The sequence below is a fragment of the Lactuca virosa genome, chromosome 2 (assembly GCF_052849685.1).
Source record: "Lactuca virosa cultivar CGN04683 chromosome 2, Lactuca_virosa_CGN04683_v6, whole genome shotgun sequence".
Taxonomy (NCBI): domain Eukaryota; kingdom Viridiplantae; phylum Streptophyta; class Magnoliopsida; order Asterales; family Asteraceae; genus Lactuca; species Lactuca virosa.
The window spans coordinates 273343978-273488156 of NC_136427.1; the positions used below are offsets into that span (position 1 = coordinate 273343978).

The window sequence follows — 144179 nt, forward strand, 5'->3', positions numbered from 1 at the left end:
AACCCTAACAACACACACTAAAGTACGCATACATCTTATTCTCACTCCCTAGAGAAAGGCTAGACATTCCTCAATTGGCCGGTTGCTCCCATATAACCCATCCATGAAACTTCCACCAACCCTGCAACATGCGTGTATGCTAATCATACATAACACTGGATCCTATAGACAGTTGAATACTTGATTCTACCTTAAGCCCTTCATCAAAGAAGAACAAGAAATAAGGCCAAACCAAACATTCTCTGTCTATAGAATCTTAGTTATGTACAACTATGATGCATACACTAAGCAACTACAGTAACGATGTCAATTCCATACAAGAAATAATCCTAGGCTATCAAGAATCACATATCAGGCAATTCTATCATGCAATTGCTGAAGATCCCCAGCCTACCACTAGCATGTTGTTCTAACATAAACATAATATCAATAACAGTGTGGGTAACTTGGGGTATACTTTCTTGCTCCGGATGATCGTACACATCGCATCCTTCCTTGGTTACTTTTGAAAACAATTTTGAAAACCAGTTTAAAACTTTTGCAGTTCCCTAGTTTGAGTCTGGATTCACATGAATGTTCATCCATTTCTCTCAAACCAAGGCTCTGATACCAACTTGTAACACTCCAAAAATAAAAGAAATTTAAAATTTTAAAATCAACCATTAACCAACATTGTTTACAAAAAGAGTCATTGTTTTAAAAGAATTATTCAAAATCAGAGTTTTCCCAAGACCCATTAACATAAAACAGGAAGATGTGCAAGATCACGCCTTCTCTTTCCCACAATCCTTAGAAGTACCTGAAACAATAAACTAAAACTGTAAGCCAAAGCTTAGTGAGTTCCCCAAAGTACCAACACACTACATAACAAACAAAGCATGCAAATATGAGCCTTCAGCCTGACTGGAGCGCCTCGCAGGGCCTACAACCTATCTGGACCACTCTACAAGCCTTCGACATGACTAGACCGCCTCACATGGCTTATAGCCTATCCGGACCGCTCTACGGGCTACCGACCTGACTGGACTGCCTCGTAGGGTCTACAGCCTATCCGTACGTCCCCGAGTGTCTTGTCCTTCAACAGAAAGTAGGACCGCCTCAACCTAAACACAATATGTCGACATATGTAACAGATAAACATAAACACAGAGCCAGCAATTACAGATAATCATACATATCTACTAACCAACCATATCCTAGAATAGCACTATCCTAACCAGGATAAATAATTTACTGGGTCGACATTGGTGCCTTCGACCCACGAGTATAGTGAGGAAAACTCACCTCTCAGTCTAAAAAAGGTATCTGAAAGAACACAGTTTTGAATGATAACTCAACTGATCACCGAAACACCAAATAATGAACAATCTCAAATACCACTCAAATTACCTAAAATACCCTTAGGTCAAAGGTCAAAGTCAACAAACCAGCTAAGTCAACCCAGCCGAGTACATGGGGCGTACTCATCTGTACGTGAGGCGTACTCCGATTGACCCAGAAGTCGGGCCGTTGACCGCGTACGCGCAAACGTACCACTTGGTACGCCCAGCGTACGCACCTAGTCAACCCTTCTTCTCATTAAGAGCTTAATACATGAAGTCCTTTCTTCCAAAGATAGATCCAAGTCCTAAATGGCGTCCTTGACCATAAAGTTTCCAACTTTATGGTCTTGCATGGCCAAAAAGTGCTTAACACTAAAAACCTTAACTACTTAACCCATTAAGACCTTGTAGCACATGCATGGAAGGGAAAAAATGATCAAGACCACATTTTTATGCTTCTAAGAACCTCAAAACGTCTTTAAGGACAACATAAATGGATTGGAGTAGCTCATAATCAAGATACCCAACTAATGGGACCAAAAGGACACAAACTTCATGGCTAACTTAGATCTATGCATAGCTTTATCAAGTTCAAAGCTTTTTACCTCTGAATGATGCCAAATGGTGATGGGATTCTGGATCCAAAGACTCCTACTCCTCCAAGATTACCTTCTCTTCTTCTTCTCTCCTTCAAGGTAACCAAAACACACACACAAAACTCAAGAGTGCTCAAAATGGATTAGGGTTTGTATAAGGACGAAGGTAAGTTGGAGGCTGATGAAAGAAGGTAGGTTGGGAACTTAAGGATGTTTAAATAAGGTCCAAACCCTAAAAATTAGGGTTTGGTAATCACGCACGTACGCCTCGTGTACGTAAACTCGCCCCAAAAATTACAAAAATGCCATTGTGGGCCACTTTGCAAGCTTTCTCATGCACAAGAGTCAAAATGCAATAATTCTTAATACTTAGGGTCAAAATTGAAAATACCTCATCATCGGAATTTTACACACGGGGTGCGTCTCGACTCAAACTGAGGAATAATAAAAATCTTTTCGTAAGAAAACGTTTTCTAAAAAGGATTTTCAAAAGAAAAATATGGTGTGATGCATGAAATCAGTCGAGCTCAAGTAAGTAAGTCACAAAATACACATACATGAATGTTATGTATATCATGATATGATATGAGTTTCATGTTAGTGTTAGACTAAGGATCTTCTTAGGGTTGCATGCTAGAATGCCTATTAGGAGAGATACCTTTTATGCTTGTTATATGTTGATAGAGGAATGCTTTAGGATTTGTGATATATTCGTATTTTGTTCATATATATTTTGCTTTATCCCAATATTTTTAGCTACAATTGTGCTTATTTTGGGACAAAAAGGTGCTTAATATGTTTAAAATCTATTTTGTAGCAGCAAAGACATGATCGGGATTAAAAAAAAGCAAAATGTGGATCTGGAAGCAGGAAATTTGTTTCAAGTCAATCAAAGTCAAAAGAACTCAAGAATTCTAAAGCCCACGATGCGGAGATCTATAGCCACGCCATGGTGAAGAGAAGATTTGCGATTAGAGAAGCCGACTTGGGGAATATACATGATTAAAATCTTCTCATAGAAGCCGACTTGGGGAATATACATGATTAAAGATCGTCACGTCGTGGAGCCTGTTTGCCACGACGTGGGAGCCAGTTTTTGGAAACTATATATATTACGGTTCTGCCTTCAACCCTACCCTATGCTTCTAGTTATTCTCTAGAGTTTTAGAGACCAGAGACGTGCTAGAAGGCTGAGAGAGATCTGATTTTGTTTGAATCTTAGTTTTGAAGAGATTTGAAGGCAATATAACTTTTAAAACTTTGTTTAGTTTGTTTTTCATCATGCTTTTCAAAGTGAACTTCGTTTTTGATTGTTTGTTTCCAGTAGTTGTGGGCTAAAAACCCTAACTTACGTTTAGAGTAGAGGATGTTTATGACTATGTGTTGATTGATTGGATATTGGATTGTTGTTAGTTGCTTATTTGTTATGATAGCTTGTTAAAGACCCTTTTGTGTTAATGATAACTACTTTTTCTGTTTATTGCTGAGTTTTATTGAAATTAGATGATCATTCTATTTCGGTAGGCTTGTATCTTATGAATTTGTGATCATCAAAGTTATAAAACTAGTGTTTTGATCATAAACCTAAGGCTAAATAGAAAAGTGGGTAAATTAATGTGAAAGCTAATATATGATGATCATTCATGTATTGAATTGATGTTATTATCCATTAATATGAATCATTAGTTCAAGTCTAGCATAATTCGAACTTAATACTAGTATACTTGTTTGTTTGTCCACCTGATCAATGAATGAATGAACTTGTTTTACTAACGGATTAGTCTTCTGATCATAAATTCTAATCATCTTAGGAATCGGTAAGCAACAAAAACTTAATCCATTGCAGTTTCCAAGAAATCAACCATAGGAGTAAAGTGAATCGTATCTAAATAAGTGTCTGGTTAAAATCTTGCTTTAAAACTTAATTTAGATTGCTTTTTGTTAGTTAACTTGTTTTTGGTGATAATTGCTTTTAATAAATCTGGACTTGCAAAACCAGAGAAAAACCCCTTATTACTTGCTTTTAAATTAGTAAACTTTTAGTAGAGAATTTAGCTATTAATCATTCCCGTTCCCCTTGTGTTCGACACCCTACTTTCTTAATATACTACAATTCGATTAGGTACACTGCCTATCGCATTTAGCTAGCTTAGATTGTTTGGTTTATAAACTAAAAACTAGTATATAAATTGTGTATCAATTTGTGTTGATGCTGGTAAATTATTTGATGAATGAATTAGGGTGGTACATGTAACGCCCGTAGATTCGAGCTAGTCAGTTTATAGATAATAAGCGTTAAAAAATGAATTTCTAATAGAAGATTATTTAGGAAAAATAAATCTAAACAAAATTTATAGTTATGTGACAAGGATTCCATACATATAAAAAACACTAAAATCCGACTTCGTATGAAGAAGTTATGCTTCTTCGAAGTTTCGCGATTAAACCAGCACGGCTCTGCGTATCGTAAAAAGTGAATTTTTGATAAATTGCTTTTTAGCCTTAGTGATCTAAACAAAAGTTGTAACACCCAAAAATCACCAAAAATTTAAAATTTTCAAAACCAACCATGAATAAATATTGTTTACAAAAAGAGTCATTCTTTCAAAATGCATTATTTCAAATCAGAGTTTTCCCAAGACCCGAAAACATAAAAAGAGGAAGTTGTGTACGATCACGCCTTCGCCTTCACAAGATCCTCGAAAGTACCTGAAACCATAAACTAAAACTGTAAGCCAAAGCTTTGTGAGTTCCCCCAAAGTACCACCACACAACATATAATCAAACAGATAACGGGTCCACAACCTTTCGGTTGGATTACCCCCGGCCTACAACCTTTCAGTTAGCTTGCCCCATACATAACGGGTCCACAACCTCCTAGTTGGATTACCCCGGCCCACAATCTTTTGGTTAGCTTGCCCCATACATAACGTGACCCACAACCTTTCGTTTGTAATGCCCTGGCCCACAACCTTTCGGTTGGAATGCCCCGGTCTGTTGACTGATAGCACAAAGCAGTACAGTCTCAACCCCACCATACCATATCGACATATACATAACAAATAACATATATCCAACAACAGATAATCATATAACCAGTTAACAGACTAGTAGACAGGTCTATAAATCACTACCGTATAGCAACATCCTATATACCAGGAAAATCACCTCTCAGTCGGAATTCAAATTAAATAAAAATCTGCTCTGAAAATCATCTCAATGATCATCTACCCAAAACCAAGAACCTAATCTTTAATTAACAGCTCAAAAACCCAAAATAACCCTAGGTCAACTTGGTCAAAACTCTGGTCAAAGGTCAAAGTCAACGGGTCAACTCAGTCCATTCTGCTGAGCACGCGGGGGATACTCAGCTCCTATGTTGGGCGTACTCTGGATTTGACCGGAGTCGGGTGTTTGACTTCATACGCGCGGCGTACGCTAGGTTACACACGGCGTACACACAGTATCCCATTTATTCAATAAGAGCTTAATGCATTAAGCTCTAACGTCCCAATTTTAGATCCAAGGTCAAAATATCACTAATATTTATAAAGTTTCCAACTTTATTACTTTACATGCCCAATAAGTGCTTGATACACAAAATCCTAACTTCTTAACACCTTAAGACCTTCTAGAGCATGCATGGGGAACAACTAAGCATCAAGACCACATTTTTATGACTCAAGACACCTCATTAGGTCTGAAAGGGTGACTTATTCGATTAAGAGCATGCCATGCTCAAGAATCATAAGAGTTGGGACCAAAAATGCCCTAAACGAAGAAATGGCTAGATCTACAAATAAGATGATCAAGCAAGTAGCTTTTTACCTCCTGGAGGTTGCTAGCAAGGAGAGAATCTCATATCTAAGTTGCTTCCAAGCTTCAAGATCTTCCCACCACCTTCTTCTTCTTCAAGAATATCACTAAAACACAAAGATGAGCTCAATATGCACTCTTCTCACTTAGGGTTAGCTAGAGGGACGTTTTCTCAGGTGGGGGCTGATGAGGGAATGGGAAATGAGGTGATAATGATGTTTATATATGGACCAAACCCTATAAATTAGGGTTTGAGGATTTATCATGTACGCCCTGCGTATGCGATGTACGCCCAACGTACTAACTCTTTGGCCAAAATAACCAAAATGCCACTATGGGTCATCCTTGCAATCTTTCTCAAGCACAAGGGTCAAAATGCAATATTCCTTCATATATAGGGTTAAAATTGAAAGTACCTCATCATCGAGATGTTACAAAAGTCGTAGTATTTGTTAAACCGAGAGAGTGCATATAGAGAACGTCCAAATCTGACTTCAGTAGAGGCAGTTATGATTTTTCGAAGTTTCAGCGCAGTAGTGCGGGCACAGAAATTGACTTTTCGATCAGCTGATTTTTAGCCGAAATGATCTAAATGAGAATTGAATATCTCACTAATAGGAGTTCAACGATAAAAAAACAGTCGAAAACAGAGTCCGTATGTAGAAGTTATGAATTTTACACGGTCATTAACAGTGTAATATTTGCAGACTGTTAAATTTAAGATCGGTCAAGAATTAGCAAGGGGGTCAAAATAAAAGTTGTGGCACTTGGAAATATCTACGCGTTGATATAAAAAACGTCAAAAATGGAGCTCGTATGTGAAAGTTATGAATTTTTGAAGATCTGCAGTTTTACCTGCGTCTGGTGCAACGTGTGAGCACCAGAGGCGAAGCCTTGGTGCCTACGCATGCTCACGACGTGAGAGGCATGTTTCACAGCGTGAGAGGCCCCTTGGAAGCCTATAAGTAGAGCTGAATTTCACTCATTTCTTCACATCTTTCCATTCTATTCTCTCCAAAACTCCCAAGGTCCCAAGGCCTTTCTCTAGCACTTCCTAAGTATTAGTAGCGAAGCTCCGGAGCGCCAGAAATCCCTGAGAAATAGATCTTTTGGTTTAGAAGTTTTGCCCGTGCAGAGTCCGGTTTCACGCTAAACAACATGTAAATTGAGTTATGCTTACCGTGCTTTAAGTATAACTTATGTTTAAGTTCATTATCGTTATTATGAACCTATAAACAAGATTTATCAGTGATTCCAAGTCGTTATACTGATTGATCTACTTACGGGGATGATGTCTAGGCTGGATTTAGTGAGGTGTTTAAATTGGGATTTCCAAACAGTATATTTTGTATACCAAACACACCCTACCTCCGATATGATCCTACATGGTTGTCCCTTATCAGCTATAGATCAATACACTTTGAATTAATGATGAATCTAGACTAATAATTAGTCACAATAAATATTAGACTAAATATAGTGATAATGATACTAGGATACTTCAAAGGAAAAGATAGTTGATATAAGCAAAGCGTTGTCCGAATTTTGAGTCGTCACTTTATCAAGTGAGTGCATAGTTACTTTCATCTTACACATAGATACGAAGTATTTAAGATAATTACATGATATATGTGCCTATTATTTGTGTTCCTAATATCTATGCTAGATGAACAATTTATATATGTTTTACTTGGTTTAAACTGTATATGTATTTTTTTATACCTATAAATATATTGAGTAAAGATGGGTAGATGAAAGATGATATAGAGGAAAGATGATATAGATGAAAGATGAAATAGATGATGAGAGGCCTTGACTTTAAAGATGATCCAGTCGTCTAGCAGAGTATAAATGACGACCACAGACTATTCCAGACAGTCCGGTGGAACGCTGGCAGGCTCACAACCTGTAGGTGTTTTTGAACTAAGTGTTCACCAGGTGTACTCCATCCCCCTCATTATTGCCTTAATGACATATATTGCTGAGGAATCCCCTAATAATTATTGTCTATCCCGAAGATAATCCTTAGGATAGGTCCCTTAAATTATATGCTTTAGGGACAGAAAGTGAGGATAACGGGAATGCATAATCGGGTTGAATGATTTGATGAAAATAAAGAATTTAATTATTGTTGGTTGAAAACTCTATGTGCTCACCAGGATCACAAGTCTGACCCACTCAGTTTCTTGTATTACAGGTAGTGGCACAAGAGCACATGTGTGATGATCAGATGAGAGATTTATGGAATATAGGCCAGTAGAATAATAGATGTTTGTACGGCCTATGTTATTTTCATTTATGCTTATGTACTGTATATTGACGATGACATCCCAACATTTTTAATATAATTAAAATACATTTCTTAGGAAATGTTTTTATAATATATTTATCATATTTTTGGGAAAAAATTTTGCACTGCTATTCTTCAATATGATACTCTGGTTTTTTAATAAAGCATAAACAAATCGGTCTTTTCTGTCCGTGAAATTGGGGATGTCACAGTTGGTATCAGAGTATTAGTTTAAGCGGACTAGGAATTTGTAGGATTTCTAGACTTAAACTTAGAATGTTAAGCGATGATTGTGAGATGAGTGTCTTCTATATTTAGGAAATATACCTAAATAGACATGAGCACTAGCTTATTTTAGGAAAGATGCATAAATTACTTTTATGTGCTAAATGATTAATGTTATAGCTATAAGATACCTTATATGCCTTATGATGCTATTATTTGATCGGATCTATGGTCTATTGTCGACTGGATCTGGAAACCTTATGTGTTCAGATTTCTAAACGTTTAATAACGGTATTAGAACTGGCATATAAATTTTCGGAGTGACAATGAGGATTTATACGTCTATCGTAAATAAAGCTTTCCATATCTTAATTCTCGTCATTGTACACTGAACGTCTGATTTGGTGTATAGATCGACATGGTGAGAACTCACAGCGGATTAGGAAAGGCTAATGGAAACCACCATCCTGAGTCATGAGTAATTGAGCATGTACAAGAGGTAGCATCTGCACCCGAACCTATCACGTTGGCAATGATACAGGAGATGTTGGATCATCATATTGAAGAGAAAAGGCGTCTACTTCAACAAAATAGGGATGAACCTACTGTGCATGTTGTGTAGCTCGAACTGAATGAAGAACTGTCGGAGGAGGGAAATTACAGTCGTACTGTGAGTCAATTAAGGATGGGCGTATGTATAAGAATGTCACATCCCCCAAACCACGATGGCGAAAACATCTGGGGGTGGGTGACTTCATGTACAGTATCATAACAACGAGTATAATAGTGACCAAAGTAAACACAACCATCATAAATATAATTGAAAAGGTTACATTGTTTCTCGAGTTACATGTTTCAAAATCAATTACAATATGATGATAAAAATGATTATTCTAACGCCTTAGCGTCCCATCCTCAAAAGCTGGTAGTTACATGTTTTAGTGATTTCCTGAGAATACAAGTAGTTTTGAAAAAGTGTCAACAATTAAGTTGGTGAGTTCATAAGCATTTGTATGAAGAGTTGAAATCCTTTCTTTAGAAAAGCAGTGTTTGTTCCAGAAAAATCCAATATTTTCCTTATATAATGAGTTGTAGTCTTAAGTCCCAAAGACCGAAATGTTCAAGTAATTTCCATACTTATACTAGTATATGCAGTTTTAAATTATATAAAACCGGTTGAGTGAAAATATCCCCGTAAACTTTATGTATCGTTGCTTTCCCATCTGAATTATTATAACCGTGCTAAACGACATAGATGGCCTGTAACGACGTTCTTCAAATGTCGGAATGTTATGACATTTGTCACCCCAGACCTGCCGGTCTAGCTGTTGCAAGCAGCTTAGGTACGGGATTGTCAGTCCCAATATATATTTATACACAAGTATCACGCTCTCTTACCTGAGACTCCGGTTAAAATACAGGACTTTTGCAGGTACACTGAAGTTGTACGTGAAGACTTTAGCTCACAAACTTGCTTCAACGAGTTTACGTGTTGCATAAATGAAAACATTTTTGTAAGTGGAATAATAACTTTCCATCGTGAATTTCATAGTGAAAACGACCCATAAACTATACCTATTATAGTTTATCATAAATGTTTTGTAGTGAGAGAAACCTTTATAAGTATGATTATCACCTTTCCATTAAATAAAATAGCATGAAAAATAATCAATATACATATCCTTAATGTTGTACACTTTGCTCAACGTGTTACAAAGTGTTGAAGAATCATAAACCATTCTTAAAGAGTTTATTGTAGTAATTTGTTCAAGATGTTCCTTTTTCTATTCTTTAACTTTTCTAGTTCATGTTGTTAGAAAATTTATAGAAAAATATTCGTAAGTTGAAATTTGGATCCATAAACTCTGATAGTTTAGAAAATGAGTCTACTTTGTCCATAATTTTTATTATGACCTTTAGTGGTTTCTAACCAGTCTGAAAATGTTAATTTTCACTGACTGGTCCGAAAACTATTCTGAAATGATAGGCAGTTTTGAAAAAATCGCCATAAATTGTAGAAAAATTGTATGAACGTGTGCGAGTAGTCCTTAGAAAGGCATAAACCTAAACTACTTCCATATTGTAAAGTTTTAAAAAATGTTAAGTTTAAGATGAGTAAACAGTCCGTGAACAGATCACAAATTTTCTGTGAAAAGCTGATCTTTAAGTTTAGATAAAATTTTAGTGATGTAACTTGTATTCCCCCCCCCCCTCCCCTAAAATTTGAAGAAAACTCGAAAATGTAGGGGTATGAACTCACATATGTATTTTCTTGATGAGTGGAAGGTTGAGGATGAAGAGTTTCAAGTCAAGAACACTTGAAGATGCTTGGAGATTTTAATGATCCTATGAACGTTAATGTGTGTAAATGATCCAAGATTGTTATGGAGTTATGTAGGAATAATAGAAGTTGGAAGAAATACTTACCAAAAACGAGGAAATAACCCAAAGAACACCTCCAAAAACATGGCTAGAGTGGAGAGGAAATCAGAGTTCTTTTGTGTAGAAAAAGTGGGTTTTTGGAGTGAAGTGTGGAAAGATGAAGAAATAATATCCTGGAAGTGATTTTATATGCTAGAATAAGGCAAGTGGATGGGGTTGGAATGTGTAATGGATAAGCTAGGTATTTTAGGAATTTAGAGCTAGAGTTGCCTGATTCATGATGCATTAGCCTAGGGGGATGCTATTGATTGATATTATATGCTATTTGTTCTGTGTGTGCTGAGTAGGGGTACATAGCAGGAATCTTTTAGAGAGAGTTTTGAGTAATCTAGGAGAGATACCTAGATGAGCATTGAGGAATCTATCGAGAGAGTAGTTTGATATCCGTGAGGGATAGAGCACTTGTGAATTGGGATCCTAGGAGGAGGACTTGGGGCGACTATAGGTTGGTGTGGAAAGTAGTATTGGGCCCGTACTACTGAAAGTACCTGATCTGTATGCGACCCAAGTAAGAACCTTAGGATACTAAGGAGCATGTAGGGTGGGTAATTGAGTATGCACTCAAGCCAGTCTCTGATGATTTTTGTGTTTGTGTTTCAGAGAGACTATGGCGATTACCCGCAACAACCCCGGGAGCAGTGGTACTAGTGACGAGGAGATCTGTCGGATCATTGCTGAGGAGGTGGCCGCAGCTATCAGGGAGGCCATACCAGAGATGTTCGGGTCTATTAAGACCACACTGATTGAGACTTTTGATGAGCGATATGCTACTGTCACAGAGGCTGCTGCTGCTGCAGCCATCGCAGCCGTAGCTGCTGCGAGGTCACAGGGGGGTGACTCGTTGTTTGTTCCGAGAGTTCAGCAACATGAAGCCACCAGAGTTTAATAGAACCCAGGACCCGATTGCTTCCGTGATATGGATCTCCGACATTGAGGGGTGTTTCTATACGTGTTCATGTCCGGAGCACTTGAGAGTTCGGTTTGCACTGAACCAGCTTCGCTTGGGAGCGAAGGACTGGTGGAAGTTCGTGACGACTGAGTTTACTCCTGCAGATCATGCTGTAGTGACTTAGGAGAGGTTTACCAAGTTGTTCAGAGATGAGTATGTTCCCCAGGTGGAAAGGGAACGTTTGGTTTAGGAGTTTCTGTCTCTCAAGCAAAAGATAGAAACAGTGACAGAGATTACAAGGATGTTTCATGAAAGGGCGTTGTTCTGCCCTGAGCATGTGTCTACTGAGCAGGAACGTGTGAGCCGGCATTTGAGCATATTGAGGAGAGATATTTGGGAGTTCGTGGTGAACTCGTCATATCGGACATTGGGTTACTTGCAGACCAATGCCAGGAGGAGAGAGATTGAGCTGGAGATTCAGACCAGATAGGAGGGAGAGCCTCAGGGGAGAGACAGGAGGCCGATGCAGTCACAACCGGTGACGAAGCGGGCTAATCCCGCTAATACGAGAGCAGGAGGCCAGAAGGGCCGTACTTGTGGCAAGTTCGGCAATAGCCATGAGGGATCTTGCCGAGCAGGGATTTGCTACAAATGTGGCAAAGAGGCGCACATGGCGAAGGACTGCCCCAAGGGATTTTCGGTTTGCTTCCATTTCAACCAGACTGGCCACCAGAAGGCCGAGTGTCCTCAGCTCACTTAGGGACCAGCCCAGGCTTCTACTCCTGCTGCTTTGCACGTTACTGATGGCCGGTCGGGGAAGGCCAAGACTACGAGGGCTCGTGGGAGAGCATTTCAGCTGACTGCGGAAGAGGTCCGCGCAGCGCTTGATGTTGTTGCTGGTACGTATCTCCTTATTAATGTTATTTTGAGATTTATTTATGCTTATACTGTGTTGCATCTAGGTACTTTTCTTGTGAGTTATGTGCCTGCCATGGTGTTATTTGACCCGGGTGCGAGTCGATCTTTCGTATCTTTATCCTTTAGTCGTCACATTAGTGTTAGACGCGAGGCGATGAGTCGACCACTGAGGGTTTCTATAGCCGATGAGCATGCGGTTTTTGCCACTGATGTATTCCGGGGATGCGTATTAGAGATTTTCGGTGTTGAGTTTCCGATAGATCTGGTGCGGATAGCGATGGGTGATGTCTATGTCATAGTGGGCATGGATTGGTTGAGCCGGTTTGGAGCCGTGATTGACTGTGAGCGACAGATGGTCACCATATAAGACCCTAGTGGAGGAGTACTTATAGTTTATGGCGAGGGAACTAGAGTGGGATCAGCTTTCTGCTCTGCCGCCAGGGCGAGGCAGAGTCTACAGCAGAGATGTATGGGCTTTTTAGCGTACGTGCTGGATACACGAGTTGCCACTGAGAGGCCAAGTTTTGTTTCCGATGTTCCAGTAGTATGTGAGTTGCCAGATGTTTTCCCTAAGGAATTGTCGGGTGTGCCTCCTGAGAGACAGGTGGAGTTCCGGATCGATCTGATTCCGGGGGCGGCGCCTATTGCCAAGGCACCCTATCGCCTTGCACCGCCCAAGATGCAAGAGTTATCCTCGCAGCTGCAGGAGTTGCTGGGGAAGGGATTCATTAGACCGAGTAGCTCGCCTTGGGGAGTGCCAATCCTTTTTGTCAAAAAAAAGGATGGTTCACACCGGATGTGCATCCACTACCTGGAGTTGAACAAGCTGACGGTCAAGAACCGTTATCCACTACCGAGAATCGATGATTTGTGTGATCAATTGCAGGGGGCGTCTTGGTTTTCCAAGATTAATTTGAGATCTGGGTATCATTAGATGAGAGTCTGCGAGGAGGATGTCCAGAAGACGGCCTTTCAGACTCGTTATGGGCATTACGAGTTTGTGGTGATGCCTTTCAGACTCACCAATGCACCGACAGCATTCATGGACCTCATGAACCGGGTGTGCAGGCCCATGTTGGATCGTTCGGTGATCGTGTTCATCGACGGCATTTTGGTGTACTCGAGGTCTAGGGAACAACACGAGGAGCATCTTCAGGAGATTCTTGGAGTATTGAGGATGGAGAGGCTTTATGCCAAATTCTCCAAGTGCGATTTCTGGTTATGATAGGTCTAGTTTTGGGGACACCTCATTAACCAGACTGGGACTTTGGTCGACCCGGCCAAGATTGAGGCAGTTATGCAATGGGAGGTGCCGAGATCCCCATCCGAGATCAGGAGTTTTCTGGGTCTGGCAAGTTACTACCGAGGGTTTATCAGATATTTCTCCAAGATTGTTGTTCCTCTCACCAGATTGACTACGAAGGGTGTTACTTTTGCTTGGGGACTGAGCAGCAGGCATCATTCAAGACTCTTTGCCAGAGATTGTGTGAATCTCCAGTGTTATCCCTTCCGTAGGGAGTGGAGGACGTCATAGTCTACTGTGACGCATCTATATCGGGAATGGGTGTCGTGTTGATGCAGAGGGGGCACGTGATAGCATATGCGTCGAGGCAGCTGAAGCCTCACGATACGAGGTATCCCACACACGATTTGGAGTTGGGGCGGTGGTGTTCGCCCTCAAGATTTGGCACCACTATCTTTATGGTGTTTGATGTACCATATACACGGACCATAAGAGCCTGAAGAACCTTATGGATCAGCCCAACCTGAATATGAGATAGAGGAGGTGGTTGGATGTAGTGACAGATTATGACTGTGAGATTTTGTATCACCCTGGCAAGGCTAATGTGGTAGCCGATGCCCTGAGCCATAGAGCAGCGAGTGCTCCGATCCGAGACGTGTGCATGAGGATGACGGTGATGACTCCAGTCTTAGATACCATCCAAGAGGCCCAAGCGGTGGCCATGAAACCAGAGAACCGTAAGAGAGAGCGGGTGATCGGGCAGATTTCTGAGTTTAAGACTGATAGTCGGGGCTTATGACCTTCCGTAGGCGAATATGGGTGCCATATACGGGTGGAGCTCGACGTATTTTGATGGAGGAGGCCCATAGATCGAGATTCTTGATCCATCCTGGGGCCACCAAGATGTATTTGGACTTGAGAAAGGATTATTGGTGGCCCTGTATGAAGAGAGATGTGGCATGGGTAGTCGAGAGATGCTTGACCTTTCGTCAGGTCAAGGCAGAGCACCAGCGTCCCCATGGCCAGTTGCAGTCCTTGGAGATTCCCCTGTGGAAGTGGGAATAGATCTCCGTGGATTTTATTACCAAGTTACCGAAGACTGCGCGAGGTGTCGATGCGATATGGGTGATTGTAGATCGGTTGACTAAGAGTACTCACTTCCTGACTATAAGTAAGAGCTCTTATGCAGAGAAATTGGCTAAGGTCTACGTTCGAGAGGTGGTGGCACGGCATGGGGTGCCAACATCGATAGTGTCAGATCGTGATGTGCGTTTTACTTTCAGGTTCTGGAAGAAATTTCATGAGGAGTTGTGTACCCGGTTGCATTTCAGCACCGCTTACCACCCACAGACAGACGGGCAGAGCGAGCGGATGATTCATACGCTCGAGGACATGCTACGCGCATGTGTTATGGACTTCGTTGGAAGTTAGGACACTTACTTGCCCTTGGCTGAGTTTTCATACAACAACATCCATCACTCCAGTATCGATATGCCTCCTTTTGAGCTTTTGTACGGGAGGAGGTGTCGGACTCCCATCTGTTGGGGAAAGGTCGGGCAGAGAGTGATGGGGAGCATTGAGATAGTGCTCAAGACGACAGAGAAAATCCAGTAGGTTAGACAGATGTTACTGACGGCCCAGAGTCGTCAGAAGAGTTATGCAGACCGGCGATGCTCAGAGCTAGAGTTCCAGGTCGGCGATTTTATCCTCCTAAAGGTATCCCCGTGGAAAGGGGTGATCCGATTCAGGAAGCGGGGCAAGCTGGGCCCTAGATTCATAACACCTTCCCTATACCCCAGCTAAGGAAGTGTGTAGACGACAAGACGGCAGTGGTCCCTTTAGAGAACATTCAGGTTGATGATCGCCTGAACTATATTGAGAAGCCGGTGGCGATTTTGGATAAGAATGTGAAGGTCTTGAGGAATAAAGAGGTGCCTTGGCTCAGGTTCAATGGCAAAATCGGAAGGGATCCGAGTGGACTTGGGAGCCGGAGTCCGAGATGCGTGAGCAGTACCCAGAGCTGTTTCTGGAGAATGACTTCGAGGGCGAAGTCTGATTCTAGAGGGGGGGAATTCTAACTTCCCGACTCCCAGGTACAAATTTAAATTGTTTTATATTCATTTTGGCAGGGAAACTCGACGCGTTGGAGGCCCCAACTCGTCGAGTAGAGATTGAGATAGCCGCGTGATTTTTAGAGTCAACTCGACGAGTAGGAGCTGAGCGTGAAAACCCTAATTTTTAGGGTTTGCACCCTATTTAAAGGACCTTAAGTCCTTTACCCCGCCTCCCTCATCACCTTAACACCCTGAGAGAAACCCTAATTGAGCTATTATCATTTGTGTCAGAGAGAGAGAGAGAGAGGCTAAGAGAGTGTGTTTTAGTGCATTCTTTGAAGGAGCTTGAGGAGCAAAAGGCCTGGAACGAGAAAGAGTCCTTGGATCCAACATTCTTTCAGTTCTAGCAATTATTTGGAGGTAAAAAGCTATTACCTTGACCACTTGTTTGTTGGATCTCTCCATTAGGGAGTTTATGGCCATTTCTACCTTCCTTTTTGAGTCATTTAGTTGTTTGAGCATGCCTTGAAGATGAGGCTTCAGATCTGGACAATATTAGGTCCCTTAGGCCTAAAGATTCAAGCTTTAGCCAACTTCCATGCCTTAAACCCTTTGTTGAGCTTTGGTTTGGCAAACTTAGCCCTAGATGCCATGCATGGACGTAAAGCTTGCAGCTTTACGTGGTATTTCAGCCTTAGGAGGCTAGATCTAGAGTTTGGAGCCTGAGTCTTGCTTAAAGATGTCTGAATGAGAGAATGACTTGAAGGGACTCGACGAGTTGGTGTGCCAACTCGACGAGTTGGTTAGGGTTTTCCCTGATAGTCTCGACGCGTTACGAACTTGGCGAGTTGTAGAGACAACTCAGCCAGTTGAGTTGAATTTTCCCGATTTTTCAGAGAAACGAAAGAACTCGACGATTCGGATAGATGCACTCGACAAGTTGGGTCAACATGGACTGTTGACTCGAGTGTTGACTTTCATTGACTTTTAGGGTATGGTCAAGTATGGAATTAAGATACCATGGAGGGGTAAAATGGTCTTTCACCCTTTCCGAAGAAAAGGAGTTAGCTTAACATCTTGGAGTTGTTATTATAAATTGTTAATTAGCGATGATTATGATATATGTAGGCGGAGTCTAGACTTACCATTGAGTACGATACATTCTTGTTCTACCTACGAGGTGAGTCTTCTCAGTATACTTACTTGAGTAGTAATACTGTGTGATCGGAGGGTCTAATTTGAGTTATTGACCAGAGGGTCTTATGTGCTTATACTGAGTTATGTGATATCATGAATTTTGTCTTTGTGATTTATATTGTTTATTATTTTTGTGCCTTATTGAGTTAGGACCGGAGGGTCCAAACCGAGTTGTGAGACCGGAGGGTCTTCACTGAGATATCGGACTGGAGGGTCCGACCCGAGTTGTGAGACTGGAGGGTCTTCACTGAGACACATGATCGGAGGGTCCTTACCGAGATATAGCCATGAGAGGCTAATTATTTGTGCATGGTATTTTGGGGAACACACTGAGCTTTGTGCTTACAGTGTTGTGTGAAATTTATTTCAGGTACCTCTCAGGATCGCGGGAAGGCGCCGACATGATTGTACACACCAGCTAGAGATTATGTTTTGAGGATTCTGGGATATTGACAAACACTTTGTTGTCTTGTGTTTTGAACAACTTATAAATGTTAATTTAAGAAATGTGAATCTGTGTTTTGGGAGGTTTTAAAAATGAAAATTTTTATTTGAAAATTTAGAGTGTTACATGTCTGGAGTCTACTCTGAACCTGCTGAATCAAATCAGTAGTCTTGAGTACCACCTTGGTACTCCCCATGACTCACAGACCAACCTCACTCCTACAAATCGAGGTCCTGCATTTCCTCCCATAGAGCATCTCAAAAGGAGGTCGATCAATGCTGGCGTGATAACTGTTGTTATACGAAAACTCCGCCAAAGGGAGATACGTATCCCAACTCCCACCGAAATCCAAAACACAAGCCCGAAGCATATTCTCTAAGGTCTGAATGGTCAGCTCGCTCGGACCGTCAGTCTGCGGGTGGAAGGCCGTACAGAAATACTGACGAGTACCCAACTCATCATGGAACCTCTTTCAAAATCTGGAGGTAACCGGACGTCCCTATCTGAAACCATAGAAATTGGCACCCCATGTCGTGCCACGACCTTCCTGATGTATACCTCATCCAACTTCTCCATATAGATACTCTCCTGAATTGGAATAAAATGTGCGCTCTTGTTCAATCGATCAACGATGACCCATAATGAATCCACTCTGCGCGTAGTCCGAGGCAACTTTGTAATGAAATCCATGGTAATCTCCTCCCATTTCCATATGGGAATATCTAACGGATTCATATTGTCATGAGGTCTCTGATGCTCGACCTTGACTTTCCTTCAATTCAAGCACTTCTCCACATACCAAGCTACATCCCGTTTCATGCGGGGCCACCAATAATCAGGATGAAGATCTTTATACATCTTCGTCGCCCCGGGATGAATGTAGAATCTCGATTTGTGCGCCTCCTCCATCAGAACCTGACGCACACCACCCTAATACGGAACCCACACTCTATGATTGAGAGTCAATAACCCTCCGCTATCATAATCAAAGGAAGCCACCTGACCCACTATGTAATCCCTCTTCCGGTGCTCTTCCTTCATAGCCTCAACTTGTGCCTCTCGAATCTGATCCAAAAGTGGAGTAATCACAGTCATCCTCAAACAAATATCCCTGATCGGAGCCACGACCTCCTTGCGGCTAAGAGCATCGGTCACAATCATAGCCCTTTACCACATCCAACCATCAGTGTTGCCTCATGTTCAGATTCAGCTGATCCATCAGATACCTCAGGCTCTTGTGATCCATGTAAATAGTACAACGGACTCCATAGGGATAATGTCGCCAAATCTTGAGGACGAAAACCACAGCCCCCAGCTCTAAATCATGTGTCGGATAATTCGCCTTATGAGGCTTCATCTGCCTCGAAGCGTAAGCGATCACGCGATCCCTCTGCATCAGAACCGAATCCAAACCCGTGTTCGACGCATCGAAATAAACCACGAAGTCCTCAACACCCTCCGGAAGGATCAAAATCGGCGCCTCACACAGTCTCTATCTCAGGATCTCAAAAGTTGTCTGCTGCTCAGGCCTCCAGCAAAAAGTGATGGTCTTCTTCGTCAACCGAGTCAGAGGAACCGCTATCTTGTAGAAATCCCGGATGAACCTCCGATAATATCCTACCAACCCAAGGAAACTCTGAATCTTAGATGGAGACCTCGGAACCTCCCATCTCATCATGGCCTCGACCTTGGCCGGATCGACCATAATATTGTTCTAGTTGACAAGATGCCCCAGATTCTGCACCTCGTGCAACCAAAACTCATACTTTGAGAACTTAGCAAAAGGTCTATCCCTCCTCAGAGTCTCCAATAACTCCCTCAAGTGCTCCTCATGCAGCTCCTGGGTCTTGGAATAGACCAGGATAGCATCAATAAATACAATCACAAACCAATCCAACATCGTCCTGCATACGCGGTTCATGAGGTCCATGAACGTGGCTGGAGCATTGGTGAGCCCGAAGGACAACGCCACAAACTTTTAATGACCATAACAAGTCCGGAAGGCCGTCTTCTGCACATCCTACTCTCTGACCCTCATCTGATGATAACTCGAATGCAAATCTATCTTGAAAAACCAATATGCACCCCTGAAGTTGGTCAAACAAATCATCATACCTCGGGAGTGGATAACAGTTCTTCACCATTAGCTTATTCAGCTCCCTGTAGTCAATACACATCCGACGAGACCCATCATTCTTCTTCAAAAACAGGATCGGTTCTCCCCATGGCGAACTGCTCGGTCGAATTAACCCCTTGTCTAACAGCTCTTTCAGCTATGTAGACAACTCATGCATCTCCGAAGGAGCTAACTGATACGGTTCTTTGGCTATCGGAACCACAGCAGGAACCAATTCAATCCTGAACTCCAACTGTCTCTCCGGAGGCACACCAGGAAAATCCTACGGAAACACATCTGAGTACTCTCGTACAATCGGCACATCATCCACATTCGCCTTACCCTTATCCCGAGTATCCATAACATAGGCGACATAACTGTAACAACCCTGATAAAGATAAAGTTTGACCCTAGCCGCTGAACATAGAATCAGACCACGTTGAGCGCTCTCTCCCTGAACCACCAACTCTCCCCCACTTGGGGTCCGAACATGTACTAACTGATGCTCACAATCGATTACTGCCCCATTAGGGCTCAACCAGTCCAACCCTACCATAACCTTGTTCCAACACAAAGGAATGGGAACCAAATCAATCAGATACTGCTTGCTGAACATCTCAAGAGCTCAGCCCCGATAAACCCTCGATACTCAGACAAAATTGATCATCTGCAATCTCAACATCTAGAGGACAATCCAGCTCCCCTGGAGCTCCAGCAGACCCATGCTAAGCGCAAGCGATACAAAAGATCGGGTAGCCCCCGAATCAAACAATATCAATGCAGAGATATTGTTCACGAGGAACAATCCCGTCATCACATCAGGTGTTGCACGAGCCTCCTCAGTCGTCAGCTAAAAATCCCTACTCTTCACCACAGGTGCATACGCCTTGCCCTGGCGGCCATCAGTGATCCGTAGAGTTGTCGGAGCTGGTACTACCACTGGTCCCGCTGCTACCAAACTCGGGCAATGGGCCTTCTTCTGGCCCCTCTTATTGCAATGGAATCAAATCAGATCAGATATTGGGGTGGTGGTGGTAGTAGTAGTAGTGTAATCCCTGATTATATGACCCGTCCATCTGCACTTAAAGTAGCCAGAACCACCCTCCCTGTAGGTCCCATCGTACGTCTTGCCGCACCTACCACAGCGGCTCCGACCCTGCTGGCCTCTCGGTCTCGAATCCATAACCTTGGGCCTCTTGCCTGAACCCCCTGAACCCTGAGCCTGATCCGTTTCCTCTTCCTCTCCATCTCAAGATCAATCTCCCTCTCTCCGTCTATCGCAATCATATCCTCCAGAATGCCCTCCTTGACCGTACCAAAGATCACATGATTCTGCTTAAGTATGTTGCGGGTAATCTTAGACGAAATGAACTCCCGCGTCTGATCATCCAACTGCCCAGCTCCAGAACCCAAGCCCGAACCCTCACCAACACCAGAACCACTAATCGGTCTGCCTCGAAGAGTCACCATACTCAAAATAGACCATTTAAACCATCAGGATACACATAAATATATCGAGGAGTCTCATACTCTGCAAGCTTCCTGGTTTCATCGCAGCTCTCCTTGACTCGAGTACGAATCCTCTGCTTCTAGTAGTACGGGCCCATACTACCTTCCACATCTATCCATACTTTCCTTAAGGATCGCTTTCAATCCTCTAAGTCACTCTTTATCCACACATACAATCCTCAAAAAGATAGGCTCCCAGCACTAAATTTCTTCCTAGGTTTTCCTAGGGCAATCACCACACCACTCTCTGCCATCAGCTGCAGAAGGCACTCCTACTAGCACCCTCTAACTAGCTCATGAATATAATTACATATCACTGACACCAGATAATTCTTCGAATGAAAGGTCTCACACTACAACGGTTGGACTCAAACAAGAGTTGCGCAATAGAGTTAAAACCTAACCTTCGAAAATTATTTAGTTTCTGTAATATGTAACTTAGCATATTCACTTACTAGTTAGCTGAAGTTAGTGAACTCCTAAAAAGCACAAAGCAAGCAGCATTCAAGCATTGAGTAATCAGAATCAAGCATAACATAAACAATCCATCCTATGACTGACTGGTCAGTACTAGCATGCAAGTCTACGGCTCATACAGTAGGCATATAAACGAATCTCTCCTAGCATTCTATCATGCGAATCCTGAGCAGGTCCTTAGTCCTAACTAGCATGCAATTCACAGATTCATAAATCAAAGCATATCATAAAACATGTATGGGTATTTTGGGAAAACTTACTTGAACTCTGTCGATTGCATGCACCACACCCTTTTCTTTTTTTAGAAAAACCTTTTTATAAAACATTTCTTTTTGAAAAATTCTACCAAACCCTCAGTTTGAGTTCAGACACCCAAGAGTACGTCCAAATCCCTCAAACTAAGGCTCTGATACCAACTTGTAACGTCCCAAAAATTAAGACTAAAAATTTTTGTTTTTAAATTAATAAAACTATTATCCAAAACATCATCATAGAAATCAAGGTGAATCAAAGTGTATCAATAACATCCCAATACATTAGAGTAATATAAAATGCGAAACAAGGTGGTGTGTGCACTACAATCATCCCGTGCTCTTCCCCTTCGAACCAAAAGTATCTGAAAACATAAACTGAAAACCATAAGCACAAAGCTTAGTGAGTTCCCCAAGATACCACATACCATACATAGTAAACATATAATGGGCCCCACCCGTCATCGGGCCCCACCCGGCATCGAGCCCCGCTCAGTATACAGATCTGTCAGTCATTGGGCCCCGCCCGGTAAACATATAAACATATAAACATATAAACACATAACATATGCAATAATATCAAAGATAAATAGCATACAGAAGGGTCATCGGGCCCCTCCCGGTAAACATATAAACACATAACTTATGCAAGAGTCACGCAGACATCTAGCATCCTAAACATAACAAACCATGGGCCGACATTGGTGCCTTCGACCTACTAAACACAGTGAGGAAACTCACCTAGATGCTAAAACACTCAAATGAATCTCAGTCTGTTGGTCCGGAAAATCCCTGCACTAACATCATCAAATAATATCCAATTAATAATTGGATCTCGACCCATAATTAAAAATCTAAGGTACTTGACCCATATCTAGGGTAAAAGATCATTTTACCCTTGTTCTTACTTGGCCCAAAACCAAGGCCCAACCCAAATACTCAAAACGCCCAATTTCCTAAATGGCAACCTGAAGCCCAACATGGCCCAATCTTCCAAATTGAGCCCAAAACCCATCATGGGCCTAAATCCAAGAGAGCCCAAAATTAGAAGTATAATGGCCCAACAAGGCCCAACCTTAAAAGTCCAAAGCATGGCCCAATTCTGTGAACGTCAAGCCCAAGAGTCCATATGTTGAGTACGCGGGGCGTACTCAGCTCGTACGCTTAGCGTACTCCTTCGGGGGCCAGTACGCTAAGCGTACCAACTGGGTACACCCAATGTACTCCCCAGACTACCAATCCACTCCATTAAGTACTTAACAGGTTAAGACAACATGCTAAACTCTTAGGTCTGATTCTAGAAGGTAACTTATCACATAAAGTTGGCAACTTTACACCCATGCATGGCTTAATGGGACTCAAAGCTCAAAAAGGAGCTTAAAAAAGATCTTAATACTTGCATGGACCAATATTCTCCATAAAGTTTGCATTTTTATGAACAAGGGACCTCAAGGGAGATAAGATCTAACATTCATGGCTTCTCGAGTAGATCAAAAGCTCAACTTTAACTCAAAAGACTCAAAAATGCATAAATAACACCATAAAATGGATCTAGCACAAAGGACCATCAAGGTGAGAGCTTTTACCTCAAAAGGCTTGCTAAGGTGAAGATAACTCTGGATCTACAAGCTCAAGTTATTCCCAAACACCCTCCAAGTGTTCCTCTTCTTCTTCTTCACCACAAAACACTAACAAACTCACTTTAAAGCTCAAATCTGACCAACTACACTTAGGGTTTTGATATTTGGGCATAATGTGATGGAGGTTGATCAATAGAGTGTCCAAGAGTGAGATAAGTTGTTTAAATAGGGTGCAAAACCTAAAAATTAGGGTTTGGCCATCACCACATACGTCATGCATACTCCACATATGCCCCGCGTACGTGGGTGAAACCAGTGATCAGCTAATGGGCTAGTACGCTATGCGTAATCATAGAGTACGCCCCGCGTACTATCTAGAGACCAAAATATAAACAATTTTACATTAAGGACTAAGAAGGAAACATACCAAAACTTAAATGTTACATATAACGAGTTTATGTAAACATAAATACGAGTATTGCATGTATCCTCCCTTGAAAATATAAAAAGGTTAAAAGGGGTCGTAGAACTCACCCTTAAAGCGTGAAAAGTGTTCGTTTCAAGAATCAGGACTCGTTTCACATTTTCTTGACTTTTGAAATGAATACTTTTTGGATGAACCGACACTGAAGGCTTACATATCTGCTTGTCATGAACACTGAAAAGTAATTTTTACGCCAAACGGGACTACCGAAGTTTGGCCGGAAAACCAGAGCTCCGCCGCTTCATGACGGTGCGTGACGCTGGAGATGGCTTTTCTCAGCTTTTTTTTCGTCGGCGGCCTTCGTCGGAGCTGGTGGTCGGCAGTAGGTGGCTTTGTTGCATAAGGAGGAGGAACGGTGGAAGAGGTCTGGTCACGATTTTCTTGCGGCTAGAAAACCCCTCGCCGGTGGCACAAAACCCGAGAGAGAGTGAGATGGTCCAAATTTTTATGCTGATTTTTCTTCCTTAAATAACCAAATATGATGTAATGGGGATGATGTCAGCACCTCTCTCTAGTTGACAAGTGTCGTTTCGTAATGCGCGCCCTGTAATCTGATTTCGTAATTTTTTTCCGAATATGCTTGTCGATTGTCCCGAGCGTGCTGAGTCTAAAAATGTAAACGAAATTCTCAAATGAGAGACAATATTATGTTTAAAATGTGTTCAAAGTTTTAGTTTGGTTAATTTTATAGTTTCCTTGTTTCGACAGTTTTAGCGAAAGTGTTACAATGTCGAGCTAAAAATATTCCAAATATGGAATCAAATATTAGCATATAGCCTGACTTCAAAAATGTGCTCGAAAACAATTTACGAAATGTGTAGCTTTCCCAACGAAGCAATAAGGTTTTCATTTCCAGGAAAATTAGTTATATGACTGATTTTCATCCGTAAAAAGAACATAACATTTGCATACAATCTCCGTTTTCGACGTTCCTTATATCCACGAAGACGTATGAATATCTTCTATCCAATTTAGGTGTCAATTACTCACAAGTATACTTAACTCTTAAGTTTTATTTTTAGCCCATTAAATAGTACTTATTTTTGGGAATTGTGTTTCGCTCTTTAGCGTTCAACATAAAGTGGAGACAACTAGAGTATTCTGCATGCAATTATGAGTATAATGACTTCAATTGAATTCAAAATAAGGAATGCTATAAAATAGGTCCTATTACAACAGGGTTCGCAGTGGTTTCACCGGCGAACGTTCACCTATTTTTACCATTTGTTACATGATATGGTATAATCGTCACTGTTCTATATGTGGACTATTGACATTTGAAAATCACATTCTATACACCAATTGCAAAGGAGTTCACTGTCACAACACGCAGCGTACCCGACTTCTACTAGTTTGCATATAAATTGTAAGTATACCTCTAGTACTAAAAACATAACATTACTAGTCCAAGGTGACATGGTAGTTATTATTTTCAAACACGAGCATGTTTAAATTCTCGGATATGAAATGGGCAAGCCAAAAACTTGATTTTCTGTTTTAACGTGTGATTAAAACCTGAGAACGTATTTCATTTTCCCAAACAGGAAAAAAAATAAAGATAGAATATTATTTAGTTTTATAAAGATCACATTTATAACTCATATGGTTTAATCCAATAAAACAAAAAGATACTTCAAATAATCAAGATTACAAGATACAAAAATAGTTGCACCATACATGGGCACTATTATTGTAGGGTTAGCCACCTATTCCCTATATGCCTCTCTACTTGTCTTTCAGAGTTCTTCTTTAGTTCCAGCATTGCATCCTTCAATGTCTCTAGCTCTTCTACTCTTAGGTTCTCCAAATGAGCATCCCACCAATAATCCTCATGCCTCATATTCCTTGTCTTCTTATGTTCTTTACTAGTCTTTTTCTCAACTTCTAGTTGACCAAGCAAGTTCGTGAGTTGCATGTTGAGTTCTCGGATGTTGGAATTGCGATAATGTTGCATAATTTGATATGCCCTCGATCTTGATCTTGAAGGATGGCTTTGTTCCAAAAAGCGATCTAGAACACTATAAACAGATGGATGGCCAAATGAGAACACCTTTTTAGTTGGGGAAAAGATAATGATTACCATCTCCACCCCACAAAGGGTGCAAAGCTCACTAGCCTTTTTGAAAAGACCTGCATACCTCTTTGAGAAAGCCACCAACAAGTTGCTCTCATTGGTTATTCTTTTCATCTCGATCTTCTGTCGTCCTTTATTCTTTCGAGGCATTTTCAAGAGGGTAAAAAATTTTAGCTTCTTGGATGTATGTTTACTGGTTTTTTCTTGGAGAAACCGGTGGATTTTAAAGAACTCATGTATCATTGCAAATGTTGGGCGCATTAATGATATCATGAAATTTTGATCATTTTTAATCTTTAAATGCGGAAAAACACATTTTTACAACCTTAGCAAATATTGGATACAATAAATGGTTTTCTACTGTAATGGAAATAAAAAAAATTACAATCATAGCAATATATATTTTCCCCTAATGCTCTTCTAGAAAAAAAATCTACGACATGCCTTGCTTGGAGATTTATTCAATAATTTCAAAGCAATAAATATTTTGGTCATAAATCTTATTTAATAAATTTCCAAGTAATGACAAGTCATAGATTTTTCGAAAATATAATTTGAGGAATAATATATATGGCTAAGGCTGTAAACATTTGTTATTTCCATTACATTCTAAAACTATTGTACCCAACAGGCTGTAAAAATATGTTTTTCTTCATTTAAAGATAAAAATTCATTTAGTACGCATATCAAATTTTCGGATCATTAGTACACCCAACACTATAAGGCTAGATGAGCCCTTTAAATAGCCATTAATTTCTCCAAGAGAAACGAGAAAACACGCATCCAAGAAGCTAACATTAATTAGTTACCCTCTAAATAACTTCATCTAATTCTTCACCGGAGCCTCAAAAAAACAGGGGATGATAGAAGATGAAGATGAAAAGACTAACCGATGAGAGCAGTTTGTTGGTAGCTTTCTCGAAGAGGCATTCATGTATTTTCGAAAACAATGCATCTTTGTGAAAGCAATCAACAAGCTACTCTCATTGGTTATTTTTTTCATCTCAATGAGCATAATCGATGAGAGCAACTTGTTGGTTGCTTTCTTCTTCAAGAGGCATTGAAAGCTTTTCTAGGTGATGCCATTGAATATCTAAATATGAAGAAACTTTTAAAGAACTTGTTATTGTATTTTAAGATCTATGGAGAAGTATGTAGTGTAGCTATTGTTTACTTTTAATATATAGTAAAATATAAATTCTAATACAATCTACAATCTTACAGATTCAACCCAAATATCTTCTTAATTGGTCCTAAAATTGGCATGGACAATGAATTTAACAAACGTGTCAACATAAAAATCGGACATTTCATCATATAGCTTAAAATTTCATTACATGTCAATCCACCCCTTTCCCATTTTTCATAATTTGAAAGTCTATGCTTTAATGCTCCTTAGTCACCATTGATTCAAGGGAAAATGACTTATTATAGTAATTATTTTTTTGTATTGTTTATAATTAGGCAACTTCTTTTTTATACACATTTAACCATCAAACTTGTTAAATGTGCTTACATGTCACCATTGTCACCTGTGATAGTCGGTGACAATGGTAACATATGAATGCATTTAAAAAGTTTGATGGTTAATCATATACAAAAAATGTATAAATGTGAACAAAACGAAGAAATAATTACCCTCCAAAATCATTTATGTAACGTCCAAAAATCACAACAAATTTAAACTTTTCAAAAACAGCCCATTTACTCAATAAGTATTTACATGACCATTGTTCTCAAAAACATTATTTAAAATCAGAGTCTCCCAAGATCCAACATCATGAACCAAGGATGTGTACGGTCACACCTTCGTCTTGACACGGTCCTCAGAAGTACCTGAAACATAACTAAAATTGTAAGCCAACACTTAGTGAGTTTCCCAAACGTACAACCACATAAACATAACAAACAACAACATGCATACAGAGCCTTCAGCATGACTAGACCGACTCACATGGCCTTCATCCTATCTTGACCGCTCTCTGGGCCTTCAGCCTGACTAGACCGCCTTGCAGGCCTTCAGTCTATCCGGACTGCCCTGGGTATCTTGGCCTTCAGTCTCAGCTGGTTCGCCTCAACCCAATAACCCATACCATATAAATATATATCATTATCAGTCAACAACATCAAACAAAGGTAGTCCTACAGATCTACTAGTCTAATCACATAACCAGTACCACATAACTCCGCATAACAGCATACAACAAAACAGGATATCTAATCCAATGGGCAGGCCTTGGTGCCTTTGACCCATAAGTATAGTGAGGAAAACTCACCTCTCAATACGAATACAGTCTGAATGAATCTCTGCTCCGACAACCGGCTCTACTCGACTCTAATAATCAAAACATTTCCCATTCTAGATTAATAACAGTTTCCTAAAATACCCTTGGTCAAACTTGCTCAAAGGTCAAAGGTCAAGTCAACACCCAGCCGAGTCAACTCAACCGAGTCAACCCAGCCGAGTACGTTAGGTGTACTCCTCTATATGCGGGGCATACTCGCTTGTTGTCCAGATGACGGGGCTCTGGCCGCATACGCACAACGTACCACTTGGTACGCCCAGGTTACGCACATGGTCAGCCTCTATTCTCATTAAGAGCTTAATACATCAAGTCCTTACGTCCAAAGTCAGATCCAAGCCCCAAATAATGTCCTTAACCATAAAGTTTCCAACTTTATGGTCTTGCATGGCCAAAAAGTACTTAATACTAAAAACCTTATCTACTTAACCCATTAAGACCTTGTAGCAGATGCATGGAAGGGAATAAATGACCAAGTCCACATTTTTATGCCTCTAAGCACCTCAAAACATCTGAAAGGACGGATTGAATGGATTGAAGTATCACATACTCAAAATACCCAACTAATGGGACCAAAAGGACACAAATTCAAGGCTAACTTAGATCTATGCATATATTTCATCAAGTTCAAAGCTTTTTACCTCAAGGTGATGACAAATGATGATGAGATTCTAGATCCAAAGAGTCATACTCCTCCAAGATGATCTTCTCTTATTCATCTCTCCTTCAAGTGACCAAACACACTCAAAGCTCAATATGGCTCAAAAATGGATTAGGGTTTGTTTAGGGACGAAGGTAAGTTGGAGGCTGATGAAAGAAGGTAAGTTGGGGGACTTAAGGATGTTTAAATATGGTCCAAACCCTAAAAATTAGGATTTTTGGCTCACCCATGTACGCCCCGCATACTCTAGGAGAATGCTCAGCATACGTGAGTCCGCCCCAATTATTACAAAAATGCCACTATGGGCCATTGTGCAAACTTTCTCATCCACAAGGGCCAAAATGAAATATTTCTTGATACTAGGGTTAAAGTTGAAAATACCTCATCATCAGGATGTTACAATCCTCCCCTACTTGAACTAAACTTCGTCCTCGAAGTCTGCTGTTGCGAACAACTCCGGGTAATGCTCCTGCATCTCAGACTCAGGTTCCCAAGTCCATTCGGAATCCCTCCGATGTTTCCATTAGACCTTGACTAGAGATACCACCTTGTTGCGCAAGGCCTTCGTCTTCCGATCTAAAATCGTCATTGTTCTCTCAATGTAATTCATGCGATCATCAACCTAAACATCATCCAAAGGAATAAACCGCTGAATCATCAGTCACACACTTTTGTAGCTGGGAAATATAGAAGGCGTTGTGAATCTAACTAAGCTCCTCAAGAAAATCCAACTTATAAGCTACCTTGCCAACCCTGGCAATCACCCTAAATGGCCCAATATATCGGTGCCCTAGTTTACCCCTCTTCCTGAAGCGTATTACACCCTTCTAGGGTGATACCTTCAGCAAAACCATGTCACCGACCTGAAACTCCAACTCAGATCAACGCTTGTCTGCATAACTCTTCTACCGACTCTGAGTTGTCTGCAATCTCTGCCTAATTTGTTGGATGAGCTCTGACGTCTGAAGGACTACCTCAGTCCTTCACAATACTCTGTGACCAATCTCTCCCCAACATAATGGGGTAATACACTTCCTCCCATAAAGAAACTCGAAAGGCGGTGCACCGATACTGGAGTAATAGTTGTTGTTGTAAGAAAACTCAGCTAAGGGAAGGTAGGAGTCCCAACTCCCACTGAAGTCAATGACACATGCTCTCAACATGTCCTCAAGTGTTTGAATGGTCCACTCACTCTGACCATCAGTCTGCGGATGATAAGCAGTGCTAAAGTGCAACCTCGTACCCAGTTCCTTGTGGAACTTCTACCAAAAACGAGATGTGAACCGAACATCTCGATCCAATACAATGGAGACTAGGATACCGTGCCGAGCAACAATCTCGCGTACATAAAAATCGGCCAATTTCTTAGCTGAAGAACTCTCTCGAATGGCTAGAAAGTGGGCGCTCTTGGTCAAAAGGTCCACAATAACCCATATCGCATCGAATCCATTAGCCGTCTGAGGCAACTTGGTGATGAAATACATTATGATATGTCCCCATTTCCATATGGGAACCTCTAATGGTTGCAGCTTGCCATGCGTCCTCTGATGCTCGGCCTTGACCATCTGGCAGGCCAAGCACATCTCAACATACCAGGCTATCTCTCTCTTCATGCACGGCCACCAATAACTAAGCCTCAAATCCCGATAATCTTGGTGACTCTGAGGTGTATCGAAAACCTGGACTTTTGCACCTCCTCTAGCACAATCTGCCTGACCCCACCAAAGTCTGGCACCCAGACCCGTACATACTGTCACACCCCGAACCAGACGGCGGAAACGTCCGAGGGTGGAGGACTTCATTTGTAGTATCACAACACATGCTTCATAGTAATCAAAGTACAAAAACCATTGCATTTAAAAGTAAAAGTATTTACATGTGTTCAATCACTGTATATTGACAACAAAATAGTTATAGCAAAATACATAAGATATGACTCAAAATAGCTCCATCTTCTCAAAAAGCTCGGGGAGTACCTGTTTATTGTTTCCCTGAGAATACAAGTAATTTGAAAAGAGAGTATCAACATAAAGTTGAGTGAGTGCATAAGTATTTATGTTTAAAAGTATGTTTTCTGTTTTATGAATCTGTAAGTTGTTCCAGAAAATCCTATATTTTCTGCTGTATATGAAAAGTAGTTTTAATCTCATAAAATCGTTCTGTTTCTAACCATTGTTCTGTGTTTGTATCCTTTTAGTAAAACTTGTAAAAGTGAGTGTGTCTGGTTCCACCAGCTGTTATTGTAAACTGTATCGTAATACTGTAAACTGTATCTATGTAAACTAGTACTTTGAAAATGTACTCATGTTTTAGTTAATTATACACTAACATATTGTTAATATCTTTTTAATGGGTTATTATAACCATATTGAGACTAGATGGCCTGAAACAATGCTTTGAAGGTGTTAAAAGTTGTTGATAACAACTGTCACTCGTAGGCGTGTATACCTGACTGTAGCTAGCAGCCTGAGTGCGGGGTTGTCAATCCCAATATAGATCTATACACACATTGTTTCGATCCCCGACTGGAGATTCTGGTTATAATGTCAGGACTTTAACTATATTGTTTAAATGAATTAAACAACTTGAATCAAATGGCTCATAAAAAGCATATAAACGTTACATGTATAATAGTTATGAAAACCCAATCATCCTGAAATAATTATTGATTGTATATTCCAGAATTAGTATTCTTAACATGTATTTGAAAGTTGTATACCCTTGATTTGTTTTGAATCAAACATTTGTTTCTTGTAAAACGGTGTATTCTAGTATACTTGAATCGTGAATTAATGTTCTATGTATCATAAATTATACCTATTATAATTTATATGTTCTTTCTGAATTGGTACTAACTGTTTTTGAATGTAACCCTTTTCTCAACATGTTACAAAGGGTATTTAAACTGAATGAAATAACTTTTATATTTATATACATATACAATTATATATAAGTAAAATTTAAACGACATTCGGACAAATAACCGATACTATACGCCCACATCCAAACAAGGAAAATGAGCCAGAATGAGTTATTAGCCCTAAGCCTTTTAAATCTTATTTATATATATATATATATATATATATATATATATATATATATATATATATATATATATATATGATTTTTGGGGAAAAATATAAGTTTATAAAAGAGTTTAATATTTTGAAATATTTTTGATGACTTAATGTCATTTTATCACAATTTGAAATCATTTGTTTGTAACACAAAATTATTGTGTTAGACTTGTATTCTCCCCCTTAAAACAGTAAAAACTATGAAAATACAGGGGTATAAACTCACTTGATATGTGGTTATTTGGATAGCGTTTCGTTTTCTGGAAAGGAGTTTATTTGATGAAAACTCGGCTTTACTCGGACAGAGTTTCGACTGGAGAAGGTTGTTTTTCTCGAGAATCTCGGGGCTTCGGGGATTGCTTCAGGTTTTAGATATGATATCGGGGCTTCGGGGGGTTGTGAGTAAGTTTGTGGGAGTGAAAGAGGTGAAAAGTATGAGGAAATGGTGTAAAAATGGTGTTAGAACCTGAGGATCTCGCATGCATATATAGGGCCGAAGCCTCGGATCCGAAGGAAGGGGGAGAGGACACGTCTTCGGACAGGTGGCGAAGGGGAGGCTCGCATCGGACAGGTGGCGAGGAGGGGCAGCTCCAGGTGCGAGGCGCGTCGGCTTCTCACTGGGCCACGACTTCGGTCGAATCAGAAGCGGGCACGTGGCGGACACGAGGCAACCTCGCATGTGAGGCGACGTGGCCGAACCGCAGCCATGCGGATTTTCCCGGTTACCAATATTTTTTGGTTTTTGTGCCCAAAACTTGCGAAATTCATAACTTTCGCATACGAGCTCCGTTTTTTACATTCTTTATATGCACGCGTAGGTGAAATTATACTCTACGACTTTCGTTTAGACTTCGTCGGCTAATTTTGAATTTATTTTTAATATTAATTTTAACAGATCGGGACAGGAAAAGCCGTTAAAAATTCATAACTTTTTTATCTGAAGTCCGTTTTCGTCTGTCTTTTTACCATTGTACTACTATTGACGAGACCTTCAATTCTCGTTTAGGTTGTATCAGCTAAAAAACCATTTGATCTTTATTTCGAGTTTTTAGCTGTATACTCCTATACTGAACTTTAGAAAAATCATAACTTCCTCATACGAAGTCAGATTTTGACGTTCTTTTTATAAAAGTTCTCGGTTTAACATATTCTAAAACTTTCATTTAGATTGTTAAGTCCAAAAAGTATTTTATTGAAAACTCACTTTTTACGCTGAACAGTGTTTTGCCAGTTTTGTCGCGGATCTTCGATTGGTCATAACTTCTTCGTTATAACTCGGATTTTAGTGTTCTTTATATTTTTGGAAACCTTGTTACAATCTCTACCACTTTATTCATCTCAATCGAGATTATTTAATACTTCATTTTTGAGGGTCGATTATGTAAATGTACATAGTATGCTAAAATTTCTTTTATTATTTTAAAAAGAACTACCAATTGATTTATACTATTACATAGATTTGAAATAACGGTTTGTTACACATACCGGGTCAATAATCCCTGACTTTCAGTGGCGAACCTGTCAACCTCACCCTTGAGCCTCTCCTGCTTCCAGTTCTCCTTCTTAACTCCCTCAGCCAGAGCCTCCCTAATCAGATCAAGAAGCAGAGAATCAACCGATATTCTCATACACAAACTCTTAATAGAGGAGCTAGTCGTATTGCGGCTCAAAGCGTCATCAACCACATTCACTTTTCTGGGGTGATATACAATATCGCAGTCATAATCCTTGACCACGTCAAGCCACCTACGCTGTCTCATATTCAGATTCGGCTGATCCATGAGATATCCCAAACTCTTGTGATCCGTGTAAATAGTACATCGGACCCCATACAAATAATACCGCAAAATCTTGAGAGTAAACACCACTGCTCCCAACTCTAGATCATGAGTCGGATAACGAGCCTCATGCGGCTTCAGCTGCCGAGAAGCATAAACAATAACCCTCCCACGCTGCATAAGCACCGCTCCCATATCGGTGATGGATGCATCACAAAAAACCATAAAGTCCTCAACACCCTCAGGGAGGGTCAACATTGGTGCCTCACACAACTTCTGCCTCAGTGTCTCAAATGCAACCTGCTGCTCAGGCCCCCAACGAAAATCCACGCCCTTCCTCGTCAGACGAGTGAGGGGCACTGCAATCTTGGAGAAGTCCTAAATAAATCTTCGGTAATACCCTACTAATTCCAAGAAACTCCTGATCTCCGAAGGAGACTTCGGGACCTCCCACTGCATAACCGCCTCGATTTTGGTCAGATCGACCAAAATCCCATCCTGATTAACGAGGTACCCCAAGAACTAGACCTCTCTTAACCAAAACTCACACTTCGAGAACTTGGCATATAGTTGTTCTCGCCTCAAGACCCCAAGAATCTCTCGAAGGTGCTCCTTGTGCTGCTCCCTAGTCTTGAAATACACCAAGATATCATCAATGAACACAATAACTGATCGATCGAGCATCGGCCTGCACACCCGATTCATCAAATCCATAAACACCGCAGGCGCATTGGTGAGCCCAAATGGCATCACCACAAACTCGTAATGACCATAAAAAGTCTGAAACGCGGTCTTCTCCATGTCCTCCTCTCAAACCCTCACCTGATGATACCCTGGCCTCAAATCGATCTTGGAGAGCCAAGATGCACCCTGTAATTGATCAAAGAGGTCATAAATCTGCGGAAGGCGATAATGGTTCTTCACCGTCAACTTGTTCAACTCCCGGTAATCAATGCACATCCGGTGTGAACCATCCTTCTTCTTGACGAACAATAGCAGTGTTCCCCATGACGAACTACTCGGTCTGACGAACTGCTTGCCTAACAGCTCCTGAAGCTGAGAGGACAACTCCATAATCTGAGGTGGTGCCAATTGGTACGGTGCTTTTCCAATCGGATCTGCACCTGGAACTAAATCAATCCTGAACTCGACCTGCCTCTCGAGAGGCACACCGGGTAAACCCTCTGGAAACACATTAGCGAACTCCCTGACGACCGACACATCTGAAATTAAAGTCTGCTCCCCGACCCGAGTATCAATAACATACGCAAGATAACCCATATAACCATGTTGAATATTTTGTCGAGCCCTCGCAGCAGAGCAAAAAGCTGACCCGGTCCTGGTACATTCCCCGTAGATAACTAGTTCTCCCCCACTTGGGGTTCGAACCACCACCCACTAACCCTCGTAGTCTATTATAGCACCAAACTTGCTCAGCCAATCCATCCCCACTATCACACACACACATCCCCCATGGGAATAGAAATCAAATTGATCGGATAAGGTACCCAAAAAATCTCCAAAACACAACCCTGATATACCCTAAATGCAGAAACCCCGTGTTCGTTGGTGATAGAAACCCGCAACAGACACTCTAACTCCCTAATAGGCATGTCAAACCCCCTACTGAACGTCTGTAATACAAAAGATCGACTCGGCCCCGAGTTAAAAAGAACAAGAGTAGGCAAAGAGTTCACTAAGAAGGTACCTAACATAATCATAAACATAAGCATATCATAAAATAACTCGACATGATATAAATAGGAACATACAAGTAACGACATTTGGCGCCGCCCTGGCCTCATCGGAGGTAAGTCGGAAAGCACAACCTCGAGCCTTCGGGGGCTCCTCCCTACCCTAGCATCCATCGGTGATCCTTAAGGTGGCTGGTGTTGGGGCCTGCGTCGGCTTGGCGGCGAGCAACGGACAGTTGACCTTCACATGGCCAACCTGATCACAATGGTAACAAATCCTGATCACAATCCCTCGCATATTGCCGCTCCTTGCCACATTTGTGGCATTCAGCAGACGATCGGCAAGAACCCTCATGAACCTTGTTGCACTTCCCACAAGTGTGACCCCTCTACCATCCAGAACTCATATTAGTGGGCTTTAACCGCTTTGCCGCAGGCTGCGACTGCATAGGGGTCATCCTCAACTCCCTCGACTGGAGCTCCATCTCAATCTCCCTCCTCCTCACAGCCTCCTGTAACTCAATGAGTGAACTATATCGCTGAGTGGACACAAATTGGCGAATATCCGTCTTGAGCATGCTCAAGTACTGGGTCATCTGATCCTGCTCAGAAGCAGCAAACTCATGGAAGAAAAGAGCCCTCTCCATAAACATCTTGGTGATCTCAGTCACCGTCTCCATCCCCTGCTTCAGATCCAAGTAGGGATGTTATTCGGGTCGGAACCGAACCGAACCGACCCGAACCCGAATAAACCGAAAACCGAATAAGGGTAATTGTATGAACCGAAAACCGAACCAAATAATCAATACGGGTTCGGTTCGGTTCGGGTATTATTCGGTTCGGTTCGGTTCCGACCCGAATAACCTAAATAACATGTACAAGATGATTAAGAAGCTGAATAACCCAATAACCCAAATAACATTTAGAATGTGATTATAAATATTGTATTTTGTATGACTTTTGTAGCTTATGATTTCATAACAAATCTTTTAAAGAAACAAATTAAAAGATTGAGTAGTAGATTAACACATTCAAATTTTAATGAGTAACATACATAATAACACATTGAAAGATTGAGTAGTAGATTAAGATACAAATACTTACTTGAGTTTGTTGATTTGGAACCTAATTTTCCATGACTTGAATGGAGTTTGATCACACTAGAAACTAGAAAACAAGGATGAGGAGACGATTATTTTTTCCAGACGCAAGGGCCGACATTTTTTTCTTATCGTGAATGGACTTTGAAGTATGAACTTTGAACTAGTGATGATCGATCAATGAGTCCAGGTTATCACAAGTCGCAAGCGCAGCAGCCGCAACTGTCGATCAAAGAGTAATGTCGCAAGGATGAGAAAAACCTCAATCGATCAAAGAGTAATGTCGTCGAATCGTCGATTTGGTGTAATACGCTACTGTCGATTTGGTGTAATACAGATGATCGAATTCGATTTCGTTGATTTTTTGGTGTATTACGTGGGTTTTGTTGGGTAACGATCGATAGAAAAGAAGATCGAATAAGCAATCGTGTTAGGAAAAAAATGTGACTTTTCATATTCGGTTCGGTCCTTTGGACCGAAAAAGCCCTTATTCGGGTAACCCGGACCGAATAACCCGAAAACTGAATAAGCATTATATAGATACCTGAAAACCGAATCGAATTGCTTATTCGGGTCTAATTCGGTTCAGTTCGGTTCGGTTTTCGGTTTGGTTCGGGTTTTCGGGCCAAATTCTCATCCCTAGATCCAAGTACTCATGGGCCAGTCTCTCCCTCTCCACCATAGGGACATACCACGAGCGAAGCATCTCATCAAACTGCACCCAGGTAACAACAGCCCTCTGCTCAGGAGTGTATGAGCTAGTAACCAATCTCCACCAATCCTTCATACCTGAACGAAGAAGGTTCAGGGCGCACTTGACCTTCTAGTCAGCAGGGCAAGAGCATGTGAAGAAACAACCCTCCACGTCAGATAACCATCTCATCGCAACAATCGGATCCTGGACTCCATCAAACATTGGGGACTTCGTATTGTCGAAGTCCCCATACTATAAGGATCTCCCCCCACCAATCCTCGTAGAAACGACAATTACGGTAGCTGCAACAGTGGCAACCTCAAAATGAGCAGCATACCGATCATCAAAAAGCTCGATCATAGCAGCCTTCATAGACCCAAACGTCTCTGGCATAGATCGTCGGACAGCAGCAGCCACCTTAGTGGCGATGACCTCTTGAATCTGGTCATCAATCATCCTTAGCCCATCATGGCCACTCGCTCCAGATCCAAAACCTGATCCCCGTGTGAACACCATACCGAAAATAAACTAGAGCATATCAGAATTCCACAATTCATATAATCACAACCACTCCAGACATATGAACTCTCGGGGTTTGTGACGCGTACGGGTCCTGCGCCTCCAGTAGTACGAGCCCATACTACCTTCCACACTTACTCGTATTTGTATCAACGATCATCACAACCGCCCAAACAGATATAACAACTAGGATACGCATACATCCTATCCTCACCCTCTTAGGGGTGGCTAAACATTTCTCCTCTAACTGGTTGCTCACGCAAATACTCATCCATACATAAAACTTCCACCAACCCTGAAGTACCCGTGTATGCTAATCATACATAACATTGGATCCTATAGACATTCGAATACTTGATTCTACCCTAAGCCCTTCATCAAACAAGAATGGGAAATAAGGCTAAACCAAACATTATCAGGCTATAGAATCTTAGTTATGTACAACTATGATGCATACACTAAGCCACTACAGTAATGATCTCAATTCCATACAAGAAATAACCCTAGGGTATCATGCATCATGTATCAGGAATTCTATCATGTGACTCCTGAAGATCCCTAGCCTATCACTAACATGTTTTTCTACCATAAATATCATATCAAATAACAGTGTGGTAACTTGGGGTATACTTTCTGGCTCCGGCTGATCGTACACATCATGTAACATCCTATTTCGGATCGTTCTGTGATTTAAGGCTTGTGGGTCGTAGTTCGGGTACGGAAGGTTTTGAGGCTTTAAAGAAGAAAGGTTTAGACCCTTTTGGATGTGGGTAAGGTAGGTTGTGTGATAAAAGAGCTCGGTTTGTGCTTTAGAGCCCAAGGGTATCGATAAAGGCGTTGGTTCGGGCCTTTCATGAATTTTGGATCCGAGTTCTAGTTAGTTTCAGGAAAAATAAAGTTAATAGAAGTGTAGGGCTTCTCGTTACCTTTACGTGTATATAAAGAAAGTCAAAAACGGAGTTATAACGAAGAATTTATGACCATTTGAAGTTAGGAGGGTTTTGGGCCGAACGGGGTACGCAGGGCGTACCAGATGGGAACGCATGGCGTTAAGGTAAAAGTGACGCGGGCCAAGATGGGAACATTGGGCGTTCCCCAAGGGAACGTTGGGCGTTCGCTGAGCTGCATCAAAGACTCGTTTTTAGGGTTTGGCCCCTTTATAAGCATCATTATGGACCCAAACCTCTTCCATTCTTCAGCCTCCATCCTCTCTAACCCTAAGAACAAAACCCTAGCCTCCATTTGAGTGATTCTTGAGCTTTTTGGTGATTTAGAGGGTTTTTGGTGCTTATTGTGGAAGAAGGAGTTTCTTGAGGAAGCATTGCTTGGCTTGGAGCTTGTGGATCCAAGCCCTAATCATATTGATCTAGCTCCAGAAAGTATAAAGTTTGAATCTTGGTGGCTTTCTCATGTGGATCTAGTTGGGTTATGACTTGTTATGTTTTGGCCCTTGAAGAAGAAGGAACTTGTTGATCAAGATATTGTTGGCGTAAAGCTTCTAGATCCAGAACCTTCATCAACTTTTCAAGCTACTAGAGGTATAAAGTTTCTATCTTGATGAATCACGTGTTTGATCTAGCTAGTTTTGGGTTTTATGTGCCTTTTGTCCCAAAGATTTGGTCTTTATGAGTATGGACTACTCTAGACCATTTTAGTTGTCCTTTCTGATGTTTTTGAGTGTTCTAAGTCATAAAAATGTGATCGTGGTCCATTCCTCCCATCCATGCAAAGGATTATGAAGTTTGGGTTTTTGTGTTAAAAGTTAGGGTTAGGGGTTGAGCACATTTAGCCATGACAAGGCATAAAGTTGGGAACTTTATGTTGAAAAATGCCTTCTTGGACTAGATCTGAGTGTTGGGTGAAAGGACTTAAGGAGTTAAGGACTAAATGTGAGTTATTGGCCTCTTTATGGAGTTAGAGTGCCTGAAATCATGTTTGGGCCCCTTTAAGCCATGCTAAGGCTTAAAGCCTTCGACTTTATTGATTAATTCATTATTATGAGATTATTATGAGGTGTTGGACGTTGGACTTAATGGAATAAGTCATTAGAACAATAATTGGAATTTCGTCGGGAACGTTGTGTGTAATCCCTGGGAACGCAGCGCGTTCCGGCCTGAGTCCCTGTCAAGCGATCCGACGACGAACAACGTGCATTCCGCCCATGAATGTCGCGCGTTCGTCTGATCAGTGGAGTTGTGGGCTTTGGACTTGGAATTGTTCTTAAGGTTGGGCTTTGCTGTTTTGGGCCTTGTTGGGTTGCCCTGTTAGGCCTAGGGAGTTATTGAGTTAGGCCTTAGTGGGCCTATTTGGGTTTGGGTCTTAGAGGGCCTGTTTAAATTGGGCCTTTTGCTTTGGGTATAACCCTAAATGTTATTTGAGAATGATCTTGTTTGGCTCAATATGTGGAGTCATTGTGCAGCGGACACGAGTGTAGCATTTGCTATCCATCGACTAAGGTGAGTCTTATCACTATACTTACCTATGTGGTGATGCATGTATTGACCGGAGGGTCTTATTTGTATTATTGACCGGAGGGTCTTATTTGCTTATACTAAGATATGTGTTATTAGGCATTCTGTCTTTGTGACTTATGTTGTTATATTATTATGTGTATATGTTGAGTTATGACTGGAGGGTCCATACCGAGACGTGAGACCGGAGGGTCTTCACTGAGACACATGACCGGAGGTCCTTATCGAGATTTAGCCATGAGAGGATAATTATTTGTGTATGTGGTATTTAGGGGAACTCACTAAGCTTCGTGCTTACAGTGTTGATTTAAATGTATTTCAGGTACTTTTTTAGATTCCGGGAAGGCGGAGGCATGATTGTACACATTCGCCGACTTATGATGTCTTGTGGATTTTGGGATACTCTGATATTGTTTTGATAATGACTTATAATTTTGTGATGACTTGGATTTATGAATAATGTTTGGTGAAATAAAAGTGAAAAAAATAGTTTTGAAATTTGAGGTGTTACACATCACATCCTTCCTGGTCACTTTTGAAAACAAGTTTGAAAACCATTTTTAAAACTTTTGCATTTCCTTAGTTTGACTATGGATTCGCACGAGTGTTCCTCCAATTCGCTCAAACCAAGGCTCTGATACCAACTTATTGATGGGTTATGAGCATTCCATCAATCCTATGATGTACATGCAACCCTAATTGCTTTGATCTAGGTTTTTCTAAGTAAACATACAACATTGAATACCAAAGCAATGATCCTAAGAATTATCATACAATAATCAAATTGACATATAAACTAGGGTTTAGATCTTACCTTTCTTGTTATGTAGTAATAACAAGTTCTCCTTGAATATCCTTGACCTTTGAAAGCTTAGTGCCTCAAATGTTGCACCTCTAATGGAGTCACAAAACTCAAGCAACAGGATAACTTTAGGAGAGGGAAGATTTTCGGCCCTTATGGTCTCTTAGAAGCATTGGACGAAAATCCCTTAGTCATGGGGTCTATTTATACTTGTGGCTGCTAGGGTTTTAGGTGAAAACCCTAATATGACTGCTTAAGCCTTAAGCAGCCCATTGACTCCTTCCTTAGAGCCCTTTGGATGAAAGCTTATTGGGCTTCCCCATAGATTTCGTCCACTCCACTCTATGGAGTCCATCAACCCATTTATGCAACTATCAATGATTTGCATAACAGTCCCCAATTATTTAATCAGTCTCTTTTGATCACCAAATTAATTTATGATCAATACTAATTAAATAATATGATTTCCAAATAATATATTAATCTTGTAATATGTTAATAAAATCATTTTGAGTACGAATTTATTATCCATATAATAAATTCTACTCTCTCTCCTCTTGTCATCCTATCAAGTTGCATGAGTGAAGGAAACCCAAAAGGACCATGCTCATAATCAGGTCAAGTACATACCAAAAATAGTTATGGGCTTAGACACCTAATCCAACAGTCTCCCACTTGGATAAGTCTAATAACTATTTGCAAGTACGACTTCAGAATCTGATCAGCAATCGTAGCTTTTAAAAGCCGTTGTCGAACTCTGACACGTCCTTTAGATAAGGGATCATATATTCCTCCATTCTAGATATCGTATGAACTGAGACATGGATTTTAATCATACTCTATGTTCATGTGTTGTTTCCCGATTTCCGATTTATGACGACTGACAACAGACTACAATTGAACACATCAACTTAGTCCCGGCTTGTCCAAGCGCTTAGGGTGTCATCACTAAATCATCGAGGGGCCCACAGATATCACTTTTATCCCACCTTGGGTAAAAGGAACGGATAAACTTCGACTCAAATGCTCGCTTGTATCTACTCATCAAATCACACACAACAATATGTTTTATAACACCAAGTTATTGGTGCGTTTACATATTATCAATGTGCAACCGAATTGTAAATTGCAACTCACATGTCTCGGTTTCAAGAATATAAGATATTATCGTCTCACTAATCACTCGTGATAAAATCCATGAAGTGATTCAAGTGACCGTGGGTTTAATCAAATACTCAAATCTTATTTCAGGAGTACTCATGAACACTGCAACAGACTTTTGCTATGTCTAAACACTTTAGACAATCTACAGTCGGATTCATGACAGTCTAGCTTCAATACCTACTTCCAAAGTATTTATCGACTGTGGATGGTTTGAATAATCTTATTATTCGGGAAATCAAAACATGCGAAGTGAAACACAAGAATAATCGAATCCAATATGGTCTCAAACTTTTGAGTATAAATAAAACCCCTTTTATTTAATCACCATATCGATTACACATTATTCATTGTATAATGTTTCGGATAATCAACTTATTATTTGAATTATAACAACAGTTGTCCCATGCTCCAAGCATGCACACTATGTTTACCTATGGTCCATAGTTTGTGAAATAGATCAATTGAATAAATTTCCAACGATACTCATTTCACAACTCCTAATCCTTATCATAAGTGTAAGAATACCAAATTCTTGCCACTATTAGAATATGTTAGATTCTAACATTTTATGCAACGATCCTTTCGTAATGTCACAGCACCAAAGACACCAAGACTTTGCCAATGATATTACAAAGTGCTCTATTGGAGATTGTTACAAGACAATTCCATAGATATGAAGTCTCACATTCAAAGTACATTCCTTTGAACATCCTTCTTGCATAAAAGTTTCTAATCTAGACATAGATTCTTGATATCCAACTCCCATTTATGGAAACATTCCATATTTTCCATATGACAACACATTCTAAATAGAATCATATCTATTCATAACAATGTCGATATGTTCCATCCAATACTATACTTTCAACTGCCCATAAGTGACCAATCCTTGGCGAACCTTAGATTGTACTTGATAATTGTTTAATTACTTTAGTCATATCCAGTTCTGGTCTTTTTCCCTCTTAATGCCCTAGGCATTTGGAAAACACAGAACGGTCGAATATTCCCTTATGTTGAATCTTTTCAACATAACATTCATATATATCCTATGACTAAATTTGATTAAAATTTCTCGATCTAAACTTTTTAATTTGAAATGAAGTATAAATTTATCTCCCTTAATTACAGCAAAACAACTTTTCAACCCGTGCAACTTTGCGAAATGAAACTTTTGTTTACTATAATAAATATTGCTAACTTGCAACATTTAACATAATAATCATGCTCCCACTAACATGATAATTATATTATTACCAGCATAACACTTATGCTCCCACTAGCTTTGACATGTATCTAGAAATCAGTTGAATTTCTAGAAAACAATACTTATTGAATTTCTTAACGAAAGTTCATATTTCTGATACGAGATGCTTTGATAAACCTTTATCTAAGCTTCTCAAACTCATACACCTTTCCTTAGATAACTCATATGTGTGTCTAAACAATTCTAGAACTTACAACAATAAGTCCCAAATGTTCATACCCTTTTGCCATTTCTCACAGTTCGAACTATGAAGAGGGATGCCGTAATCATAATCGAATTTGAGAATGCAATTTACACAATCGTTGTATCCTTAAAATCTTCCTAGTGAAAGCATTTCCTCACAATCATTTTCATGAAGTGGAGAGAAACCTTATCACTTAGATTGTATGGTGTATGTGTTCCTATCCATGTGAATCTGTCATAACCATAATCACAAGACAAGGTTAGTGACAAATCCAAACTCATATGGACTGAACTTGTTCAATCTTGATTTCTTGCCACCTGGCAGCACAAGGGCCTACCATTGCTTCCAAATTGTTATGCAAACAACTGAGAACTCATAGAACTCACGTGCATAGTCAACTTTATTGGAATGGGCACAGAAACAAGAATATTTCAACACGATAGGTTGCAAACCTCAAGTCGTGTGCTAGTGTTTGATCAATTCTTGAAGCTTTTCAAGATCATTAAGACTCCCACTGACCTCTTGACATATAAGATTCCCTTGTCAAGAAACATTCCTTGACAAACAAATATTCAAGAGTTATTGTGGGTCCTTATCAAGACAAACACTACACACAATTGGTCTTCGTTGGTCTTTGTCTTATCCAAGACATCACAACTTACCAATTTCAAACATGCAAGAGTAAGAAAAACATTTACCTACTCCACATTTTATGAGTGTGTTAAAACTACTTAAGATGTGTCACTCAAGTCACAATCTTAGAGTATGACTCTAAGACTCGATTTTGGAACGAAGTATGATTCACCTTTTGATTTAACCATTTCAACAATTTGCGATTCCTCTTCTTAGCCATACTAGTGTACTAAGGTGTCCTTAGAGGATCAATTGTGACACGGTTTCATAATCACTAAGTTAATCACTAAACACGATACTTAAGTACTCTCCCATCTTTTCAGATTGGAGAAACTTTTATCTTTCTGCCTAATTGATTCTTCTTATTCGTTCTGCTATTCATTGAAACTTTTCCAATGATTCAGAATCATACTTAATCTTTTAATTATAACCACATTTACTAATCTTTTAGCAAATCATGATGAATATTTTATCGTTCTTTGTGGTGGACTCGACTTAGTGCATAACAATACATACTCTATCCTTTAGTCCTTTACTCGACTCACATACTTATGTGAACAAGGAATTAGTCTTAATTTCCCAATACGAAGGTTCTCATTCATCATACAATATCAGTTGCATGATTCAAAGTTTCTGTCCAATTGAAACTTGGGCGATGAGAATCTTTCCTTATTTGGTAACATTGCAAGGATAAATAAATAAGATAAAACACAAAATTTCATTTATTTATAAAACGCATAAAAACTTGTCCTTACAACGCAATTTAAATGAAAACTATGTTTATTACATATTCCGAAGCAATCTATCCTAACTCTTAAACAGCAGCTCAAAAATCTGATCTTCGAATTATGCGATCGAAATCCATTTCTTCGTGAACAGACTCAGCTCACTCTTCCTTTAAGCTTCCTTTCTTTTCTTCGATCCTACAAAACATCAAAATGTAATCATATCACATCATGTATTAAGAATCTACAAATAGGAACTTAATAGAGTTAGATAGTGGATTTTACCTGAATCAGAGTCATACATTTTGACTCTCCCATCTCTTATATCTCTTGGGTAGTTAGGGCAGCTTCGTGACCAATGCCCCTTCTCTTGGAAGTGGAAACACACAGACTCTTTGGGAATGGCACAAAGGACTATCTCAGACTTAGCCTTTCTCTTGCATAGAGAAAACTTTTCTGGACTTCCAATGTTGCCATTGTCCATAGAAGGTTGGGACATTGATTTACCAAACAAATTTGCTTGACCAGTCCGCCAAATCATTTCTGATTCAGCAGCAATAAGCAAATAAGTCAAATCAATGAGGGTCACGTCGTGGTCCATCATATAGTAATCTCTAATGAACTCACTATATGATTCGGGAAGTGATTGAAGAACCAAGTCAACAGCCAGCTTCTTGAAACAACGACACCCAACATTCCCAATCTATCAATATGCAACTTCATATCCAAGACATGAGCACATACAGACTTTCCATCTTCGTGTTTGTTTGCCAATAGGGCTTGAATGACTTTGAACTTTTCAAATCTTCGAACACGTGGGTCAGGGAGAATTATTAGAGGAGGTGGAGGAAGTGAAGCATGATATCCATTTCCATGATCCAATCGTGGAACATCATATTCAAGTGGAAAACTTTTTCCAACGGATTCAGGAAGACCATAGTTGTTAGATTTTGACATCTACAAAACGGGAGAAATTCAAGTTAGTTCATTCAATCCTTGATATAACACCCAAATGAAATATCAAGGCTAGGACCCAACACAATATTTTGAAATTCGGATGAGGGATGCCGTAATCCAATTGCAAAATATTTGAAGGTAGGTAAATGACGATTTACCAATTTCCACCATGAAAAACGAAAATTGAAAATTAGGTTTTAAATGAATTGAAACTCCTAGATCTTTTGAGATTCATTGAACGTTTCAATGGCATGTTTAATCTCGATTATGCCCTTCATGTTTGTGACTGGGATGCCGAGGATCACAAACAAGGTGTGGATAACCATGCAAATTAGCTTGGTACTCTCGAAGATGTTCATCACCTAATCAATGTGCCGGTTAACCACACACGCTCCATTGATCTATGATAATCTACGAGCTACGCATTGCCATCCTTTATTGGTCCCATATTAGTATGTCAGTTAACCACACACGCTCCACAAACGACCAACAAGGTGCAATGTGCAATTTTATGGATTAGCACCAACTCCACATTTTTTCTAAAGTAACTAAGATTTGGGAATTTATAAAAGTGTTTAGTTACTTCGTATTTCATTATACTTATAATGGAAGGTTGTGTCTTATCCTACCCGTTCGACTAACGACCCTCCACTAGTCAAGGGTGCGGTGGGTAAGAGTGGATACCCAATGGCGGTCATTTTATAGGTCGCTTCGTTAAACACCCCTTATAGACCAGCTTCGTGAATGAGGCATACTAACGGTAAGACTGACATTTACTTATACATATATAATATTAAACTTTTAATTTTATATAGTATAAGGGTGTATTTTATATATTTTTTTTAAATACTAGGTGGTTTAATCTATTAATAAATTAAACTTTTAATTTGATTAATCTTAAACCATATTATTATGGATTTATTAATTTTCTCCTATTAATTAAACACTTAATTAATTTAATAAAACCATAAGGGTCCAATTTGAACTTTTCAAAAATACTAGGGTTTTAGAATTTTAATATTTCAAAATTAATACTTTTTAATTAAATTTTAAATTCCAAAACTTGAGGACAAATTTTGAAACTTTTCAAAATATTAGGGTTTAACTATTTAAATTTCAAAAACTAAAACTTTTAAGTTCAAATTTAAACTATAAAACCTAAAGGGTGTAAATTGAAACTTTTCAAATTTACTAGGTCAAATATTTGAATTATAATAATCCTATATTATCCATATTTAACCAAATCCATTAATTTTGATAAGGATAATCATTCCAAACATAAAAAATCGATTTTAGGCAATAAAAACGAGTTTTGGTAATTATCCTTAACAAAATCTGCTCAAAAAATCGAAAATCCCATCAACAGCACCCTGGACTCGCCGAGTCGGCTTAACAGACAGAAAAAATTCGATTTTTTGATCCTTTGGCAGTACACTTTTGCATCTATTCAACTAGAAAAACGACCTAGTCTCTGATACCACTGATGGGTTATGAGCATTATATCAATCCTATGGTGTACATGCAACCCTAATTGCTTTGATCTAGGTTTTTCTAAGTAAACATACAACATTGAATACCAAAGCAATGATCATAAGAACTAGCATACAACAATCTAATTAACATATAAACTAGGGTTTAGATCTTACATTTCTTGTTATGTAGTAATAACAAGTTCTCCTTGAATATCCTTGACCTTTGAAAGCTTAGTGCCTCAAATGTTGCACCTCTAATGGAGTCACAAACACTCAAGCAACAGGATTGTGACATCTCCTAATTTCTCGGCCAGTAAAGACCGATTTAATTTATGCTTTTTAAAATAAAATCAGAGAAATCTTTTTAAAAGATGTTGCGGAATTGGTCCCCAAAACAACATATGATAAAAGTTTGTCAAAACCTTTCTTTAAGAAATATATAATTTCATTTCATATCAAAACCTCGGGATGTCATGTTCCGATACAGATCACAAGCATAAACAAGACATTTTAAGTCTTTCAACAGTTATTTACAACTACTGGCCTATAATCCAAAAATCTCTCATCGTCCACCGACTATGCTCGGGGTCCACTACCTATAACATAAAAAGCTGAGTGGGTCAGGCTTGGGAGCCTGGTAAGCATATAGGGTTTTCAACCCACAGTAATAATAAACTTATTAAGTTCACCAATCAACAATAACCCTGATTACCCGTTCCCGTTATCCTCACTTTACGTCCCTAAACACTTTTCACAAGGGACCTAGCCTAAAGAATATCATCGGGATGGACACTACTGCTAAGGGGTTTCCTCAGCCATACATGTCCTAAAGGCAACCATGAGGGGGATGGAGTACAGCGAATGAACACTCTAGTTCATTAACACCTACAGGTTGCGGGCCTGCTAATGTTTCCCACTGGACTGTCTAGAAAGTCCGTGGTCGTCATCCAAACTCCGCTAGATGACTGAATCACAAATCACATCGAGGCCTCTCATCACTTTTATTTTATCACACATCACTATCTACCCATGTTCTACCCAACATATTTGTAGATAAAAATACTTATACAGTTTAAAACTCGTATAAAACATCAACTCAACAGTCACCTCAAATAAACAATTAATATATTTACACATAGCACGTATTATAAAGTAAATACTTCATATATATGTGTAAAATGAAAGTGACTATACAATCACATGTTTTGATGAAAATCGGGCAGCAATTCGTTTCCTAAAACGTTCGATTCTAATAAAACCGGGAGTTTTATTCAGAAACCGGGCTCTGCGAGGGTCGGGCTTCGAAACCGAAAAGATAAATTTTTTCGGGCTTCTCGGGCTCTTCATGGCGTATTCCGGGGGTTATAATCAATACCGGGGCTTTGGGGAATGTTAAGATGAAGAAAATATGAAGAAAGGGGCTAAATATGGCAAAATTCCAAATCTACCCGAGAAGGCTCGCATGACCCTTCTATTTATAGGGGTCCGAAGTCGGTCTTAGAAGGGGGGAGTCAGCATGCGAGGGCAGGTGGCATCAGGAGCGAAGGCCACGTGGAAGCAGCTGGGCGAGGGTGCGCATGTGCTCGCACATGGTCTGCGCGTGCGAAGCCTCAGTGTCGCCTCCTGATTGGACCGCGGCCTAGGGTTCGTGGCACTCTCGCGAAGGCTCGGACACGTGAAAGAGGACACGCGTCGGACAGGCATTAGACCACTTCGGATGACTCAGTAGCTCGGATGACTCAGCCATTTTTCGGACACGTGGCATGCTCTAAGCGAAGGTGACGTGGCGAAAACGTGACTATGCGAATTTTCTCGATTTTTGTGCAAAAACTTCTAAAATCCATAACTTTCGCATACGAGCTCCGTTTTTGACGTTCTTTATATGCACGCGTAGGTAAAATTACGGTCTACAACTTTTGTTTAGACTTCGTCGGCTAATTTTGACTTTAATTTTTGTATTATTATTTTTAACAGACCGGGACAGGAAATCCGTTAAAAATTCATAACTTCTTCATCCGACGTCCGTTTTCGTCAGACTTTTTACCATTGAGCTACTAATGACGAGACCTTCGATTCTCATTTAGGTTGTGTCGGCTAAAAATCACTCGATCTAAAATTCGAGTTTTTAGCTGTCTACTGCTAAGCTGAAACTTCGAAAAATCATAACTTCCTCATACAAAGTCAGATTTGGGCGTTCTTTTTATACTTACTCTCGGTTTAACGAACTCTACGAGTTTCGTTTAGATCACTAAGGCCAAAAATTAGTTTATCGAAAACTCACTTTTTACGACATTCGGCCCCGTGCCGGTTTTGCCGCGAAACTTCGACAGGTCATAACTTCTTCGTTATAACTCGGATTTCGGCATTCTTTATATATCCGTAATCCTTGTCACGCCCACTACAAGTTTCTTAATAGATATCGGCTTTATCTAAAATTTAATTTTGACGCTCATTTTTATTCTTAATTAATTAAACCCTAATAATTAAGCATAAAACACATAATTCACATAATATTCAGATAATTCCTTTTCATTTCTCCAAAATGAGTAACAAATGTTAACCTAGACTATAATGTCGATATTAATGCCTAGCCTAGAAACACGAGCATTACAAGGATGACTTTAGGAGAAGGAAGATTTTCGGCCCTTATGGTCTCTTAGAAGCATTGGACGAAAATCCCTTAGTCATGGGGTCTATTTATACTTGTGGCTGCTAGGGTTTTAGGTGGAAACCCTAATATGATTGCTTAAGCCTTAAGCAACCCATTGACTCCTTCCTTAGAGCCCTTTGGACGAAACTTATTGGGCTTCCCCGTAGATTTCGTCCACTCCACTCTATGGAGTCCATCAACCCATTTATACAACTATCAATGATTTGCATAACAGTCCCCAATTATTTAATCAGTCTCTTTTGATCACCAAATTAATTCCATATTAATTTCTGATCAATACTAATTAAATAATATAATTTCCAAATAATATATTAATCTTGTAATATATTAATAAAATCATTTTGAGTACAAATTTATTATCCATATAATAAATTCTACTCTCTCTCCTCTTGTCATCCTATCAAGTTGCATGAGTGAAGGAAACCCAAAAGGACCATGCTCATAATCGGGTCAAGTACATACCAAAAATAGTTATGGGCTTAGACACCTAATCCAACACTTATTACGTCCAAAAATCACAACAAATTTAAACTTTTCACAAACAACCCATTTACTCAAAAAGTGTTTACATGACCATTGTTCTCAAAAAACCTTATTTAAAATCAGAGCCTCCCAAGATCCAATATCATAAACCAAGGATGTGTACGGTCACACCTTCGCCTTCCCACGGTCCTCAGAAGTACCTGAAACATAACTAAAACTGTAAGCCAACACTTAGTGAGTTTCCCAAACGTACCACCACATAAACATAACAAACAACAACATGCATACAGAGCCTTCAGCATGACTGGACCGACTCACATGGCCTTCAGCCTATCTTGACCGCTCTCTAGGCCTTCGGCCTGACTGGACCGCCTTCAGGCCTTCAGTCTATCCGGACCACCCTGGGTATCTTGGCCTTCAGTCTCAGCTAGTCCGCCTCAACCCAATAAACCATAACATATCAATACATATCATTATCAGTCAATAAGAGCAAACAAAGGTAGTCCTACAGATCTACTAGTCTAATCACATAACCAGTACCACATAACTCCGCATAATAACATACAACAAAACATGATATCTAATCCAATGGGCAAGCCTTGGTGCCTTCGACCCATAAGTACAGTGAGGAAAACTCACCTCTCAATCTGAATACAGTCTGAATGAATCTCTTCTCCGACAACCGGGTCTACTCGACTGTAATAATAAAAACATTTCCCATTCTAGATTAATAACAATTTCCTAAAATACCCTTGGTCAAACTTGCTCACAGGTCAAAGGTCAAGTCAACACCCAGCCGAGTCAACTCAGCCAAGTCAACCCACCCGAGTCGACCCAGCTGAGTACGTTGGGCGTACTCCTCTTTACGCGGGGCGTACTCACTTATTGACCATACGACGGGGCTCTGACCGCATACGTGCAACGTACCACTTGGTACGCCCAGCGTACGCACCTGGTCAACCTCTTTTCTCATTAAGAGCTTAATACATCAAGTCCTTACGTCCAAAGTCAGATCCAAGCCCCAAATAACGTCCTTGACCATAAAGTTTCCAACTTTATGGTCTTGCATGGCCAAAAAGTACTTAATATTAAAAACCTTATCTACTTAACCCATTAAGACCTTGTAGCACATTCATGGAAGTGAATAAATGATCAAGTCCACATTTTTATGCCTCTAATCACCTCAAAACGTCTGAAAGTACGGATTGAATGGATTGAAGTATCACATACTCAAAATACCCAACTAATGGGACCAAAAGGACACAAATTCAAGGCTAACTTAGATATATGCATATATTTCATCAAGTTCAAAGCTTTTTACCTCAAGATGATGACAAATGATGATGAGATTCTAGATCCAAAGAGTCATACTCCTCCAAGATGATCTTCTCTTCTTCCTCTCTCCTTCAAGTGACCAAAACACACACTCAAAGCTGAATATTGCTCAAAATTGGATTAGGGTTTGTTTAGGGACGAAGGTAAGTTGGAGGCTGATGCGAGGAAGGTGAGTTGGGGGACTTAAGGATGTTTAAATAGCGTCCAAACCCTAAAAGTTAGGGTTTGTGGCTCACCTACGTACGCCCAGCATACGTGAGTCCGCCCTAATTATTACAAAAATGCCACTATGGGCCATTTTGAAAACTTTCTCATGCACAAGGGCCAAAATGCAATATTTCTTCATACTAGGGTTAAAGTTGAAAATACTTCATCATCAGGATGTTACAATTTATTTATTTTTTCCTATTTATCTCACTTTTAATAGAGATTGTATTTTCATATTTGTTTGTATAAATTTCTGAACATTATTTTTAAAGCATCCATAATTATTGATCATTCATCTTATTTATAAATTTTTCATTTGCAAATCAATTTTCTACTAATTTGTGTTTAGCAAAAACTTACTATCATAAATATTAATTAATCATTGATTAATTCTAGAAGTTTCTTTTTAATTAATAAATATATTTTTTATTTTTGTGAAATATTTTATATGGCTTCTTATATTTTTTTTTCTTTTGTTTTTAAGCATATAAACTATTTTTAAATAACTAGTATCTAACCATAAAATTAAATATGTAATAATAAGTATGCGGGTCTTTTAAAAAATTAAAAGAAAATATTACGTAGAAAATATAAAATAATAAAAGTTTCTTAGGTATGTGTAACTACAAATTTTTTAGACTTTTCTACATTTTGTTACGGTATTTTTGAGATTTTTCTCTTAGTTTAATTTACAAAATTGTTTTTCTATAAATTTTTTTAATACAATTGCTTTAAAATAAAAGTATTTTGTAAATTTTTTAAAACTCTGATGACTTTTTTATACTTTTTAATTAGAAGTTTATAAACTCTTTAATTTTTTTTTCTTTTTTATACAACGTTTTATACGTGTCTTTAACGAACGTGCTTTAAAAATTTATAAAAATATAAAATAAAGTTATAAATTTTTTTTTAATGTTTTAAAAATGTTGTAAAGAAAGATTAGTAATGGTTGTATGAAAGTTATAAAAAAATTGTAATATATATATATATATATATATATATATATATATATATATATATATATATATATATATATATATACCGTTTTAAACGTGTCTTTAACAAAAGTAAAAAAAAAAAGTTATACAAAATTTATGAAATGTTTGTAAAATATTGAAAAAAAATATTAGAAATGGTTGTATGAAAGTTAAAAAAACGATATAAGAAAATGTAAAAAATAAAAATAAAAATAAAAAACTTGTAAGAAAAGTTTAAAACATTTAGAAAATACTTTGTTTAAAAACAGTTATATGAAAAATAAAAATATTTATACACGATGTTTAAAACGTCATATTAGAAAAACATATAAACAAATAAGAAAAAATATATATTAAAAATATTGTAATAAATTATAAAAAAAAGTCTTAAGAAATTTGTTGAAAAATATATTTGTTCATATTTAGACTATTTTTTTTTTAATATTATTTAACCATAAAATTTGGTAAATATGTTCACATATTATCATTGTCACCTAGATATTATGTAAGAATGATAACATGTAAACACATTTAACAAGTTTGATGGTCAAATATGTACAATTTTATTTTACCTAAATTTGAATTAAACGAAAACATAATTATTTTGATAAATCAATTTTCCTTTATTCAATGCCAAATATATATATATATATATATATATATATATATATATATATATATATATATATATATATATATATATATATATAACTATGATCAAGCGGGGACCTAGGAAAATAACGAATTTCAATAATAAACTTCCTAGAAACAAAGCAATAACTGAGCAAAATAAAGGCCTCTATAAGATGCAGTTAGGATTTGGGGGAACCAAAGGGCTTCTAGCCCAACAGTATGAGGTGTTGCCCTCCCTCCTTGAGGTCAAGGGTTCAAATCCCGTGAAGGACATAGGTGGATTTAGGAGTAGTGTAGGAGTAGAATAGATTTGCCGTTCCAAAAAAAAAGGATTTGGAGGGAAGAGAGTCGTTACCAAAATTGATCCTTACATGCAAAAATAATTAATCCAAATCCTCCATAAGATGAACTCTATATGATATATCCTTATCAACATATATATGCATGCAAACAAATCAAAATCACAGCAACATATAAATAGAAATTTAAAATTAATCAAAGTTCAAATGAATAGACTAAAATAAGATGCGTAATAGTAAAGCTTCAGTTCAGTTGATCGAGATCAACAGATATAACTTATACCTTAAATTTCTAGAGGAAAAAACATTCGGAAAATTTATATCACAATTTCACAAACTTACTCATCGTCGATTATGATCCTTACAGTCGGGAGTCTGAATGAATTAAGGGCATCACAATAAAAAAAGTTATAAAAAAAAGGGTGAGATTCATATAAATTTTGGTGAATTAACAAATCATGCTTTCGTTTCAACAAGGAGGCTTTATAGATGGAGGTTATCACATGGTGTGATTCCAATTTGTCGTCGCTTCGCGTTTTCTCGATTAAGTTAGGTTTTATGTGGGTACATATGGAACAAGGGAAAATGATTTATTAAGGTAACTAACTATTTTGGTTGTCCATATATAGGTAATGTTCTTTTTTTGTACACATTAATGAAACTAACTTGTTTTGTTTGTTCACATTTAGGTAATATGACCGACTATCACCTGTTTTTGCTCATGTGGCATCCACCTGCCATATGACTTGAATACGTTGCACCTACGTGGCATGGTGCATATATTGTCGTCATTCGATTACACTATAAGAACTGTGTCATACGATTACACCCCTAATTCTAAACCCTAGATCGATCGACGATGGCTTCTTCTTCCTCATCTTATTCTTCAAAACGACAAGATGAATTTCAAGCCGATCATCCATGTGATTGTGGCTTACCATCTCATGTGAAGATTTCAAGAACTCCTGACAACCCTGGAAGAAAATTTAGAGTTTGTCAAAACTCGATGGTAAATCAATATTGTTGAATATGTTGCAACTTTCTTCTTCTTCATCCTTCAATTTAACATTTTTTTTATTTTTGTTCAAGAATGGAAAAAGTCCAAGCTGTAAATTCTGGCAATGGCTGGATGAGGATAAAGGGAGGACAGATGGAAGAAGTTCTTACAGGAGGAAACCAGAAGAAAGCTGCAATCTAACCTTAAAAATTTGCACTTTGGAGAATGAAATCAGCATATGTAGGATGAAGATCGAACAAGAAAACAACACCAATTTGGTTAATAGACAAGAATTGGACAAAGTGAAGTGGAAGTTGTTTACTCACAAAGTGGCACTGATTTTGTTATTTGTATTGTATGTGAAAATGTTGATTTGATGTATTAGGGTTGAATGATGTTGTTCATGATGTATAATGGTTGGATGATGTAGTTCATGAATGAAACTTGATTGGTATTAGAATGATGTAGTCCACTTGTTCTTGTGTATGCTTATGTATGTAATTAAAGCAACAAACTTGTGTTACATGTTTTTGCTTCTGATGTAATGAATGGAACTTTTGTATTAGAATGAAATATAATTAAACACTGGAATGGTATATAATTAAACACTGGAATGGTATATAATTAAACACTGGAATGGTATATAATGAAACATGGGAATGTAATATAATCAAACATGGGAATGTAATATAATCAAACATTGGAATGTAATTAAAGCAAACATTGGATTCCCACGAAACATTGTTTACAAAAGATGTGCCATAAGTTAGTTCTAACATAGTTACACATGCAATACTGCCAAAAGGTACACACAAGATTCCAAAACACATATGACTAGACAAAAGTCCAAAAGCTACACATATATCTAGACAAAAGATTCCCAGTCAATGATGCCAAATTCTATTCCAATTCCTTTGGATTTTCACAACTACTCCCCTGTTTCCCTTCCCACTTCTTTCTTATCTGAATTTTCTTGATTCTTTCTGAAGGTTTCCTTCTTCTCTTTCCCTGTAGAATTTGAAATGCTGGTACTTCTTGCATATGCTCCTCTTCCACTGGATCTTGAACTGCATCTTGTCCTTGGTCATCCTGTCCAACTGGATCTTGAAGTGCAGCAAGTTTTTCACCTTTTTGACCTTCACCCTGTCCTTGAACTTCAACTATAGCCTGGTCTTCACCATCTTGAACTTCAACTTCAACCAGTGCTTCAACTTCAACCTATTCTTCAATCCCTCCAACGACACCTTCACCCTGTCCTTGAGCTTCAGCTTCAACCTCGGGTTGGTCTACATCTTTATATCTATGACTATCCTCTTCAAAATCAACTTCATAAGACGCCACCTCACTATCAGGCTCCATTTGAGAAGTAAGTGGTTCCATCAGGCATCACATCCACATCCATCTTCACTGTTGATCCAGGTTTAGTCCTTCTTAGCTCCTCTCCATAGCTCCAAGTTTTAGCATAGTGTTCCTTTAAGGTACCCTCTATCTCCTTAAATGCATACCTCCTAGCATTTCTGCACTGTCCCACACTTGCAATCAAATTAAACTTGTTGCTAACTTTAGCCTTTAATTTCCTCACACTCATCTTTGGTTTCTGGAGTATCTCATTCATGAAATGATTCCCTATCCATTTATAGCTAACAATGGACCCAAATTTGAAGACTCTTGAGCAATTATGGTTATCAATTAAAGATTTAATCTGGAATGACCTTTCATTGGTCATCCAGGTTGCCCACAACCTAAAAGGACAACCTTTATTCTTCTTATTCTTCTTACCTTTGCAACATTTCACCAGTAACCTGTTATGATCACTTTTTTCATACCATAAATCATACCCACTGCATAATTGGTTACACATAGCTTCAATTGCATTGGGTTAGCAAACTTCATACCTATAACTGGCACCATCTTATCCCATTCTTGTTTCTCATCATGGACAGGGAATATAACCTTATCATCTATCCCATCATTAGGTTCATCATCATCACTAAGGTTACCAATACCTGAAAGTTTGTTTAAAAAATCGTTACCAACAGTTTTGTTAAAGGTATGGACTTCTTCATCAACTTCATGTTCATATGCCATAATATCATCCAAGTTATCATATTCCTCATTTTCATCCTCTTCTTCCTTATCGCCCTCTTCTTCCTTGTCATCCAAATCATACCCGTTACCATCTGATAACACCTCATTGTCAGCCCAATCAAGGATTGGTTCTTTTTGGTGGTCAATGTAGACATCCAACTCAGCTTCAGGAGTATAAGTAGCTTCAACAAACTCCCAATAATCAACATCACTGTCGATTCTTATAATACCCTCAGCTAAGGTTTCCTTTCTACTACAGTAATACACATCATTACAACTTCCTTTGGTTAAATCCCTAAGCCACAAAAGAAACTCTTTATACGTAAATCCTCCAAAATCAACATCACGCACTATTATTGTTTTGGGGTCTAAGTATTTCAATGGATTTCGGGAAAATAGTCCTCTGTAATGAACATCTACGGTTAGATACTTACCTGTAGATGATGGGGACGCCATCTTACAGTCGACTTCAACACATAGCTTCAACTCCAAACTCTAATCTTCAATTTGATGAATCGATACTAATCAGGAGGTGATTTCGGACAAATTAAACTTGTTGAACCCTAATTAAATGAGAAACGGGTGTAATGTCCACGTATTTCACTTTAACTGAGGTTAATCGATGCTACCGGGTAAAGCAGGTGAAAACAGGTGATAGCCGGTCATATTACCTAAATGTGAACAAATAAAACAAGTTAGTTTCATTAATGTGTACAAAAAAAGAACATTGCCTATATATGGACAACCGAAATAGTTAGCTACCTTAATAAGTCATTTTCCCTATGTAACAATCATATTTCTATTTATTGTTTTACTATATTTTAACAAGTTTTCTTATGAAGTTTTTTGAGTCACTAACAAGTTTTCTATTTATTGTTTTACTATAAATATAAATATATCTTTGCAAAATTAGTATTATCGGGTGACTTGTAGTTGTAACCCTTAATGTGTGACCCATTGAAATGTTGATCCAATTTTTCATAAAAATGTTAATTTGAAAGAAGTTTTTATATTTTAACGATATATACAAGAAAAAGGAAAAACTACAATAAAGTCCTAACATATTGGCATCATAATCGATTTAGTCATTATATCTTTTTTTATTCAATTAAGTCCCAAAAACCGGTAATCGTATTTAATTTAACCCTTTTATCCGATCAACAGGCATCCAACTTTCAAAAATTATATTTTTGGCCCAGATTTAATTTTTTTTTACAAATTTGGTCAAATTTTCTACTTTGGTCCAGATTTTAAATTTTATTACAAATTTGGTCCAAAATTTACCCGTTTGGCCGAAATTATAGGATTTTGTTATGAATTCATCCTAACTTTAGTGTTTTTTTACATCTTTTTTCTCAAAATTTTGTTTAGAATATGTTTTTTCTTTATAAAATCACATTTATACAAAAAAACATAATTCACATAAAAAAATCTTATATTTTCTATATAAATACTTTTTTGTATACGAAATACCTATTTATAAAATTAGGTATTTATTAAGTACATAAATATATACAAATCTTGTAAAGGAAAAACATATTTATAAAAACAAATTTGTATATATTTATGTATTTAATAAATACCTATTTTTATTAATCGATATTTCATATACAAAAAGTTTTTAAAAAAAAAATTATATAGAAAATATAAGATTTTTTATGTTAAAATATGTTTTTTTTGTATAATAAAGAAAATACATATTTGAAACAAATTTTTTAGGAAAAAAGTTGTAAAAAAATAATAAAAAATAAAAATAAAAATAAAAAAACTAAAGTTAGGAAGAATTTTTAACAAAAGTCTAAAATTTAGGTCAAAATGGTAAATTTTGGACCAAATTTGTAATAAAATTTAAAATCTGGGCCAAAGTGTAAAGTTTGGACCAAATTTGTAATAAATTTTGAAATTTGGGCTAAAAATATAATTTTTGAAAGTTGGATGACCTGCCGACCGGGTAAAATGGTTAAATTGAATATGATTATCGGTTTTTAAAACTTAATTGAATAAAAAAATGATATAATGACTAAATCGATTATAAGATCAAACTTTATTGTCTAAAAAAATGTATTTACCTCTCATGCAAAACTTTTTTTTTTCGGCATTAGCGGGTATCCAAAATGAATAGTTTGGTCATAACATTGGGTCTTCACAAACAGTTGGCAGCAAAGACAATTCGGAGCCTAGTTTATAATGGACCAAATGTCCACAAGTCCACAAGAGATAAACAATTGGATGATCGGATACCAATATTACACATACAACTAAATCATAGGGCTTATCTACAGTATCCGGTTTGTAGCTGCTTACTTGGTGGTTTTGTCACTGCTAATCCACTTCCATTTTTCCGCGGTTTTGTATATGGCTTCGTACTAAGCTGATGCACTGTTTCTCCACCGTTTTCTCCACCGCTTCCACCGCCTTACCACGTGGTTTCCACCGACTTATCTTCTAGCTGCTATTCTATATTTTTCTTCTAGCTGCTTCCACCTTCTCCACCTAATCGTCGCAGGAAGAAACAAGGCAGCATCATCTTCCAAGAAAAAGCCCTACCAGCCCGGCGAACCATGGAATCTGAAGATGGACCACCACCTTTTTTACGAATGAAGCAGCCACGCACAAGCGCATACCCCCACCGCCAGCGCTCCACCGATTTGCCTCACCGTCACAGTCGCCTTTGGTCAGCTCCGCCACTTCAGTCGCCGAAATCATTATCTCCTTACCCACCTTCATGTTAAACAAGTGTCGTCTTTTCCACGGGTCTTCATTTGATTTTGATTTTCTTCCCTAAGGTAATCAACATGGGTCTTCATTTTGATTTGATTTTCGTTTATTTCATCATGAACTTTTTTGACTTTTCTATCAGCAAACCTTATTGTTGAATGTTATTGTTTTCGGAAACCTGGAACCCCAAACACATAGCCATATCGCCTTTGGTCAGCTCGACTGGTATTGTTGAATTCAGTTTCATTTTCATCTTCAAGATTCCAAATTCTCTCCTCATTTCCGACGGTCAAAAAGTTAGTAAAATGATCTTGTATGCTCGCTGATTTGAATTCGAACTCTCAGTTGGGGCTTTAAGTCAAAATCGAATTTCTAATTTCTAATTCTGTTTTCTGCAAATTCGAACTAAAAGTGTTTTTTGCGAATTCGATTTCTAATTATCTCCTTTTTTTCATACAGTTGGTTCTCATTGTTTCTGTTGAGATCACCAAAGGACCAAATATCCTTTTCCACCCAGGCAGACAGGACAAAGATGATGCTCACATGTCTTTTAATGAGGTTATCTACCATGGGATTCCAAATGGAAGGTATCTATCTACCTTATGAGAAGTTGGCTTCTAAGCTTTGTGGTGTTGTATAAACTTTAGCTCACATATATCTAAGCTTTCTTATATTACCCGCCAATTGCCCGATGAAATTTTTCAAAAAGAGATGCTAACCCGTTTCCAATTGTCTTACATCTCTGCAATTACTTCCATTTTGAACATTGTATTTAAAACTTGTGGGAATTATCAAGTGCAAACAGCAAAAAAAAATGCAATTTCAATATGTGCTTTGTTCTACCTTTAGAGATGATTATTATCTCATGTTTACCAAAGCATAACAAATTCAGATTCTTTTCAATCCTATATCACTTGACTTATTTGTATCGGAAATTTTTTTAAAAAGGGTAAACCAGAAAGAAAAATTGTTTTTGACAGCAGGTTTATGCTCTAGTGAAATCAAATTTAATTTGATTTACAGAAAATGATAATAGAAGGTATTAATTGTAGAGTTGATTTTGATTAGTGTAGAAAAGATGTTGGAAAAAAAAGTCATGTAGACTATCATAACAGGAAGATTCAAGAACACAAAATGAAAGAGGTTTTAGACTTTTACACCCATTTTCTATATTTTTCATAAAAAAAACAATAAAATCAAATTTGTATAAGTTATAGTAACATTAGTCTAAAGAAGACCCGACCTTCAACTTATGTATGAACATGTGTACTTAAATAAAATATTTATCTAATATAAAAATACAACAAATATTAAATTTTTTGAGTTTATTCCCAATTTCAAATATTTGCAGTTAAAGCTAATGACATGCCAACACACATATTGTGAACTGTATTATTGTATGATTTGTATCTATTGGTTTTGGCAACGTCTACTTAAAAATCATTATTCTATTTTTTAATATGTATTAAATTCATTTAAGCTATGTTCACTATTAGTTTGAACTAATGAATGGACTCATTAAAGATTTGGACAGTAATCAAAATGATAAGATCAATAATTGTTAATGTTTTTACATGTTTTCATATTTTCATTATGAATGAGGATGATTTTGGGAAACAAGAGAATTATGTTGCACGTTTCACTTAGATGTAAAGCCACGGTAAGTTTATTTATGGTCAGAAGCAACATCAGCAACACCTTCAAGACGGTCCCCACACTCCAATAAAATTAAAAATTGCATAAAGTAGATACAAATAACCGATGGCCTTGCTACCAACCTGTTCACATTTGTCCAAACTTAACCAGTCCATTCCAGTGGCTTGTGGTGAGGACGCAGGTAAACGGATATGAGTTGGTGCCATACACATAACTCAACTCTCAGTAGTAGGTTTGACCATGGCTAGAGAAATCAGAACACGTGAAATTCACGATTTGCTCGATTTGGATTTGGATTTGGCTTACAAAAGTGTCTGAAAGAGAAGTTCTCAATTAGAAATCATCGTTGTTGTTTCACTAAGGTCAACATAATAACAACAATCTTTTGTATTACTATTTTTTTGTACACATTTACTTTCCATATTTTTAGAAAAGTTTTGTATCTACCATTAGGTAAAAAATGTTTTGACTTTACTGTCACATCTAATCAAGATCGTTGTTTATAATACAATAATAATAAATTATTTAGAAAACATATTACTTGAAAATCAACTACATACAATGTTAAACCATTTGTAGAAAGAATGAATTGTTACCTAACCCATGTTCACAATCCACAAAAAAAAATATTTAGTTTAATCAAACTTAGAGATTGATATGTTCATGTTATCGAGACGTCAAATATAATCTTAAAGCTTCCTATTTTGCCCCATAAACACTAAAATTTGTTCCGTTTAATATCTCAATTAATCCATTTGCATTAATTTCTTTTTGCCTGATGCTTAAATTATGTTCAGGTCAACGAAGCTTTTCCTCATGGGGACAAATTCAAAAGTAAATGTTGTGCTTTGTGATGATGTTGAAACTGTAAGGAAAGGCTATGGCAAATCCTTTCCCCCTTTCCCAAAAGGTTTTGGATTTTATATTTCTAACATTTGATTTGGTGTGATAGGTCTCCTTTAAAACATAGTGTTTAATTGATGATTATTTTACACAAGGCTAACTGCAATAAATAGCATCATACTTTCATTTGTATTACAAGATTGTATTTTCCTTTTTTCGTTCACAAAGTGCAGATATATGTCCCTCCTACTTACCAAAAAACAACTCCAAATGTATGAAGAGATGCAGGAAACCATACAAGCTGAAGCATAAAAACGGAAGATAACTCATGTCTTCTTTTTCCAATAATCAGCTTTTGATGTAACAACAACGTTTTGCATGCATTCCAGTATTATGAATATTTATCTTCAAAAACACCTTAAATCCAAATGAAATACAATGACCCATGCAGAGCATGGGTAACTACACTAATTTGAATCAAGACCCAGGAAAACAAAAAGAGAACACCCATGAATCCATGATGATACTTTGTACATTTAAGATCCCTATCACATAATAATCAATCACATTAAATGCCAAGTCAAAAATCCATTATGTACAATTTAGAGATGTCACCCGTGCTTTAGTTTCCAGAAAATCACACTCAAAATCTTGTGCCACATCTCATGCTTAATTCAGGGCATCGATTGAGATCAGAACTCTTGTGAGGGTAGTCATGCCCTATTAGAGAACTCGACAACTCAAGAGGTATCGGGTTGCGGACAAGTTTTCAAATAAACGGTAATGATAACTTGTTTAACTGTAGGTTTGTGGGTGTGAATCAAAACATCGTAAATGATTTTTTTTCGCCAAACATTATTGTTACTTGACCTGTTTTAGGTGTTTTTAGGTCCAAGCGCGATTGCTTTGTCTAGTTTATGGGTTGTCGAGTGTTTTTTTGTAACTTTTTCCATGTAATGTTTAGGTTCGTTGTTTAGTGTCTTTTTTCGTTCACTAAATGAGTTAAAAATCCTATTTTTATTGCAAATTTCAAATTTTTATATGATTTTTAAGTTTAAAAATGTGAATTTACATTAAATTTTGTGATGAAAGAGTTTGTTTTCATCTCACGAAAATCAAAATATATCTTTTTACAAGTTACTTGATATGAATCGATGGTATGCATTACCACTTGTCATCACAAGTGTAACCCGAATCCCACGAGGTCCCCTCCGCTAATGGGTTGGTGGAAGTTTTTTTTTTTTTTTGTATGAAAATCAAAGTATAATATGTTGTACTTTGCAATTGAATTGATGATTTTTATTTCACTTATTATTGCAAGTGCAATATATGCTTCAAGGGTTCTCCACCGCCTATTCCACCGGTTTTGGTGGGAGTTGGACTTCTTATTATAAAGTCTAAAGGGTTTTTACAAGGAACTGATGGATTTTATCTTGTGTATACAATATTGCCTAAGCTTCTTAGGCCACCACCACTTATAATACGAGTTTGGATGGGAGTTGGATTTCTTATTATGAAGTCCAAATATGTTTAATTAGGGAATTTACGGATTTGGTTAACGCACACAAGTTTTGTCATGCTTGTTCTATTTGGGAGAATCTTCGGGTTTGGTTGTTTAGACGATCAAAATAAATTATTTTGCAATCATTCCTACAACACCTCAATAGAAACAAACATCAAGTTGCAAAATTGCAAAATTTAAAAGACTTCACTTCTTAAATTTCAAGTTAAAAGCACTTAGGGTGGAGAGAGTGATGTCACGTTTTTCACAGTCCACCTAGGTGCCACATAAGATTTATCATGTTGCTACAAAAATTTATCATTTAGGCGTGGGTTGTCACGTTTGTCATGCTTTTTTTTTTAATTAATTATATTAAAAATATCTAATTTAAACAATTTATTTTAAAACTAAATTTTCATTAAACTTGAAAGGAAATTACAACAAACCTAAAAAAACATAGAATTTAAAAATACAAAACATATAAATTGAAATTACAAAACCTAGATATTAAAAAACGAAATATAGATAGACATAAAGGACATCTTCATCGTAAAATTGGCTCTGTAAATCATCGATCGGTTCCGCGTTAAGATCGATGCGGTCAACGGTCCAAATATGTTACGTCAAGTCTCTACGAAAAAAATGATAGGTCTCAACATCATGAATTATTGCTCTCCTCGTCAAGTACTCGTCACTTCCAACCTCAAAAGCTTGTGTCGATGAAACGGTCTCGTTCTTATTATACTCACATATTGCATTTCTTTCGTATTCGAGAATCATATTATGCAATAGTATACAAGTATACATCACATCACTCATTTTCTTATCCTCAGAAAAAAAAATGTAGGGTATTTAAGTATATGTCAACGTTTTTAAGAGCATCAAACACTCGTTCAACATCTTTCCTTGCATTCTCTTGAGCTCTCTTAAACTTCAACATTTTGTGATCATCTGGACAAGACGGTGACTTCACAAAACAAGTAGTCTCGTTATACATGTCGTCGAATAACGGAGACATGTTAAGAACATTAATGTCGTTGAAGGAACTAGCGGAATCAAATAATGCATGCCATATCTACAAGCTTCAAGTATGATAGTTGGATAACAATGATCGTCTCGAGTGTAGCCGTACACATTCGAATGATGAACATATAATTGTTGGATGTCAGTAGTATGATTGCACAAATATCGTGGACCATACAATATCATGACATACTTACAAAAGTTGTGAAGCCTTTGTCGTGCAATACGTCCGGATATCCTAAGATTCTCATCTAGTGCATCGGGGAAGTGGCATATACTAATTGACGAAGTGTAGCGGTATATTTTTATAAATGAGTAAAACTAATTGTACCTGCACTTTGTTAAAAATATGGACACATTGTCATGACGTCATTGACGATACGCTGAAGTAGAGGTTTGCCAATACAGAACCGCCGACGAAATTATTATTCTTGAAAAGTCGCACTTTTTCAAAATAATATTGCATGAGGCGTTGGTGAGCCGCCTCACGATTTCTTTGTATGAAACTTCTTTTTTCCTGCAAGCATTATCAGCATTTTCTTTCTTGACATAGTTCTTCTATCTTCTGTCCAGCCTCTTGAATGACATTTATGGTCAATTCAAACAACGCATCAAAGAAAACCAACGATGAAGAAGATGATGATAATATTTTTAGAGAATGTAAAAGAAGGTTTTGATGGAGTATTTGAAGAAATGAAGATTGTATTAATAATTATTTTTAAAAAAATCAAAAATGATGTGTGGCAATTAAACTCGGTGGATACTCTCCAAATGCCGAAACCGAGTTAAGCTCAGAGAGGTGGCTCCGAATACCAAGGAAACAAGACAAAAATCGAAATGGAGTGTTGAAGAAGTCATTCAACATGCTCGACACAAACATGAGAAACCGTGTATGGAAAATCAACACGCGTTCATACCATTTGCATTTGATACGTTTGACTTCCTTGCGTCGGATGCGGTGGAGCTTCTTAGTAGACTACAACGGATCATGTATAGCAATGTTATATCCCCTAGATCTATGAATGTAGTCTTCAAAAGAATTGACTTTACCATACAAAAGGGCTTAGCGGCACAACTTATTGTCCGTTTGTCTTCTGATTCCTTGTATGATAATAACTAAAATGTCTATTACTATCATTTTCTGTTTGAATTATTTAAATATGTGTTTTTTAAAATATGTGTTTTATGTAAGATATAATGATTTCAAGAGGTAAAAGCTTTGTTGACGTGGACATTCGTTGGTGACCCACCTTCACTATTCTTCTACCTGACCATCTTCACAGCCTCGACCCTTCACCATATCCAAACTCCAAACCCATCACCATCATACCGCCATCACAGCCAGCCCTTCACCACCTCCCTAATCAGCCTTCATCCACCATTATCTCCATAATAACAACTTATACAATCACTAAACCCCCACCATCGTCCCCTGCTATTTACCTACCACCCAAAAAACAACACCAAGTACCACCCTTCTTCACAGCATCTAGTCATCACCGAGACACATCTCCAACTTCACAGAACCGATCATCGTCTCAACCCATCACCACCGCCATTTTCCATTCAGCAACAAAACAATCTCACACCTTCATCATCCCTCATCAGCTTTCACGAAATCTGTCATCATCATCTCACCACCGATAAATCTCCAGCCAACACCACCATCTGCCAAAAAAAAAAAAAAAAAAAAGAAACGCACCCTGTTATCGTGTTATTGTTGACCTGGAGTTTCGATTCAGAGCAGAGAAAGAAGAAAACCTGTGTGAGGGAGGGGTCTCCTGTGAATCTGCTGAGAAAAGACGCACTTGTTCTTCAAATCAGAACCTAGGTGAAGGAAGGTCGGCACCTCTGTCTCTGTCTCTGCTCTCGATTTTGTGTGTGTCGCTGCGTTTCAAAATGAGGGAAGGTCTTCGATCTCTATTTTGCTGGAGTACAGGGGATACACACGCAGAGAATATAGACTCATCCAAGAAGGTTGTGGGCCTGATTTGTCTGGGCTATCATTTTCTTTTTGGGCTGATTTTCTTGTGGGCTATATAGTATATATCAAGAAAACATGTAGCATAAGTCAAGGGGAGTATTTCTTTGAATTTGTGCTTGTGTTTTTATTTTAGTTCATTACAACTAGGAAAGAGTCCATGTTTCGCATAGGTTGGAAATAATTTAAAGTTTCTAAAAAAAATGGTTGGAAATAATTTAAAGTTTTCTAAAAAAAATGGCACAAAAGTGAATATTTCTAAAAATATGTAACGACGAAATCCAAGAGTGTATAATAAGGTTGATTACCCATTGACCAAGGAAGGGCCAAATGTGTAATAACGGAAAAAGTATGTGCAAAAAAAGTATTGAAATAGAACAATGTTGGAAAAAGTATCAAAATAGAACAATATTGGAAAAGGAAGGGACCAAATTGACAATTGAACATACTTTTGTGGGTGGAGATTGTATTTGTAAAAACTAAAGGGATTAAACTGTAAAGCACCCAAAAAGTGGTGGCAGAAATATAAAAGTCTAAACTTTTCTGTTGAAAGTTCCCATGAGCTTTAATATATATATATATATATATATATATATATATATATATATATATATATATAATTACTTATATCATTTGAACAACATATGTTTAACTATCGATTTTATTGTGCTTCTTTTTTGTTGAATTGACTTGATACCAGTAATTTTTTTATGGGTTTTGTTGACATGGGAAAATGATAAATTGATGCTTTTAAATTAATTGACATAATATGTGGTAATAATTTGATGTTCAAATGTGTGTTTATTTTTAAATTGTGATGTGAAATTAGATTTAGTTAACCGCATGTTTATTATTTGAACAATAATAGGTGTTTGAGGTTAATTCAAAATTCATGTTCTTATTTGCAACTAATGACTTCGAGATGATCTTTAGCCGGGAAATCATTTGAACATGAGTATGTGATTTTGTAATTGTTGGAAATAGTGTATAAGGTCATTAACTGTTTTGGTAGTAATTCTAATAATAACAGGGTCTTTTCGGATTGGCCTCATGACCCAAATAGCATAAGGAAATTGTAAGTAATAATGTGTTAATGTATTAAGAAATTAATAAATTAATTAGAAATCATTGTGGTAAATTAATTAAAATGATTTAATTAATTAAAAGGGTTGAATATCAATTAATCATAGGGATTAATTAGAATATTTCAGAACCTCCTGGAAGATATATGGTGGACGGTTTTGATGCCCTGAGGATAGGGATAGACCTGGTATGAATCAGATAAAGATAAACTCTATAGTTTGTTTCTATCTAGGATTCTAACAGTTACTTATAAATAGACTGTTAGGGTAAACACGAGAGCCAGTTATTCCTTAATTCAAATCAGTCTAACCTCTATCTCTCCCTCTCCATAACTAAATTATCATCCCCTCTCCTAGGATTCTTGAGTTTTACATAAACCCTAGTTTGTGGGTTCTTCCTTTTACTATTTGGTGTGTGGGTCTGATTCCATTAAAGGGTTCTCATTTGGATCCTTCATCTTGCAACTAAGCTGACATGTACAAGATCACAACAAATTTAACAAGAGGTTAGTAATTCCTTGCTTATGTTATTTTCAAAGTAGGATGCTATAATAGTAAAACATAGATCCTAGGTTGCATGTGCACTTAGGTATATCAAGGTTTGATTTTTCTGCTACCTATGTAATGTGTACTTGATGCTAAGAATCTCCAACAGTGGTATCAGAGCCTAATTGTTTTAATTATGGTACAAAACTTTGTGAAAAACGAAAATCGAAAGAAACTTGTCAATCGTAGGCACGACGCGCCCCTCTGCCTGGCGCGGCGCTTCTATCGGGTTTTCAGGTTTTTCAGAATTTTTACTGATTTCGAAAATATAAGGATAAACCTCAATTTTAAAATATTATTTTAAATGGATAAATATAAATACTTAAATTTGATGATTAATTTAAAATATTATTTAATTGGAATCTTAAATTTGAATATTTAATTAGTTATATTTGAATATTATCTTGAACTTTATTTAATAAGGAAATTAAATTATAACGACAAGAATATAAATCTAAAATATTAAATTTATTATATGGTATTATTTACTATATGTACAACGTTAATACCACGTGTGTCCTCACATGTTAATAAAAGACAATGTCGTTGAATCAAGACTAGGGTCATCCCACTCTAATACATGGTTTAAGGAAATCTTTTTGATTCCTAACGAGGTCGGTTTTTTAATATGTTTCGTGTTTACCCCCTCACCGCCTTTAGTATTTTGATAGTAGAGTTACCGAAAGGGTTTAATCGGATTTTGTCTTTCAATATTAAAAGTATTAATCAAGTAATAAAACAAAATATTATTGTTTTATATAATTCGAAAACGTGAGTCGTGCGCTTCCCATAAAAACACATATTCTTGTTATATTCTAATGATGGAGCGTGTATGGTTAACCGACACGTCATTTGTAAGAATATAATTTTAAATGATGAGCCGCTCATGAAGTTATTCTATCGATGGAGTGTGTGTGGCCAACCAGCATGCCACTATGAGAATAGTTTTATATGGATGGTCAAGTTGTTTTGCGTGGTTGATTCACCATCTATTTAATGGTTTGCGGCATCCCCAAATTAAATTTGAGATGAGCACAATCGAGATTAATATGTCATTGAATGTCAATAAATCTCAAATGATCTAAGAGTTTCAAAATTTTAAAATTGGCAAGTTATTTTGCCTACATAAATAACTTTGTTGTGTGTTTACGGCATCCCTTGACACATTGCAAAGTGAAATATGGATCCTACACTTATTAATAATTCATTTAGGGTTGAAAATTATTTTAAAGACAAATTCGAACTTTTTATATGTCGAACGAGAACAATCTTCTTCATCCTCCTCCTCCTCCTCTACGTAACTCGAACTTTTCGATTATCTTGATCTTACATAAGGAGAAACTCACCAATCAAAACTATTTAGATTAGATTCGTAACCTAAGGATTGCCTTAAGGTACGAGGGCATATAGTACGTCCTCAATGAGGATCTCCCTTTTGTGGATGATAACGCTTCACCATAAGATATAGTTGCCTACAACAAGCATGACAAAGATTCTACCAAAGTTGCTTGCATCATGTTGGCGACCATGTCATCAGAGCTTCAAAAGAGCTTTGAGAAATATGGGGCGTTTGAAATAAACAAAAATGTCAAGGAAATTTTCCAAGAGCAAGCTCAGCAAGAAAGATTCAAGATTGTAAAATCTTTGATGGCATGTAAACATCAAGATGGGAATTATGTGTGTGCGCACGTTCATAAAATGAAGTCGTAAATCGACAGACTATGGAACTTGGCTATCGAGTTTCCAAAGGAGTTGGCCATTGACATTGTCTTGAACTCGCTTTCTAGTTCGTATCATTAGTTCGTCATGAACTAAAATATGAACAATCTCGACAAGACCCTAATGGAGCTTCATGGGATGTTTAAAACAGACGAAGCAAGTATGGGCACTATGGCACTTGATCTGGACAAGTTCTATGAGGATCACTGGCCATATAAGATGGCTCTCGACCTTTCTGGAAAGTTCCACAAGAAGGCGAGACAAGAGCGCTTCGAATTGGTCAAGTCTCTTATGACATGCAAGCTCAAGGAAGGAGAATCTATTTGCCCTCACGTACAAAAGATGCAAAGGTACATGGAACAACTATAGAGGCTCAATGTGTCGTTTGACGAGGAGTGGGACATTGACATGGTCCTTAACACTTTGCCTCCTAGTTATGATCAGTTCATTCTGACCTATCATTTGAACAACACGGAGATGACATTGACCCAGCTACATAACTTGTTGCAAACTGATGAGTCGGGGATGAAGAAAAATCATGTTCATTCTGCAAAGGGAAGGCCCATGCAGGAGGTTCTAGCAGTGTGTCCAAGTCGAAGCCCAACTTTGATGTCCCTATGATCAGTGATCCAAAAGTGGCCACTTGCTTCCATTATGGCGAAAAGGGTCATTAGAGAAGAATTTGCCCGAAATACTTGCAGGACTTGAAGGATGGTAAAGTCAAGGCGTCCTCTTTAGGTATTTACACTATTCAAGTTAATAACACACAACTTTCTCATTCTTAGGTCCTTGACACAGGATGTGGTTTCCACATTTGTACTGATTTGCAGGGACTAAGAGAAAGTGAAGAAGTGGAACATGGAAGGTTGAACCTGATTATGGGGAATAGGCGATCTTCACCTGTTACCAAGATTGGGACTTATGAACTTGTGTTCGGTAGTGGTGTTAGGGTTAATTTTTTTAACTGTTGTTATTCGTCGGATATGACGCAAAACATTATTTCATTTCATGCATTAATCAGACAAGGTTTTAGATATTCTTTTGATAATGACATCGGATCTATTTTTGCTTTTCATAATGGTGTTTTTATGTTTAAATCTATACCTTGTAATGGTGTGTATGAAACTGTGACTTGTGTTGATAATCTAGGCAATAGTGTGTTTCATATTAATTCGTCCAATGGTGTGGATAAGGAATGTTTGTGGCATTGTCGTCTTGGGCACATAAATAAGAAATGCATCGCCCAACTCCAAAAGGATGCAGTGTTGGAATCATTTGATATTAATACATATGATGAATGTGAATTTTGTCCATTGGGCAAGATGACAAAATCACCTTTCACTGGATCATGTGAAAGAGCTGAAGGGTTATTGGACTTAATCCATATGGATGTGTGCGGTCCATTTAGATCTACCACAAAGGATGATAATCGATATTACATGACATTTATGAATGACTATAGCAGATATGATTATATCAACTTAATCAAACATAATTCGGAAACCTTGGAAAAGTTCAAAGAGTTTAAGCATGAAATCAAGATCAATTAGGCAGGAAGATAAAGATGCTCGGATCTGATAGAGGTGGTGAGTATCTTAGTATCGAATTCCATGACTATCTCAAGGAATGTAAAATCGTTTCACAATTGAATCCTCCCATAACACCACGACTTAATAGTGTGGATGAGAGGAGTAATCAAACCTTAGTAGATGTGGTTCATTCCATGATGAGTCGAGCTTCTCTTCCTATTCATCTCTGAGGGTATGCCTTAGAGACAGTCGCCCATATCGTGAATCTTGTTCCAACAAAGAAAGTTGCCAAAACACCTCATGAGATGTGGACAGGGAAGGCTCCTTCGCTTGCACATATCAAGGTTTGGGGTTGTGAAGCACTCGTAGGACGAGAGGCGCATGACAAACTTGAACCCATATCTGAGAAGTGTTATTTCATTGGCTACCCACAAAAGTCCTTTGGATACTTGTTCTACAGACCTGGTAAGAACGTGGTCTTACTATCTTAAAGAGGAGTCTTTCGCGAGGGAGAGCTCGTATTCAAATAGGACAGTGGGAGTGCTAATGATCTTGAAGAAATTCAAGAGTCCTCCACTGAAGGAACCTCAAACAACACTAGCACTTAACATGAGGAAGAAATTCTAGTTGATCCAGTTGACAACTCATTACCCCTTCGTCGATCCAGTAGGGTTAGCATGCCACCTGCGTTCTATGGTTTCCATATTACGTCAGATGGTGATACGTTTATCAGTGATAGAACTCTGGTAAATTTGGATAAGCCATCTAACTACAAGGAAGCGATGACAGGCCCTGAGGATGCTAAGTGGAAGGAGGCAATGGAGAGTGAGATTCAGTCCATGTATGATAAACAAGTATGGAACTTGGTTGGTCATGTACCTGGTTGAAAGACAGTTGGGTGCAAATGGATCTTCAAGAAGAAGACGACATGGATGGGAAAGTACACACTTATAAAGCTAGGTTGGTTGTGAAGAGCTTTACTCAAACCCAATGGATTGACTATGATGAGACCTTATCACCAGTAGCTAAGATAAAGTCTATCAGGATTATGCTTGCTATAGATACATTTCATGATTATGAAATTTGGCAGATAGATGTTAAAACTCCTTTCCTTAATAGGAAGTTATATAAGGACGTCTACATGAGTCATCCAGGAGGGTTTTGTACATGCCAAGTTTCCTGATAGAGTATGTAAGCTTAAGAAATCCATTTATGGATTGAAACAAACATCTTGCAACTGGAATCTTTTCTTCCATGAGAAAGTCAAAGAGTTTGGGTTCTCTAGAAGTGAAGATAAGTCATGTGTATATGTCAAAGCTAGTGGGAGTATAGTGACCTTCCTTGTCTTGTATGTTGATGACATACTCCTTATAGGAAACAACGTTCCAACTTTGCAAGAAGTTAAGTCTTTGCTTAGAATATGTTTCATTATGAAGGATCTAGGGGAAGCGTGTGACATCCCCATTTTCACGGCCAGAAAAGACCGATTTTGTTTATGCTTTATAAAAATCAGAGTACTTCTTTTAATAAAAATATTGCGGAATTTGTTCCCAGAAAAACATGATAAATACGTTATCAAAGCATTTCCGAAGAAATGTATTTTTATTCATTTTAAAACATTTGGGATGTCATCGTCAATACAGAAACATAAGCATAAACATAACTTACATTCATTTACACTAGTGATCTACATCACTTTTAAATCTCTCAGTGTAAAGTAACTTCATATCGACACCTGTGATACAAATAAACTGAGTGGGTCAGGTTGGGAAACCTGGTGAGTACATAGGGTTTTCAACCCACAATAATATAATTATTATGTTTAATCATCAAACAATTAACCCAATTACCCATCCCCATTATCTTATTTACTCTTAAGGATCTACCCTAAGAATCAACTATCTCTTGTTCATTCATTCCTAAGGATCATCCTAAGGAATCGGCACGAAGTCCATCATCACCGGGGTTTAGGCACTAAGTCTGCATAGTCGCCAGGGTTTATACAACAGGCACTAAGTCCGCATAGTCGCCAGGGTTTAGGCACTAAGTCTGCATAGTCGCCAGGGTTTATACAACAGGCACTAAGTCAGCATAGTCGCTAGGGTTTTGGCACTAAGTCTGCATAGTCGCCAGGGTTTATACAACAGGCACTAAGTCCGCATAGTCGTCGGGGTTTTGGCACCAAGTCTGCATGATCGCCAAGGTTTAGGCACCAAGTCTGCATGATCGCCAGGGTTTAGAGTACACCGGGTGAACACATCGTTCACAACACCTACAGGTTGCGAGCCTGCTAGTGTTCCACTGGACTGTCTAGAATAGTCCGTGGTTGTCATCCATACTCTGCTAGATGACGGGGTCATCATTTGGGAAAGGCTTCTCACATCGTCAACCTCTCACACTCACCTCGTGGTTTATAAAACCTCTCAACTCATCATCCAACTCATATTCCATCTATTACATCTACCCATGTTTTACCCAACATATTATCGTAGATATATATATATATATATATATATATATATATATAGTTTAAATCATTTAAAACATGTATAGAATCGTTCATCCAGCATAGACATCAAGTACTCAGATAATATGCACACATAGCACGTAGTTTATATAAAATACTTCATATCTATGTGTAAGATGAAAGTAACTATGCACTCACTTGATAAGGTGGTGATTCCGAACTCAGACAGCGCTTCGCTTCTAAAAAAATAATTTCCTACGACGAAACATGGGGTTTTATAGAAAACTGGGATTTGCTTGGAGCAGCGTTCCCGAGCCGAAAAGCTCTTCTTCTCGGAGCCGTCGAGCACTCCGGGGCTTCCGCCTCGTGCTAGGGAGGCTCCCTAAGCTTTTCGGGGGTTTCAGGGCTAGAGAGAGGTTCTAGAGAGAGTAAAGAGAAGAAAGAATGGGAAAGGTGTGAAGAAAATGAGGGTGGGAGGGGTTCTATTTATAGGGTGAAAAATGGCTGAACTTGGTGCCACATGTCATCATCTAGTGGCAAGACTTGGAGAGAAAGCAATGGCCAAGATTGTGCCACATCACCCATTTTCGCACAGCACACTTCCGACTTCTAAAATCCGTAACTTTCACATACGACCTCCATTTTTGACGTTATTTATATCCACGCGTAGGTAAAAATAAGATCTACAACTTTCATTTTGACTCCGTCGGCTAATTCTCGACCGATCTTAAATTTAACAGTACGAGGAGATTATACTGTTAAATGTCCGCGTAAAATTCATAACTTCTACATACGGACTCTGTTTTCGTCTGTCTTTTTACCGTTGAGTTCCTATTAATAAGATCTTCAATTCTCATTTAGGTTGCGTAGACCAAAAACCGCTCGATCTAAAATTCGAGTTTCGGGCTGTGCACTGTTAAGCCAAATCTTAGAAAATTCATAACTTCCTCATACAAAGTCAGATTTGGGCGTTCATTTTTTGTATGTTCTCGGTTTAACGTATACTACAACTTTTGTTTAGATTTCTAAGGCTAAAAAGTCCTCCATCTTAAATTCACTATTTACGTCTCCCGGTGTCGTGCTGGTTTTACCGTAAAACTTCGACGGACCATAACTTCTTCGTTATAACTCGGATTTCAACGTTCTTTATATGTATGAAACCCTTGAGACGTATTCTACAACTTGGTTAAGATTATTTATTCTAAATAATCTTTTGTCGAAAAGTCATTTTCGACCCCCTATTATCTCTAAATTGACTAGCCCGGATCTACGGGCGTTACAAAGCGGCTTATATTCTAGGAATACGGATTCATCGGGATAGAAAGAATCGTCATATTGGTCTTAGCCAGATTACATATTTAGATAAAATACTGAAGCGTTTCATTATGGATAATTCAAAGAAAGGGGAATTTCCTATTCATAGTACTATCAAGTTGAGTTAGACTCAAAATCCAAGTATTGATGAAGAGATTGTTAACATGAGTCGAGTCTCATATGCTTCGGCCGTAGGATCGATCATGTATGCAATGACATGTACTCTCCCCTTATGCTTTGAGCATGTTTAGTCGATTTCAGGGAAATCCTGGCAGAGCCCATTGGATTACGGTGAAGAATATTCTTAAGTATCTACGAAGAACAAAATACATGTTCCTAGTTCTTAGCAGGAGTGATACGTTAAGAGTGAGTGGTTACAGTAACGCCAGCGTCTAAACAGACCGAGACAATTTTTGTTCACTGTTTGGCTAGGTGTTCTTATTGAATGGGGGAGAGGTTACTTGGAAAAGTTCCAAGCAAGACACGGTGGCTGATTCCACCTGTGATTCTGAGTACATTGCAACGAGTGAAACATCGAAGGAAGCGGCTTGGCTGAAGAACTTTATCGGAGATCTCGGAGTCATTCCGACTATTCAAGAGCCCATGGAACTCTTCTGTGATAATGAGGGTGCGGTTTCTTTGACAAAATAACCAAAGGATCATGGTAGATCCAAGCATATCGACAAAAAGTACCATTACATTCAACATCGGGTAGGAGAAGGACACCTTATGGTGAAGAGAGTATCATCGGAAGATAATGTTGTCGATCCTTTTCACAAAGGCTTTGAGCAGAGTCAAACACTACCAACATGTTAGGAGCATAGGCTTAAGAGACGATATTAGTTTTAGTAGTTAGGTGATATTTTTGAAACTTGTAACAAAATAAATGTAATTGATTTGGTGAATGAATAATAGAGAATTATTTATGAGTATCATACTGCCTTATTCAACTATTTATTCTTGTGTTTCATTTTGCATGTTTATACTTCCTAAGTAATTAGAATTATTCAAACTTCCACGATCGTTCATACTTTTGGAAGTAAGTAGTGAATTAAGACTGTCATGAATTCATTGTAGATTGTCGATTGAGGTTAAGACATTGCAATTAGAATTGCTACAATATTCATGAGTGCTTTGAAAAAAATGATTTTAAGTATTGGATAAACCCACACTTAGAGATTACTTCATGGATCTTGTCACGAGTAATTCTAATAAAATAATATCTTTTATTCTTAAAGCAGATATATATAGTTCATAGTTTACAAATCAGTTGTACATTGATTTACTTAAATGCATATCGTAACTGGATGCTATAAAGGGTTATTCCATGTGTGATTTGATATGTAAATTGTATGACTATATAGTCAAAGTAATTTATCCCTTTTTCCCTAACAAGAAAAACGATATCATTGGGCCCCTCAATGATTTGATGTTGACATTACAAGCGTTGGGCCCAGCCATGACTAACTGATATGCTCAATTGAAGTCCAATAAAGTCTTTGCAAATAGGGAAATCGAGAAACAGAATCTTGGACAATGGATTGATTATGATCCATGTCTCGTGTCCATACGATATCTTGTAGAACGAAGGGATAACTGGTCACTTATCTTAGGGCAAATAACTTATTTAAATCAGAGTTTGGCAGTGGCTTTGGAAATCACTCTTTGCTATTTACCTCAAGGTCTATACTTGTAATTGTTGTTACAGACTTATACAAGTGGGAGACTGTTGGATTAAGGTATCTAAGCCAATAACTAAATTAGTATACTCTTAAATTAAGAGCAAATTCCTTTTTGAGTTGTTTTCTTAACTAGTAACTGAATATAATGACTTTTGGAGAGAGATGTTGATTTATTAATTTATTATATGATTGATAAATTAATTAGAAATAAAAATGAATTATTTATTAATATATTATATGATTAATATAGTAATTATAAATGGTATTAATTAATTATGAATTAATCAGAAATTAATTAGAATTAATTTTGTGATTAGTTAGATTAATTGAAAATGCAGGGACTAAATGTGACAATGTTTAAAATTTGAACATTGAAGGCTTCCAGAACCTTCACATGAGGGAGGACGGTTTTTGGAGGTTTCCTAGGGTTTATAGGAGCGTTAGGGAGCAAGGAAAGGGTTAAGGGTTATCTAGGGTTACCTGCCTTACTTAAGCTTCCTTATTCACTTATAAATACCCCCTTATAGGTTCTCTATTTTCATCCCTCCACTCTCTCATAAAAGAGCCGAATTTTTGCTCTCATATCTCCTCTCTTAAAGTCCTTTAGTTGCTAGGGTTTTGGGTACAAGCCATTAGAGGCATCCAAGCTTTTGATGCTTGCTTTCCAAGAAAGTTAAAGGAGATTTTGGTTGATTAATTGCTACATTAATCAAAAGGTATGTAACCCTAAACCTTCTTGTAATTTCAATTATACTAGGGTTTATTGATATTCATTGTTAGTTGCAATCAATAGAGAAAACATAGATTCTTTTCTAAGTTGCATGTGAACTTAAGGGTTTAAGAGTTTTTCCGCCACGTGAAATTATATAACCTAGAAAACTCATTACAAATCACATACCAAAGAACAAAGACATTATATTAGCTAGATGACTCCTAATTACTAAATAATGCACTTACTATAAAACAATATATTTGCTCCTCAAATATAGAGAACTTATACATATTTTAAATATCATCTCATCGAAGAATAGTCATGTTCGTATTAGAATAACATATTTGTTCTTGTTTTTTTATCATGTTGTTATGACCTTTGTCTGTAATGAATTAAACGTTAATGCTCCTAAAGAGATATTATTTGCAACATTATAGTTTTTGCTTGTTTCATTGGAGGCTTATATTACTTTTCATTCAGAGATCATTATAAGTTGCATGTGTGCCTTCTTTTATGTTAGTATTCATTTTAAACATATAGAGTACTTGAAACATCTCAAAAATACAGATCAAAATTTTCTTTTTAAAATCATTTATAATAAAACCATAAGTCATCCATCGTCACAAGGAAAACCATAAGTCGTGTATCTCAAAACATCGTGTCAAAATACTGTATCAAAATCATATAAGAAAATATCAGAGTCTAAACATCCTAGGCTGAAACTGTGGTGTGTTTCATGCGATCATCCCGAATCCTTTCCCTTGCTAGTGGAAGTACCTAAAACCAAAACTGAAAATTATAAGCACAAAGCTTAGTGAGTCTCCCCAACTACCACATACCATACACATATCACATAACATATTTGGGCCCCGCCCCTGCTGCATCGAGTCAAGCTCGGCATCGGCTTTCCCGGCATCGGGCCCCGCCCGACATCAAGCAGATCTCGGCATACATATACATATCAACAACATATAACATAAACACATAACCCTAGAATGAAAACATTCATCAGGCCCCGTCCGGCATCGGACCGATATCCGGAAACATACTAACATTCCTCGGGAACCGCCCCGGCATCGGACCGGAGTCCGGAACGTACTAACATAACATGACAACTAGACATTCCTCGGGCTTGCCCTGACATCGAACCTAAGCCCGGAACACATAACACATAACAAACACATGCAATAATCACAAAGACATCAAGCATACAAGCATTCCTCGGGACCGCCCCGGCATCGGATCGGAATCCGGAAAACATATAAACCTACTTCGGGCCCCGCCCGGCATCAGACCGTGGTTCGGAACTACTACTATCTAAACGGGCCGGCCTTGGTGCCTTAGACCCGTTCCTACTGGAGAAAACTCACCTCGCAAAGCTGTCTGCAAAAACTCACGGTGAGGAATATCTGATAGTTGAACCAACGACTCCCCGACTATCAATATCACAATAATGTTTAGTCAAAACCTGATAATCTGTAACGCCCCGTTCCTGGTACGTATTAATTCATTAAATGTCTTTTTATAAAGAGCTACTCGACGAGTAGTAGCCCTAACTCGTCGAGTAGATGCTAGGATTGGACGCGGGTTTAAGTGACCTACTCGGCGAGTCCGCGTCTTGACTCGACGAGTAGGCCAGTCTGGATGAAACCCTAATCCTTAGGGTTTGTACCCTATTTAAACATCCTTATAACCCCCATCCCAGCCTCCAGCACCTCTAGAGCGTTCCCCCTCAAAACCCTAGCCCTCCATTGGTGAGTTTGAGTGTTTCCTTCTTGATCTTGAGTGATTTGGTGTATTCTTGAAAGTGTAGAAGAGAAGGAAAGATAGAAGGTGCAAAGGAGAAGAAGGAGATCCAGAAGCTAGTTTCCATTTGCTACTTCATCTGGTAATAAAGCCTCTACCTTGTTCATTTTCCTAGTAGATTTTCATTTATGCTTGTTTTTCCACTTTTGGGACATTTCAAGGTCCAAACTCGAGATTGGAGCTCCCTTAGGGTAGGGAACTATAGATCTGGACATCATTGAGCTCCAGGAGATCAAAGTAGCTACCTTTACGCAAAGCTAGGCCTTGTTCCAAACCCTAGGTTCCCATTTCTAGCTTATTTTGGTGTTTTAGCTTCATACCTCTATGCATGTACGTAAAGTAGGCAACTTTACGTGTTATATCGGCCCTAGAAGCTCAGATCTATGAATTGGATGCACTGGAATCGATTAGAATCAACTGTATAGAGAAGACATGCATAGGACTCGACGAGTCGTTCATTGGACTTGGCGAGTCGGAGCGCAAACTCCCGATTTCTCCAATTTGAGAGTTGTGAGTTGAATCAGTGAGTGGAAGAGAACTCAGTGAGTTAGGATAAGGATATGGAAGTAGAGGGACTCGACGAGTGTACGCCCCGACTCGGCGAGTCGAGTCGCGAGTTGGAGAATTGTGAGTTAGGGAACTCGGCGAGTCCATAATAGGACTCGGCGAGTAGAGTCAACCTGGAAGTTGACTCTGACCAGGACTTTGACTTTGACTTTGACCAGGAGGTAAATTGGTCATTTACTCCATGAGGAATCATCAGTTGATTCAGAATGTTATGTGATTGTAGTCGGGGAGTCGCCGGAGCAGCAAACAGGGATTTCTCACTTGGGATATCAGCAGCCAGTTATACAAGGTGAGTTTTCCTTTAGTAGGAACGGGTCTATGGCACCAAGGCCGGCCCGTAGTATGATATGACAGTAGCTAAGTGTGGGCGGGGCCCGTATCCTATCCTAGCAGAGTGTGGGCGAGGCCCATATCTCATAGTAGTAGTTGATTAGGATGTATGAGCAGTAGATTAGCTTTACATGTTGTCTGTGTGATACTTGTATGTTGGGTTTAGTAGTTGAGGGTGGGAGAGGCCCGTACCTCATCATAGTCGGGTGTGGGCGAGGCCCGTATCTCCTAGACAGTGGAGTGTGGGCGAGGCCCGTATCTCCTAGATAGTGGAGTGTGGGCGGGGCCCGTATCTCCCAGTTAGCGGAGTGTGGGCGAGGCCTGTATCTCCACAAGTGTGGGCGAGGCCCGTATCTCCTAGTTGCATGCTATGTGTTGATGGTATGTGGTAGATTGGGGAGACTCACTAAGCTTCGTGCTTACTGTTTTCAGTTTTGGTTTCAGGTACTTCCACTAGCACTGGGAAGGGCTCGGGATGATCGCATGGCACACACCACAGTCTTCAGCCTGGGAGTTAGACTCTGATATTTGGATATGAGATTTTGATTTGAGACAGATAGTATGACGTTTATGATACATGATTATGATTTTACTTATGATTTTGGATGGTTGATGGTTTTAATAATGTTTTAAAAAACGAAATTTTTGGGTTGTATTTTTGGGATGTTTCAAGTTGGTATCAGAGCCTTAGTTTGAGGGATTCGGGCACGCTTTCGGGTGTGTCTGAACTCAAACTAAGGAAATGGTATAAGGTTTTCAAAAGGAAATCATTTTCGAAAAGAATTTTTGAAAAAGAAACTTAAAAAGAGAAAAGAGTTTTGAAAAAGAGGAAAGGTTGTGGTGCATGCAATCAGCCGAGCTCAAGTAAGTACTCCCAATTTACCCATACAAGTTTATTTATGATTATCAATTTTAGTAGAACAACATGCTAGATTAGGGCTAAGGATCTAGGAGGATGCCTTATGTGCCTGCTATATGTGTTTCAGCTTTATGAGAACTGCATGCTAGTACAAATTAGTCAGGAGGATAGCCTGAGTAGTATATGCTTGATTATGTGCGCTCGATGTCTGAATGTTGCTTGCTTTGTGCTTTTAGGAGTTCTAGTTGTCTTTCACTAGCTAGTAAACAAATATGTTAAGTTACATATTGCAAGGACTAAATAATTCCAGAAGGTTAGGTCTAGCCCTATTTCGCAGCTCTTGTTTGAGTCCAACCTTTGTAGGGTAGGATCTCTCATTCGAAGAATTATCTAGTCTGAGTGATATGTAATAGTATTTGCGAGCTAGTTAGGGGAAGAAAGAAGGGAATTCTTACGCAGCTGATGGCGGAGAGTGGGTTGGTGATTACCCTAGGGCAAGCCTAGGAAGAGCGTAGCAGAGATCAGTAGCAGTAGAAGGGACTTGGTGGAGTCAAGGCAGTTATTGAGGAAAGTACGGATAGATGTGGAAGGTAGTATGGGCCCGTACTACTGAAAGCAGAGGATTCGTACTCGAATCGAGGAAGGCTGAGACAAGACCAGGAAACTTGTGGTAGATGTGATTCCTCTAGTTATATCAGTGTTTCTGATGATTGTCATTATGTGTTTCAGAATAGTGGTTTTACGCTCTAGACCAGCAGTCGACAGTTCAGCTGCCGGAGAGGGATCAGGTTCAGGCTCGGGAGCCAAGCATTTGGATGACCAGACCAGAGAGTTCATCTCTTCAGAGGTCACGCGTAGCATACTTGAGCAGACTCCTGTGATCTTTGGATCGGTCAAGGAGGGTATTCTTGAGCTGTTGGATGAGAGGTTGAGTGCGTTTCGCACTGAGATGGTGACTATGATGGGGTCACGTACTTTGACATTCAGGGAGTTCCGGGCTTGTGGAGCTCCAGATTACCAGGGGGCCCGGGACCCCATTGCGAGTACCAGATGGTTGGCTGATGTGGCAAATGCTTTCCGCACTAGCAGATGTCCCGAGGGGGACAAGGCCCGACTTTCATCCTCTCTTCTGAAGGGCAGGGCACGTGATTGGTGGGAGAAGGTCAGACATGTCATTGGGGATGATGCGGCCCTTGATGCTATGACCTGGACGGATTTTGTGGCCCGGTTCAGGGCCGAGTTTGCACCTGTCATAGAGGTGCAGCAGCTTGCTAGGGAGTTCCAGGATCTCCAGCAGACGACGGAGATAGTGGCGGAGATTACTGCCAAGTTCAGGGAGAGGGCTCTTCTCGTTCCTTAGTACGCGGCAGATGAGGAGATGAAGAAGGCCCGGTACCATGAGATGTTGAGGAGTGATATCAGACAGTTTGTGAGCCGGTCCAGCTGTAAAACGCTGGATGACATGATTGCGAGGGCTCGTGAGAGGGAGATTGATCTTGAGATGGAGAGAAAGAGGAAACCAGAAGTAGTGTCTGGTTCAGATGGTTTGGGCAAAAGGCCCAAGACAGATTCCCGAGGGAAGGGCCAGCAGGGCCGAGGCCGCTGCGGCAAGTGTGGTAGGTCGCACGATGGGGCGTGCAGGGCAGAGTTCGGGCTGCTTCAAATGCGGTCGAACAGGTCATAAGAGCAGGGATTGTACTGCTACTTCTACCGTTACTACCACGTCACTTTCTGATATGATTTGCTTTCAGTGCAATCAGAGGGGCCATAAGAGGTCCCAGTGTCCGAGCTTAGCAGCAGCAGGGAAGGTGGCGGCACCTTCCCCTGCTACATTGAGGATTACAGACGGCCGTCAGGGTCGAACCGAGGCGCCAGTGGCGAAGAGTAGAGCCTTTTAGCTGACAACAGAGGAAGCGCGAGCGACTCCTGATGTGGTGACGAGGTCGTTCTTAGTGAACGACATTTCAGCTATGGTATTGTTTGATTCGGGGGCTACCTGATCATTCGTTTCGCTAGCATTTAGCAAGCGATTTAGCAGAGCTCCGGGGGAGCTGGATTGTCCGCTTGATGTTGAGATAGCCGATGAAAGGACCGTCACGGTCGCGAGAGTCCATAGGGGATGTACATTACAGTTGTATGACGATCAGTTCATGGTGGATTTGGTTCCTATTCCCTTACGAGGGAATAAAGTTATAGTAGGTATGGATTGGTTGAGCCCCAACGGGGCAGTGATTGATTGTGAGCGCCAGTTGGTGAGGGTTCGCACTCCTAGTGGGGGAGAGTTAGTCATTCAGGGCAAGAGGCCACAACGCGGTCCGATTCTTTGCTCAGCAGCGAGAGTGAGGCGTTATTTCCAGCAGGGATGCGCATGATACGTCGCCTATGTTATGGATACCCGGGAAAAGGGTAAGGCGACAGTTGATGATGTACCAGTAGTGCGAGAGTACCCGGACGTATTCCCAGAGGATTTACCTGGGATACCCCCGGAGAGACAGGTTGAGTTTAGGATTGATCTGGTTCATGGTACGGCTCCGATAGCCAAGGCACCGTATCGGTTGGCTACTCCTGAGATGCAGGAGTTGTCTACGCAGCTACAGGAGCTGCTAGACAAGGGTTTTATCAGGCCGAGCAGTTCGCCATGGGGATCCCCGATCCTGTTTGTGAAGAAGAAGGATGGGTCGCATCGCATGTGTATAGACTACCGGGAGCTGAACAAGGTAACGGTGAAGAACCGTTACCCACTCCCGAGGATAGATGATTTGTTTGATCAGCTCCAGGGAGCATCTTGGTTCTCCAAGATTGATCTACGCTCTGGATATCACCAGATGCGGGTTAGAGACGATGATGTGCAGAAGACTACTTTCAGGACCCGCTATGGTCATTATGAGTTTGTGGTGATGCCTTTTGGGCTCACCAATGCTCCAGCCGCGTTCATGGATCTCATGAACCGCGTATGCAGGCCGATGCTGGATCGGTCTGTGATAGTGTTTATTGACGACATCTTGGTTTACTCCAAGACTCAGGAGCAGCACGAGGAGCACCTGAGAGATGTGTTAGAGACACTTAGGAGGGAGAGATTTTTCGCAAAGTTCTCCAAGTGTGAGTTCTGGTTGCGTGAGGTGCAGTTTCTGGGGTACCTCGTCAACCAGAAGGGTATATTAGTCGATCCGGCCAAGATTGAGGTCGTGATGCAGTGGGAGGTCCCGAGGTCTCCATCCGAGATTCGGAGCTTCCTGGGCTTGGCAGGGTACTACAGGAGATTCATCCAGGACTTCTCCAAAATAGTTGTACCGCTCACTCGACTGACCAAGAAGTCGGTTGTGTATCGCTGGGGTCCTGAGCAGCAAGCAGCCTTCGAGATGCCCAGGCAGCGATTGTGCGAGGCACCGATTCTCACCCTGCCAGAGGGAGTAGATGATTTTGTGGTCTACTGTGACGCTTCGATCACAGGCATGGGAGCAGTGTTGATGCAGCGAGGCCATATGATAGCTTATGCCTCTAGACAATTGAAGCCTCACGAGGCTAACTATCCGACGCATGATTTAGAGTTGGGGGCCGTTGTGTTCGCCCTCAAGATTTGGCGGCATTACCTCTATGGGGTCCGATGTACTATTTACACGGATCACAAGAGTCTGAGGTACCTCATGGATCAGCTGAATCTGAGCATGAGGCAGCGTCGATGGTTAGATGTGGTTAAGGATTACGATTGTGAGATTCTTTACCACCCGGGCAAGGCCAACGTAGTCGCCGATGCCCTGAGCCGCAAGGTGGTGGGAGCCCCGATACGAGACATCTGTTTGAGGATGACAGTGATGACTCCATTGCTGGAGCAGATTAGAGAGGCACAGGTTGAGGGCCTGAAGGAGGAGAGGCAGAAGTGTGAAAGGATCGTGGGTCGGGTGGCTTCTTTTGATTATCATAACCGAGGACTGTTGACCCTACATGGGAGGGTCTGGGTACCGTACTGGGGCGGAGTACGGCAGGTATTGATGGATGATGCCCACAAGTCTCGGTTCTCCATTCACCCAGGGGCGAAGAAGATGTACAGAGATCTTCGATCCGATTACTGGTGGCCCTGCATGAAGCGAGACGTAGCTTGGTATGTGGAGAGATGCCTGACCTGCAGGAAGGTCAAGTCAGAGCACCAGAGGCCCCACAGAAAGATGCAGCCGCTAGACATTCCCGTGTGGAAATGGGAGGATATCACCATGAATTTCATTACTAAGCTTCCCAGGACCGCACGTGGGGTAGATTCGATTTGGGTCATCATGGATCGGTTGACCAAGAGTGCGCAGTTCTACCGATCCAGGAGAGCATCTCAGCCGAGAAACTGGTTGAGATTTATGTGCGAGAGGTGGTGGCAAGTCATGGAGTGCCTGTCTCAGTGGTATCAGACAGAGACGTCCGTTTTACTTCCAGGTTTTGGAAGCGGTTTCACGACGAGATGGGTACTCGTCTCCATTTCAGCACCGCTTTCCACCCTCAGACGGACGGACAGAGCGAGAGGACGATCCAGACTCTCGAGGACATGCTTCGGGCATGTGTGCTAGATTTCGGGGGCAGTTGGGATACGTATCTTCCGTTAGCGGAATTTTCGTATAACAACAGTTATCACTCCAGTATAGACCGGCCTCCCTTCGAGATGCTCTACGGGAGGAAGTGTAGGACCCCAATCTGTTGGGGTGAGGTCGGTCAGCGAGTCATGGGGAGTACAGAGGTGGTACTCAAGACTACGGAGCGAATTCAACAAGTCCGGAGCAGACTCCAAACTGCTCAGAGCCGGCAGAAGAGTTACGCCGACAAGCGGCGTTCAGACTTGGAGTTTCAGGTGAGCGATATGGTCCTCCTGAAAGTGTCACCCTGGAAGGGTGTTATCAGATTTCGGAAGCGGGGCAAGCTGGGCCCCAGATTCATTGGTCCGTTTAGGGTTTTGGTCTGGGTGGGTCGGGTTGCTTATCGGTTAGACCTTCCAGCAGAGCTCAGCCAGATCCACAGTACACTCCATGTTTCTCAGTTGCGGAAGTGCTTAGTGGATGATTCAGCAGTGGTACCCCTGGTGGATATTCAGGTTGACGACAGCCTGAACTATATTGAGAGACAAGTGGCGATTCTAGATCGCAAGGTGAAAGAGCTGAGAAACAAGAGAGTAGAGTTGGTGAAGGTGCAGTGGCAGCACCGTAATGGTTCAGAGTGGACGTGGGAGCCCGAGGAGGAGATGAGGGAGCACTACCCAGAGTTGTTTCCAAAGACAGCAGACCTCGAGGACGAAGTCTAAGATAAGTGGGGGAGAATTATAACGCCCCGTTCCTGGTACGTATTAATTCATTAAATGTCTTTTTATAAAGAGCTACTCGACGAGTAGTAGCCCTAACTCGTCGAGTAGATGTTAGGATTGGACGCGGGTTTAAGTGACCTACTCGGCGAGTCCGCGTCTTGACTCGACGAGTAGGCCAGTCTGGATGAAACCCTAATCCTTAGGGTTTGTACCATATTTAAACATCCTTATAGCCCCCATCCCAGCCTCCAGCACCTCTAGAGCGTTCCCCCTCAAAACCCTAGCCCTCCATTGGTGAGTTTGAGTGTTTCCTTCTTGATTTTAAGTGATTTGGTGTATTCTTGAAAGTATAGAAGAGAAGGAAAGAGAGAAGGTGCAAAGGAGAAGAAGGAGATCCAGAAGCTAGTTTCCATTTGCTACTTCATTTGGTAATAAAGCCTCTACATTGTTCATTTTCCTAGTAGATCTTCATTTATGCTTGTTTTGCCACTTTTGCGAGATTTCAAGGTCCAAACTCGAGATTGGAGCTCCCTTAGGGTAGGGAACTATAGATCTGGACATCATTGAGCTCCAGGAGCTCAAAGTAGCTACCTTTATGCAAAGCTAGGCCTTGTTCCAAACCCTAGGTTCCCATTTCTAGCTTATTTTGGTGTTTTAGCTTCATACCTCTATGCATGTACGTAAAGTTGGCAACTTTACGTGTTATATCGGCCATAGAAGCTCAGATCTATGAATTGGATGCACTGGAATCGATTAGAATCAACTGTATAGTGAAGACATGCATAGGACTCGACGAGTCGTTCATTGGACTCGGCGAGTCGGAGCGCAAACTCCCGATTTCTCCGATTTGAGAGTTGTGAGTTGAATCAGTGAGTGGAAGAGGACTCAGTGAGTTAGGACAAGGATCTGGAAGTAGAGGGACTCGACGAGTCTACGCCCCGACTCGGTGAGTCGAGTCGCGAGTTAGAGAATTGTGAGTTAGGGAACTCGACGAGTCCATAGTAGGACTCGACGAGTAGAGTCAACCTGGAAGTAGACTCTGACCAGGACTTTGACTTTGACCAGGGGTAAATTGGTCATTTACTCCATGAGGAATCATCAGTTGATTCAGAATGTTATGTGATTTTAGCCGGGGAGTCGCCGGAGCAGCAAACAGGGATTTCTCACTCGGGATATCAGCAACTAGTTATACGAGGCGAGTTTTCCTTCAGTAGGAACGGGTCTACGACACCAAGGCCGGCCCGTAGTATGATATGACAGTAGCTGAGTGTGGGCGGGGCCCGTATCCTATCCTAGCAGAGTGTGGGCGAGGGTTGTATCTCATAGTAGTAGTTGATTAGGATCTATGAGCAGTAGATTAGCTTTACATGTTGTCTGTGTGATACTTGTATCTTGGGTTTAGTAGTTGAGGGTGGGCGAGGCCCGTACCTCATCATAGACGGGTGTGGGCGAGGCCCGTATCTCGAAGTAGCTGAGCATGGGCGAGGCCCGTACTTCAGAGATAGTGGAGTGTGGGCGAGGCCCGTATCTCCTAGAAAGTGGAGTGTGGGCGAGGCCCGTATCTCCTAGACAGCGGAGTGTGGGCGAGGCCCGTATCTCCTAGATAGCGGAGTGTAGGCGGGGCCCGTATCTCCCAGTTAGCGGAGTGTGGGCGAGGCCCGTATCTCCACGAGTGTGGGCGAGGCCCGTATCTCCACGAGTGTGGGCGAGGCCCATATCTCCTAGTTGCATGCTATGTATAGATGGTATGTGGTAGATTGGGGAGACTCACTAAGCTTCGTGCTTACTGTTTTCAGTTTTGGTTTCAGGTATTTCCACTAGCACTGAGAAGGGCTCGGGATGATCGCATGACACACACTACAGTCTTCAGCCTGGGAGTTAGACTCTGATATTTGAATATGAGATTTTGATTTGAGACAGATACTATGACGTTTATGATACATGATTATGATTTTACTTATGATTTTGGATGGTTGATGGTTTTAATAATGTTTTGAAAAACGAAATTTTTGGGTTGTATTTTTGGGATGTTTCATAATCCTTCTCAGGGTAAAATGACCATTTTACCCCTGGTCAAAGTCAACATCCTGGTCAAAGTCAAAGTCAAGGGCAACTCCCAGTCAACCCTAACTCGTCGATTCATCTCCCAACTCGACGAGTTCATGAACAATCCAGACCCGTGGGCAACTAAGTAAACTCGTCGAGTCCCTTCCCAGACTCGTCGAGTTCTTCCTGTCATAATATCGGGACATATCGACTTCAACTCGTCGAGTCCCTCCTTGGACTTGTCGAGTTCTTCAGCTTCCGAGTCCTAATCTTGTCCAACTCACTAAGTCATCTCCCAAAACTCAATGGTTTCACTCACAACCAGAAAAGGAGTTGGGGTTCACGACCCGACTAGCCGAGTCCAAGAACAACTCGTCGAGTCCTCCATGTGACATATCCATTCAGTCAATTGTAATCCATTCCAGTGCTTCTAAGTCATAGATCTGGACTCCTTAGGCTATCATTACACATAAAGTTGCTAACTTTACGTGCATGCATGGTGTTATGAAGCTAAAACACCCAATCCAAGCAAAAATGAAGGTCTAAGTCATAGAAGGGAGCCATGGGTGAATAAAGGTGGCAACTTTGAGCTTCCAAAGCTCAAGAGTGCCCAAATCTGAAGTCCTTACATCCCCAAAGGTCCAAAACTCGGAATGACCTTGGAAATGACCCAAAAATGACAACATACAAGCTAAGAAGGAGATCTAAGTGAATAACAGCCAAGGTATAAGCTTTATACCTCTATGAAGACAAAAATGAGTCCTTAGCTCTGGATCTTTGACCTTCCTTCTGCAACTCCAAGCCTTTTGCTTCCTTCTTCTAGCTTTAATCACAAAAATGGCAAGAAATAGCTCAAGATCACTCAAGGTTGATTAGGGTTTCAAGATTAGGGTTTGGAGGTGATGGAGGCTGGGATGGAGGCCATATATGATGATTAAATAGGGTGCAAACCCCCAAAGATTAGGGTTTCATCCAACCTGGCCTACTCGTCGAGTCAGGACTTCGACTCGTCAAGTAGCTCACTTAAAACCCACGCCTTTTCTGCCTTCTACTCGACGAGTTAGGGCCACCAACTTATCGAGTAGCCCTTCCAAAATTTATAAATAATAAGGTTAAAATGCGTACCAGGAACCAGACGTTACAGTACTAATGATGATAAGGGTAGACAGATCACTTACAATCCAATAACGACTTAAAAATGACATACTCATGCGCTGATGTTTGAAAACACAATCAAATCGATATTATAATGGTTGATCAATAATTCAAAGGAGATAACAACTACATTACAATAACTGGACAAGTATCTATATAGTAAATTTGTGGAAATAGATGATCTCGTGAGCGTTTTGCGAAAAAAAATTAAAATTGTTGTATGCATCATTGAACGTTACGTCGGGAACGAGCAAAACATTAATACTCGTGAAGAAAAAGTTGTCTCATGAATCATTATCGAGCTTTATTAGCTGGGGACATTGAAGTTATCATAAATATACCTTCAAGTTATCATAAATATATATTCGTGAAGAATCATTTAAATTGTAAAAGTTTATTGGAGTTGTTTTTTTTATCAAACTAAACGTACATGCAAATATTCACGATTTTGAGTATTTTCACTAATCCATGGCTACTTTAAGCTAGATCTTTTTGTATTTAAATGTATTTAGTGTCAAAAATGATAATACTGCAAATCTGCATGTTTTTTAGCCATTTAGATGATTATTTTGTGATAAAATATTAGAAATAGGCATATGGATATATTACACCAATACATGATCATTTTATTTTGTGATAAAAGATACAAAAGACTAATCTAACTTAATTTTCTAATATTTTCCAACATTTATGGGGAACAAAGACCTAATGAAATCACTTGTGGAGCCTCATGGGTTGCGATTTTGAGCTCTCACATGCAATTTCGTGAATAATATTAGAAAAAGTAGAAATTTTGTATTTTTACCTGCTGAAATTGCAAATACACGGGCCATCTACGATTTCTTCATAGGGATAATGACTTGAGAGGGTAACATACTATTGATTTTTGTCACATTTGGTCATTAAACTTTTTTTCGTGCTCTAATAGCCATTTAACTTGTTGATTCGTGTAAAATTTCCCCCTATGACTGATTATAGCCGGTTTCTACGATTGCATGGGTCTGATGTGGCTTTTTTTTCCTAGGTGGCCAATGAGGTGGCATGTAGGCCCCGATTTTGCCTCCCATCCTCATTAAAGTTAAGAGTGAAGTCTCGTTTGGTCCTTAAATTCGATTAGGGCACGTCTCATTAACCCCCGATTTTTTCTCCTTCAATCTTCAATCGGTCTCTGTAATGGCTTCATCACAATGTCCTATTGATCGAAACTTCATTGTAGTGAATTTCCACTATAATGGAACGTTTGCACCCAACCCATTAGTATACTTTGATCCCGATAGACAATCAGTAGGAGATGTTGACATCAGTGCATTTGAGTACGAGGAGTTCATGGAATTCCTTCAAAAGCTCACCAGAACTAGAAGCAAAGACATTTACTTCTGCCTTCCACAAGAGTCTTTAAGTCAGGGAATTCATACACTGGTGAATGACGGTGATTACAAAGAATTTTTGGATTTGGCTTATGCAAATGAGAGGAGAATGAATGTGTATGTGGACCACTATAATGAACCAATCTTCGAATGGATTGAGGAAGAGGAAAATGAAGATCAAGCCTACAGCTGTGAAGAGGATGAAGACTCAGTATTGTCGGAGACTTATTCTGTTGACCATGAAGAAGATGATGTTGAATATCCATTCCCAGCCAACAAAACCAAGGGTGACAGGTTCTTAAACAAACTTTGTCTACACACATTAGATGAAGATGTTGAATATGTTGAACCTCAATACCCTGTACATGATGATAGACAACCATGGAATCAGATGAAACCACTGTTAGGTATGCGATTTTCTAACCCTGATGAGCTTAAAAACATGTTGAGCAACTATGCAGTTGCTAATGGATATGATCTCTGGTTTGAAAAAAATGAATCCCAAAGGTTGTTAGTTAAGTGTTGCAAAAAAAACAAGTCACCTAATTGTCCATTTAGACTTTGGGCCTCTTGGATGAGTAAATAGAGGACTTTTCAGATAAAATCTTTAGTTAGTGAACATAATTGTAGCAGGGTGTTTAAGTTTGGGTCCATAGTAACTTATAAGTGGTTAGGAAAACAGTTTATGAGTGAAATTATAGAGAAGCCAAAAATGAGTGTTAGGAAGATGAAAGCTAAAGTTTCAACAACATTCAATATAAATGTGAGTGAGGGGCAATGCATAAATGCAAAGAAATTTGCATTACAAGAAATTGAAGGAAGTCTAATTGAACATTATGGGAGATTATGGTCATATGGTCATGAAATTCTGAGGACAAACCCTGGGTCTAATGTGAGGATGGATGTAGACATCATGCCAGATTCCACAACTTTGTTTTCTAAGTACTATGTCTGTTTTAAAGCTATAAGTGATGGTTGGAAGGAGGGGTGCAGGCCTGTGATTGGCCTTGATGGTTTCTTTCTAAAGGGTATTGTTAGGGGAGAAGTTTTGGCAGCTGTAGGGAGGGATGCAAACAACCACATCTACCCTATAGCATGAGCTGTAGTTGGAGTTGAGAACAAGGCCACATGGAAGTGGTTCATAGATCTCCTCATGGATGATATTGATGGTGGTCTTGGTGCAGGCATTACCCTTCTTTCTGATGGACACAAGGTGAGCATTGGTTCATATTTATACATCTGTTTTTATGCATGTTTCACTAATTTTGTTGTTGTTATTTGCAGGGGTTGCTAGAAGCAGTAAAGGAAAGGTGTCCAGAAGCTGAACACAGACAATGTGCCAGGCACATTGTGGCTAATTTTGCTAAAAGGTTTACCAGTCAACATTTCAGGAAGCTTTTTTGGAGGGCTGTCAGAGCTAGTACTCAACAGAAGTTCAAACATGTAATAGAAAAGATCAAATCTTTAGATACTCAAGCATATGACTACCTTATAGACAGAGATCCTACTACCTGGTCTAAGGAATTTTTTAAAGAGGGCAGAGATTGTGATGCAGTTGAGAATGGGGTGAGTGAGAGTTTCAATTCTGCTATTAGGCATGCTAGAAGGAAACCAATCATCACTATGCTAGAGGAGATTAGGATATTTGTGATGGAGAGGATATACAGTCAAAGAGTAGAAGGAATTGAATGGGATTTGAATATCTGTCCAAGTATTAGGAAGCTTATACAAGATTTGTAGGTTAAACAGAGGTAACATGTAGTTTTACAATTCATCTGTCCAAGTATTAGTTTGTGTTATTAGTTATTAATTTGTAGTCATTATTGCCTTATACAGGTTGTGGGGGGTTACTCCTTGTGGTTATCAAAAGTATGAAGTTAGGTTCAATGATGCAGCATATGGAGTGGATCTAATTGCAAAGACTTGTGCATGCAGAATATGGCAACTTACAGGGATACCATGCTTACATGGAGTAGCTGCAATCTCTTCCCTGAATCAAGATGCATAAACATATGTGTCCCAATCATACAGTAAAGAGGCTTATCTAAAATGCTATAATTATAGCATTAACCCTCTCAATGGTAGTGATATGTGGCCAGAAGTTCCTTATCGAAAGCCTTTGCCTCCCAAAAGAAGAAGATTACCTGGTAGGCCATCAGTGAAAAGGAAGAGGGATGCAGTGGAAAGGGAGTTGAGTGGACCAGTTAGACATTCTGTGACCAGAAGGGGATCCCTGATAAAGTGTAGTATTTGCAAGGAACCATGTCATAACAAGAAAAAGTGTTCATCTAAGCAGCAAACAAATACATCAGGTAAATGTCCCAATCATCTGAACATAATACATCATTTTGATAAGTAATTGAGACTTTAATTTTTTTGCAGCACCAAGTTCATCCAGGGGTAGTGGAGCAGGACCAAGTCAACCACCAGCAGCAGCCCAACCACCTCCACCACCACCAGTAGCAGCCCAACCACCTCCACCACCACCACCACCACCAGCTGCAAGGCCTGTCCCAAGAAGGGCCCCAATTGGTAGAACTAGACGGAGGAAATATTCTGAAAGGATTGTCAAAATGGCATTAAGGAGGAACATACCTGGGGTTGGGAGCAGTGCAGAGAACCCTGTAGTCCTTACTTAAATTGGTGTGTAGGTAGTGGGTGGGCACATCTTTTGTTATCAAGTTGTGATGTAAAGACAATACTATGTTTTATTTATGCTTTTCTTTTGGGTTTGTGGGCACATGGTGGCCCTTCTTTTGTGGTCCCTAGAAGGAATCTTTTGTCCTATCTTTTGTGTATGCAGACAACTACTCACCCTTTATTTAATTTAGAATATTGATGGAGTATTTCAATGAATTCAACCACCATATTCAATTAGTTTCTTATTATTTCTATGCATTGTTGTCTCATTGATTCCATTACAGTCAAAGAATGGAATCCTATATTGTTAGCTTAGATAATATGACAGTTAATCAGTTTTAACTACCAAGGGTAGTTTCGTCAATTCCTACTTTCTAGTCTGTTACAAGTTATTTAGACATCTTGATGTGTAATGTTATTAATTGAAGGAAGTCTAATTGAGCATTATGAAAGATTATGGTCATATTAGCTAAGCTGTTGACTGGAATTAGCTAAGCTTTTGACTGGAGTTAGAAAGAAGTCTTGATGTGTAATGCTATTAATTGTACATATATGCCTTCATTCCAGTCAAAATTACTACTTTGTGATTCCATTCCAGTCAAAATTACTTCATTTCATTCCAACAAGAAGTTAAGATAATACATTCATTCCATTCAAACAACATCTTTCAATACATCATTCACATCATTTCATCATATACACGATGATCAAAAAAAGAAATCCTATGGTAAACTTATATATTTTTTCCTTCATTGCAATGGCATCAGAGTACTTTTCCTTCTTCATTTGTTCCATGTCTTCCTTCACCTTCTCTACTTCGGTCTTCAATGCTACTAATTCAGCTTTCATTCCCTCCACCACTTCCATTAGAGGCATTTCTACAGGTTCTACATCCAACCATTTCCAATATTTGCATTTACCCTTCAACACAAATAACTCATAATGAGATTTCAAATTAGGAAAAAAGAATCAGAAAAGGGAGAAGATTCAAGTGAAATAGTTTACCTCATTGCACACCATGAAATGCCTCCCTGGATTCTTTGGTGTTTTTGATGTTAGAATACGTGCAGGGAACCCACAATCACAAGTTTTTGGATCGTTCGCAATTGATTTCTTGCTTGATCGATTGAGGGATGATGAGAAGCTGTAGGAGGAAGCCATCGGGGTATTAGGGCACAATCAAGGAACCACATACACCCCTCTTTTAATAACATTAGCCCTACATGCCACGTAGGATCAAACCGACACGTAGGATCGACCAGTCCATTGAAACCGGCAAAAAGCAGTCGTAGGGGGGAAATTTACACGAATGAACAAGTTAAATGGCTATTAAAGCACGAAAAAAAGTTTAGTGGCCAAATGTGACAAAATGCAATAGTATGTTACCCTCTCAAGTCATTATCCCTTCTTCATAAGCCATTTGCAATTTCTACAATCATATTTACCTAAAAAATCGATTTTTTAAATATCATACATGAAATCGCATGTAAGGGTCCAAAATGCAGCTTATTAGATGAAACCATAACTCATGAGCCCACTTGCCATTTCAAAAGTTATTTTTGGTTATTTTCTTAAAATTTTAGATTAATCTTAAAAAAAATTATACAAAATTATCACACCCATATAAATATGGCACCATATATCGGTGATTTTAAGGAATAATTCTTATCTTAAATATAAGCCTCACTTTATGATAATTTTACTAAATATCTCTTTCTTTTTTCCTTTCACCTTCGTGTATTCATTATGCAAAAAAACAATGAAAAGCAGAAAAACTACCTTAAACCATTAATATATTTCTCACCCATTTTTTGTTTTAACATCACATTCTCTTTGCCAATTGCTAATATTTTACTCACCGATTTGCCAATGACATTATTATTATATTTATATCTATAAACCACCGGTCGCATTTCTATCGACTTCCTCCTTCCTCCCTCTGCCCTTCATGTTGAATGCAAGTGTTTTGTTTCAGCTCTCTTGACAAACCCATTAAACCCCATTCCATTTATTGCATTTATCCTTCAAAATCGACACAAAATATGGCTCCTGCTCACTCTTCTAACACCTACATTCTATTCTTTTGCCTCCTAACATCTCTCTTCTCTGCCATTAGAGCTACTTTTAACCTCACACTCCCTCATCAACACCCTAATCCTGAAGCTGTTGTTCAAGAAGTACAAAGGTAAGATCTTTTGGCTATCTCTCTTCTTCAAATAGAAGTCTTGATATTTTTATGGAGATAAATGGGGAAAGTAGGAGAAATGTCATCTGGGTTCTGCTCATTACTGTGTGTTACGAGCTGGGTATCATTCTTTTTAATAAAAAATTCAAGAAAACAAGGATGGGTATGATCTTAGTGCATATTGCATGCTCCCACATCTTGCTTCCTTTTCCTTCTACACATGAATCTGTTTTTTTGGGGATTAAATGGGGAATTTAGGAATGTGGATTTGCTCATTACTGTGTTCTACCAGTTGGGATTCACTTCTTTAACAGAAATTTCAAGAAATATGACTGTTTTTTATACGATTTAGAGAAGTTCTGATCTGGGTTGTACTCATTACCACATTCTACCTTCTGGGTTTTCCAGAAATTCTGCTGGAAATCACCGGAAAAAGTTTGGGAAAAAAGTAGTGTTTTTCCGCGTACTATAACTGGTGTTCCGTGTAAATTTGCTTTATTTTGGATTATTTTGACTGATTTCCTTTTTTTTTTGACTTACAGGAGACTGAATGTGTCGATTTACAGAAGAGAAATGCTGGACACCGGCGGTGGATGTCTCACCGGAAACCCAATCGACGATTGTTGGCGTTGCGACCCAAACTGGGCGAAAAACCGCCAACGTCTCGCTGACTGCGCTATTGGGTTCGGAAAATCCGCATTAGGCGGTAAAGGCGGCCAGATCTACGTCGTCACCGACTCTTCCGATCACGACGTCGTCAGCCCAACTCCGGGCACCCTCCGTTACGGCGTCTTACAAACCGAACCCCTCTGGATCGTCTTCTCATCCAACATGGTCATCAAACTCAAACACGAGCTCATCGTCAACAGCTACAAAACCATCGACGGCCGCGGTGCCAACGTCGCAATCACCGGCGGTGGCTGTATTACGCTCCAGTACGTCAGCAACGTCATCATCCACAACATACGCGTCTACGACTGTAAACCATCGGGGAATACTAACATACGGTCAAGTCCAACGCATGTTGGGTATAGAGGCAAATCCGACGGTGATGGAATATCCATCGCTGGATCAAGAAACCTATGGATAGATCATTGTTCTCTCTCCCACTGTACGGATGGCTTGATTGACGCTGTTTTGGGGTCCACCGCCATTACCATTTCAAACAGCTATTTCACTCATCATAATGAAGTTATGCTCATGGGTCATGACGATGCGTACATGCCTGACAAAGGGATGCAGGTAAAATCTTTTTGGTGCATTAATCATCTGTAAATTATTACTAAATCTTTCCCTTACAATGTGTTGTTGGTGTTTGTGTGTGTTTTATACAGGTCACATTTGCATTTAATCATTTTGGGAGAGGTTTGATTCAAAGAATGCCAAGGTGTAGACATGGATATTTCCATGTTGTAAACAACGATTTCACAGAATGGAAGATGTACGCCATTGGTGGCAGTGCTGACCCGACAATCAATAGTCAGGGAAACCGCTATATTGCACCACCGAATGCAGACTCCAAAGAGGTAACTTATTCAAAATACATATTTTGCTTAAATTTGATTAAGATTTATTATTTTGGTCGATTTGTTTGTGTGTTTTTAGGACACAACATGTTATACTGGTGTGTGTATGTTGGATTGAGAGTGAGACCGATGTAATATATCAAATAATGATGAAGTACTTAGGTTTTGTTTGGTGAAACATCTATGCTTTTTTGGTTTGCTTTATCTTTTCCATTTTTGGCATAATCTTCAATCTCTAGGTTTGGATGTACAATCTTTTTCACTTTTAAATGCATGTTATTGATTAAACCTTGTAATTTTAAAATTCTAATCTTTGGGTATATTGCTTTTTAAAAGGTAACGAAGCGAGTGGACACGGATGAGGGAAATTGGGCGGGGTGGAACTGGCGGACGGATGGTGATATAATGGTGAACGGTGCGTTCTTCGTGCCCTCAGGTGATGGCATGAGTGCCATCTATGCGAAGGCGGCCAGCTATGAACCAAAGTCGGCCGCCCTCGTAACCCAGCTCACGATGAACGCGGGAGTCTTTGGTGGACCCAGGTATGTTACATTGGCCCCTACATACTCTTTCCTTTACAACTAGCATTACCAATAAAGGGTTTTTTTAGTAATTTCACTATCCAAATTTGCCTTGGCCCTTACCACCCAACTTGCATGGTAGTGGTTAGAAGAATATTTCAATATATGCTATTTCCACTCCACTTTTCGCTTCTACACGGCTGAGTTGCAAAAACAAATGTATGCATAGACTTTCTTTCCAATAGTATGATGATTAATTTGGTGGCAAATTCGTATGGGGTATCTTTTGTATGAATGAAATGAGCTGGCAATAGTAAAATGGAAGCAGGAAAAAGTAAAACTACAGACACATGATGTAACCCCACATAACTTTACATGGGTGCACGTGATCGTGCGGGGAATATAATAAAGTAACCAAATACGCCAACGGTCTTGAGTTGTCTTCACAAAATTTCTTATTCATCTCAGAGGACAACTCGTATTTCATGATGTACAAGAAGTCATTTAAGTGGATTTTATTTACAAAGAAGAGTAAAGTAAACTAATATTATATGTGTGAACCAATGGTTTTTTAGGCACCAAACACTATGTTTTAGCGGCCAACGAGTCCCCACTGCCGTCTTGGAAGCACCTTAAAAAAAGGGCATGAAGTGTCTTTTTTATCTTGGGAAAAGGAGCAAATACCATTTATTTATTTTAAGGCCCAAAAGTCCCACTTGCATCCATTCTTATAGCAAAAAGATTATTAGATAACAATTAGGGAAAGGGCAATCCTGTCTTTTTCCATATCAAATTATGCAAAAGGGGACATGATTTAGTAGCTCACACTTATAATAATACTGTCTAGGAAAAAGGGTTTCATTAAGTCAATCACTAGGGACTTGGTTTAGTAGATCCTGACGAAAATGTCCTCTTAGGTCACACAATTAAAGAATTAGGAAAAGGGCAGAACTGTCATTTTCATTTGTGAATGGAGCTCACCTAAGTAACTGGTTTAGTAGAAAAGTAACATAAGGACAATCCTGTCATTTTCATGTGTGGTGAATCCGTAAAAGGGGCAAAAGATTCTCTGAATAAATTAAGCAAAAAAAGAGAGCTTGACTTTACCATATAATGTAACAGGATTTTGTTTTCCTGGGTGAGAAATGTCAAAATCATTTCTGTCAGGACCTGAACGGAAATATTTAAGCAAGCTGGAAATTCTGACTTCTGAGTACATGCAATGGCCCCACAACATGGGGATTAGCTGCAATGCAAAATCATTCCTTCTAAATTAATACAATATCTTTATTTTTGTTATTTATGGATGCACACATATTCTTATTCCAAAATTTGTTTTCCAACTTTTGCTATGTTTGTTTAATGAAAATCATTACAAAATACTGATAAGATTGATTTTGACGAATAAAGTTTTGATTTTGTATCAATTTGTGACCGAAAATAAAATTTGTAGAAAAAATAATCGAAAAATAAAACTTTATTTATTTGATATAGCAATGTTTGTGGTAATTTTTAATTTTTTACCTTTGACTATAGAAGGTATGTAATTATAGTAATATGTAAATTTTAGTCAATCATCATTGCAAAATCATATCACTGATTTCCACAATAACCTCTAGATTCACTTTTGAAGCGACTTTTGTAACCCCTTTATGAAGTTACCACTAACCATTAAAAGTTGATTAAAAGCATTCAATTTATAAATGCCTACTTTTTTAGACCCTTCACATTAATGTGTACTGCTTTCTTTGCATGATGTACAAGTTATTAAAGTTTGTGTTTTCCTTTTGTTTGTATAGGGATGATGATGGAAGCGAGTCATTCACTGATGGCACCATCACTGGGGATAGTGCAAGTGGGAACACGGGGAGAAGCGGTGGCGGTGGTGATGATGGTGACTACTTTGGGATGATATTTGGTGGTGGCTCGGTTGCAGTATCACCACCTCCGGTCACCATGTTTTTTATTATTTTAGTTTTATACATTATAACCACCAACAACAATGGTGGTTTATTTTCATTATTATTATTCTTATAGTGATTAATTTGGAGATTTTTATTGCTAAATTAAAAGAGCAAGAAAAAAGAAAAGGTGACAAGAAAGATCATCATTTTGGTCCCTACTCTTTTTTATTTATTTATGTATGGCCCATTGATGTGGTTAACTGACAATATGTTGCATTTCCCGAACATTTCGCTTTGGAAAAAAAAAGGAGGGGGGGAGGCTATAAATTTAGAGAAAACAAAAAAGTAAGAAACCATCCTGGTCATAAGATCTTACAAGCAAAAAAGTAAGATCTATTATGGGAAATCCGACTAGGATTTTAAGATTTTAACCCGATCTTATCTCTTTAGTTGTTATTATATAGCCGAGCTTTTAAAAATTGTTCAAACAATTCGAAATTAGATAGAAAGTGTCACTGGGTATTAACCATTTCACAAGAGGCAAAAAATGTCTGAGTATAACCATTTCATCCAGTAATCTTGAATTAGACAGACCATCAAGACACTCATACTATTTCTTTTACGATCTTATGTTTTTGAAGTGTTTGAGTTTAACGTGAGTTAAATCTATATTATCCTCTTACAATAAGAGTTTGATAACTCAATTATGCAATACATATAAACAAAGTTTCGAATCTACCTTTAAATATATGATGTTTTAGTGAATCAACCATCAGTGAGTGGAGATTATGGAGATGGTGAGTGTATCTTTGTCAAAGTGGATTAAACTCTTGGCAGAGAGTCTTAACTATTATAATTACTTGTGTTGTTTATCCTTTCCTAAACTCTTTACATATTCAACATCTATATCTGAGTGTATCTTTGTAATTGTTTGTCAGAAGAATGTTGTTTTGAATTGTACTTTAAAGTTAACTTTTATATAAATCAAAGTGCAGAGTTTATACGGATATTGTGTAGTTGTGTGATGGGTTTTGTTACATCCTTTTAATCTAGCTTGTTGTGATGGACTTGATTGGTATATATAGTTGTTAAACTTATTATGTTGTGTTCATAATATGTATAATACAATCTGCGGTGATCACAGAAATTAGGAAGATTTAAGATAGGAATGTTGGTTGAGTAACATTTTTCTTTGTTTTTTTTGGTACCAGCTTAAGAAGATAGAATGTGGGTGGTCCTGGTTGCATTTTTATATCAACAAGTCCATTTCAATCGTCTTTAAATACTCGTTTGGTTTTATAGCGTCTGACGTCAAAATAAACATGGGATGTTCCTGTCTAGGAGATGTTTCAAACCGTCCAATTTCAATTTTATACAACTTTTTATCGAATCTTTATGTCTCTATGTATATCTTACTTTTCTTTTACATTTTTTCTTTTTGTTTTTTCCTTTTCAATTTTATATTTGAGTCGACTTGTAGTTTCATCTGGCTGTTGATATTGTGAGCCTAAACTACCACAAAATCCAGTCATTTACACCATTTTTTTATACTACATAAATCAAAATTGCAAAAATGGTCCCTATGGTTTGCCGATTTCTGTGGGTAAAGTCCAAAAAAAAGTTTGCTAGCAAAAAACGTCCTTATTTGATGTTTGAGCTGTGAATTTGGTCCCTGCCTCTAACTGCCGTTAGAGGCATTCCGTTTTCTTCTCCACGTGCCATGCACGCGAGGGTATTTTTGTCCTCACATTTATGGGACCAAAATTGCAATCTAATTTCTCTATTTAACCTCGACTTAAACCCATCTTCCCCAATGGCTCTCTCTGCAAAAATGGTAACGATCATATGCTTCTGTGGCAACAATTCTGTGTTGCGAACATCGTGGACTCCACTCAATCCAGGCCGACGGTTCTACGCATGCCCTCTACCGGTAAAGTAGCGTTCTAATTTTTGCAATCAAACACCTTATTGTTGCCCTAATTTTGTGTGCTTCATCTTTGAAAGGACTCAAAATGTCGATTCTTTGGATGGTTTGATCCTCCAATGTGTGATCGTGCTAAGGCTATCATTCCTGGTCTACTGAAGAGCATGAACAATTTGAAGCTTTCAGTGAAAGAGTTAGAAGATGAAATTCAGAATTTGAGGTTTTACCTGAAGATGACAGTGAAAGAATTAGAAGATGAAGTTTGTAAATTGAAGTTCTACTTGTGGTGCAGTTGGATTTTTTTTCTTGTTTTCTGGATGTGGAATTAGGGATTAGGGTTAAGTTCTACCTATGGTGCTAAGGTTTTTTTGGGATCTTATTGTTTTGATGAATAGGCCTTTGTATACTATAATGGTCATTTCATGAACCTTGTACCTCGAATTATAATGTATGGAATATTATCTTATTTAATTGTTGTTATTGTGGAGACTATAATGGTAATACAATACAGGAAATGGTATTAAGAAAAGTACAATACCATTTTGGAACTTACTAAGTGTTATTGAATCATAAGATATAATCCAAGTAAGTCAATGCAAATTACAATACCATTGCACATAACCAAAAGCAATTGTCATTACAATATCCAAGTGTAACAAAAAAGAAGCAACCACATGAGTTTTAGAATTGCAAAATAACTTAACATACTAATAACTGTTAAAACAACCAACATATGCCAGTTTCTTAAACAAATTAGACCAAAAGATGATTTAACAACTTAACATTACACTTGACCATACAAACTACTCTTGACCATGACCCTCATTAGCCCCTCCACCCTCTTGTTGACCTGCACCTTGACCTTTACATGTGCTTTTGTTGTGTCCTTTTTGTTTGCATTTACCACAAGTGACACTCCCAAATTTCCTACTAAGCTTCTCCACTTCTGTAACACCCGGATTTCCAGGTATATTATTTTTAATTATTTATTTTTGTGAATCATTGACCTACTCGACGAGTTGGTGCTATAACTCGTCGAGTAGAAGCGGGGTGGCCACGTGAGTTTAATGAACTACTCGACGAGTCCAAGAGTAGACTCGCCGAGTAGGCGTTGTGGGTGGAAACCCTAAATCCTCGGGCATGTGCCCTATTTAAAGGCACTTATGGCCTTCATTTGCGGCTACCATTCCAGAGAGAGAACCCCCATCGAGCTTGAGTGTGTAGAGCGAGAGAGAGAGAAGGCCATTTGAGCTTTTGGTGTGATTTTGCAAGAAAGGAGAGGAGATCCAGCAAGAAGGGTCAAAGGAGGTTGCTATTCTGAGTTAGCCAATCAAGAAGTTCATCTTGAGGTACCAAATCGGACTCCTCTTTCTCTCTATTGTATGGATTTCATTATTTGGGGTTAGGGCTTGAATCATTCCTTTTGGGGTCTTCGATACCTCAAACCCCCCCCCCCCCTTTCGAGTTGTGTTAGAGATCTGGACCCTTTTGGGTCCAGGGAGTCCCAAGCATCCAGCTTTATGCATTTCCAATGGAGTTTTGAATCTAGGTTGCCATTTTAGGAGCTATTTCACCAAAAAGAGCCTTATGAGTGTTGCATGAGTATAAAGGTCAGACCTTTACGTGACTTTCGAGTGTTTAAAGGTCAGATCTATTAGTTAGAGAAGCATATCTGACCTCAGAAGGTCATTTGAGTATGTCTATGGAAGGAACTCGCCGAGTCCATAGGGAACTCGACGAGTCGAGTCGGGGTTGCCCCGCGATTCATGACCAGAGGTAACCCGTCGAGTGGAAGGTTCACTCGACGCGTCGAGTAAAGACTTAGAAGGATTCGGAGGACACGCTTGGACTCGCCGAGTCACCCGAGTGCACTCGACGAGTCGGGTCAAAGTTTGACTGTTGACTGGAGTTGACTTCAATTGAACTTAGGGTTTTGGTCAAGCTGGTTCATGAGAGATCAGGGAGGGGTAGAATGGTCTTCTACCCATCCTTTAGAAGTAAGGACATGAGAAGGTATTGATTAGAAATGTTATTATGTTAATAGGAGAAGGCTAGGTCGGGTTATCAAGCAAGAGAGATTATCCGACATCGTACGAGGTGAGTCTTCTCACTATACTTTACCTAGAGTGGTAATATGTGTGACCGGAAGGTCTTATGTGCTATGAGGAGTATGTGATGTATGTTGTTATTTAATATGTATATGCTATGTTATGTTATGAGTAGTATGTATGGACCGGAAGGTCATTATGATATGGACCGAAAGGTCATTATGGGTAGGACCGGAAGGTCTACCAGGATTGTGGGACGGAAGTCCCCTGAGACACATGGACCGGAAGGTCTTGTACAACTATAGCCTTGAGTGGCGTATGTGTAACGCCCGTAGATCCGGGCTAGTCAATTTAGAGATAATAGGGGTCAAAAATGACATTTTGACAAAAGATTATTTAGAATAAATAATCTTAACCAAGTTGTAGAATACGTCTCAAGGGTTCCGTACATATAAAGAACGTTGAAATCCGAGTTATAACGAAGAAGTTATGGTCCGTCGAAGTTTTACGGCAAAACCGGCACGACCTCGGGAGACGTAAATAGTGAATTTACGATGGAGAACTTTTTAGCCTAAGAAATCTAAACAAAAGTTGTAGTATATGTTAAACCGAGAACATACAAAAAAAAGAACGCGCAAATCTGACTTCGTATGAGGAAGTTATGAATTTTCTAAGATTTGGCTTAGCAGTGCACAGCCCGAAACTCGAATTTTAGATCGAGCGGTTTTTGGCCTACGCGACCTAATTGAGAATTGAAGATCTCATTAATAGGAACTCAACGGTAAAAAGACAGACGAAAACAGAGTCCGTATGTAGAAGTTATGAATTTTACGCGGACATTTCACAGTATAATCTCCTCGTACTGTTAAATTTAAGATCGGTCGAGAATTAGCCGACGGAGTCAAAATGAAAGTTGTAGATCTTATTTTTACCTACGCGTGGATATAAAGAACATCAAAAACGGAGTTCGTATGTGAAAGTTACGGATTTTAGAAGTCGGAAGTGTGCTGTGCAAAAATGGGTGATGTGGCACAATCTTGGCCATTGCTTTCTCCCCAAGTCTTGCCACTAGATGGTGACATGTGGCACCAAGTTCAGCCATTTTTCACTCTATAAATAGAACCTCTCCCACCCTCATTTTTCTTCACACATTTCCCATTCTTTCTTCTCTTTACTCTCTCTCTAGAACCTCTCTCTAGCCCCGAAACCCCCCGAAAAGCCTAGGGAACCTCCCTAGCACGAGGAGGAAGCCCCGGAGTGCTCGACGGCTCCGAGAATAAGAGCTTTTCGGCTCGGGAACGCTGCTCCAAGCAAAGCCCGGTTTTCTATAAAACCCGCTGTAAGTGAGCTACGTCTACGCTATTTTTAATATAGCTTTTATTTAATTATAGTAACGTTATTAGGAACTTATAATAAGTACTTGGCTATTATTATGGGTCATATAAGTATTGTTTAACGCTTATATAATAGTAATAATAGCTAGACTATTAATTAGTCTCGGCGAATAATAGACTAAACTCTACTGGTAATAATACTAGGTTTCGTCGAAGGAAATTATTTTTAAGAAGCGAAGCGCTGTCTGAGTTCGGAATCACCACCTTTTCAAGTGAGTGCATAGTTACTTTCATCTTACACATAGATATGAAGTATTTTATATAAATTACGTGCTATGTGTGCATATTATTTGAATACTTGCTTTCTATGCTGGATGAACGATTTTATACATGTTTTAAATGATTTAAACTGTATATGTATTTTATATCTACAAAATGTGTTGGGTAAAACATGGGTAGATGAATAGTTGCTGTGTGACAAAATAAAATAAGGAGAGGCCTCGATATAGATGTTATTGATGATCCAGCCATCTAGCGGAGTATAGATGACGACCACAGACTATTCTAGACAGTCCAGTGGAACGCTAGCAGGCTCGCAACCTGTAGGTGTTTATTTGAACTGTGTGCTCACCAGCAGTACTCCATCCCCCACATGGTTGCCTTATTTGACATGAATTGCTGAGGAACCCCCGAAGCATGTGTTGTCACCCCGATGAAAGTCCTTAGACTAGGTCCCTTGTGTTAGATGTTTTAGGGACGTAAAGTGAGGATAACGGGAACGGGTAATCGGGTTTGTTTGGTTTGATAAAGTTAATAAACTTATTTATTGTGGGTTGAAAACCCTATGTACTCACCAGGTTTCCCAACCTGACCCACTCAGTTTATTTATATCACAGGTGTTGATATGAAGTCACATTACATTAAGAGATTAAGGAGATATAAATCACTAGTGATAATGAATGTAAGTTCTGTTTATGCTTATGTTTCTGTATTGACGATGACATCCCAAATGTTTTAAAATGAATAAAAATAATTTTCTTCGGAAATGCTTTGATAACGTATTTATCATGTTTTACTGGGAACAAATTCCGCAACATTTTTATTAAAAGAGGTACTCTGATTTTTATAAAGTATAAACAAAATCGGTCTTTTCTGGCCGTGAAAATGGGGATGTCACAGTATGTGCGTATGTGGTATTTTGGGGAACTCACTAAGCATTTATGCTTACAGTGTTTGTGTGATGTGTTTCAGCTACCAGTGAGGATCGCGGGAAGGCGCCAGCATGATCTGTACACACTGATGGGATTTATGTATTAGAGATCTTGGGATTTGTTTTATTATGATGACATGTGATACAATGGATTCTTATAATATCTTATGAATGAAATTATGTTTTAAAAATGAAAAATTGTTTTGAAAATTTACGTTGTTACAACTTCTTTGGATCCTTGAGTTTGACTTTGACTTGCTATCACACTTTCAATTTGACTGGACTTTTCCTTTTGGCTCATTCTCTCCTCTATGGACTGTCTTCTTTTCTTCTTTGGCCTGCCAGACATTTTGTGGTATGGAGGTGGGATAATTCTAGTGGGACAATCACTTTTAGGCCACATTGCCCTACCTTTTATAGGTTCAAATTTAAAGTCATACACAACCTTCCAAATATCCAGTAAATAAACTTTGTGTACTCAAGTGTACAGCTCCCCTACCATTTCCCCATTGTCTGTCATCTCACTCCAAGTGGCTATGGCATGCCTGCAAGGGATTCCTGTCAACTCTCACTTCCTACACGTGCATGTCATCTGGCTAATGTCCACAACATGTTGATCATTCCATGGTCCAGCTACCTGATACTTTCCACCACCATTCCACCTTGCAATATACTCAGCTGCTTGTTGCTCATTCTTCTTTAACAATTTGGTTGCAGTAGGTGTGAGAGGACCTTGGCATTTCCTTTGCTCTTTAACCACATTGCAGATCCTCTTCATTAGATATTCCCTTATAAATTCCAAGCATGTAATGATTGGCTTGTCCCTTCCTTTCTCCAACTTACCATTCAGAACTTCACACATGTTATTTAGAAGCACATCTGAGATGGCCCTACCTGCATAATCCACAATTAAAATCATTGGCCAATAAAAAATAGTTGCATATCAAGTAATAAGATCAATTTTATTTTACTTGTAAAATGGATTCTTGCCCAATGCATTGGTGGTATTTGATTCAACCAATCATGTGCAGCCCTGTCATACTCAGCTAACTCCCTCATTGTAGATTGAAACTCTTGAACTGTGGTTGTTGTTGCACACCTCTAAATAAACTCCTTGAACTCCCTAGCTCTCCACTGTTACCTCATGTTTTCATGGACGTGTCTTAAACAATACCTATGCTCTGCATTTGGAAATAATTGTGCTATAGCAGGTATCACACCCTAAAAGTAAATATAAGATTGAATCAATACATGTTAATTATAATATTGTAAAGGCATTATGCATAAATAAAGAATTACCTTTTGCCTATCACTGATAAATATGAAGTTAGAATTAGGCCCCATCTCCAAATCATCCCCTAGACGTTCCAAGAACCATTTCCAACTTGCAGTATTTTCAGATTCTACTATGGCATATGCAAGTGGATAGATACCATTGTTGGAGTCTAAGCATACAGCTGTCAAATATTGCCCATGACAATGGCCTTTCATAAAGGCACCATCTAGACCAAGAAGGTCCCACATACCAGCTTTAAACCCCAACTTCAGTGGGCCTAAACATATGTAAATTCTCTTAAACTGCCTAGTGGCCAAGTTCGGGTTAGGCTCACTTACAACATCTATCTTCACTGTGGTGTTTGGATTGGTGGACTGTAATTCGAGTGCATAATCTCTAAGCAAGTCATACTGCTTTGAGTAGTCCCCAACAACATTCTTTGTATCCCTTGCCTTAGCCCTAAACATCTTATGCTTTGAAATCCCCACTGAGTATGTTTGCTGAAAGTCTTCTTGTAAGGCTCGAATTGGAACTGTGGGGTTTGATTGAACTTGTCTAGTAATATGTTTTGCAAGAAAAGTGGATGTGCAAGCTCGAATTTTCCTTGTTGAAGGCAAGTGTGCTTCAGACTGTACGTTTTCACATACCAGTTCCCATCTTTCGAAGACCTAGATGCATATAAGTGCCAAGTACAAGTGGTAGCTTTTGAATTTACTGCTTTGCCCTTGCCTTTATTTACTTTATCTGCCCCACCTAACACATGGGACCCACTTGTCCCACCATCCACATGTGGCCCACTGACATTGGTACCAGGCACAACTCCTTTGCAATATGCCCTTAGTCTTGTTGCATCATTCTTTTTAAAAGCAAGATTCCTCCTTGTTTCAAGTGCATGCTCATCCACTTTATTCTTAAGATCTTTCTTTGACTTCCACATCTGTCCCACATAAAAACTAGATTTATGCACCTCACCATGTGAACATACTTTCTCCTTACCCAATCGTTTTAATAGAACCCTCCTGTTCTTTTCAGTATCAGAGTCTTCTCCTAATGACTCCCATCCATCACAATCAATTACTTCAAGGTCTTCTTCTTCATCTGTTTCTTGTTCGTCTTCTACATCATTGTTAAACCCAAACCCTGAATACTCCACACCTTCATCAATGTTCATTCTAAAGTCACTCATGTCAACATCAATGTCATCAACTTCATTGTCTATGTCTACTATAACATCACTATCAGAATCATTATCATCATCACTGTAATCATCTTCACCCTTTTCTGAATTGAACTCGTCTGATTGACCATCAAATAAACCCCCATTATCTTGATCAAAGTCTTGATATTCACTACCAAGGTGGATTGTTGTAGGGTCTGTTCTGTTGTTGTTTTCACTATCATGCAACCCTTCAAATGGATCAAAGTCTACATTCAACATTTCAGATAAACCCATTGGTACATGCACAGTTGCTGCATCAAGCTCATGTTCTTGTTGTACTTCCTTGTCTTGATTATCTCTTATCACACTTGATGGTGCTTCCTTGTCTTGATTATCCCTGATTTCACTTGATGGTGCTTCCTTGTCTTGATTATCCCTGATTTCACTTGATGGTGCTTCCTTGTCTTGATTATCCCCTGTTTCAGTTTCCATGTATAACCTCTTAGAACATGACCTAGTACCCTCTCTTGGCTTCCAATTTCTTGTTCTCCTCATTTCTGGCAAAAGTGATTTTGATTCACCTCCATAAACCACAAGTGGTAATGATGAACTACAACTTTCATGTTGGGGATCATGAACTAATTTTTGTTTTCTTTGTTTTGGTTCAATTGCCACTTCATCTTCTTCATTTAGTTCTTCAATGACAACACCATTTCTCTTATTTGGTGACATGAAGTATGTAACCAAGTTGGTTGTGCCATGCTCAGTATACACCTGGATCACCTTGTTAGCTCCAGTATATTTAGCTAGGTTACACACATCTTGATCATTACCTAGAGCTCTAAGGCCAAAAATCAAGTCTTCATTGGGAATCCTGAAGTGATAATATATTACTGGGGGAACCACGTATCCTAGTTCTAGCATCATAGCGTCGAGTTCATGCACTGAAAACTCATCTATATCAACTAAATCAATATACGTAAGTTTCCCCTTAACATATCTTACATTTGGAAAGGGTGTGAACTTCCCACCATGGCGAAGTTCAATCGTGAACAAATGGGGATGATCGACTATCCCAAACAACAAAAAATACAAAATGTAGTTAGCATATTGTGTGAAGTTTCAAAAAATTTAAGTTTAAAAAGCTATAATAACACTCACCATACAAATCCAGTGCATCAAACCCCATCGTCGAAGGACGTATAGTCCACAGTGAATGCACCATTTTTTCCTTCTATCTACTGGGCTGCAGTTCAGCTAAAGAAAAGATTCGGGGTGGAAATCGTTGACTTAGGGTTCGAACGTCAATGGAAATTGAATGAGGAAGAAGCTGGAGTGTCTGATGTTTTTGGGCATCGTTAAATGCGCGGTAATAGATGAGCATTCCCCCCATAAATGAAAGGACAAAAATACCCTCGCATGCATGGCACGTGGGGAAGAAAACGGAATGCCTCTAACGGCAGTTAGAGGCAGGGACCAAATCCACAGCTCAAACATCAAATAATGACGTTTTTTGCTAGCAAACTTTTTTTTGGACCTTACCCACAGAAATCGGCAAACCACAGGGACCATTTTTTCAATTTTTTTCATATTTTGGTGTAAAAAATATGTTATTTTTTTACAACAAAATGATATTAAACTTTCATATGACAATTTTGGTCCTTCAAGTGTTAAGTTTATATATTTTTACTTTATTTAATTTATTGGTTATATATTAAATGTCATAATCTTCGGTTGTAATATTAGACCATCTGATATGGTCACAATGAAGATGCTTGTGGTCGACATGTCCAGGAACCACGACCGTGCACACTATCCCACTGCTTTGTGGTGGGGCGTTGTTGTCGTCGATTGTAGTGGGGAGGACGGAAGAGGATGACCAATGGTATTCGAATACCATTTCCAACGGTCAAAATGTTAAATAATAATAATAATAATAATAATAATAATAATAAAAAAAAACTTTACTTATATAACACAACATCTAAACACCATATTTTCAAATAATTCATCTACATTCAAAAAAATCATATTTATGGATTTTTTTTTACAAATTTTGATTTGGATGACGATGGAATATTTATCTCAACGTTCTTCAGTGTTGTGCAACACATAGACAATGAAGAACATACAAATGTTTTGCGTATAATAGCGGTTGTCAATCAAGATTGTCAAGCCGCACATGAATTATTGTTACGTTATTATTTTGCCGATAATTGTCTTTATAATGATGCGGCATTCGAACGCCGTTTTCGTCTAAGATATTATTTTTACGCATTAGTAATGCTTTAGAGGCACGTTATGATTTTTTTAAGCAAAATCTCGATGCTAGAGATAGAATGGGCTTTACTAGTTTACAAAAATGTATGGCTGAGCTTAGATATTTATGATACAATATAGCCTTTGATGCATCAGACTAGTACTTGTAAGTATCCGAGATGACTGCAATTGAGTGTGTAGATTATTTTTGTGCATGTGTGTATGAGGTTTATCACGAAGAATATTTGTGAAAATCATCTGCATGTTATATCGAGAGATTGTATTTGGCACATGAAGAGAGACATAGATTTCTAGGAATGATTGGTAGCCTTGATTGTAACCATGTCGCACAGAAAAAATGTAACATCCATAAAAATCACAAGAAATTTAAACTTTTAAAATCAATCCAAATTCATAAATTGTTTACAAATCATAATTTTCAAAATATTTTCCAAACATCAGAGTCTCCCAAAATCATAAGTCATAAATAAGAGGATGTGTACGGTCACGCCTTCACCTTCCCGCGGTCATCCGAAGTACCTGAAACCATAACCCAAAATTATAAACCAACGCTTAGTGAGTTTCCCCCAAAGTACCACCACATAAACATAATAACAAACAACAACATGCATACAGAGCTTTCAGCCTGAATGGAACGCCGCACCGGCCTACAAACTATCTGGACCGCTCACAGAACCTTCAGCATGACTGGACCGCCTCACCGGGCCTTCATCCTACCTGGACCGTTCTCTGGGCCTTCGGCCTAACTGGTACGCCTCTCAGACCTTTAGTCTATCCGGGTCGCCCTGGGTCTCTTGGCCTTCAGTCTACACTAGTCCGCCTCAACCCAACCACACATAACATGTCGACATATACATCACAGATAAACATACATAAAACCAGTCAACAGACAATCAGGCAGGTCTACAAATCACTAAGCATAGCATCATCCTATATACCAGGATACCGATCTAACATATCACTACATCACGATAACATACTATCACATGACAAGATATCTAATCCAATGGGTCGGCCTTGGTGCCTTTGACCCGTAAGTACAGTGAGAAAAAATCACCTCACAGTCTGGACAAAAGCTGATAAGGTCTCGACTCCGAATCTCACCTCTAACCGTCACCTATCCAACTAAATAACCAATCTCAATCAAAATCCCAAAATATCCCTAAGCCAAACTTGGTCAAAGTCAAAGTCAAACTGGTCAAATCAACTGAGTCAACCCAGCCGAGTCACCACAGAGTGAGTACGTGGGGCGTACTCCAAATGTACGTTGGACGTACTTGAACGTTGACCACCACCGGGGTTGTTGACCTCGTATGCGATGCATACTCCAAGTATGCAGGACATACTCCCAGATGCCCAAATCCTTCATTAAGAGCTTAATCGTTTAAGCTCTCCCGTCCATCTTTCAGATCCATGGCTAAAATACCCTCAAGATTCATAAAGTTTCCAACTTTATGACTTTGGATGGCCATTAAGTGATTAACTCAACTTCGTAATCCATTAAGACCTACTAAATGATACATGAAGCAAAACCAACCATTTTGAACCCATTTTTATGAATTGAGCCCCTTCTAAAGGTCTGAAAGGACAGCTTAATGGGTCAAGAACATGCTATGTTCATGAATCTCCACATTTGGGACAAAAGGGACCAAAAATCATTCCAACACAATATCTAAATGAAACTTCACCAAGTTCATAACTTTATACCTCAAAATGGTGCCAAAAGGTGGTGTGATCCTGAATCTAAAGAGCTTCACTCCTCCAAGGTGGTCTCTCCTTCCTTCCTTCTTCTTCTTCAAGAGCACAAAACACACACACACACACACAAGCTTAGAAATGCTTCACAAGATGGATTAGGGTTGCAAAAAGTTTCAAATGGATGGAGGCTGATGAAGTGAGGGAAAATGATGCTATAATGGGGTTTTTATATGATCCAAACCCTAAAAATTAGGGTTTTCATGCCTGGCATGTACGCCCTGCGTACTAGGGCGCGCCCTAGTACACTCAACGTACACACGTACACATGGCGTACTCCCCAAACTCCCAAATTACGAAAATGCCACTAGGGCCTTCATTGCACTCATTCTTATACTTAGGGACCAAAATGCAATATAATTCAATTATAGGGTCAAAATTAGAAGTACCTTATCATCGGGATGTTACAAAAAATGTCCAACTGCATGGCACGGTCAATTTACTCGATGTGATATAGGTCAAGCGACTATATTACTAGAAGCTGTTGCATCTCAGGATTTGTGGATATGGCATTCATTCTTTAGAGTTGTAGGGTCTAACAATGACCGTAATGTTCTTGGCCAATCCCTTATTTTCAACGATATATAGACCGGCAAAGCACCTGACATGTCGTTCATGGTGAACGGGCATTCATACAAATATGATTACTACATTTTTAATGGGATATATACATATTATTCTATTTTTATAAAGGCATACTTGGAACCTCTGTAACACCCTGTTTATTAAATAAGTAAATAGACAAGGTAATGAACGAATAGTAGCCCTAAAATCAATAATTATATAGCAAGGTGTTGGTTTCGAGGTGATAACTGTCATAATTTAGAAGTAGGGGGTTAAAAGTGTAAGTTCTGGATTGGTTTTGTAAATATTTGTGAAGGCAGGGACTACTTGGTAAATTATTGGGACTTAATTTGAAGAGATTTTGGAAGCTAACGGGCTGAATGGTCATATATGGACTTCATTTGAGAACAATTTGTAGAGGAGGGGTTGTTTGGTAACTGTTGGAGTCAACCTTATACCTCTCGTTCCCCCTCCAGCCGTCGGTGACCCTTATGCCGCCCTTCACCACCGGCGCCGCCACGACTGTTGGAGTCGAAGAAACCGCCACCATCCACCCAGCCGTTCTCCGATCACATAGAACCATCGAGCGACATTGAAGACTGGTAGGGAAGGGAGCGAAGCTGCATCGGTGAAGATCGAAGAAGGAGTGGCGTCGTGGTGGCCGCCGTTCGTGATTCTCCAGCCGCTGCCATCGATACCAAAGCCGAAAAAACCACTGGGATATGTTTGTTGTCGCCATTCCTACCGTGGCCGAGGTCGGGGACCAATCCATGGCGTCGTTTCAGCCGGAACCACCGACGCCACCTTTGTTATGCAACTACAACACCGCCGCTAACCGCTACTGTTGTCGCTAGTGTTGGTGATGCCGTCACCGTGCACCACCGGGGGTGGTTGCGTCCATATTTCCGAGCAAGGGCATGTTGGTGTGTGTGGCTGCTTGACCGGGAACCAAAAGAAACCACCGCCACCACCGTGAGGTGGTGGCTGTCATCGCAAAACCGCCGTTAACTGTCGCTGTTGTTGCCGTCATCTCGTGTTGCCGCCGTTGCCAAACGCCACCAAGAGGGTGGATGTGTTTCCTGTTTCGGGAAAAGCAAGTGTGTGGGTGTGTTTTCTGTTGTAGTGTGTGTTGTGTGTGTGGTTTGTTTGGCCGGAAAACCGAGAACAACCACCACCACCACCGAGAGGTGGTGGCTGCCACCATGTACCACCGCCGGCCACCACAAGGGTGGCTATGTGTGTGTGTGTGTGTTTATCTTAGGGTGTGTGTGTTATTTGGGATTTGCATTGTAAAATTGTAATCGGTGTCGTAATAATAAAAAGAAAACTCATAACCACCACCGTGAGGTGGTGGCTGCCGCCTCCTGCCGCCACCGACCGCCGTGTTGGGTGGCGGTGTGCTTTTGTTTGTATGTAGACTGCTTTGGGGTGCTTGGACATAAATGGACTAGAACCAGAACCACCACCGTGAGGTGCTGGCCGCCGCCGTGAGTCGTCGTTGACCACCACTACCTGAGGTGGTAGCGGGTGGTACCCGACTTATGAAACCCTAGTGGGCCTAATGAAACCCTAATTGATCTAAAGACTTAACTTTTGGGCCTATTGGGTTGTGATTGGGTTGGAAACCCTAATTAGGGTTTAGAAAACCCTAATTTTGGATATATGTATTATGGATTGTCGGGACCCGAATTTTGGATGACCGGATTGGGATTATGTATTAAGCCCGACCACACTACATGATTAACATGTAGATTGATGGACTTGATGGATTAAGTCCTTAATGGGTTACGTGGAAAACACTTAACCCTAATCGTAATTTCATGTGAAAACCCTAATTGTGTTGGGTTTAGAGTTGGGCCTTTCTGTTGGGCCTAGATGTCTGGACTCTTGATGGGCCAACTATTAACAAATAAATGGACTAGAACACTTCGATTGGGCTTAAGGATAGGGCCCATTAAAATGGTTTGGGCCTAATTTGGAAAATTGTGCTATAGGTGGGCCATAACTGGGCCCTGATGATTATGAGATATTGGACCATTGGATTGCCAAGAGTTTGGAGCAGAATAAATTTTTGGGCTTTAAGGTAAGACCATGTAGGGGTTTGGGCCCAATTTGGAAAATTGGGCCATATGTTAGGCTTTGGTTCATAGTTTAACTTTTGGGCCTTTGGATTGGGCCTTGAGCTTGAATCAAGCTAAGATGGGGGTAAAGTAGTCTTTTACCCCAAGCATGGACTTATGGTTATGTATTGGAACCCAATTATTAATTGGGTGTTATTTTAATGTTGACAGTCCAGGAATCTGTCATCTAGGAGCTAGAGTTTTGTCCGCGGGACTTCAACAGTGCGAGATGAGTCCTCTTCCAAGCATGGACTTATGGTTATGTATTGGAACCCAATTATTAATTGGGTGTTATTTTAATGTTGACAGTCCAGGAATCTGTCATCTAGGAGCTAGAGTTTTGTCCGCGGGACTTCAGCAGTGCGAGATGAGTCCGGATTTCGATCTGATGTCGGGGCAAGCCCGAGGAATGTTTGTATGCTTGATTTCTTCGTGATTCTTGCATGTGTCTGTTTGTATGTTTTCGGACTTCGGTCCGATGCCGGGTGGGGCCCGAGGAATGTTTATATGTTTATGTTATGTGTTTATGTTTATATGTATATGTTGATATGCTAATGTATACCGAGCTTTGCTCGATGTCGGGCGGGGCCCGATGTAGTGGGCTAGGCCCAAATTATGTTTATGTTACGTGTATGTTATATGCTTGTTGATATGTTATATGTATACCGGACTTTGGTCGGATGTCGGGCGGGGCCCGATGCGGTCGGATGCCGGGCGGGGCCGATGTAGCGGGCAAGGCCCAATGTTATGTTTATATGTTTATGATTATGTGATTATGTTTATGTAATTGTAGATATGATCATGTGTATACCGAGCTTTGCTCGATGCCGGGTGGGGCCCGATGTAGCAGGGCGGGGGCCACGATGTGTTTGTGTGACAAGTGTATGGTATGCGGTAGTTTGGGAAGACTCACTAAGCTTCGTGCTTACAGTTTTCAGTTTTGGTTTCAGGTACTTTCTCTATTAAGGGGAAGAGCTCGGGATGATTGCATGGCACACACCACAGTTTTTAGCCTGAGATGTCTGTTGGGTTATGAGCATAACATCATTCCTATGGTGTGCATGCAACCCTAATTGCTTTGATCTAGGTTTTTCTAAGTAAACATACAACATTTAATACCAAAGCAATAAACCCTAATAACTAGCATACTAATTTCGAAAATCATATGTAATTAGGGTTTGGAATCTTACATTGATTGTTATATAACAATAACAATCACAATCTTTCTTGATCCGGACTTCTGAAAGCTTAGTGCCTCAAGTGTTGCACCTCTAATGGAGTTACAAACAGTCTATGCAAAGGAAGACTTGGAGAGGGAAGGATTTCGGCTAGGGTTTCTCTTAGAATAGCTTAGGCCAAAAATCCTTAGTCAGAGGGTCTTTATATAGTTGTGGCTGCTAGGGTTTTCAGGTGAAAACCCTGATACCTTTCTTAGGAAACAAGCAGCCCATGGACTCCTTCCTTAGAGCCCTTGGAAGAAATCTTATGGGCTTCCCCATAAATTTCGTTAACTCCACTCTATGGAGTCCTTCAGCCCAATTATGCAACTATCAATGATTTGCACAACTAGTCCCTTAATTATTAATCAGTCCCTTTAATCCCAAAATTAATATCAAATTAATTTCTGATTAATTACTAATTAATAATATGATTTCCAAATAATATATTAATCTCATAATATATTAATAAAACCATTTTGAGTACCAATTTATTATTCATATAATAAATCCTACTCTCTCTCTCCTCCTCTCATCCTATCAAGTTGCATGAGTGAAGGCAACCCAAAAGGACCATGCTCATAATCGGGTCAAGTACATACCAAAATAGTTATGGGCTTAGACACCTAATCCAACAGTTTTAGACTCTGATATTTTGATACATGGTTTTGATACAGTAAATGGATACGATATTACAGATACATGACTTGTGATTTTATTATGATGTGGATGCATTATGGTTTTCTTAAATGATTTAAGAAAAATTGGACTATATTTTTGGGATGTTACAAGTTGGTATCAGAGCCCTGGTTTGAGGGATTCGGACACACTCTCGGGTGTATCTGGACTCAAATCTATAGTTTGAAGGAATTTTTACAAGAAAAATGATTTTCCTAAAATTAAAATTAAGGTTTTAATAGAGGAAAAAGGGTGTGGTGCATGCAATCAGCCAAGCTCAAGTAAGTACTCCGAAATTACCCATACAAGTTTATGTTATGATATGTTTATGAGAACTGCATGCTAGATTAGGACTAAGGATCTAGGAAGGATGCCTTATGTACCTATTATATGTGTATCAGCTTTATGAGAACTGCGTGCTAGATTAGGACTAAGGATCTAGGAAGGATGCCTTATGTGCCTGTTATATGTGTCTCAGCTTTATGAACTGCATGCTAGTACAGGTTAGTCAGTGATGGCCTGAATGAGATATGCTTGATTATGTTTACTCGATGCTCGAATGCTGCTTGCTTTGTGCTTTTAGGAGTTCTAGTTATCTTTAACTAACTAGTAAACGAATATGTTAAGTTACATATTGCAAGGATTAAATAATTTCAGAAGGTTAGGTCGAGCTCTATTTCGCAGCTTTTGTTTGAGTCCAACCGTTGTAGGGTAGGACCTCTCTTTCGAAGAATTATCTAGTCTTAGTGATATGTAATGGTATTTGCGAACCAGTTAGGGGGAGATGGCAGGTACTTCTTATGCAGCTGATGGCAGAGAGTGGGTTGGTGATTACCCTAAGGCAAGCCTAGGATGAGATTAGCATGAGATCAGCAGTAATAGTAGAAGGGACTTGGTGGAGTCAAGGCAGTTCTTGAGGAAAGTACGAATGGATGTGGAAGGTAGTATGGGCCCGTACTACTGAAAGCAGAGGATCCGTACTCGAATCAAGGAAAGCTGAGATGAATCTAGGAAACTTGTAGTGTGTGAGATCCCTCGAGTTATGATGAGTATTATGATGTTGGTGATGGTATATTTCCGAGTATGGTGACGCTGAGTGGTAGGCCAGATGGTAGTTCCGGTGCCGGCGAGGGATCAGGCTCGGACTCTAGAGTCGGGCAGCTTGATGGTCAGATGAGGGAGTTCATTTCATCTGAGAGTACGCACAGTATCACTTACCAGACTCCTGTGATCTTCGGTATGATCAAGGAGGGAATTTTAGAGATTTGTGATGAGAGGCTAAGTGCATTCTGCACTGAGATAGCAACCATGATAGGGACGCGTACGTTAATGATTCGGGAATTCAGAGCTTGTGAAGCTCCAGATTATCATGGGGCTAGGGACCCCATTGTTAGCAGCAGAGGTTTGGCAGATGTCGCCAACACTTTTTGTACCAACCGTTGCACGAGAGGGACAAGATCCGATTTACTTCCTGTTTCCTGAAGGACAGGGGTGTGATTGATGGGAAGAGGTCGGTAGTGAGTTGGGTGATGATGCGGTCGATGCTATGTCATGGGATGACTTTGTGACCAGATTTCGGGTAGAGTTTGCCCAGGCGATTGAGGCGCAACAGTTGGCACGAGAGTTGTTAGATCTCCGCCATACTACTGAGACTGTGGCAGAGATCACTGCCAAGTCTCGGGAGAGAGCTTAGTTGGTACCGCAGTACGCAGCAGATGAAAAAACGAAGAAGGTAAGGTATCTTGACATACTACAGAATGATAGCACGGAGATCGTGAGTATCTCGGGGTACGAGACCCTGAATGATATGACTTCTAGATCCCGAGAACTGGATATTGACTTGGAGCACATTGAGAAGAGGAAACCAGATCAGTTGCATATATTGAAGGGTCTCGGGAGGAGACCCAATATTTTAGATCAGCTTTTGAGAGGCCAGCAGGGCCAGATTCAGTGCAACACTTGCGGGAAATTGCACGACTGAGTTTTTTTCGCTCCAAGAGCTTGGGTAAGGGTACACTTGGGTTGTTTCCCTGATTGTGTTAGGGATATATCTTCAAGTGATGTCATATGTCATCTACATGCCTAGAATTATTAGTGGGTAGCGGAAGGTCATTTCCCTAATTATGGATTCGGGAAGTGTTCATCTGGTTCCTAGAAGTTGTGTGACATTTTGGATTGGCTGGTAATGGAGCACTAGTTGTTAAGAGCTGGTTGTCATCGGATCAACTGTTAGAAATAGAGAAGGATTGGAAAATTTCCAATTTTCGTGTATTGTGAAGACTTAGTCGAATCTAAGTGGGGGAGAATCATCCAGGGATCCAGAAGCAGGAGCAGTTTTGAAACTGGGATAACTTTCGCATCCTTGTCAGAAAGGAAGACAGCCCAAGCGGCTATATAGATTGAGGATAGTGTGATTTGGAAGTTCGAAAAACTTTCCAATAACGAGAAATGCGTTCTCGGAATGTTTGATAACAGGTTTAGGGAACCAGGTTAGAGGTCCAATTAGAATTCAAGTTCAGTTGAGTGTTAGGCCGAGTGCGTGTTCGACCCGGTATGGAAAGTGTTGTAAGACTATGGGGGTATTCGTAGCATTCACTAGCAGTCAGATGGCATGGAAAGTGTTGTAAGTCTGTGGGGGTAGCCATAGCATTCACAATGTTGGCAGATAGTGCTAGAATGTTGTAAGTCTGCAGGTATAGCTGTAGCATTCACAAGGTTGGCAGATAGTGCTAGAGTGTTGTAAGTCTGCAAGTGTAGCCGTAGTATTCACAAGGTTGGCAGATAGTGGTAGAGTGTTGTAAGTCTGCAGGTGTAGCCGTAGCATTCACTAGGTTGGAAGATAGTGCTAGAGTGTTGTAAGTCTGCGGGTGTAGTCGTAGCATTCACCAGGTTGGTAGATAGCAAGGGAGCGTTGTTAGAACGCGGAAGGAACAGTAGTACCCACCAGTTCGGGTGTAGCAGTGAGGGTGTGGAAAACCCACGGATTGGTTTATGGATTTCCCCAGAGGAATTAGACCTGGTTGAGCCAGTGATAAGACTGTAGGAACGCCACTACAGTTATGGGATTAGGGAAGCAATGGACCGTATAAGATTGCTTGTGATATAAGGCTACCATTGGTCAGTTAGCAATCACTTTTAGCCTGGGATTGGTGACGTCAGGACTCGAAGTATGGACCCGATCAGTTAGATCAGAAGGTCGTTAGAGCCACAGTGGTAAGATAACTAGTGGTGATTATTGAGAGAAGAGGATTTTGTTCGAAAGTCGTGTGGGGACGACTGTGTGGGAGTCCTTTTAGCTTAGCGACCGGGCCGGGACCCGGTATTTCATATGATTGGCGAACGAATTGAGACCAGGGAGGTCTCAGAAGATTTTGGAAAGCAACCATGTGGCAGCATGCTATTTTAGGCAGTTCAGTGGTTCGGGCAGTTTCAGTGTTTTGGCAGTATTAGTATTTGCGCTTTAGGTTGCAAGTACGGACGAAATAGCTGATTGATTGGGAAGTGACAAGTCACTCACATCGGGATTATCTAAGCCTTGGCCAAGTATAAGTGGTCTGCATGGATAATTAGATCTGTGATCCTGTTTTCCAGTGGGAACCTCGAGTTAGCAGAAGTTGAGTAGTCAGTTGAGAGGCAAGTGGACTGGATTCAACGATAATGATTAAGTATGAGCGGTCTGTCAGGGAGTCAGACCACCTCGAGACTGCAGATTTCAGACGGAGTAGATGTGATCTTGTTGCAAGAAATTCGTTCATTTCCGGGTTTTAGAACCCTGCGAGGGATGATTTAGAATGCCTTGGGAAGGTTGGGGATATGCTCGGGGTTGTGGCCATGTTACTTGAGTGGTTTAGCGTGTAATGAATGGTAAGGAATGATTTCGAGGACGAAATCTAATTTAAGTGGGGGAGAGTTGTAACACACTGTTTATTAAATAAGTAAATAGACAAGGTAATGAACGAATAGTAGCCCCAAAATCAATAATTATATAGCAAGGTGTTGGTTTCGAGGTGATAACTGTCATAATTTAGAAGTTGGGGGTTAAAAGTGTAAGTTCCGGATTGGTTTTGTAAATATTTGTGAAGGCAAGGACTACTTGGTAAATTATTGGGACTTAATTTGGAGAGATTTTGGAAGCTAAGGGGCTGAATGGTGACATATGGACTTCATTTGAGAACAATTTGTAGAGGAGGGGTTGTTTGGTAACTGTTGGACATAATATGAAAAGAATTGTGGGAGCAGAGGTATGAAGAGTAAATTATGGGCCTTGGTTTGAAAAGATTTTTATGGAGAGGGACCATTACTGCCATTATGGAATGAAGTTTGATAGGTCACCGGGTATTTAAACAATGCAAACCCTAACCCTAGGGAACTATTCCCAACCGCCAACCTTATACCTCCCGTTCCCCCTCCAGCCGTCGGTGACCCTTATGCCGCCCTTCACCACCGGCGCCGCCACGACTGTTGGAGTCAGAGAAACCACCACCATCCACCCAGTCGTTCTCTAACCACATAGCACCATCGAGCGACATTGAAGACCGGCAGGGAAGGGAGCCAAGTTGCATCAGTAAAGATCGAAGAAGGAGTGGCGTCGTGGTGGCCGCCGTTCGTGACTCTCCAGCCGCCGCCAGCGATGCCAAAGCCGGAAAAACCACTGGGATATGTTTGTTGTCGCCATTCTTACCATAGCCGAGGTCGGGGACCAATCCATGGCGCCGTTTCAGCCGGAACCACCAACACCACCTTTGTTCTGCAACTACATCGCCGCCGCTAACCGCTACTGTTGTCGCTAGTGTTGGTGATGTCGTCACCGTGCACCACCGGGGGTGGTTGCGTCCAGATTTCCGAGTAAAGGCATGTTGGTGTGTGATCCTTATGCCGCCCTTCACCACCGGCGCCGCCACGACTGTTAGAGTCGGAGAAACCGCCACCATCCACCCAGTCGTTCTCCGATCACATACAACCATCGAGCGACATTGAAGATCGGCAGGGAAGGGAGCGAAGCTGCATCAGTGAAGATCGAAGAAGGAGTGGCGTCGTGGTGGCCATCGTTCGTGACTCTCCAGTCGCCGCCATCGAGCGACATTGAAGATCGTCCGATCACATACGGTCCGATGCCGGGCGGGGCCTGATGCAGGTTTATATGTTTTTCCGGATTTCGATCCGATGTCGGGGAAAGCCCGAGGAATGTTTGTATGCTTGATTTCTTCGTGATTCTTGCATGTGTCTGTTTGTATGTTTTCGGACTTCGGTCCGATGCCGGGCGGGGCCCGAGGAATGTTTATATGTTTATGTTATGTGCTTATGTTTGTATGTATATGTTGATATGCTTATGTATACCGAGCTTTGCTCGATGTCGGGCGGGGCCCGATGTAGTGGGCTAGGCCCAATTTATGTTTATGTTACGTGTATTTTATATGCTTGTTGATATGTTATATGTATACCGGAGTTTGGTCTGATGCCAGGCGGGGCCCGATGCGGTCGAATGCCAGGTGGGGCCCGATGCCGGGCAAGCCGATGTCGGGCGGGGTCCGATGTAGCGGGCAAGGCCCAATGTTATGTTTATATGTTTATGATTATGTGATTATGTTTATGTAATTGTTGATATGATCATGTGTATACCGAGCTTTGCTCGATGCCGGGCGGGGCCCACGATGTGTTTGTGTGACATGTGTATGGTATGTGGTAGTTTGGGGAGACTCACTAAGCTCCACGCTTATAGTTTTCAGTTTTGGTTTCAAGTACTTCCGCTAGTAAGGGGAAGAGCTCGGGATGACTGCATGACACACACTACAGTTTTCAGCCTCGGATATTTTAGACTCTGATATTTTGATACATGGTTTTGATACAGTAATTGGATACGATATTTCGGATACATGACTTGTGATTTTATTATGATGTGGATGCATTATGGTTTTCTTAAATGATTTAAAAAAAAAATGGACTATATTTTTGGGATGTTACAACCTCGAACTGAAAATGCGAAGTTGTTCACAAAAAGACAGGAATATGCTAGAAAGGATAAAAAGAGGGCATTTGGAGTCATCAAGCAGACATGACATGTAGTGAAATACGCTACATGACTTAGGGATATTGATAAAATTAAACGAATGATATATACATGTATTATAATGCATAATATGATTATTGAATATCAAGGTGGAGCGATTTGCACCTATGATCTGAACGACGTGGTTAACCTGATTGAAGAGTTTGTACTCGGAACGACTGGATTTTTAGCACGAGTAATTGACATTCATAACAGTGAAAATTGTTTCAATCTTCGAGAAGACGTCGTGGGGCAATTGTACCAAAGGTTGAGTAGTGTCACGATTTAAACGTGGGTCAATAGATTATCCACCATATCTTCCACAATCCTCTTAATTTTATAGGTGTTTTTGTGGTTTAATGTTTGATTTTTTTTTAATTCAACATCTAGTTTTTTGAAATTTAAAAAACAATCCAACAACATTTAAATATAGTACCATAAAAAAAATATGTATAGCAATTTTAATTTAATTAAAGCTTACATTTATCTAGCAAAATTATGAAAGCTCTTGTAGATGGAAAATAATTTATACGTCCATAAAACCCACTTTTTTTAACATCCATACAAATTGATCTTCGGAATAATACGGGGTATTGGTTTAATGCAAATCAATTTAAACTTTAATTTAACAATATCATAAGCAAAAATTAAAATACAAATATTTTTCATATTCTGACTGTTAGTACCATTCCGAAAATGATCTACATATTTTGGATTACGTTCTTCATACTCTAGGCTGTTGATACCATTCCGGACTCACTTGTAATGGGTAATCTATATTTTTTTTCCTCTCTGAGGAGTGATAGTAATATATTTTAAAATATTTATATGGTTATTATATAATTATAATGGCTAAAAGTACATATAACTACAAAAATTAAGTTATTTCGAACTTGTTTCTTGTATTTCGAAATTGTTCTAGACATTTCAAAATACAAAAAATCATTTGTAAACTAAAATGCAAGTAAAACAATAGAACTCTCAACTCACATGTTTGTTATTTCTATGGTAGACTTGTATTTTCTATGGTAGACAAACTTAAAAATTTGTGTCCGAAACTTGATAGCAACAGGTTTTGAATTTTAGTTTTCAGAATGCTTATTCCAGTTTTTAAGTGTGGATATATATATATATATATATATATATATATATATATATATATATATATATATATATATATATATATATAGAGAGAGAGAGAGAGAGAGACTACAATAGTGGGAATGGCCCGTTTTAACCATCTCCAAAATGCCTAATCCGAAGAGAATAGTTACTTTCATAAAAATTGTGGTTAGATTATTTAGGTGTTGTTTGTTTTTTCGAAACGAATTTTCATGAAGTCTGCAGACCACCTTTGCAACCCTCTGTAGCATAAGAGGTAGACCAAACGGTTGCAGCCTATAATAAGAAGTATGTTTGTCGTATGTTTGTTTTTAACATCTACAAACTGCTACAGTAAACTGAAATTTAAACAAACCATAAACTGAACATAATTCTTAACATCGAAATTTTAATAATTCTAGTTTTAAAAATGAAAAGAATACTAAAAAAACATATAAAAAAACAAAAATATAAAACTTTTAAAAAAATCTAAAAAATGTAAAAGAAACTATACTTTTATTCTAAAAAAAAACTAATTTTAATAAAACATAAAAAAAAATAATAAAAAAAATTAAGAAAATATTACAAACAATATCTACAAAGTTCGTAAAAGAATTAAACCTATTAAAAAAGATGTAACCGAAACTGAAAATATTATTAACAGAAACGGTAAAAAAAAATTAAAAAAATCAAAGTTCTTTTCTTTTAAATCAAGTTATAAAAAATTGTAAAAACTATAAAAAGAAATTGTATCAAATTCATAAATCAAAGTTCAAAAAAATCAAAGTTTAGAAAAAAGAGCTATACCAATATTCTAAAAAAAACCAGTTGGAAAAAATAAAAGCTAAAGAGGTTTGAAGAGACAAATCAAATATTGTGCTGCACAGAACACGTAAAGGTTTTGTAGTCTGAAGTCTTCTAAAAAACAATTTGATGTGAGGAAGCAAGTGTTGTGCGCGCTTGTGCTGCGTCGCGCAGCAAAAAGTAGTCTAAAGAGGTTTTTTTTAAACAAAGAACACCTTAATTTCTCTATAAAAAAAATACATTTTTTTACAAAAAAATGATTAAAGGATTAGAGATAAAATTGTGTATACAACAATGATTACAAATACGGTAAATAGTACTATTGGTTTGATATGGTCCATTTCATGGTGTCAAACTTATTGACGTAGAAAAGCCGACATTGATAACGTCGGCAGTCAGTCGATATCATCTTATTCTTGGATAGATGTGTTATTCCACTTTTTTTATCTGTCAAATTTAATCTAACTCATGAATTTACCTATGTCATCGTACTTGTCAATGAGGGAGTACAACACCTCATATCAAGATCAGGTGACTTGTCCACGTAGAGTAGAGTATTTCACTAAGCAACTAAACCATGATTCAAAGCAATAATGCCAAATTAGAAACATGCATACATATAAACAAGCAAGTTTCATCATCCATAAATAAATTCAAAAGTTGAGGGAGTACAACACCTAGAATCAAAACCAAATTCGACAACCAGGTTTAAATATTATATTCGAAAATTCAAGCTAAGCGATAAAAAGCCTCCATAATTAACGTCTTCACCAAACATCCATCTGTAAACATAAACATTGATTGGGATGTGAGTTAAATACGTATAATAAATTGAAATGGATTAGGCAGCTGAGCTGAGCTGACCTGTTAAACTTGTTATGACCATCCTCCCTTCTTCCAGCCACCACTTCCTTCTGCTGCTGCATCATCCTTCTTCTTATTAGAACCCCATCCTCCTCCTCCTCCTCCTGCACCAGCAAATATATATTATAAGTTGCTTAATAGAAAACAAATCTATGAAAGGTTACAAAATCACCTGTTTGATCGCCGCCCCAGCCGCTTCCTTGTGCATCAGAAGTCTTTGAACTACCACCCCAACCTCCTCCTCCTGCACCACCGCTCCATCCACTTCCTTGTGCATCACCTTTCTTCTCACCTGCATCTGAGGCTTGCTTACTTCCCCAACCACCCCCTGTTTGATTACCACTGCTCCAGCCAGTTGATTGGGTACCTCCTGAAGACCCCCAACCACCACCACCACCACCACCACCAAAGCCTCCGCCTCCACCTCCACCACCACCACCTTGCGGGCATTCCCGAGACATATGACCGCTTTCACCACACTTGTAGCAACTTCTGCCACCACCACCGCCGCCGCCGCCCCCACCCTGAGGGCATTCTCTAGACATATGCCCACTCTCACCACACTTGTAGCAATTTCTGCCACCTCCACCTCCACCACCACCCCCGCCCTGGGGGCATTCCCGAGACATATGCCCTGTCTCACCACATTTGAAACAACTTTTTGGGCCACCACCACCACCCCCGCCACCCTGAGGGCATTCCCTAGACATATGCCCACTCTCTCCACATTTGAAACAAGATTTTGGGCCGCCACCACCCCCGCCACCCTGAGGGCATTCCCTGGACATATGCCCACTCTCACCACATTTGTAGCAATTTCTGCCACCTCCACCTCCACCCCCACCGCCCTGGGGGCATTCCCTAGACATATGCCCACTCTCACCACACTTGTAGCAGTTTCCGCCACCGCCGCCACCCTGGGGGCATTCTCTAGACATATGCCCCGACTCGCCACACTTGTAGCAACTTCTGCCACCGCCGCCGCCTCCACCACCACCACCACCCTGGGGGCATTCTCGAGACATATGCCCCGACTCACCACATTTAAAGCAAGACTTCCCGCCACCTCCACCGCCACCCTGTGGGCACTCCCGAGACATATGCCCCGATTCACCACACTTAAAACAGCCACCACTGCCACGGCCTCCTTGGCTACCACCTCTGCCACCACCACCACCTCCATCCTGCTTGCTCCAAGAAGATCCACCATCTTGATTACCCCATGAAGACCCCCCTCCACCACCTGCCTTACCCCATGATGACCCCCCTTCATCTTTTTTACTACCCCAACCAGAACCAGATCCACCTTCAGCTTCCTTGTCAGCACTTCCCCCCCACTTTCCAGATTCACCCCCGGTCACAGACACACTTTTCCCCCAACCACCACCAGCCCCAGACCCACCTTCATCTGAAACCTTCTTACCCCATGAAGATCCCCCAGTATCTTCATCTTTTTTCGTGGCGGCACCCCATCCACCACTTCCAGTTGCAGGAGCTGAACCCCAAGCTGACTTCCCTGCACCATCATTACTGCCACCAGCATTGGCACCCCACCCACCAGTTTCAGTTGCAGGTGCAGCAGCAGCAGCTGATCCCCAAGCTGACTTCCCTGCACCATCGTTACTGCCGCCAGCATTGGCACCCCATCCACCAGTTTCAGTTGCAGGTGCAGCTGCAGCAGCTGAGCCCCAAGCTGACGACTTCCCTTCACCATCGTTACTGCCGCCAGCATTGCTGCCCCATCCACCAGTTTCAGTTGCAGGTGCAGCAGCTGAACCCCAAGCTGGCTTCTTCTCACCACCAGCAGCAGCAGCAGCCTTTCCCCATCCTCCCTCATCTGAATTTTCAGTTTTAGCACCACTTGAACTCACTCCCCACCCGCCACCAGCTTCTTTCTTTTCACTAGCAGCAGCTGCACCCCATGCAGAACCTCCACCATCTTCCAGTCATGAAATAAGAAGAATTTAAAACATTACGATATGATTATGAAATAACAAGACACAACATATTGATCCATACCTTTACTGGCATCATTATCCGTGGAACCAAAAGGATTTGCAGAACCAGATTCTGGTTGAAGCTGTGCCAAGAAAGAAATCAATTATCATATGACAGAAAGATTTCAAGAAAGTAGATTAAGATCTGAACAAACCGATGAGCCTGCTGCAGGAAAAGGTGCCCAAGAACTCCTACATATACAAAATATTCAAATCATCAGATAAATACATAAGAGATATATCTAAGTTGTAAACTTATGTTTGTGTTTCTATACACAAGTTATGTATGATAAAAACCTTTCAGTAGTTTGGCCTCCAGTATTCCAGCCTCCACCACCACCTCCAGGCTCAGATGCCGCTCCTCCATCCATCCATCCTTTAAAGGATACAATAGTGTATTAGCCACAGATGACATACAATATCTAAAACAAAGAACAAAAAAGATTTTTTAACCATAAATATAATTTCCCACCTTGAGAGCTCCCAGGCTCACCCAGCAAATCAAATGGCTTTGCAGAATCCTGCCCATCCCTTTGGAGAACCAAACAAAATGTCAGGATAGAGATTATGGGGGGTAGCAAATAAAATATAAAGTAGAGAGTTTAAACCACTATACCCAGTGGAAACCCCAGAACTTTTTCCTTTAACCTCAGCAAGATGCTCAGCTTTAACTGCAGTGCAGACACAAAAGGATTACCTCCTAAATCCCAAGAAAAACAAAATATGATTAAAAAAAGATCACCTGTCAGAATCTTGTGCTGGGAATCAAGCTTGACAGTGATATCTGAATATCGAATTGCCATGACACGGCACATGTATCCCTTTAGGGGGCCCACACGTATTCTCAATGACTGCCCAACAGAGAAACCTTCTTTATCTTCAACTGCATGCACAGCACAGCAGAATCAGAATATTAAGAATATGATCATATTATATGTTTGAAAACCCTTGGCATTAAATGGCAATGAGAGCTTGTAAACTTACAGTTGCGGTTATTATCAATCCCTTCAAAAGGTTTCTTAGGTGATAAAGGGGACTTGGGTGATGATGGGACATCATCAAAACCAGACCCACCTGATTTACCACCCTGCAAAACATAAACATTTTTTAATAATATTGAAGAAAGAACAGCTACAATGCTAAATATATATAGTAATCTATGATCAACTAACCTTTCCTTTATAAGAATCCATAGAAGATGCCATTTTTTCACAGATCTGTGCCTTGGCACAAAAGTAACCACAATTTTCCTGTAGAGTCTCATCATATACAAACACAACCCCTTTGTATATTTGCTTGACAATTCCTCGTTTATCCTGCAAGGTTTACTCAAACCACCAGATGTTATATAATACATTTCAAGTATAACTTTGATGATAACGAACATGAAGCTTTTAAAACGAGAACAAACCTCTAGTGGACCTTCCAAGACCCTCACAGTGTCATTCATATATATGATCTTTTTATGTTGATCCAAGGCATTGAATTTCTTATCAAAATCAGCCTTCTTTAACAAACGAGCTTCAACTGCCACTACCACCATCCGTTCTGTACCTTCCTCCAAAATCTGGAAATAAAATGTTGATATCATAAATAAATAAGAAACCAAATCGACAGTCAAAAGAAGAGTGATTATAAATATAACATTATCACCTTAATGCGGTCATCCTTCTCTCTCCCAATTACAATCCCAAATGACTTGCGACTGCAAACAAAATTACAAAAAAAAAACGTATAAACAAAAAAAAAAAAAAAAAGGTAATGAAGGAGAACAGATCAGAGAGTTAGAGAGAGAGCATACCCATGGAACACAAGATCAGGAACTTCAAAACTATTCTCCATGCTGGAGCTCCCCTCTCCTTTTTCACCTGTTTTATCGTTATTTACTGTTTGTTTTTTCTTTTTACGTTCACCAAAAAGTCCAGTAAGCCACTCTACATCATTGGATTCTTCTTTATTGGCAGGCATAAATTTTATAAGCTCAGCTTCAGTAGGCCTGACATCCCAGAAACTCAATGAATCCAATGGCACTTTTTTGTAAAGGTAGCCATCTTTCAGTGTCATTCCATCAAAAACCTCATATGTATCTCCCGTTTGACGATCATGTCTATATTGAACTAGTGGTCGATATGCCCTACACAAAATGATAGAGATAGATTGATGAATAGGTGTCACCAAAAAATGTATAGATATCACTCATATCAGAAAGAAGAGCAAGTGTGGTACTCAAGTTCACTGGAAGGAATCAATCTAGGAGCTGGTATTGTTTTTTTCTTCCCATTAACTCCTCCACCCTATAAACAAGAAAAACAATTACTTTACATGATGATAACAGAAAACTTATAATTGTAACAATAGTGAAAAGTTCATTACAAATTTTTCAGCAACAGCTTCTAGGTCTATTCTTGGGACAAGCTTAACAGTAACTTTCTTCTGAGCTCCAGTCACATTCACACTCACAACCTGCATTCATGTGACTAGACAATGAACACCCAATTCAGATAGAAAATAGAAAGGTAGGTGAGACAGAAATGTACCTGTGCTAGATCTCCCTTGTATTTCCCATTTTTCACACGAGCCCAGGTGTCCACTTTTACCCCACTGTAAGTGCTTCGAACAGAGAACAAATGTGGAACATCAGAAGCTGGAATACGAGCCACTCGGCTTGGATATATATTGCAAAGACCTTTACATGCCTGTATTAAGAGGGAAACTTAAACAATCATTTCGATGAACAATAACAAGCATGCAAGATATATATAAAAAGAAAGAGATACATGTAATGGTGAATATAACAGAACAAAGAAAACTAGTCAAATGCACCTCATTAATATCAGATTGCTTTTCAGCTTCAATGTAAATAAAGCCCTTCACATGCTCAACAGCAAATGCAGAAACTATTTGCAGCTTAGTTCCGAGAGCCTTCAAGTCAACATACTTCTGCATGAGGCAAAAAGCTGAATGCCTCTCCCTTCCAACCTACAGTCAATTTTGTTAAAAAATGACATCAACTAGGGCCTAAAAGCAGGTTAACAAGCTAAACAACTTAGCTACAGAAAAAAATACCATGCATTTGACTTTCCAGATTGTTGGATCCTTCGAATATAACATATATGTGTTCTTTTCATCCGACCTTGGAGCTTCAGTAGTTTGGTCTTCTGCGTATCTAACAAAAGTAGAACCTGGTTTATAACGCTCTTCTACGATTTTCTCCAGTTCATCTTCATCCATCTCCTCTTCTTTAGGAAAAAAGGGAATGTTAGGAGTCTTTGGTTCAGCCTTGACTTCGATATCTGGGCCAAAGTCATCTTCAAGAAACACTACAGAAGCAAAGAAACAATAAGTAAATTTAACATGAGACAGTTAGACAGTAAGAAATTTAATATAAGTATAAACAAAAACATTAAAATCTAATATAAATGCCAAGTGCTGACAAATTACTAATGATGTTGCTATCCTAGCATCACAAAACAAAGTACAGGTGGCCCAGTGTATATGTGTTTCAATTTAAAGAGGTGATGAGATTTTCTTAAAACAAATTCATGTATGATATCCATACAGCCAGAGGTATACAAAACAAATTCATCAATAAATATTAACAAAAAACAGAAACTACATTGTATGAAAATTAGTTTGTTTTTCAAATTAAAGAGGTGATGAAACTTTCTTAAAACAAGTCCATGTATGATAACTATACAGGCAGAGGTTACAAAACAAATTCATCAATAAATATTAACAAAAAACAAAAACTACATTGTAGGAAAATTAGTGTTCCACATCTCTGCTACAAGTTTGCAGCAAGTGAGAAGTAAACCGATGATGATCGGAAATGGTAGAAGTGTTTGTTTGTAACAAAATAAATTTCACATGCAACCCTAAAATAAACCCCATATCTACTACAGGTTTGCAGCAAGTGAGCTACAATTACCCGTATATAAGTCATGAAATGAGAAATAAACCATATTCATGAAGTTACATCATATTAGTCGAACAGTGATGATGATCGGAAATAGTATAAATGTATACTTCTGAACAACAAAATAAAGTTCCCATCAAAACCCTCCGAACAACAAAATAATTTTTCCATGAAACCCTAAAAGCTAGATACATTCCATCAAATACCACCATATCGAAACCATGAGTACCAAAACCCGCTTTAAAAGGAAAAGATAAACCCTAACTTTAACAAATCACAAATTAACCCTAAAATGTAACAAAAATGCAGACGATGACGATGATCGGAAGAGTTTTTAATGTTTATACCGTCATTTATAAAAACGTCATCGTCACTAGAATCGCTCTCCTCGTTTTCGAAAGCGGAATCCTCGAAGAACTGGAGGACATTGAGGTTTTTTCTCTTCCGGTAAGCAGATTTATCGTCTCCATCGTGCTTCCGTTTCCCTGATGAATAATCATCAGCGATCCCTTTGCCCTTATCCGCCATTTTTCTTTTTCAATTGACAGATTTTGAGGGTTTTCGCCCGAAATTTTGAGAGATGAGAGAGTGAGCTATGAAAGGGGTTTCTGGCTTTCTGCATTCATTTTGCTGTGAAGTTGCGTTTGGAAAGAGTGTAGTAGAGTACCAAGTTTTTTGTTTTTACATTTGGGCATCAAAACTACACATATTTCTAGTTGTTACAGGATTTGGTGATTTATTTTCAATCTTGTTCGTTTTATGGAAACAAGTGCCTATATAATATGTTTGCGAAATTGCTTTTGTATGCAGGGGTGTTTGGTATTACTTTTTAAACTAAGGTCTTGTTTGATATTGGGCTGACCGAGTTGAGTCAGACTTTTTTGGCTGACTCAGTCAGCAAAATGTGTTTGATAAATAATTTTTATCCATCTGACTCAAAAAGATAAATCTGATTGGGAAAGGAAATGAAATTCGACTGACTTGGAAAGGAAGAAAACATTCCACGCATAGCCTTTGCCCTAACGAAGCGTCTCCCTTTCAACTATTTTCTTCCAGCAAGCGACGTCACCCGCAAGCACCGATCGAAGGTTTCTCATCAGGTAATACTTTCAATTTCTCCTTCCTCGTCTCATAATACTTTCGATTTTAGCCATTATCGACCAGCAACATCGATTTCTGCAATATTTGATGTTTCGATTTTTGCTTCCTCATTTCAATTGTTGTTTTGATTTTTGGTGAATGTTGTTGAAAGTTCAACTTTTGTTGTTTTGAATTTTCGAATTCATGGATATGTTTACTGATTTTGCTGATTTCACAGAGCAAGACTCTTCGATTCTTTACTCTTCACCCTTCACCTTTTACAATCATCCTAAGCCCTAAATCTACAATAATATTTATTTCTCCAAAATTAAAAATTAGTCAGGGGTTCTCGTCTCTTCAGTCTTCTAGCCAACCTTGTGCTATACAAACTTCAAATCCTCAAGATTCAAGTCGCAAGAAGCTCAATGTTTCCAAATTCAAGTCTCAAGAGTCAAGAAATAAAGCCTTCAACTTGATTTTTCTTCCTTCGACACTTTTTTTGCACTCGATTTCCATGTTATAGTTTTTATCTAATGTTATTGCTTCGACTATGTATTTATTTATTTATTTATTTATTTTTGTTGAAATGATCTAATGTTTTTGGCTTTTAAATATACTTTTTTTTCGATTGTTATCTCATTTGATTTTTATATCATATTTATGTGTCGTTTGTGTCATATGAATGGTTAGATGGCTATGTGGTTATCGGATGGATATATCTTCTATATAATTGAATGTTTGAATGGCTGAATTTATATTGATTTTCACTTCTGATTGGTGGAGTGGTTATAGAATGTATTTACGGCAGAATAGTTGTCGGTTTTTATTTCATCTAATGTTATGGCTTCGATTGTTTTTTTTATTGTGATATCATTTGTATGTGTGTATAATTTTGTATCATCTGAATGTTATATGGTTATTAAATATCATTTGTTTTGAATTATTGGAACATGCATATAAAAAGTAATAAAATGTTGTCATGCTTATATTCAAAAGCTATTAGGAAGAAGGGTAAAATGGTCATTTTTTATCAATTAGCACACTGAGTCAGATGTACAATCAAACAACATGGTTTCTTACTCAGTCATGATTTATTACCTAGACAGACATTTCCCAGTCAGCTCTTTCTTAGTCAGCAACTATCAAACGGGGCCTAAAAAGTCATTTTTAGAAAATGACTTTTTGATTTATGTCTTTTCTAAAAAAAAAGGTTTTAAAATGTGTTTGTATAAACTTTTGAGGGTTCAAAGGGAAAAAAGTCAAAAGTCATATATTCGTGACTTCTTAACCACCTCTTTTTTCTTTTTCTCAAAAAGCTAATTTAAAAGATCTTTTGAAGTAGGGATGAGCGTGGGACGGAACCGGTACCGACCCGTACCGTTCCCGATTTCCCGAAAATCGAATTTTATTGAAAGTCAATCTCGAGTACCGAACCGAATTAACATCACCAGTACCGGTACCGGTGGTACCGAATCCTGAATTTCATGTATTTGGAGTACCAAGTACCGTCCCATATTTTCAAATCTGGTACGGTTCGGTATCGGTTTCGGTACGGTACCGGTTCGGGATCGGGTTTTGGGACAAACTGTTCATCCCTATTTTGAAGTTACCAAACAACTTTTTAAACTTTTGACTTTTTGAAAAAGCCAAAAGTCCAAAAAATCATTTCAAAAGGAATGTCAAACACCCTATTGTGTCCATGATCATTTATCGGTTTTATTTATTTTTACTAAGATTCGATTAAAATTATGTAATTGATATTTGAGTAAATTGTAAAGGTGGTCCTTATGGTATATGTGAATTTGCATGTTTAGTCCAAGTTTCAATTTTGTTGTAAATATGTCCCTAGTTTTGATTTTTGTTACAATATTAGTCTTTCATATTAACTATGGTGTTGTTTATCTTTTCTAAGGTAGAATGTTTTGCAGTGTACGGGTCATACCTGCATAAATCTAAGTTTTAATTATTATTATTTTTTTAAAGATATATGTGTTTTTTATGTTAGAATATGTGTGGAGATGATAGAAGACATTAATCCACATTTGCGTCAAGAAGATGACACGCATACCTTTTTAGGTATGTGGTATTCTAAGAAACAAACAGTCTACGAGGACTAATGTTTGTGTGTGGTCTGCACGGCATAGACAAAGAGGCCAAGAAGATTTGCAAAAAAAAAAAACACCACCTATGTTATTGTGACGCCTGCATATTTGAGTTAGTCAATTAAAATAGAATAAACGATAAAAACGACATTTTGATATAAGATTATTTATGAAAAATGATCTTAACCGGAGTTACAGGGTCGGCCCAAAGGGAGTTCAAAGTGTGCCCATTAACAGGGTCCACTAAATCATAGGGCCCAAATTTTTTTAACATATATATTAGACTAGGTTGAGTTTAGGCCCAAATATAAATTAGGTTAATAATATTTATTGTCTACATTTTTTTGCCTCAAGATTCAGCACGCGCCAATCAATCATCATTAGCGGGAAGTTAGACGAAATTTGGGGAAAAGGAAAAACCCTTCGATTTTCATTATGGATACTGAATCGTCTCCGATTTTTGATTGCAACAACGGACACAAGGTTTGTATAAAATCAGTCAATTAAAACTATACAAGGCCTTCGAGTTCATTCTCGGTTCTTCACCTTTCTCGAAAATCAGAACAAGCAAGAAGTTTTGATTTCCTTCTTCTTCCTTCTCGAAAATCAGTAGCAATAGTCTTGTAATCTTCTTGAAAATTAGAAAAGTTTCTTCTAGATGTAATTTCGAAAATCAGATTTCAAGTGTTGCAATTTTGAAGTCATAAGGTACAAGGCAATTGATTTGTTTTTTTTTTTTTCAGTTTCTCAAATTAATTGATTTTAGTTTTGATTAATTGATTTGTTTTTTACAATCTTTATTCTCGAAAATTTGAAGCATAATCTGGTAAATTTTTTGTGGTTGTTTTTTTTAAGTATAGATTTTTCACAAATCAACTTCAAAAATCAGAACAAGAAATCAGTTTCTGATTTTTCAAGGTAAAAACAAATGTAAATCAGATTCGTTTTTTTTCTTTTTTGTTTATGTTTGTTGTTCTAAATACTTGATATCATGATATGTTTCTTATAATCTTTTTGGTTGTTTTTTGTTTAAAGTTGCAGTTTTTTCACAAATATCAACTTCGAAAATCACTATGAGGAACTAGAAATCAATTTCTAATTTTTAAAGGTAAAAGCAAATCAAATTCGTTTTTTTACTTATTGTTTTTGGTTATGATTTGTAATTATGAGTTCTGATATGTTTCTTATTTCTCTTTTCAAAAGCTTCTAGAAAATTTGATTATTTAAAGGACATACAAATCAATTTCTGATTTTTTAAGGTACACAAAAATCTGATTTTGTTTCATTCTTTCTTATTTGTTTTCTGATTTGAATGTCTGTTAATGTAATATAATTTGTTGATTTTATTTATGTTTTTTTCTGTTGCAGTTGTGTTATACTTTACTACTTGGGTTTGAGAATCAAGAACCAAGAAGAAATCCCCAAATCGAAAATAAGGTCGTTTCTTTCCTTTCTCTAATTTAGGATGTCTCCTAGATTTAAAAAATATGAATCTGGATATGAAAAACGTAAAAAGAAACAGAAAATTGAAGAAGATAATAAAAAACAAAAAGGATCTATGCATAAGTTTATTATTAAACAGACACCAAACTTATAAGAAAGTGAAAACGGTACTGTTAATGATACTAATGTTGATGTTGATGATGCTAATATTGATCATGCTAATGTTAATGAAGTTGGTAATGATAATGTTGATGTTAATGATAATGTCAATGATTTTCAAACATTTGATATATTTGATCCAATAAATTGGGATCTCTTGATTCTAATATGATAAATATTTTAGCATTAAACGATCCTAAAAGAGATTTATCTATTATAAAAGGTCCTAAAGATAAATACTTAAGGAGATTTTCTGCAACATATTTTGTTAAAACTTTACCAAATGGAGAAAAATGTAATAGGGATTGGCTTGTTTATTCTAAATAAAGTGATAAAATATTTTGTTTTTGTTGTAAAAAATTTCGAAAATGGTGTGGAAAGGGTCAATTAGCAAATGAGGGTTTTGGGGAATGGATACATCTTAATAGTAGAATTAAAGAGCATGAAACTAGTATGAAACATGTAAAAAATATAAATACTTGGTATGAATTGCGTCTAAGATTAGAAAAAAATAAAACTATTGATAATGCGGCTCAAAAACAATTAGAAAAAGAAAAAGTTCATTGGAGAAACGTTTTGTTGAGAATTATTGCTATTGTGAAATTTTTTGCTAAATACAATCTAGCATTTCGTGGTAGTAATGAGAAATTGTATGAAAATAACAGTGGAAATTTCTTAGGCTTAATTGAAATGTTGGCTGAGTTTGACATGGTTTCTTATGATCATGTTCAACGTATTACAAATGAAATTCGTATGCATAAACATTATCTTGGGCATAGTATACAAAATGAATTAATACTTTTGCTTTCTTCCGAAATAAAGTCTATGATTATTAAAAAAAATAAAAAATAAAACAAAATATTTTTCGGTAATACTTGATTGTACTCCCGACATAAGTCACCAAGAGCAAATGACTATGATTTTAAGATATGTGGATGTCTCATGAAGTTGTGTTTACATTGAAGAATCCTTTTTAGGTTTTTTAGAAGTAAATGATACAACCGGACAAGGACTTTTTGATGTTTTACAAAATGAATTAAATTTCCTTGATCTTGACACTAATAATGTGTGTGGACAAGATTACGACAATGGATCAAATATGAAAGGAAAACATCAAAGAGTGCAAAAAAAACTTTTAAATATAAATTCTAGAGCTTTTTATACTCCTTGTGGTTGTCATAGTTTAAATTTAGCTTTGTGTGATATGGCTATGACTTGTGACAAAGCTAAAGATTTTTTTGGAACAATACAACAAATCTACACAATATTTGTCAATTCTACCAAGAGATGGCAAATATTAAAAGATAATGTGAAAGGTTTAACTCCTAAATCTTTGTCATCAACTCGTTGGGAGAGTCGTTTCGATAGTGTTAAAGCTATAAGATTTCAAAATTTTGATATGCAACAAGCTTTATTACAAGTAGCTAAAAGTGATAATGATCCAAAAATAAGTAGTGAAGCTAATTCCTTACCAAAAAATGAATAACTTTGAGTTTATATTGACACTAGTAATTTGGTATGAAATATTAAATACCGTTAATTTAATTAGCAAACAATTGCAATCAAAAGATATGTTTATTGATGTTGCTATGAAAAAAATAAATGGGTTGATTTCTTTTTTTGAGGAATATAGAGAAATTGGTTTTTTAAATGCTTTACAGACTGCAAAAGAAATTGCCTTGAAAATGGAAATTGATCCAAAATTTCCTCAAAGGCGTGAATATAAAAGAAAAAAACATTTTGATGAGATTTCAAATGATACATCTTCTAGTGTTTCACAATCCGAACAAGAGTCTTTTAGGGTATATTATTTTATATATATTGTTGATCAAGCAATTACTTCTCTAACTACAAGGTTTGAACAATATCAACAATATGATAATATATTTGGTTTTTTGTTTGATTCAGAAAAATTACTTTCCTTAGATGATATGACCTTAAAGTCTTGTTGTAAACCTCTTGAAACTTCACTCAAGAAAGATGAACAATCAGATATCGATGGAAATGACCTATATGTTGAGTTAAAATTACTTTTACATCTTTTGCCTAAGGAAAAAATGTCATCAATTGATATTCTCAAGTTTTTAAAACGAGTTGATTGTTTTCCTGATACAACTATTGCATATAGAATTATGCTGACTATTCCTGTTACGGTTGCATCTGCAGAAATAAGTTTTTCCAAATTGAAGATTTTGAAGTCCTACTTGCGATCTACAATGACTCAAGAACGGCTTAATGGATTGGCTTTGATGACGATTGAGAGAAACCTTTTGGATAAAGTTACTTATGAATATATTATATAAAAGTTTATTTCAACAAATATTAGAAGGATGGCTGTTTTTAAGTAAACGCAATTTTTTTTATATTATTTTGAATGATATTTTAATTTATGTATTTTGCAATTAAAAACTAAAAAATTAAATTGTTTTGCTTAACTTGTTTTTAAGTAAATTGTTTTTAAATTTTCAAGTTTTAGGGCCTTTTTTTCTTAAATTACACAGAGCCGTCAAATTCTTCCAGCCGGCGCTGCTGAGTTATAGTATATGTGACAATGATTTCGTATATATAAAGAACTCTAAAATCCGACTTCATATGAAAAAGTTATGCTTCTTCGAAGTTTTGCGATTAACCGACACGGTTATGCACGTTATAAAAAGTGAATTTTAGATAGGTTGCTTATTAGCCTAAACAATCTAAACGAGAATTTGTAGTAATCGTAAAACTTAGAGTGTGCATATAGAGAACGTCCAAATTGACTTCGTACGAGGAAGTTACGATATTTCGGAGTTTCAGCGCAGCAGTGCGGACAAAGAAATCGAAATTCAAATCGGTTGATTGTTAGCCTAAACAATATAAACGAGAATTGAATATCTCATGAATAAGAGTATGTCGATATAAAGATAGCCGTGAACAGAGTTCGTATGAAGAAGTTATGAATTTCGCACGGACTTTAACAGTCTAAACTGGTCTAAATATGAATTTTAGTTAGAGCAAGAATTAGCGGTTGAGACCTTAATGAAAGTTGTAGAGCTTGACGAGTGGATTATAGGGGTATAAAGAACGTCGAAAACGGAGCTCTTATGCGAAATTTATGGTCATCCGAAGATCTGCGATAAAATACTTGTGTCAGTGACGTGGCAGCATCAGAGTGTGTCACGTGGCATGGTCGGTCACCCACTCCTTTAAGAGACAAGGCAACGTGGAACCACGAGATTTGGGCACGTGGCACCACGAAATGGTGACACGTGGCATGGTTCTAAAAGAATGGCGTGGGCGAAGGAACGGACGACACGTGTCAACAGAAAAAGGGGGCACATCAGCCAGGTGTGCATCGTGCACAATATGGTGACGACGCGACCTCTTGTAAACCTTATAAATATGCTGCGAAATTAGCATTCATTCCTCACGACTTCTCCAAATCTCTCTCAAATACCTTCCCACCTTCGACTCCAATTTTCTCCCAACTTTTAGAACATTTTAGTATAGTCTCTAGAGCTCTAGGAGCCCGACGAAAAAAAGATTTCGGGTCAAGATTATGTTCGTGCAATTTCCCAGTTTTCACTAAAATCTCTGTAAGTCAAACTACACTTATTTTATTTCAAGTGTAACTTATATTTATGTTCATAGTCGTTATTATGAACCTATAAATAAGATTTATCGGTGATTCCAAATCATTATAGTGATTGATCTACTTACGGGAATGATGTATATGTTGGATTTAGTGAGGTGTTTAAAGTGGGATTTCCAAACAATATATTTTGTATATCAAACGGACCCTACATCCGATATAATCCTACCTGGTTTTTCCTTACTCGATAGATCTTTATGTAGACATTAGGGTTAGTGAGGAATCTAGACTATCATTAGTCGACAAGAATATAAGACTAAGACTTAGTGATATGAACCTAGGTCACATCAAATAAAAAGTTAAGTGTTAAGGCAAAGTTATGCCCAAATTCCGAGGCATCAACTTTTCTCAAGTGAGTGCATAATTACTTTCATCTTACACATAAATATGAAGTATTTAGATAATTGAATGACACATGTGATTATGTGCAAAGATGTTTTGTGTTAGATAAAATGTCATAAAAATAAATTTATTAATTTATATTGTATATGTATTTTTACGAATATAATACATTAGGTAATGAAGGATAATGAAAGGTAAAAAATGATAAGATGTCATAGTACGATGAAAGATAAAAAAAAGTAGGATGTCACAACTTTAATAGTAATATTATACTAACGATATAAGAACTAGTACTATTGTACTAACGATGTAGGAACTAGTATTATTGTACTAACGATGTAGGGACTGATACCATTGTACTAATGATGTAGGAACTAGTACTATTGTACTAACAATGTAGAAATGGTGCTAGTGTAGCAACGATGTAGTCGTCTAATAGAATATAGATGACAACCACGATAATTACAACGATGGTCCTTAAGATAGATATCTATAGATGAATAAAGAAGATAATGGGAATGAGTAACCGGGTTAATTGTTTGCTATGAAATAGATAAACAAATTAATTATATTATTGTAGGTTGATAGCTTCATTTTATTAATTATTTTCATAGTTTATTTTTAGTTAAAACCATCTCATTTTAGTTAATCTTCATGCATATTTTCTCTTTTTGTTATTTTTCTCCTTTATCGGGTGTTTTCCAGTCTTTTGAGCTTAATTGCAGGATTTACCGAAGACTATTTGTCATTGGAGGTATGGAAGGAGTGCAGGACTTTTGGAGGCTTGCGGTTTGCTTGTGGACTTGAAGTGGTGTGATTTGTCAACATAATCAAAGGAGCAAGTTGGGCTTAATTTTAGATGAAGAATGATGATGATGTGAAGAGAATCTTGAGCTATAGAAGATCAAGGAAGCAATGAACCATCTTGGGAGAGTCAAGAAGACACAATTGGGCTATCAAGAACCTTTACATGTGGGTTGGACCACAGATGAGAAGAGTAATCTAGAATTGCCAATTAAATGGGCCAAAAAGCCCATTCAGCAGAATCCACGCGGTCCGCGTGGATTTACAAATGGTATGCGTGGATCGCACTGTGAAGGACCCGGATTTTAGCCTTTTGCCTCTATTTGGGGAAAGTGGGTGAGTTACTTTTCAGCATCTTTTTCATCCGGATTTGAGGACCTTTTGACTGAGTTTTGGAGGAAGAAAAGGGGGGCTACTTGGAGGAACAAACACCTTTGCTCTCTAGAAGATTGGAAGATTTAGAAGCTTGGAGCAATTTTTCTTCCAACTTGCATCTTGAACAATGTTTGGTATCACTAATCTACTTTGCATTTCTTTCATTTTGGCCATGCTTGGCTAGACTCATATTTGGTTGACTTGGATGCAATTGCTTGAATGTTTTGGTTATTTTGAAGAACTCCATGAACTTGTGTTGAATATCTATGATTATATTTTCTATGAAAACTTCCTTCATGTTTATATATCTCTAGTCATGAATATTGATATGTGAATGTTATTTTTGTTGGTTAAATTCTTGGCTAAGTAATAGGTCTTCAATTTAACAAGCAACAATTAGTTTAAATGTTTGTTTTCATTTTATTTAGACTAAGAAAATATTTTCTCCATAGTGGTAATGAAAGAAATAGATTACTCTTTGGATTTGGTGAGTCTTAAAACCTAATGCTAATTGATTTTCACAAAATTACATGCTTCATTAGTTTTGTGACTTTGATTTAGGAAATGTGCTATGAGCTTCTCTAGTCATTTTAATACAAAAGAAGAGTTGAGGCAAATTATGCTTATAAATTGCTATAGCCAGGTTAGATTATAAACACAAGTATTGCACCTTGGTATTCTCATGATTATTTAACCAAATGTTCAAGTAATGAAACTCCAAAGTCAACCATCTTTATCCTATTGATTTTACATCAAACTTTGCTTTTGTTGAATTGTGTTTTTAAATCTTAGTGTAATTTTAGTTTTCTTTTAAGCATCTCAAAATATCAAAATCCCCCATTTTTATTTTATTTTAGTTTTACAAATGTTTGTACAACAAGATTTTCATAGAAGTAACGAATTGAACTAATCTCCGTGGATACGATCCATTTACCACTATACACTATTTTAGTGTGTAATATTTAGGGTATTTATTTTGTTGGCCTCGACAACCACCATGGGTTGAAAATCCTATGTACTTACCAAGTTTCCCAACCTGACTCACTCAGTTTATTTGTATCACAGGAAGCAGTACAAAGATAATGATGTTTGGATCCGATGAGAGATTCGAGGAAATATAAGTCATAATATAAAATATATTATAAGGAATTATAAGGAATGTAATGACTACGTTTATGCTTATGTTTCTTGTATCGGTTATGATATCACAAATTTTTAAACAATAAAGTAATATCAATAAATTAAAACCAAAGGAAGAATACTCACAATGTCAACTGAAAAGTCAACATTAAATTAAATTCATGTATTATCATTATATCTGAAAATTTATTGGACATAGACATAATCTCGTTGAATTGTTAGTCACCATAGTCATGCCCTATACTTTAAAAAACCGTTTCATCATTTCATGGATGAAGAAATGTTTCTTACTTTTTCATGATATAAAATCGCATCAACCTTTATTCATCGAGTATTCTCACTTAAACATCCTCATTGGAAACATACATTATTTTCATGTGATTCATCGAGTATTCTGTTACCGAGTTCGATTAGGCTTGCGAGCCTAAATGAGCGCTTATAATAATAATAATAATAATAATAATAATAATAATAATAATAATAATAATAAAGTTAAGATTTTTTAATATCTTTTAATGTGCCTATTCATTTTTTTCCAATTCAATTTTCACAGCATACCTTCACACACATAACATCTAGCCATCGAGGATTTCGTATCGAGTAGTAAAGTTGCATCAAGAAATATTTGTTTATTTCTAGACTTTTTTAATTTGGGAGTTTAACTAATATATATATATATATATATATATATATATATATATATATATTGTAATCTGAGTTTTTACTCTTTATGTTCATATGTT

General features: G+C 38.7%; 5 protein-coding genes and 1 long non-coding RNA gene across 8 annotated transcripts; 4 read left to right on the top strand and 2 right to left on the bottom strand.

The window, feature by feature from the left end:
• Positions 1-59374: 59374 nt before the first annotated feature.
• On the top strand, positions 59375-62531 carry LOC145161104 (uncharacterized). 3 transcript variants are annotated; one of them, XM_079080542.1, is made up of 4 exons: positions 59378-59902; positions 59977-60130; positions 60294-60421; positions 62288-62531. In XM_079080542.1, exons 2-4 carry the CDS (start codon positions 59993-59995, stop codon positions 62427-62429), a joined length of 408 nt encoding a protein of 135 aa, XP_078936668.1. In that variant the 5' UTR covers positions 59378-59902; positions 59977-59992; the 3' UTR covers positions 62430-62531. The 3 variants fall into 3 exon arrangements, 2 of the variants coding, with proteins under 2 accessions (XP_078936668.1, XP_078936667.1); XR_013738355.1 differs by lacking the exon at positions 59977-60130 and having other exon boundaries at positions 59375-59902; positions 60294-61852; XM_079080541.1 differs by lacking the exon at positions 59378-59902 and having other exon boundaries at positions 59909-60130.
• Positions 62532-65967: 3436 nt separating this feature from the next.
• LOC145157004 (uncharacterized) lies at positions 65968-66771 on the bottom strand. Its single transcript, XR_013737027.1, has 2 exons — positions 66619-66771; positions 65968-66525 (listed from the first exon to the last, which is right to left on the bottom strand). It is a non-coding gene; the product is annotated as an uncharacterized LOC145157004 (long non-coding RNA).
• A 25676-nt stretch (positions 66772-92447) lies between these two features.
• LOC145158521 (uncharacterized) lies at positions 92448-93302 on the top strand. The gene is made up of 3 exons (XM_079077409.1): positions 92448-92507; positions 92579-93030; positions 93131-93302. The coding sequence occupies exons 1-3, from the start codon at positions 92448-92450 to the stop codon at positions 93300-93302; spliced, it is 684 nt and encodes a 227-aa protein (XP_078933535.1).
• A 2488-nt stretch (positions 93303-95790) lies between these two features.
• On the top strand, positions 95791-100302 carry LOC145161105 (putative pectate lyase 5). The gene is made up of 5 exons (XM_079080543.1): positions 95791-96119; positions 96662-97361; positions 97454-97645; positions 97982-98187; positions 99966-100302. Exons 1-5 carry the CDS (start codon positions 95890-95892, stop codon positions 100201-100203), a joined length of 1566 nt encoding a protein of 521 aa, XP_078936669.1. The 5' UTR covers positions 95791-95889; the 3' UTR covers positions 100204-100302.
• A 25904-nt stretch (positions 100303-126206) lies between these two features.
• On the bottom strand, positions 126207-133057 carry KTF1 (kow domain-containing transcription factor 1). Its single transcript, XM_079080544.1, has 20 exons — positions 132711-133057; positions 131514-131767; positions 131271-131426; positions 130985-131143; positions 130821-130910; positions 130674-130741; positions 130249-130581; positions 130101-130152; positions 129859-130014; positions 129620-129763; positions 129432-129534; positions 129190-129330; positions 129064-129118; positions 128920-128978; positions 128745-128823; positions 128603-128639; positions 128470-128530; positions 126623-128389; positions 126451-126554; positions 126207-126368 (listed from the first exon to the last, which is right to left on the bottom strand). The coding sequence occupies exons 1-19, from the start codon at positions 132889-132891 to the stop codon at positions 126463-126465; spliced, it is 3987 nt and encodes a 1328-aa protein (XP_078936670.1). The 5' UTR covers positions 132892-133057; the 3' UTR covers positions 126207-126368; positions 126451-126462.
• Positions 133058-138718: 5661 nt separating this feature from the next.
• On the top strand, positions 138719-139450 carry LOC145158522 (uncharacterized). Its single transcript, XM_079077410.1, has one exon. It carries the CDS (start codon positions 138719-138721, stop codon positions 139448-139450), a length of 732 nt encoding a protein of 243 aa, XP_078933536.1.
• Positions 139451-144179: the final 4729 nt, after the last annotated feature.

Coding starts and splice junctions, on each gene's coding strand:
- LOC145161104 (XM_079080542.1), top strand. CDS start 59,993: ATGTTATTGTTTTCGGAAACCTGGAACCCCAAACACATAGCCATATCG. Junction 60,131..60,293: donor TCATTTCCGACGGTCAAAAA/GTTAGTAAAATG, acceptor TTTTTCATACAG/TTGGTTCTCATTGTTTCTGT. Junction 60,422..62,287: donor CATGGGATTCCAAATGGAAG/GTATCTATCTAC, acceptor AATTATGTTCAG/GTCAACGAAGCTTTTCCTCA.
- LOC145158521 (XM_079077409.1), top strand. CDS start 92,448: ATGGATGATATTGATGGTGGTCTTGGTGCAGGCATTACCCTTCTTTCT. Junction 92,508..92,578: donor TTCTTTCTGATGGACACAAG/GTGAGCATTGGT, acceptor TGTTATTTGCAG/GGGTTGCTAGAAGCAGTAAA. Junction 93,031..93,130: donor AGGAAGCTTATACAAGATTT/GTAGGTTAAACA, acceptor TGCCTTATACAG/GTTGTGGGGGGTTACTCCTT.
- LOC145161105 (XM_079080543.1), top strand. CDS start 95,890: ATGCAAGTGTTTTGTTTCAGCTCTCTTGACAAACCCATTAAACCCCAT. Junction 96,120..96,661: donor GTTGTTCAAGAAGTACAAAG/GTAAGATCTTTT, acceptor TTTGACTTACAG/GAGACTGAATGTGTCGATTT. Junction 98,188..99,965: donor GGAGTCTTTGGTGGACCCAG/GTATGTTACATT, acceptor TTGTTTGTATAG/GGATGATGATGGAAGCGAGT.
- KTF1 (XM_079080544.1), bottom strand. CDS start 132,891: ATGGCGGATAAGGGCAAAGGGATCGCTGATGATTATTCATCAGGGAAA. Junction 128,979..129,063: donor AGTTCTGGGGTTTCCACTGG/GTATAGTGGTTT, acceptor GGTTCTCCAAAG/GGATGGGCAGGATTCTGCAA. Junction 128,531..128,602: donor TTCCTGCAGCAGGCTCATCG/GTTTGTTCAGAT, acceptor TTCTTGGCACAG/CTTCAACCAGAATCTGGTTC.
- LOC145158522 (XM_079077410.1), top strand. CDS start 138,719: ATGTTTATTGATGTTGCTATGAAAAAAATAAATGGGTTGATTTCTTTT.